This window comes from Cyprinus carpio, chromosome B7, assembly GCF_018340385.1.
Source record: "Cyprinus carpio isolate SPL01 chromosome B7, ASM1834038v1, whole genome shotgun sequence".
Taxonomy (NCBI): domain Eukaryota; kingdom Metazoa; phylum Chordata; class Actinopteri; order Cypriniformes; family Cyprinidae; genus Cyprinus; species Cyprinus carpio.
In genome coordinates, this window is record NC_056603.1 from 12,605,839 (window position 1) to 12,750,017 (window position 144,179).

General features: G+C 34.3%; 5 protein-coding genes across 14 annotated transcripts in view; 2 read left to right on the forward strand and 3 right to left on the reverse strand.

Annotated features, from left to right (window-relative positions):
* Window positions 1–2,647: 2,647 nt before the first annotated feature.
* Window positions 2,648–79,661, reverse strand: LOC109092985 (aryl-hydrocarbon receptor nuclear translocator 2). 6 transcript variants are annotated; one of them, XR_006155152.1, is made up of 21 exons: window positions 79,303–79,658; window positions 69,090–69,204; window positions 65,973–66,020; window positions 64,507–64,551; window positions 63,061–63,274; window positions 60,192–60,405; window positions 49,019–49,121; window positions 46,497–46,562; window positions 44,225–44,310; window positions 40,210–40,286; window positions 37,781–37,915; window positions 37,461–37,535; window positions 29,316–29,467; window positions 18,186–18,261; window positions 15,494–15,617; window positions 13,392–13,491; window positions 12,997–13,138; window positions 11,346–11,514; window positions 5,157–5,302; window positions 3,926–4,127; window positions 2,648–3,869 (listed from the first exon to the last, which is right to left on the reverse strand). XR_006155152.1 is itself a non-coding variant. In XM_042727294.1 (20 exons), exons 1-20 carry the CDS (start codon window positions 79,331–79,333, stop codon window positions 4,029–4,031), a joined length of 2,214 nt encoding a protein of 737 aa, XP_042583228.1. In that variant the 5' UTR covers window positions 79,334–79,661; the 3' UTR covers window positions 2,648–4,028. The 6 variants fall into 6 exon arrangements, 4 of the variants coding, with proteins under 4 accessions (XP_042583228.1, XP_042583227.1, XP_042583230.1 ...); XR_006155153.1 differs by having other exon boundaries at window positions 2,648–3,852; window positions 3,909–4,127; XM_042727294.1 differs by having other exon boundaries at window positions 2,648–4,127; window positions 11,346–11,511; window positions 79,303–79,661.
* Window positions 79,662–100,422: 20,761 nt separating this feature from the next.
* Window positions 100,423–101,677, forward strand: LOC122137942 (cortexin domain-containing 1-like). Its single transcript, XM_042727297.1, has one exon. It carries the CDS (start codon window positions 100,474–100,476, stop codon window positions 100,651–100,653), a length of 180 nt encoding a protein of 59 aa, XP_042583231.1. The 5' UTR covers window positions 100,423–100,473; the 3' UTR covers window positions 100,654–101,677.
* A 4,637-nt stretch (window positions 101,678–106,314) lies between these two features.
* On the reverse strand, window positions 106,315–126,670 carry LOC109062356 (fumarylacetoacetate hydrolase (fumarylacetoacetase)). The gene is made up of 14 exons (XM_042727298.1): window positions 126,369–126,670; window positions 125,596–125,706; window positions 125,394–125,515; window positions 124,871–124,920; window positions 120,718–120,808; window positions 118,927–119,024; window positions 117,075–117,127; window positions 116,370–116,469; window positions 114,075–114,205; window positions 109,000–109,075; window positions 108,864–108,910; window positions 108,046–108,147; window positions 106,947–107,064; window positions 106,315–106,845 (listed from the first exon to the last, which is right to left on the reverse strand). Exons 1-14 carry the CDS (start codon window positions 126,531–126,533, stop codon window positions 106,769–106,771), a joined length of 1,341 nt encoding a protein of 446 aa, XP_042583232.1. The 5' UTR covers window positions 126,534–126,670; the 3' UTR covers window positions 106,315–106,768.
* Window positions 126,671–127,477: 807 nt separating this feature from the next.
* Window positions 127,478–139,789, reverse strand: zfand6 (zinc finger, AN1-type domain 6). 5 transcript variants are annotated; one of them, XM_042727300.1, is made up of 8 exons: window positions 138,736–138,993; window positions 134,320–134,532; window positions 134,041–134,194; window positions 132,398–132,467; window positions 131,520–131,611; window positions 129,903–130,031; window positions 129,610–129,705; window positions 127,478–128,249 (listed from the first exon to the last, which is right to left on the reverse strand). In XM_042727300.1, exons 2-8 carry the CDS (start codon window positions 134,431–134,433, stop codon window positions 128,101–128,103), a joined length of 804 nt encoding a protein of 267 aa, XP_042583234.1. In that variant the 5' UTR covers window positions 134,434–134,532; window positions 138,736–138,993; the 3' UTR covers window positions 127,478–128,100. The 5 variants fall into 5 exon arrangements, with proteins under 5 accessions (XP_042583234.1, XP_042583236.1, XP_042583237.1 ...); XM_042727302.1 differs by having other exon boundaries at window positions 129,903–130,034; window positions 134,416–134,532; window positions 138,736–138,979; XM_042727303.1 differs by lacking the exons at window positions 134,320–134,532; window positions 138,736–138,993 and adding an exon at window positions 139,623–139,789 and having other exon boundaries at window positions 129,903–130,034.
* Window positions 139,790–141,727: 1,938 nt separating this feature from the next.
* mthfs (5,10-methenyltetrahydrofolate synthetase (5-formyltetrahydrofolate cyclo-ligase)) overlaps window positions 141,728–144,179 on the forward strand; it is a 9,850-nt gene continuing 7,398 nt past the window's right edge. The window contains exons 1-3 of the mRNA XM_042727305.1: window positions 141,728–141,746; window positions 141,834–141,975; window positions 143,396–143,660. Coding sequence (XP_042583239.1) covers window positions 141,865–141,975; window positions 143,396–143,660 — 376 coding nt within the window. The 5' untranslated portion in view covers window positions 141,728–141,746; window positions 141,834–141,864. The remainder of the gene's footprint in view (window positions 141,747–141,833; window positions 141,976–143,395; window positions 143,661–144,179) is intronic.

A 144,179-nucleotide genomic window follows, 5' to 3' on the forward strand; every position in this document is an offset into this window, starting at 1 on the left:
CCATACATTTGAACTAATTGAAACTTGCTTGTTCTAGATTTTAACCATGGTTATACTTTTTAAATAATTTTTTTTTTTTCACAACAGTTTATGATGATTCTAAGCTATTTGAATAAATGCATTCTGAAAAAATAAAATCAAATAGATGCAAATAGTTAATAATAAACTGTAAATCTTACCTGTTTCTTAGCGGTTTTGGTTAAGATTGACATATATGCATCACATTTAACTTATTAGTTTATGTTAAAACTGTCATCTAAATGATTGGAAATTTTATATGCAATTCAAATATATAAATCTTACATTTAAGCTTCATTTTTTGAGTGGCAAAATATATTAAAGTTGAAACTACAACACTGATAGCATCTTAAATCAATTTAGCCAGGATGTTAAATAAATGAACACACAAAGGATGGATATAAGCATTAACAGCTTGAAATGGACTGCTCTTTCTGTCTTTGACGTCACAGCTCAGGATTGTCACTAGTGAAGGGAATGTGGTGCCATCAGTCAGTGCTGCTGTCATGACGTCAGTTTTCCAGTGAGTTCATCCTGCATCCAGCAGCGCCAACAGAGAAGAGAAAATCCCATTGAAGTGAATGGGAAATCTAACAGCCTGAACATGACAGACACTCAAAGTTAACTGTCTAAAGCTGAAGGCCAGAATGATGCTTACCTGTTAATCTGACAGAGCGATCCATACCATCTTCTGTTCCACATCCATATGAAGCAATTCAACTGAAAACACCTGAAAACAGCAGGGCAGAAAGTCACATTTTTATTTGTCACTCTAAACCTGTTAATGGTTTTATTGCAAAACCCAACAGGGCCTGACCTGATCCTGTCAGATATGACAGTGTATAGTGCACGCAACATTAAATAAACGCACTGGTAGCGTTCCAAAACAAAAACAGGGTTTGATTGCATAGCTGCAGGCCTGTGAGATGGGGAATGAAATTTTTACTACATGTCAAAAGTGTTTACAATTATTCAGAACTATAACAAAGGATGACAACCCTTTGCATTGCTTTTATGTGTTGAATTTATCTTCTTCATTATTCCAAATAAATGCATTCACTGAACTTAAGATGGTTTCAGTCCACGAAGTTCTTAAATTGTGTCAGATTTAAAGGAATAGTTCACCCAAAAATGAAAATTTGCTTAAAATGTACTCACCCTCAACCCTCAAGATGTACTGTAGATGAGTTTGTTTCTTTATCAGGACAGATTTGGAGAAATGAAGCATTACATCACTTGCTCAGCAATGGGTGCTCTGTGGTGAATGGGTGCCGTCAGAATGAGAGTCCAAACAGCTGATAAAAACATCACAATAATACACAAGTAATCCACACCACTCCAGTCCATCAGTTAATTTCTTGTAAGGTGAAAAGCTGCGTGTTTGTAAGGAACAAAAACATAATTAAGTTGTTTTTAACTTTAAACCATTGCTTCCTCTATCCATAATTTAGCTTTCTCCTGTGAAAAAGGTTGTCTTGTTTATATTAGAAGAGAAATTTGAACAGATCAAGCATCGTTTACAAGCGGAAACAGTTCAAAACAGTTCTAAACAAATATGTTGGTGGATTTTGATGTGAGACGACAACAGGAGATGGACGCCGTCACTGAAGAAATCGTTATTACGGATTATGGATCCGTATTTTGGTCTGAAGCAATGGTTTAATGTTAAAATGCCTTAATGATGGATTTGTTTCGTTCTAACATGGTTTTCGGGTAAATTCTCAGTTATCTTCATCATTATTTGCAAGACATACTTGACTGTTTTGTTTGTTTGTTTGTTTTTTTTACAGTGAATCCCATTAGTTCAAGAAAACTTATCATGGTGTTACGAAACTTCAATGAAAACATGCAGGAATGACAGTGAATACAGCCAGACTTGATGCGGCTGACCTCTGCAAAACATCTCAAGTTTCTGTACTAAACATCTGAGCTGTCATGCGAGCGTTCAGACCGTCTAATCAAAGAGCATCAAGATCCTGTGGAATGCTGCAGACATCTGAAAATATCTTCTACATTAAACCGAGAGGCACGCAATGAACGTTATTTAACGGATCTGATGTTTACGCTTCTAGCCAGTCAAGTCATGTCATGCTTCACCCAGAAGGAACTTCACATGAACATTTTTGACAGTGTACAGAAATGCAATTATACGACAAACTGATATGGTCGCGTGCACGTAGAAGAAAAGCCTCCGCAAAAAAATGACTTGCTATCTGCAGGTCATGTCAGAACGATCATATACAAGATGAGCATGTGTGAATGTTACCACATGGGTTACAACATACCATATTACATAACTGCAACTTGTGATTTCCTTTAAATGAATAGTTCACCCAAAAATGACAATTTGCTGAATATTTTACTCCCCCTCAGGCCATTTTAGATGAGTTTTTGTTTCTTCATGGGAACAGATTTGGAGAAAAGTAGCATTACATCACTTGCTCACCACTAGATCCTCTGCAGTGAATGGGTGCCGTCAGAACGAGAGTCCAAACAGCTGATAAAAACAAGTTATCCTAATGTATTTTGAATATATTTTTTTTATTAATGAATTTTTTTAGGGCAATTCCTACATCATATTAACAGGATAATGTGCGATTCAGCAGCCCAATGAATACAGCTCGCTCAGTTTGATTGAAATCCACATATTCAATGAGAATTTATTGTCACAAGCACAATTTCTCATCATAAAGTTACACCAAAAATAACTGAACACATTTACACAATTTATACAGTCCTAAACTCATTGTACAATGGACAGGCTAACTAAGTACCAAGAGTTTAATATGCACTCACATTGCACACAATGATATTAAACCTACACAAGTATATATAGCTGTATGTGAAATAAATCATGATCCGACATAAAAATCACATTATTTACATTAAACATCCATTTGATTTCCAAAAAGGTTTCACGTCAAGGTCTTTCCATCAGTCCAGAGTTGTGGCACGATCAAATTTCCATGTTATTAGTCCAAAAGTTAATAGTAAGAATCGCAGCTGCCACAAAGATTACAATAAACACAGCGAAATGCTTGATATTTACGCCGCATCTGCTCATATGAGGCTGGTGTCGATTACTTCACAAAGTGACATTGTTGCTAGTGTTTTCATAAGAAAAGTAAAAAAAAAAAAAAAAATGCAACAAAATTTTCAATTCAAATCAAATACTATTTCTGTCTTTACATCCATCTACATTTACTATTAGTTAAGCTAGGTTATAGACATCACTACATAGACTACATTTTACATGGTAAGCGTAAAAAATATTGTTTTTTGTCAGCTAGATGCTGTTTGGCAATGAAAAATGAGGTGCAACACGTGAAGAAAATCCTTCGCTTCTCGAAAGATCGCGAAAATACTTCTGTACGATAAAAACATCAAAAAAAGGAAATCTCTTCATTATATTTATGTGTGTGTGTGTGTGTGTGTGTGTGTGTGTGTGTGTGTGAAAACACTCTTGACTTGAGGTTGCTAGCTGAATCCTAACTTTAACATACAGTAATTCAACGCCAAATTCTGCGTCATATTCACATTTCGCCCAAACCCAGACATTAATTTGCCTGCTTTCTATGTAAATTAGGCTTATTATTGATGCTGCTTTATTACAAGTGAATTATGCCTTGGCATAAATAATCTTGCACTTTAACTGCTCACAAAATTGACTGTAAATGCAAATTTATTTAAAAAATGATGTTTGAGTACATTTTGTTTTAGTGATAATGGCAGCAGTTAATCATCACATGATGGTTAAATGAGGAAGAAGAGCGTCAGACTGGGAATATATTTATTTTGCTCTTTTGTTTGTGAATGAGGGATCAAGCCAAGTGTGTGTGTGTGTGTGTGTGTGTGTGTGTGTGTGTGTGTGTGTGTGTGTGTGTGTGTGTGTGTGTGTGTGTGTCTGAATGCAGAAATGTGTATCAGCAGCGTCATGCGCGTCACATGGGAGATGAAAATACTGCAGTCCGAACCAAAACAAACAAACAATCAAACAAATGAGTGTCCGATTACTCAGAGAACGGCGGGAACATGCCGAGGTCGGCAAAGTCTTCGATGTTGTAATTGGTTGTTCCTTGGGTGGGATCTCCCGGCATCGGCAGCATATCCTGCGGGACAGAAACAGAGCGTGATGTTGAGTCAGATGCTCAGTAGTGTCTGTGAATCCAACTTTAATAGCCGATTCACATCAAGAGATGCTACAAAATGAATTTGCACGACTAAAAGAAGGAACTAGAATCAAATAATTCAAAAGTCTGTGGAAAATAAAAATATTTCTTTCTCAAATGGTTTTTATCACACCTCGGTAATGATGTGTCATATTTGCAAATGAGATTAAGGAGCTACAAACTGAAGAGATGATTTTCACCCAAAAAAATGATTTCAATTTCTGTCTCTAAGACAAAACAATCATATGATTTCAGAGGCATTTTTGATATTGTTAGCTAAAACTTAAAATAAGGCTGAAATTAAATTTACATTTCTGCACAGATGCTTTTATCCAAAGTGAATTCCATTTAAGGTACAATACATTTGATCATTTCTAGCAGGAAAATAAATATAAATATTAATATATTAAATATTCAATTAATAAATATTAGTAAATATAAGAAAAATTAAAATTAAAAACTGACATAAAATATATGTTCAAGTACTAAAATTACTAAAAATCTAAGTACAAATCTGAATAATAATAATAATATAAATAAGAAGAACGCATAGCAAAAATGACAAAAACTTCAAAATACTAAAACTAAAATTAAAACAAAAGATAATAGGCAAACCAAAATATGAATAAATTCTAGAAGATTCTATAATAATATTCTATTAAATTTACTCTTTAATAATAACTACTTGATAAAAAAATAATTATAATAATAAAAAAAAAACAGAGAATGAATAAATAAATGAATCAAAGTATATAAATGAAAATGTATAAAAGTACAAGTTAATTTGAACTATGTGACTTCTTCTTCTTTAGTTTGGTCAGTTTCTTTAGTTTTGTTAACTGCAGCTTGTGCTTTTGCAGTTCAGTCAGAGACCTTCAAATGTTCCCTTTCTCACCAACAGAGCTCCACACTGACTGTACAGCAGACACAGGTGGCTAGTGACAGTGATGTGAATGACAGTGTGCTCACCTGGAAGACCTCGGTCTGGCTGGACTGAGGATGAGGATGTGGGTCTCCTCCCTGCTGGCTGTGGTGTTGACTCTGCCACTGAGACCAGACCTCAGACGGCCGGCTCTGGAACTGTCCTCCGCTCTGGCTGCTCTCAGCCGACACATCTGCACAAATCAACACAGACACATTCACCAACAGACACTTCTTGAGCTTAAAGATCAATGGACTGTACGCAGAGACATTTTTATGGTGTTTTGGTTCTTTTTGCAATTCCAGTGAACGGTTCTTGTATGCAAAAGAGCTGTGAAGTGTCATTATTGTTAACTAAAATAAACAAAAAAAAAAAAAATTGAAAGCTGAAATAAAATAAAATATAAATATTACATGAAAAACTTAAACTTAAAAAAAATGGACAAATAAAAGTAACTGTTATTATTGTTAAGTAAAACTATTAAAAACCATTTGTTAAAATAAAATAAATATTAGATCAAAACTTAAAAACCCTAAAAATTATAAATGGAATAAAATAAAATACCTGTAATAAAAATAAATGTTATTACTGTTAACTATTAAAAACATTTATATTGTTTAATATACAAGTTTAATTACAAGTTTAAATAAAATACAATATTAGATAAAAAATGAACAGAATAAATTATGAACAGAATAAAATGAAAATAAAATAACTGAAAAAAAGCTAAAATGAAATAATGTTGATTAAAATACAATGAAAAACTAAATATCAGATGAAAAACTTAAAATCTATAAACCAAAAAAGAGGAAATTAAATAAAATAACTAAGCAATAAAATTACTAAAAGTAAAACTGAAATGTTTAAAAAATATTAAAAAAGCAAACTAATAAAAATAAACATAAAATTACTAAAACAGTAGTAAAACAGTGTTCTACAGAAAAAAAAAATAGAATAATGGTATAAATGATGGCAGAATATTGTGATACAGATCCCTCGCTGCTTCTCAACCAACATGTTTAGACTTTACTGTATCAACTTCCACATTAACTCCAGCACGTCTACTTCCGCAGCATCTCAATCGAGCGTGCATGCGTGCGTGTAAAACACTTCAAGCGTACGACCTCCATTTCACTCAATCTGTGGCACGGGGGGAGAGACATTTACTACAGACTGACAGAATCATTTAAACGCATGCATCCAGTGTGTCTTCACCCGCGGGGCCCGAGCCTTCGCTTAGGAAAGAGCGAGTGGAGCAGACTAATGCGCGGCGTGGGTGGCTGTTTCGCAGGATGGCACAGCGGCGCACTCGGGCTGTTTCTCATATTCTCCAGGTTGATGAAGCAGTGATGTAAGGTCAAACTTCTCATTTCCCTACTGTGTGAGCGCTTGCCGAGAGCGGCCCTCCTCTGGCTCTGTTTCTGCCTTCTTTCCCTCAAGGTTCGGCCGTTTGACGCGCCTCGTAAATCTCTCTATCAATTTTTCTATTCGTCTTTGGTGGCGTTTCTCTCTCCTAGCCATCTTTCTCCGTCCCCATCAATCTGAAATCCACGTACTTTGTGTTCTCCCTCCGTGTCTGGAGCGCTCATGTAGCGCGTATCCTCCGGTAGCTCCATCAAACGTGATTCTCAAAGATGTAACGCTACAAAAAGTCTGCGTGACAAAAGCAAACAGCGTTCAAAGAAAGTGCAGAGCTTTGCTGTTGTTCCTAAGCTCTCTTCAATCAATACGAGGACTGAAAGCACATAGTACTCTTGCTTTCATAACGATAAATGCAGCTTTTGAAAGAATGCTGGATTTCACGTACACGTATAAAGACTGCAATTAAGGCACAATGTAACATCATCTCAGCATGAAACGTTTGAATGAAGGCGGTGTGATCATTGTTTATGCATTGCATTAGCTGAGAAAGTAAGGCTAGATTGTATGAACTATGAAGCACAAATCCAAAGCTGGTTTATCTGTAAATATAAAACTGTATTGATTTTCTGTTTATATTGGTGTAAACAGTCACTAGGCGATTCTCTTATTCTTCCTCTGTGGAATGTATTTATTTATTGTGGGGACTGAAAACTCTTGAAACATCTGTGTAAAAACATTGATCATGCTTCGGAATCAATAACTAGCAGTCAATTCACTTTGAGCATTTACAAATAAAGAACTATTTGATTTTCTGAAGTTCGTAGCATTTGATAATGACACCTAATAAATCTGCCCTCAGATCATGATATGAAAATGTTAAAATTTCAGAATGACATTTCTGATCTTCAAACAGCTGCTCTGGCAGTGATGTGCGCCTGTCACTTCTCATTTCCATCAGAACTGAATAGGAAATATGAAAATATGGTTTTTAAAGTTCTTTGGGAAAAGTGCAAAGTTTATTTTTTTCCTCATTTTAACACTTTGTGAATTTATCATAGAGAGAAAGTTAAGTACATTTCAGCTAAATGTAACATTTGATACTTTGGCAAGAGTAATTAAAATTATTAATGAAAATATTATAATAAGTAATTAAGATTCTAATATTTTATACAGCGATGCGTGTGTGTGTGTGTGTATAATATATATATATATATATATATATATATATATATATATATATATATATATATGATGTTATGATATATAAAATATTTAAGATAAGCAATATTTTTATACAGCATAAATATAATTAGACAATTTTTATTATTATTATCAGTATTTATTTAGCAATGATGCATTAAATTGACTTAACATGACAGTAAAGTCTTTTGCATTGTTACAAATAAACTTTCAAATAAATGCTGTTAATTAATAATTTAAATTTTCTATGATCAAAGAATCACTGTTTTCACAAAAATATGAAGCAGCACAGCTGTTTTCAGCATTGATAATCAGAAATGTTTCTTGAGCATCAGATCGGCATATTAGAATGATTTCTGAAGGATCATGTTTTTTTGAACTGAAGAGTGGTGTTGTTGTGATTTAAGTTTTGCTTTGCATGAATGGATTATATTTTAAAATATATTACAATAGAAAACAGCTAATGCAATTTTAAATAACATTTCACAATTTTACTGTTTTTACTCTATTTTTGATCAAAGAAATGAAGCCTTAGTGAGCAAAAGAGCCTTGAAGTAGTTTTATTTCCAACTTTCTACTAGGTTTTTTGATTAACAATGCAGTTTTTGTTTCTCTTTGGTCAGCTGTGACCACAAATAAAGCACATACTTACACAAACTCAAAATTAAAATACATGCGCTCAGTTTACTGAAAACTGGGATTAAACAGATTCATTCCAAATACTGAAAAAGACATTGTGTCTTCCTGCAGTCTCAAAGTCCTTTCTCCCGTTGCGTGTTTAAGTGCCATCCACATGAGGAGGCGAAGATAAATGTTCCACTTTCCTTAATGACAGCATATTAAAAAAGAATGATCTGGACACGGCTTCATTTTCAAGCGGCTGGCAGAAGCCTTCAGGGTTTGGAAAGCCATTCGGAGCCTGCTACACTTGAAATGGAAGTGGGTTTTTAATGTCACCTGTTTAACATAAATTAAATGCATTGAATACATTAAATGGACACACTAATCACAGGTTCAAGATAGAGAGTTTCCCTCGAGGGACACAACAATGGGGAAAAAATGTCATCCTTTAAAAGTCTCCGTATGCACGCCCTTCTTCAAATTAAATTCGGTTCGTAGACCTGAATGTGATGGAGAAATCTGAGGCGGCTTTAAACGGATGTAATGCAATAACAACGATTCTATAGTTTCTCGCTTTAAGCCGTTCAGCATGTTTTGCCTTCAGTCAAGGAATGTGAAAAGTTGCACAATTGTGTTTGTGTATCTGTGCCCTTCGTGTCACGCTGGTCAAATTCCTCACTTTAAAGTGTCAGGATACAGAAACTAGATATCTCTTGCATGAGTTTAAAAGGTGCAAGGCTTGACAGATTAATTAAACCCACTGCAGGCTGTTTAAAGTCCTGACAAAAGAAATGGAAGTCAAGAGCAACAGTTGAACTGATGTTCCATCAGCGTGATCTCTAGGATGGGACAGGATTGGGCGATGGCTCATATCATGGTATGAGGAATTTTATATTGTGAAAAAAGTGAATGCATGAATAATAACAAATGTAAAAAATAACAATATTTAAAAAACATGCAATATTTCATATATATGTTTTCCTGTAATATAAATAGTAATATACTATTTATAATAAAATCATGTATTATATTACTTTTCTTAATAATTCTATAAAAAATATTTACATTTAAAAATAATATAAAAAAATAAACATGCAATATTTAATTCATCTGGATTTTTGCTCACACACACATTCTATAATGTAAATAATAAATAACCTATCTTATATTATATATTAAAAAAATAAACATGCAATATTTAATTAAGCTAGATTTGTTTACATATATATATATATATATATTATATATATATATATATATATATATATAATCTATAATAATTTTATATTACTTTTATCAATAATTATAAAAATATACATTTATAATATTCTAAAATATATTTATAATTGTATATTTTTTTTCTTAAAAATAGTAAATTATAAAAAATATACTGCAAAGCTATTTACTGAAAAAAATATACAGAATATAATTATGAACATCATTACTAATAATCTATAGATATTCATCTACTCTGCTTTGTCTAAGAACACCGTTTATAGTAAAACACTGTAATGCATGGCCTCTCTTGGCCTACTGTTGTATTATATAACTGCTCTGTATCATTTTAAGCAACAGCATCTTTCTTTGTTACATTTAGATAATAACTTCATTAAAAAAGTAATTTTCCAAACTCACTTTCCAAAAAGTTATGTGCATTGTCTAACACTTTCATGATTAATAGTCACTGTTGAGAAGTCATTTGGAAGAGTTTGTAAAACTACGAACACGAACATCTAATTGCCTGCTGTCTAACAATTGTGATCATTCAAACCACAGAAATCTGTTTTTCATATGGTCTATAATAGAGATTAAGTGGCCAAACCAAAGAAACCAGAATAACAAAACCGTTTGTCTCACTATGGACGCGATACAGTCCTCACACAGTCTGCTGTTCATGACACGTCTTTCTGTTGAAGACAAACGACTGTTTCAGTCATTGTCCGTTACTGTCTGGGTTTTATATGGAAGTCTATAAATCATTGTGCATGTAAAAGGCAGTTTATGCAGGCATCTGAACGCGCCCACAGGAGGACTGGTTTCCCAAAGGTGCTGTAATGTGGCCTCTATATGACTGACGTCAGGCTGGATCAGATCACGGTTTGAGGAGCACACCGGATCTTCTGTCAATCACACGGTGAAATCATTCAACCGATTCAGGAACCAACACAGCTGCAGAAGTCTTGAGGCTGTCAAGATGATCAAATTTCGCTAGCGGATATCAATACTTTTAGATTAGCAATAGCAGTTGATAAAAGACAAGGAAAATGAGCACAATCACAACCAATATTTTGGAACCAACAAAACCGACGTTAATGAATGACCATAAATGACCACCAATGTAAAAAAGATTTTTCACTTGGAAGTAAATATAACAAAGATTACTGGAGCACATTTTACAAGAAAATACCATTTATATTTTTCCACTGCAAAAATTTCATGTTTAATTCAATGTTACTTGCCATTTCTTTGTAAGTGCTTGTGAAATTTACTAGCAATTTCTGAGGGAAAAAAGTATAGCAAAAAATGCACAATTACATGTGCATAAATGTAATATATATGTAAGGGACAATGCATGGCTAGCTGTGCATTAAACAATTTTAACGCATGACGTGCAGGGCAGGAACCACCCGACGCGAAGCGCATTAAAATAATTTAATGCACAGCTAGCCATGCATTATCCCACTTATACCTTGGTCATTTGCTAAAAGCAAGCTAAAACTGTGTAAGATGTTTTTACGGAAGGGTTAAAATGACGGTTATTTTCGTCAGTTACGGCTCGATAGCTCTTGAATGAATTGTAGCATTTATAGCAAATGTATCTTTGTCTGCACGTCTCTCTACAAACAATGAAGCTGTGTTACTTCAAAAACAGTGATTTTACACCTTGTTGCTGAGGAATATAATGTAGTGATCTAGTATCTAGGCGATTTTATTAATAAAAGTCGCGGGGAATCGTTGACAAGTTTGTGTGTGTGCACAGTGCAATCTGCAATCTCTGACTCTCTCTCTCTGGTGCAAACAAGCCTTTATTGTCATAAATAAGCAGGTCTTACCGAAAGCATTGCTGCGATTGCCCAGATTGGAGTAGGCGTTTCCAGAGGGCGAGGAGGTGGCGGGGCTGGACAGGGGGCTGTAAGAGGACGGGTCGGCCTGGTAGCTGTGACTGGAGCCCATGCCGAATGGTGAGGACTGGGCTTTACTGGACTGAGTGGGAATCTGCTGCTGTGGTGGAACGACAGGAGACATGAGGATATTATTGTATCTGTTTTTACTGTATTTTTAAATAAGACAAACAAGATCATAAAAGAAATGTTTCAAAAACATTTAAAACAATTAGAATCTCACAATACAGTTATTTTAGCTGCAAATTAAGTGCAAAATTTTGTATTTTTGTTATATAAACCTAATTTTTGGATCATCCAGTAAACTTCATCCCACTTAATTATTTTACAGTTCTGCAAAATCTCTAGTGCTCTCTCTACTCCAATTTTCCCTGGAAACTCTGTTAGGGCCGAGTGTCTGTATCTGCTTAACAACAAATAGGACAATTGGGCTAAAAGTCTTAACGGAGCAGAGCAGAAGGAAGTGCAGTGCTATCACACAATTATAGCTGCAGACAACAGGCTTTGCTTTTAATCAACGGAGAACCACAGAGATTCTTGTGGACCAGCATTTCTCTGGTCTTCTGCATAACAAACGGCTTTACACATGTTATTTATTTAGGATATTATAAATGTGACATGACTGGTGGAAAAAAAAATTAATGATATACATGCATTTTATTGCTTACTAAAGAAATACAGATGACAGACCATAAACCACACACTCAGTTTGGAACTGATTGAAAACACACACGCTATCATGGACGCCACACGCAAGGTTCTTGATGACCCTGGTAACCCTTTCAAATTTAAGCATTAAGCACAGCCTGATGGCCTAAAGATAATATAAAAGCGAACACAACCCAAATGAGTCCCTCTCTTATACTGGTTCATATTATTTTAATTGGACATTGTGTTGCACTCACAATTTGTACAGTTTCCATTCATACTGCTATCCAGTTTTCAAACTTTTTGCATATACAATAAAATAATAAATTATTTTGAGTCATTTTAGGTTTTGTATTATGATTATTATTTAATAATAAATACATATTGTTTATTATTTTATTAAGTATATATATAGTTTCCTGCCACATACAAAAACGTTGCAAAATATATTAATATTGTACATATGTATAAATGTAATATGTTTTTACAATTACGTAATATGTAATAATTTTACAACCATTTTTATAGAAATTATCGTTGATTGTTATTTGTTTTTATTAAATAAATTATATATATTTTGCCCGCTAAACATTCCAAAGTTATAGTAAATAGTTGCAAAAAATAGTAAAAATAGTGCTTGTATGTATGTATGTATGTATAAATGTATGTATGTGTGTGTATATATATATATATATATATATATATATATATATATATATATATATACAGATATTTTTTTATGCAAGTATGAATGGATTACTGAGCCCTGAATGATCATTTTCAGCCATTGCTCCACATCCTAACCGGGATCTGGATATAGTTCTCTCATTACAACACTAAAGAGAAATATTCCATTACTGTAAGTAAGCTAATGGAGACTAGAGCGCCAGTGGGCAGTGGAGACACACAAAGCCAACGATGGGATCGTTCTCACCTGGCTGGAGAAAGGAGGTCTGCTTCCTGTCCAGGACACCTGGCCGGCGTTGATCTGCCGGGAGATCTGGGTCAGGTTCTGTCCAGCTGAACCGGCTGTGGACTGGATGTCATTGACTCCTGGGACGTGGATCACAGATGAGCTGAAAGACACACATGCACCACATCATGTGAGTGAATTAAACCAACCCAGCGGCCAGCTCTCTTAATTCTCTGTGAAACATCTGAAAGCCTTTTCACACCAAGTACAATGCTTGATTACAGACCCCTTTACCAATGCCATTTTAGCATCTTTGATATGCTACTATATTTTTCATTAATATTTCAAATTTGAATTAGATTTTTTACATGTCCTGTCTTCATTTTGAATGAAGTGTGAAGTGTGTTTGTCCATACCCGAAGCTCTTGCCGGAGTGTCCAGGCTGGAACGGGCTGCCTTGAGAGTATAACTGCTGTCCACCAGCAGTGGAGGACGGCACCATCATCTTCTTATCAGCTAAACACAAACAAACACTAATCCTTATCGAGCTCACACTGAATGACTGCATTTAAGAGAGGAGACACAGTCACACATCACATTACAGCAACATCTTTATCAGCTACACAGAGGTTAAAGCCTAAGCCTGAACTTTTTCCAGGGGAGGGGTGGTTCATCACATGCAAAGAATGCAATGACTGTAGCAACTTTAACATTTGAAAGGATACTATGACAAAGTTATATATGGTTGACCTGAAGAATGAAAGCTATATCATACACTTGGAAAATTATGAGCTATATCACTGCTTATTGACACTAGGGGTGTGACAATACACAGAGATGAGACAAAATATAGATACTTGGTTCACTAGAACGTGACAATATTTTAATACTATTTTTAAGAAATGTTCAAATGACAAATTATTTGCCTTTTAATTACAAAAAGTAAAACAATGCAGTTGTATTTAACTAATCTAGGGCTGTAACTAATGATTATTTTGGTAATCAAGTGATCTACTGATTATTTTTGACAACTGATTATTCTGATATTTTTTAGTAACACAAACAGACCTAAGTGAAACCAGGCTTTAGTTTGACTATTTATATATAAACTAATGATGAGGCAATAATAATTGGCAAATAATAAAATATCAAAAAGTAAATACATGGTTTAATTGAACAACACTGTTAAAATACATAATGTAATATGCCTATACATAATATGAACATAACCAACTTAAGTACATTATGTATTGTAACAAATACCTGCAGAGAGCGCAAACGGTCTGGTGACATTTCACTTTACACCGCGATTAAACTGTTTAAATCCATGAAATTTTAATATTTGGGCACATGCAGAAACTTTTGAAATCGCAAAATACAATAAATGGCATTTTTAGACATAGGGTGATGCATTCTCCTGTGTTGGCAAAGGTTTATAAATTATTTACGTTACAAATCTAGTGAGATAATGCACACTGGTTTCCCAGATGAACGTTAAGCAATTCAAATTCACAGCACATGCAGAGGAAGAGTTTAGAAGAGCCCCTTTCACACATACCATCTTCACTGGTAAATTACCCTTTAAGAGACTGTGTGTAAGCAGGACCTTTTCAAAAATCCCGGTAAATTTGTTCTGGCAATCTTGTCATTCTTACAGAGATTACATGATTACTCTGAGCTGTTTACAAAGCTTCGCTGCTTTTTAATTAGTTTTCTATCTAAATATGCGCTAGATGAACATCTTTGACCATTGCGCCTCGCAGCTTTTTTAACGTGTCGCGCTTCTCCATTCATCAGGGCTGCAACTCTGTAATTGGATACTATTATGTGCATCTCATGTTTATAAGAGCGAAAAATTCTGATTGGCTAGTAATGTTAGTTTGGTTGAGAGTGAAAGCTATGCTCCTCTCATACCACTGGTAGGTGAACTCATGGACTCGAAAGTGATAAACATGTTTTTTTTTAATTTTTTTTTTACGTAGGATTATTTTGGCTGCACATTGGAGATCCAGTGTTGTGCCCAATTTTGACCCCTTGCCAAATTATGACCCCCCTCATTGAAGGCACTACCTGATTGCCTAATCCTAACCCCTCCCCCACACCTACTCCTTAACCTACCAATACTAGGGGGGTAATAATCTGTAATAATCCGGCATGGTGCCGGAGAACTTTAAGCCCTGGCCATGGCAAAAAGAAAAGAGGAACAGAGTCAAACTATAGAGCAAAGGCATGCAAACTTATCAGAATTGCCCAGCTTGAAACAGCTAATGACCCTAAACAACTGGCTTTGACCAGCTAGAAATCTGGAATTTCTGAAGGTTGTCATAATATCTACCAAATGCCCCAATCACAGATTGTATACACTTCATATCAAGCATTAAATAGCATACAAACTCGAGCTGGCAGAAATGTGCAGGTTTTGTAATCACATTAAGTGAAATTACAGTAAATTGCATGTTTACACTGAAATCAGTGCATGATGCGGTGCTAGACAGATGTAATATCTGTATGAACATACATCCAGAGATGCCCGTGTACATGTCGCTGAAGCGTGGGTCTCTCTCCTGCGAGAACAGTGAATCGGTTTTGTCAATGGTTTTGCCCGCATCGTGAACGCCGGCTGGGACGCTGGCAACCGGCACCTGTGGACATCAACAAGAGCAGATCTGTCTGTGATTGACATTTCAACTCATGAAAACTGAATGGTAATAAATGCAAAATAAGAAATGATATAAGTATCAGTATATAAAATTTATTGTATAATGAATATATCTAGAATTATATGTTGTGTTTATATATTACATTGTATTGTATACATTGAATAATACACGAGGAACTGTTTTTTTTTCATACTGAAAAATTTGACAATATATTTACTTATAATAATGCATATTCAATAATACTGTACATTTAATAATAAACAGATGTACATGTAATAATATATGGTACGGTGTGTATAAATATATGAACACGTAGTGTGTGTGTGTTTGTGTATAAATACATATTACACACACACATATACATATATATATATATATATATATATATATATATATATATATATACACACACATGTAAATATATCTATATACTATATATATATATATATATATATATATACACATACACACACATATACATACATATATATATATATATATATATATATATCTATATATATATATATATATGATGTGAAAACTACAAGCACTAGTTTCCCATATATGGAAATGTATTATTTAATATAATTGCATTATATTATTTTCCAATATATTCCCATATATTTTTGTTTTGTAAGGGCAAACGCAGGAACCAATAATGACGGTCACTTTCGAACACTTTCTAAATTGCAGACAGGTGTTAAACACTCACAGACCGTAAACGCTGATGGGTGCTACCCAACATCCCATGTGTGAGACGTTATCTGTTTTCAACAAACAATCCTCTCTTCTTTATTAAGACTGACTCAAATGACCCCTTTAACAAAAATAACATATGATATAACATAACAAAATGAACACTTATGACTCAAAGCAAATGTGTGTTAAGTTGTAAAAGTTGTCAAAGAAAGATAAAGATGGAGGGCTTATTCCAAATGTGTGACTTCACCTCATAACTATGGCCTATTTTTATAGCACAGATCCTCAGAGAGGGAGTTAACGCTCCACGGCTGAAATGACTACAGTTATGCAGATTCACTATCGCATTTATCAATCATTAGACACAGTAACATACAATGCCGTTCCAGCATGCATCTCATCCTAACACTTGTCACAAAGCATCAAGTGCACAACAGTGACCTCACACTTTGCACTGGAAACAATTCTGGAAGATCTTTTTTGCTTTTATTTCATCCATTAGGATTTAAAAAAAATTTAGAGTCCTGAGCCATTTATGAAATCAGTGATTTTGAGATGAATTAAAACATTACAAACTCTGATTTAAAGCAAACAAGTTCTTGAAAATCAGGAAAACAGACCTAAAGTTGGCATGAAATGGAAGTTGCAACAGACTTTATTTCTAGCTTAACACACAAGAATAAAAAAAAAAAAAAATAGGGAGGAACTTCATTCGTTTGTTGATTATAAAGTAAACAGTGAGCATTGCATACCGGAATAGAGGCAGAGATAAATGCAAATTGCTTGTATACTTCATAAAATGAGCATAGGATGAGCAAGTTATGACAATTTGAAAAAAATAAAAAATGCATGGGTGAATAAAATGCATGCATAAAACACACATTAAAAATATAATGTTTAATTTTGATTTCATGCTGACTTTGGATTATTTTATGTGATAATGAAATGCACATCCCATAAAGCATTGCAAATGACAATTAAATGAAAAATAACAGTGTACAATATATAATAGTGTAATATAACGGTTTAATTTTTCCCTTATTAGTATAGAATGAATGTATTTTACTAGTTGTCGAATATGTGTGTTTGTTTGTTTTTTAATGCCACACCAGCTTCTTTGCATATTTTCATTATAAAAACCATACTTGGGTTGCTGAAATTACAATTTTAATAACTTTAATGTATTAACTTTAATGTAAATAGTATATTTAAGAAAAAAATTTCAAGGGTGTCATAAATAAAACAACTTTGATACATAAAACAGAAAAGCTAAAAGAGAAGATCAGGCTACTACTAAAGATAGTAGCTACTACTGAAGATCAGGCTGACACTGAAAAAAGAAAAAAAAAAGATAGTAATATCTCAATATATCAACTGTTTCTCCTAGACAGCAATGAGATTAAACAGAGAACAAAATGGAGACTTCTAAAAAAGAACCACCTGAGAAATTAAATTCATTAAAATAAACAAATGAAAATATTAATTGGATACAGTTAAACAAATCAAATATTTGTAGAGTTTTTGTAGATTTAGAGAAACATCACAGATCCCAATATGAACTCTAACACTTCTCATCAAATGAAGACCAAATCATCTGAGCTGCTATAAAGAGCACTTCTGGAGAATAAAATGTTCCTCTGGGAGTTTCATTGGCTGATATTCAATTTGAAGTATAAATCTAAAACAGCTTCAGCTGTGACGCTGATTTAAGAGGGACTTGTATATAAAATGAAGGAGGATCAATTAGACGTGCTACAGCAGCTAAAGAGAGTAATGCACTTGTGAGGGTTAGAGGACTAAATGACGGACTGAGAGAAGAGTGTGTGTGTGTGTGTGTGTGTGTGTGCGCACCTGTGACAGGTCGTAAGCAGTCAGTCCGTCTCTCTGGTGAACCTCCAGCTCGGCCTGCTGTTGCTGCTGAAGCTGCCTGCAATAAAACACACGCAACACACAACTTTAACATCAACACCTGCTGTTTATCACACTCCCCAATGAGTAAAAGCGTCATTAACTGCTCATGTAGATTAGGCACATATACCAGTCAGATACACGACCCCAAAAGAATATTCGGTTTCAGTAAAAACAGATCAATCATATGCGTAAAACTCCAATATTCTTTATACTTTGCCTAAGTTCATCAAACCCAAAAATCAGCCTCGTGAAATAGTGTGGTAAATTACATGACATTATGATGAATTTAGCACATGCTTTTCACTACAGCAGAACACTACTTCTAGAGTATGAACCTTAAGCCTTTGGGTTGCCAGACTAGATATTTAATTACTAAGCCACACAATCTATATTCTATCCTAAAAATAATCTATTTACAATAATATAGTCCATAATGGAGTATTATAATACATGATCTACTGTACAGGCAGCATCCTAACTGAAATGGACCTTCACAAGTAACCAACTTCAAGCATGCTACATAGGCACCATGACACCCATAGAAAACTGTGTGCATGATTTGAAGAACATTTGCTTTTAGAATGTAGCTGTGGTAATGACAAGACCAATAATCACAAAATAGATAATTTAAAAAAAAAACATATATTATGTATTCATATTTATAATATTATTATAAATAATTATAATAATAATACACAAATACTGGAAAAAATAAAATGTTAATAAAATGTTTTAACAACATTTGCTTTTATCATTTAGCTACGCTACTGATGAGATCCCCAAGCACAAAATCAGTAATCATCATCATATTAATTATCATATATGTAATAATATGTTATATAAAATGTAAAAATTTTATTTGTAGACATTATTTTTATCGTGTTTGTTAACAACAACAACAACAACAACAACAACACCTATTGTTATAACATGAATATAATAATAATAATAATAACTATTGTTATTATAGCAATAATTATATTTTATATTATACTAAAAATAACAATACCTATTCCTATAATATTAATATATACTGATTTTTTTTTATAATAATTACTACTGTTATAGCAATAACTATATTATTATATTATAGCACAAATAAATAATTTAATAACAGTTTAAATAATGACAATAAACAATTATTATTCAATTGTAATAATATTAATAACAACAACAATAATAATACACAGCACATACAAATAATGCATAGTCCATTTTAAATTAGCCTGAGCTTGAAAATAATATATTTACAATCAACATTTCTCGCACTTCATCTGCCATTTTTGTTGGACTAAAAGACAGTGAGCATGTCGCAGCGCATTATGGGGTTGTGCTCTCCTCAAAGCAGACATGCACTGGTGTCTCAGCATAATCACACAGCCTTTTGAGGTCAAAAATGCATCTTCGATGCCTTAGAATCCTGCCTACATGGGCAGCTCACTAGCTTAGCTGAGCTTTTGAGAAGCAAAGATGTCTTTGTTCGGTTTCACTAACTTAGCCGTACCGAACCGAGCCGTACCGTACCATGCAGTGGAAAAGCGCCAAAGCGTGCCGTGCCGTACCGAACCGTACCGTACCATGCAGTGGAAAAGCGGCATAAGATGTGCCAATGAGCTTCATATATACCTGCAAATTAAATAAGGGCCACTTTCCTTATCTAAAGGAAAGCATATTACCTCAAAAAGGGGGAAAAAAACCACCCTAGTAAATCAAGAGCTGGTAGGGAATTACCCATGAAAACACACAGATGCAGGATCCAGACATTAGCGGTCTGAAATGCGTGCACACATTCTGGGATCACACTAGGCTACCTGAATTAACAGAGAAATGAGATGGATCAAACCCAAACCCAAAACACTGAACTGCACTTGAACTTCTTGAAGACAGAAAGAACAGAGGGGAAAATCTGAAACAAAAATGCAAAAAGGGCAAAAACATCCAAGCATCCAAGTTTCCACAGGAACCCAAACTCTCCTCTGCCTCCCTCCGCAATTAACTCACTATGGCTCTAAATATGAAAAACCATTACAGAACGCCCTGACGCTTTCATCTCGGCATGGGAAATCATGAGCCGGTAACATGTCGCCGGTGATGTTTCTGAATGGGAAGAGTCTGGAAGACACGAGTGTGAGAGTGAGACCCGGCCAAATCCCCAGAGCACCTACGGGACGGATTGCGGTTGTCATGGTAACAAAGGAGGAGTGAGTGGCACAAAACTGGACCGTGCATGCTGAGAGAGACTGATATAAATGGAGACAAGCAGAGAGACAGAGAAAGAAAATAAGAGAGACAAGAGAACAGCATGTACTGACTGATTATTTCCAGAAACTCAGCATCTTTGCCGAAAAACACAGAGACCAGCACGAATGTGTGTTTTCAGGGAAATGTTCCTGAATTAGGGTCATGCCCAACAAACACTGAGAAATGTTTTGGTAATATACAGATACCAAACACAGTCTTCTACTGAATAAAATGAGATTAAATAAAAGGAAAAGAAAAAAAGAAAAGAAAAAAATAAGCAAAATTAATTGAAATAAAATAAAATAATAAAACATATGACAAGTGGTTTTGAGAATGGATAGAATGGATGAATTATAATTAGAATGAAACAATCTTAATTTAATTTCTACGCACAAGAAGATTTATTTATTGCACACAAAAAAAAAAGATAAAACAAAACAAAATAATAAATGCAAAAATGGATGGATGGATGGATAATCAGGCAAAATCTTATTTTTATAAACAGAATCATCTTTATTGCAAAAAGAAAACAAACAAAACAAACAAAAAAAAAAACCCTGAAATAGGCTCCAGCATCCCCATAACCCTGCACAAGACAAGAGGTTTAAAGAATAGATGGATTATAATTGGACAAAATTATCTTAATTTCTATAAACAGGCAAAATTATTTTTATTAGACTAAATAAATAAATAAAATGGATGTATGGATACAAATTTTATTTTATTTTTTCCCATTGAAATGTATTTTCCAATGAAGTTGCATCTCTACATTGTACTGCTAAAAAGACTAAAAATAGCTTGAAATAAATTACAATTACGAACAGCCGTGTTGTCCACCTATTGACATGATTGGTGACGCGGACTCAAAAGCATGCTCTTTCTGGATAGTTCAAGTCTCGATGGTTAAGCAATTTAAACAGTTTAGAGCTGACACCAGCACACTTGCACGCAAAACACAGATTGCTGTTGGTCTTGTGGTAGTGATTTATGCTATAACTGGGGTGCAGAGTGAGACACAACATCACCTCCCCTTCATTTGCGCTTCAACACAACAAACTTTCATAACATGGCTGACTGGAGCTCCATCTTTACTAAAAACTGCATCTGGACCAGTTTCCGCCAGTCTGAAGAGATAATAAGTAACTCTGGCAAACAGTATTTTAGTTGTGAAGTTGGTTTTCAGACAAGTACATTTCAAGTGCATTTGTCTTTCTAGGCTGTACACTCCTTTACTCAGCAAAAGCACATCATTTTGCAATGAAATATCAACACTCATTATATAGTATCAAGTGTTCCCTTAAACAAAAAAAGTTAATAAAAGCTGTTTAGGTGCAGCACCTCTGAATGCCATGCATTCATGCAGCGCTCATCCAGCAGCTTTGACGGCAACGTGATCTGTGTGTCTGTCTGGCGCCAGTAACAAAATATTGAAACTTTTGTTTCAGAATTGCTAATCATCTGTCTGTTTGCTCTGAGGATCTAAAAGCTGTACGTCCTTTATATGGAGATGTCTGTAGATGGATATCTAAGTTTTGTGGTGGTGTGGCATTACGCTTAAAGCACACAAAGACTGGAGATTCATACCCCAGATGAACCCCAGTGATTCAGCATTCACCGTCCCCTTCAGCAACACAGCTAACAAGACAAACATGGCTGGTCATTTTAAGGCCAAACAATAGAGCTACAAAGAAATCTTTATACATTTTTTTAGCCAGTTTTTGAGATGGACCCATAATTTCAACATTCAGACTCTGTAATGTACAGTAGTAATATGCACTACTTGCAATACCATTCAAAACGTAACTGGTAAAAACTTTAAAGAAATTAATATATATATTATAATATATATAATAAATGCTGCTATTTTGATCTTTCTATTCATCAATAATAGTGATTTTTTTGTAATTGTTTTCAATACTGATAATAAAAAGAAATCAGCATATTAGAATGATTTCTGAAGGATCATGTGACACTAAAAACTGGAGTAATGATTCTGAAAATTCAGCTTTGATCACAGGAATAAATTACATTTTAAAATATATTTAAATAGAAAACAAATATTTCAAATTGTAATAATATTTTACTTTTTTACTTTTTTTTTTTTTTTTTTTTACAGTATTTGTGATTAAATAAATGCCAGCCTTGGTGAGCAGAAGAGATTCTTTCCAAAAAAAAAAAAAAAAACTCTTTTGAACTAAAACCTTTCAAAGCATGCAGGGTCTTACATTCTTGATTATTTATGCAAATAAACAGCTGAATCAATCTTTCACCGAAATGCAGTTCTAATATAGTAATTTGTAGAAATGAACTGAACTTCCAGACTATATATGCATTTTTGATGCCGATTTTATTTAGTGATAATCTTCCCTTCCACAGAAACTCCGAAATCTCATGTGCAATTGCATTGAGACTGACATAATTAACGGCAAACATCATTAGCTCTCGCCTATGTTCAAACATATAGAATGAAGAATGAGATTTGAGAGCCACCACACGAGGGATTCTCCATAAATAACCTAAATTAGATGTCAGAACTTGAATATAGAGCACATGAACTACTTTTATGGTGTTTTTGGAGCTTGACAGACGATTATAAATGGTCATTGTGCAGGAAGAGCTGCATGAAGATTTACACAGAATGACAACATAAGTGAAAGTAAATAATGCCTGAATTGCCATTTTCTTAATCAATTCCTTTAAACAGTGCATGTCAGTCTGTAACACTGATCATTTGGCTCTGTTTGTGCAGTTTACGTCTTATCTGCTTCCCTACCAAACGGTCTGTCTGAGGGGTGAGTGTTTATCGCTCTCTCAGCCGCAGCATCCCTGTCTATTCTGCAGGCAGTCTGCCAGTCTGGCGCGCCGAAGCTGCCATCTCACCTTGGCTCTGTCGTGCATGAATATTCATCTCACCGGTGCCCGCTGCTCTTATTATTTATTTACCCATAATCTCAAAGTCAGTACGGAGAGAACGACACCTAATGTGAGAAAGCTTTGTTTATTTCTGCCCATTTTCTGGATATCCGTCACGCTAGGATTTCTTGGCTTGTGCACTGCATAAACTTATTCGCTTAATCAGTATTTCTGACTGGTTCAAGATGATTTTACATTTAATAGATTTTAAGAGTTGTTTTCAGAAAACTTAGCTTGTTATTCTGATGTGGTTGGTGAATTGTTTTTTTCTTGTTTCTCCCTCAGAAAGTTTATGATACAATGCATAAAAAAAGTAAATCTGAGTCAAATCAATCTGTCATTATCCAATCAGGATAATGACAGATTGACAGGATAATTAGTTTAGTGTTACTATATTTAACTAAAACTTGAATAAAAAAAAGAAAAAAAAAGGAATTTTTTATCTAACAAAATAAACACTAAAATAAAATACATTTCAAACAAATTAGAAAATAAAAATAACATTTCTCATTTCAATTTTGTTTAATTTGATGTACTAAAATAACGAACACTGAAATAACAATTAATAAAAACTATACAGAAAACTTTAGTAACATTTTAACTTTTGATCAATTTAATGCAAAAATAAAAAGGATTACTGCTTTGTATTTTTGTGGAAATCGTAACTTTTTAGGATTCTTTGATGAAAATAAAGTTCAAAAGAACAAAGTTTATTTCAAATAGAATTTTTTTGTAATATTACACATTTCTTTACTGCATCTTTTGATCAATTTCATGCATCACTGCTGAAAATAATTAATTTCTTTAAAAAAAAATAAAAAAAATAATAATAAATCGTACTGACCCCAAACTTACAAAAACTATACAAACACATCATGTGACACTGGAGCACAAAACCAGTCATAAGTAGCACAGTTATATTTGTAGCAATAGGCAAAAATGCATTGTATGGGTCAAAATTATTGATTTTTCTTTTATGCCAAAAATCATTAGGACTTTAAGTAAAGATCATGTTCCTTGAAGATATTTTGTAAATTTCCTACTGTAAATATATCAAAATTTCATTTTTGATTAGTTATATGCATTGCTATGAACTTCATTTGGACCACTTTAAAGGCGATTTTCTCAATATTCTGATTTTCAAATAGTTGTATCTCGGCCAAATATTGACTTAAACCGTACATCAATGGAAAGCATATTTATTCAGTTTTCAGATGATGTATTAATCTCAACTGCAAAAAATTGACCCTTATGACTGGGTTTGTGGTCCAGGGTCACACACACACACATATAAACTACTAAAAATCCCCCATATTAACTATGATTAAAAAAAAAAAAAATTGTATACTGTATATAATTGTATATGGTGGTCAGTAACGGAGTAGCTTTACTTCATTACTGTACTTAAGTACATTTTTCAAGTATCTGTACTTTACTGGAGTAGTTTTATTTTGAGTAACTTTTACTTCACTACATTCCAAAGCATAAGATCATACTTTTTACTTCACTACATTTCATAAAACATATCATTACCCCTTATAATATAATACGTTGCTCCGACACGCAGAAGCGGTGTCTGATTCAAGAATGAACTGATTCAAATGAACCCTTTAGTGCGAGTCTCTAGTGAACTGAATTCACAACCGGGAGATCTTGAGAGCGCACACGCGATTGATGCTTCTAAAAGAAAGTTACTAATGTCAAATTTTAGGATTAATTATTGTAACTGAAAACCATATTTAGGTCAAAACTGTCAGTTGTTTGTGAACTAAATCTTCTGTAAAAGGTGATCTATTTAAGCCCACTGAAATGCTTGAATGCAGACACATCAACATACGTGTCATGTTTTAGGTCAAAAAAGGAAACATTAAAATAACACAGATTAAATAAAATAACTCATACACGTTCAAATTCCCCACTGCTGTAACGTTACCAGTTTTATTAAAACGCTACGTGTGATATCTGTTTTATATTGTTTATCAACATTATACATTTTTATATTGTTTGGATTAACTAGCCAAGTAGACAGATAGGCTATGAATGTTTCTTCATAACTATATATATATATATATATATATATATATATATATATATATATATATATATATATATATATATATATATATATATATATATATATATATATATATATATATATGCCTGACTTTGGTGGAATAAGGTGTGTATATATGTATATATAAACTATAACAGTATCTCAATGACACTAAAGTAACACAACACCTTTCATTTTTCTGTTACTCACCTCACATTCACGTCATGCTATAAAATCTCAATGAGAACACAATAAGCTCAAAAGAGGCAAAAGAGACTCTACCTCCCTCTGAACCTTCATCTGCTGATATTGCTTTCTAAGGATGATTAACGCACCATTTAATCTCTTATTTTGCAATTATTTGGGCTTTTTTTTTTTTGTTTGTTTATTTTTGTGAAACTAATAATTTTCTCATCCAATTTTCCTTTTAAGGAGGCTCTGCCTTTCTAGCTTCCTCAGAGAAAACACCCCCAGGACAACTTGTTCCTGCATTCTTCCACATGTCATGGGTTGGGGAGTCTGGGATAGATGATGCCATTTGTGATGAATGTCTCCCATATATTCACACTCTCCCAAAAGTACAACACACACACACAATCACTCAGGTGTTTACAGGCACACACACCTTATTCCAAGTCAGACATTGACAAAGTCAGACATTGTTATACTCAGACTGCCCAAAATTGTCTTGAATGAAAACAAGTGTGGTTTCCAGTACAGTCCAAAAACCTTAAAATTGGCTTTTTATATATACACATTTTTATATCTATATCATAAGTTTTCTGCCTGTAAGACTTTTTGAATTAAATCTCTGATGGTAACTAAGGATGACTCTATTTGATACAGTAAAAAAAAGCAGTAACATTGTGAAATATAATGACCTATGATAAACTATTTAAATCTGTAATTTATTGCTGTGATCAAAACTGAATTTTCAGCATCATTACCCCAGTCCTCAGTGTCACATGATCCTTCAGCAATCAGTCTGATTTGAAACATTTCTTATTATTATCAGTGAGAATCACTGTAGCCATTTACATTATGGCACATAAAATTTCACTAACCACATAAACAGAGTTAGGACAGATGACTGATAGGATGACAGCAAATGATTTGCAGATCCTGAGCACCACTGACAAATATCTAATCTTGTAAAATCTGTGGTAAGTACTGCCAGAGTATGCGTGATCACAAATCTCGAAAAGTAAAAAGCGAGCACACATTCAAAAGCAATTTCAATGCCCCGCATATTAGTATCAACTCCCAGATGCCTGCAATTTATATACAGTATAATAACCCAGCGATATGACAAAGCTAGCTCATAATCGTGCTATCTGTCAGCCATCGGCGATTGACAATAGCATTGTCTGTCACCCCAACTTGAAAATTGTTAACAATACTTTATTTCGCATCACAAATCGCAGGAAACAGTGACATAAATCCTCATAAATAAAAAAGACACATCAAAATACTGAAGACACTCATTTCCCAGAGTTAATTTCAGCACCCTGATCTCACAAACATAACTTTTCATAATATACGCAACCTAAAGCAGGTTCTCTCGTGGGCGACATAATCGTTTTGTCCTTGTTCAGAAGTGTGGAACTATAGAGCAGTATATGAACACTTATTCCACACACAAAACAAACACGCAGTGAACATAATGAGAGCTCAAACATTACAATGTGCAAAGACTCCCTTGTTTTTCATTGTGTGAAGAGAATTACTGGTGAGGAAATTATGGTATGATGAGAAAGTTTATTGACTGTGGAAGAGGGGAATGTCAGTTTTGTAACAGACTCGATTTTATTAGCATTCATTAGCAGTGTTGCGGAAACTACTTCGAAAACATTGTTCGAAACCAAGCTAAACTTCCTATAAGTCAAATAAGACAAACCACAGTTTAAACTAGCTTAAAACAGTCTGAACAGCGGACATAAAAAAAAAAGACCAACTAGCTTGGTCGAGCTGGGAGAAAAGCTAACTGCCTCTGTTTTTAGCTAACTATCACAGTTTATATAATTGTTCTATTGTAACTACAAAAAAGTCACTACTACACTAAAAAGTCACTTAACTACACTAAAGCTATCATTTTATTTATTAATGTAAAAATCACCCTGAAATTTTGCAGTTTGCCATGCTACATCATCACTCGGCTAATCACTGAGAAGCTATGCCAAATGCTACACAGCTAGTGTCACTGTTCAGATAAATGACGTTAAGTTCAACATTATTTTCACACAGGGTTATTTTTCCCTCAAACTGATACTGAATCTTAAATTAATAATTAATTAAAATATTATAATTAATAAATGCTTTAGTCAATAATTATATCAAAATATTGCACTGTTAGCTTAGAAACACTAACATTAAAGCTAAAAAGGAGTCTCTCATATGATTCAAATCAAATTATTTTGACAAATCAGTCACTTGTGAGGTTTAATTTCAGTTAGATGCTCTCTTAATCCACCTTTTCTAACAAACAACAGATCATTAGTCATTTATTTCAAATGGAGAGACTGTGTGCAACCACCAGGCAGGATTTGATGTATGTTAATCAAAATGAGTAAGAATTTGAAATAGAATTGCAATTTTTTGCAACAAAACATTCATACATTTATTATTTTACAAAGTGTAGGAAACATCATGACTAATTTGAAAGCTGGCATTAGAAGGCAGCTATCTATATAAGCCAGCTCTATAGGTTTTGTAACAGTACACTGACAGATTAGAATAGGGTAACTAAATATGTACTGTCAAAATGGTCTCTTTTACTATTTTCACCTCCCTGGACCATATCCTTAGACAACCCCAACCTAAAAGACAAAAGAAATACACCCAAAGTTGCACCTGAGGGCAAAGTAAATACAACCTGCTTTAAATGCACATCTACAAGTTCACAGGACCTATGTGGGCATAAATCAAGCCCATTCTGCCAACACCAGATGAACAGGCAAATACTTCAGAAGGATAATAAATGATATTGATTTCAGGCTCACAGAGGCCCAAATGTCTCGAGGCAGGTCACATGGTTGTGGCTGACTGGTGCTAATTACAGAAACCACCCAAAACCATCAGTCATTAAAGAAGAGTGCTTGATTGCATACTGCTATGAAAGTTTGTAATTAGTGATGCACTAAAAAAAGGTTTTTATTTATTTTTTACCAGAAAAACTGAAACAGATTTAAAACCAAAACTAAAGTTAATATAATAATCAAGTAATTACATTTATTTAATAATGAACACTCAATTAGTATATATAGAGTTGTATATAAAATTATATAAATGACATGATTATGTTTCTACTCTAATTTGTTGACATATAAACATTTAAATGGTGCGGTAATAAAAAAAAATCATGCCAGATTCATTCAAACTTAGATTAAATAATGACAATTAAGGTTAAGAAAAAAATTTATGTAATATAATTCATATGCTTAAAAAGAAGGTCTTCTCTGGAGTTTTTTTTTTCTAGCTCAATACTGAGTTTATGTATGTTTATATGATTTTGCTGAGGAAAAATATTGTTTACAAGCTCTTAATTGACATCTTTTTAAAAACAAGAAATCAATACTGTTAATCTAGCACTTGCGTCCACACAACTGACATGTTGATCTGTCAGATTTTATCTGCGTTGTGTGCACAGAATAGACATGGGCACACTCAAAACTTTCCATGAGAGAAATGCTTATTTTACGCTACTGCTAGAGTCAATGATTTCGGCCCTCCAAAACTGAACATTCATTTTGGTGCAACAGCATCCGGCATTATATTTGCAGTCAGGATATTAGGCATTCCCAACAAAGTATGATGAGTCTATTCCAACAGCTTTCATAGAGATGAAATGAGAAGGTTGGACATACTTGACATTGGTGTTGGTGCAGATGATGTACTCGATCTCGTCTGAATAAGGGTTCTGGAAGGTGAAGCTGCTGGTTCTGATGAGCATCCACTCTCGGTTCTTCATCCGGAAGCGGTACATAACCGAGAGAACCTGCCCTTTCAGCTTGACCACCTAAAAACAACAGAAGAACACAAGTTCATATCACATGTAAAGTCACAACTTGTACACCACTAAATATGTTTGAATTGCATTATTAAACTTGAAATTTATCTTGTGTATAAACTATATATGTACAGATGCTTTTGTCCAGAAGAAAATGTTGGAATAAAACAGTAGGTATATTGTATTGCATCAATAAGCTAATTTAGATCATGAAGGTTATACATTTTATGAGAGAGAACATTGTGTGAATAAATGACTTGATAGTAACTCTTCAACACAAACTGGATCTTAAGAGTGCACATACCAATAAATAAATAAATAAATGTTTTTTTTTTTTTTTTTTTTGCATTTATTTACTGCACCTTTTATGAATGCTTTTGAATGTCAATAACAATGAAATAACATCATGGGTATTTTATAACTATCATTTTTCAATGAAAGCTTATTTTTACCATAAGGCAAACAAAGTTAGAACTGAAAGAATTTTGAAGGCTTCTATAGGATTATTGATGGCAAACATTAAATTATGGACTTACATATTACTTTGAGGAGAACTTAAAGGGTTAGTTCACCCATAAAAGAAAATTAGCCCATAAATTACTCACCCTCAAGTCATCCTAGGTGTATATGACTTTCTTCTTTCAGACGAATCCAGTCGGAGTTATATTAAAAATCGTCTTTGATCTTTCAAGCTGTTTAATGCCACTCAGCAGGTGTTGCATGCATCATCCCAAAAGAACTTAAATAAAAAGCGCCCATCTATAAAAAAAGTGTCTAACATGGCTCCAGGGGATGAACAAAGGCCTCCTGTAGCGAATCAATGCGTTTTTGTAAGAAAATATCCATATTCAAAATGTAATAATCACTGTAATATACCACTCACTGTTGTACATGGAAGCAGTTCCAGGCGGATGACGTATGCGGTCAGCTTTGCACATGTGCCAATTAGAAGTGACGCATGCACAAGTGCAGGGGAGAGATTAAAACAGAACAACGATCACTAATTAGAAGTACAAAACGAGGATTTGTAAAGAAGAATGTTGGAGGATTTCGATATAAGCCAAGAGGAGACTGGTTTTCCTTTGCTAAAGTAAGGAAGCTTTGCTTCATTTGCTCCTGTTAACAAACGTTGGTTTTCACAAGACTCACAGGCGCATGCGCATCGCTGACCCCATACGTCATCCTCCCAGAGCTGCTTCTGTGTACAACTGTTGGCGCAAGCTACATTAAAGTAATTATTACGGTTTGAATATGGATATTTTTCTAACAAAAACGCATAGATTCGCTACAGGAGGCCTTTGTGAGCCATGTGAGACACTTTTTTATGAAATGGTACTTTTTTTTTTAAAGGGGTCATATGCGATTTACATTTTTCCTTTCTCTTTGGAGTGTTACAAGCTCTTGGTGTATAAAGAAGATCTGTGAAGTTGCAAATCCAAAGAAATATTCTTTATAAAAGTTAAGACTCGTCCATGCCTATGTAAAACGGCTCATTCTAACATGCCCCCACGTCTACGCCACGATGTGGAAAGATTTGCATAACACCGGCCAAATGTTCACACAAAAAAAAAAGGCGTGACTTTTATTCTTGTTGTGTACTTTCTTTGATCTTCCAAAAGAGGACACAACTAGAAATCAGTGGTTAAGTTGTATTTACAACACTGTTCCAGAACAGTTCAACCCAAATATTCCAATAGTATCTCCAATATTCAGATGTGTGCAGCACATTTTATGTAGGACTGTTTCCTGATCCTGGGAGAGTAGATGATAATTCCAGCCTTTCTGACTTACAGACAGTAAGTACGTTTACATATTTAAGGGTTTTGCCACTGATGATTCAAACACGAGTTTTGAGCAGTGTAGAGTAGCGCTTGTTGTTTGTCGTTTCTCCTATCACAAATGCAGACATGGTTTTATGTTTACGCGGCACGATGCAATGCAACACGTAAAAAGACAGTATAAGTCAGTGGTTCTCAATTCCAGTACTCGTGCCCCCACTGCTCTGAATATTTTGTATTTTTCTCTTATCGCTTCAGACGTTTGTTCTATTCGAATGTAAGTGCCCTGCGAAGTGGACATCACAGATTATTCCACCGTGATTACAGTTTGAAGCGAACATATATGTTCCATTCAAAGTGCATTAAAGTGTGTGATTTCCCCTGCTCAGGGAGTAGGGAGCAATGAACACTGTGTAGAGACCGTGTCAGTGGGAACACAGTTCATGCACGAAGCTCACTTCTAATGAGCTGATTATCTGAATTAGGTGTTAACAAAGAGAGACATGCAAAATTGGGGTTGGAAGTGGAACTGAGAACCGCTGGTATTGTCATTATAATCCGTAATTATGTCCCCACTGGATGCAACAAATGCCTCGTTTATAATGGGATTTAATTTTTCTGTCTCGGCGCTCCGGGACACAAGGCGTCACAGTATGGTAAGGGGCGTAACATTTCCTTCACACGCTTGAGGTATTCAGCCAATCACAACGCACTGGATAGCTGGCCAATCAGAGCGCACCTCACTTTTCAAAACTATGAGCTTTGTAAAAATCGACGTGTTTCAAAAAGGCAGAGCATAGAGGAGAAACAATAATATAGAGTATGTTTTTTTTTTACTTAAACCACATAAACCCCTTTCATTACACCAAATACACAAAATAATGTTCTTTTTAGCAACATCATATGACCCCTTTAACTTCTTTTGGACTGATGCATGCAACACCCGCTCAGTGGCATTAAACAGCTTGAAAGATCAAAGACAATTTTTAATAGAACTCCGACATGATTCATCTCAAAGAAGAAAGTCATATACACCTAGGATGACTTGAGGGTGAGTAATTTATGGACTAATTTTCATTTTTGTGTGAACTAACCCTTTAAGACCTTTTAGATAACTAATGATGCAAACTAACAAACTAGCTAGTATTTATTAAGCCTCTAATGTGGACTTTATTATTCAAGTAAGAACATACAAAATGGCTGGTGCAACCCTACTGGGGTCTTTATCTTAATGAGTGAACAATGACTGTAATCAGTGAAAGAATGAGCAAAATATGACCAATCGGTTCCTATAGCAAATACCAAACCTATTATCAAAGTCCCCCGATAGGATCCAAAATTAATGCTCATCGAGCACCAAATGTGAACACAAATTGGCTTTAGGAATTAGGAACATGAGGAATATTACATGCTTTATGCAAGAATGATAATCTGTCCCTCATTGATGCTTGTGACATGAGTGATTCAATTCAGAAAACAATCAAAGCCAATGCACTACAGACACTGTCAATGACTAACAAAGTTTAGCTCGTTGGAAAATCTACCATCATTGTTTTTTCTAGGATGCATAAGGGTTTTTGCCTTTCAGATCTATTAACACATAAGTAATATTCCTCACATTACGATGCAATGTATATATATATAGACCTCAATTAGACTTAATGCTTTTGTGACAAGTAAGACTGGCTCATATTGAGCTAAGGTCAGACTCTGAACCCCATCCACATGCTCTCCACACAGTCACCTCTATTGTCACTTAAAGCAGTGTTTGCCCATCCAAATACAGAGATTGCTTTAAATAAAAAAATGCTGTGTATAGACAAATCAACTTTCCACTCAACAGAGCATGAAAGACAACGAGAAAGATCTTCAGAGTTCAAAAAATCTTATAAAGTTTCTGACGAAAATGGCTCTTTTAAACAAACAGCACAGATAGCCACACTTCAAGTGAGTAATAGAAATACAGTGAGTATTTGGATGTATATCCTGCTTTGAAAGAGGAGAGAGGAAATGGGATATTATTCTTGGCGACAAGAGGCCACTTTCCTTTTCGGCTTGAGAAAGGACCCTAAGATCTCGGGAGGGAAAGAGACAAACATTTTAACTTCTTTATCAGATCCCAGACTTCACTGTTTCTCAAACCAAACCTGAAGTCACACGACTCACATCAAGGCTTCAATGCGCCTCTCAATAGAATCACCCTAGTTTGACGTGAAATGAGCTGCAAACAGAGTTAATAAAGGGACATTTTTTGCTGCTTGGTAGTAAGAAACTGAGAACTGAGTGTACATAGTTAAACAGTAAACACCTGAACTGCAAACCTTTTATTATTTTACTTTACTGTAATCTGATGTAATTCTGAGAAACAGAATGTTCAATGACTTTGATTAGGGACTCAGGAATACAGTATTTTAGCCAATACTGATAATTATTTAGATTTTAAAGCCAATAACTGATGGACAACGGATACCAATCTACATTGTGAGACTGATAACAAAAATATATGCTCATCTTTAAAGTTCAGATCTCCTTCAGTGTCATTTTAGTATTATTTCTATAATACTATAGTATTTATTAATATATTGACTTAGCTTTTACTTTTATATCCGTTATTTTTTTCTTTGCTTTGTTATGTGCTTTTGTCATTTTATTTGCTTTTGGATTCTTAAATGTTTATATTCTACTTTAATTAAACTTTACTTATGTTTAAGTAATTCTAGTACATCAGGTTATTTTATTTCAGTTATATGCCAAGGCAACAACTCCAATTTCTGTTTAGGTTTTATCTAATGTTGTGTTATGTAAAACGTATACTTTATTTCAGCCTGATTTCAATGAAACACTGAAATCCATTTGCTTCTAAATGACCCCAAACATCATGAAAAGAGAAAAAAAAACTGCTTTCAATTTACAACAGGTGCAACTGCAGAAAATTTTAAATTTCTATGGCAATAAAGAAATTATGCATGCATGTGTATAACAGAGCAACAATCTTAATGAATAAAATTTTTATTTAATTTGTGTTTAAAACCAGCAGGCCAACTAGAATTAATGTAGTCCTATAATTTATTGGCTTAAATACACCTATTTTACTGAAGTTACAAATCACATGACCACTGATATACAGTATTGTGCATCCCTGGTTGTGATTTATCCATTTGGAATTGATTGGATTGTGAATAAAGCTGGGCAGTTGAAGGTGAGATACTGAAAAATAAGAGGGATTAAGTCTTTTTAATGGTAAAGTGAGTTAGTAACTCAGATTAGATTCAATTATAAAGCAGGAACATGTATTAGAGGGTCAATTTAAAGTTTAAGTTGACTTTAGGGAAGCCAGAGAATTCTGGATTTTGAAATCAGGGCAGGATCTTGGAGAGATTTATATCTCTCTAAGGTTATCTTTTTCCATTCTTTTATGACAAATGGTCTCTTCATCTTCACGCGGTAAAGAATCTGTCAAGCAAGAATCCAGTAGTCCACAACATCAAGTGATTTTGAGCAACCCTGTGAATGTACATTGTTTTAGCTTCTGACATCTGCCGGGACTCAGTATCGAAACTACAAGCCAAGAAAAACATGCTTTAACGGTCTTGCTACGCATAAATTTTCGGCTTTTGTTCCACTTGGCTTCAAAAGTACAAGATAAAACGCAGATAAGACTCAGAAACAGGTGTGTTTGAGGACACCGACGCGTGTGTGTGGCCTCGAGTTTCGAAGATGTCCAGTTATCTGAAGGCTTTTCTGGATGTCAGCCCGAGGGGTCTTTATCAGCCGTCAACAGACCTACACTGAGAAACAGGCGAAAGTACTTTGACAAATCTCTTTGTGGCGTACCTGACCACTCAACCTTGGCCTTCTGGGAGAAGCGAGGCGGAGGATTTGAGGGGCTTTTAAGAAGCGAAGCACATAATATAGAGGGCACGATCATCTAGGGAGTAAAAACACTGCACCCACCCTTCAAGTGCCCACAATATCATCCCATGGGTTGGAATACCAACACACACACACACACACACACACACACACACGGTTGGCATAAATGTGTGTGGATATCAGGATGTGAAGAGAATACTGATGATAGCTGTAAACCCCAAGATGGGAAGTTGAAGACAAAGAAAAAGGGGCCAAAAAAGAGCAAAAGCTGGTGGAATAAAGAGTAGGATAAAAGTAAAACAGAGAGTTTTTGTAAAAGACCAAAGATAAGGAGACAGGATGAGGTAGAGAGCAGGAACAGAGGTCAAGTGAAAACTAAAACTTTTAAAATTCATTTTCACTTACTGAAATAAAGATGAAATAAAAAAAAATATAAATATTACATGGAAAAACTTAAAAAAAAAAATCTTGTCAGTTCAGTTTTTTTGTACTAAAATAGATTTAAATTACTAGAACTGAAACTAAAACAAAAATTAAAGCTAAATAGAAAAATAAAAAAAATAAAAAATTGCAAATGAATGAAAAAAAAAAAACATATAAACATATAAAATCTAATTATGAAATATTAAAACCATTAAGAAACACTACAGCAGTACACAAATAACACAAAAAGAGACAAAACACCAGAAAGATAATAAACTAAAACTATTAAAAACCATTTGCATCGATTGAAATAATGCAGGAATTAAATACATCAGATGAAAAACTTAGTTGCCAATGCAACGTTTCTAATTTGTTTAAATCAAAGTAATAAAATGACTAGATTGAAAACTGAAACAATTAAAAAAAGCTAAATAGAAATATTAAAAACCAGTAAAAATGACAAAAGAAATACTCAAATTAAAATTGAAAATATAAAAATTAAAAAGAAAAAAATCTGAAGAAACACTATAATCGTATACAAATAATAGAAAGAAAAACAAAACACCAGGAAACACACGGAAAAAGGGGCTAAAAAAGACCAAAAGCATGAGCAATAACGAGCAGGACAAAAGAAAGATTTTGTAAACAACCACAGATATATAGATGAGGTAAAGTACAGGAACAGTGACCTGACAGGAAGAGCAAAAACTAAAAATGAACAGAGGCAAAAATGAAAAATATAAAAATAAAATCTAACTATAAAATATTAAAAATATGAATAAACACTATAATATAAAATAAGCAACAGATAACAGAAAACAACGAATAAAGAAACAAAATGGCAGACAGGAACTTAAGGGTAAAGAAAGAGGGCTGAAAAAGACTGAAAGTCAGGAAAATAAGGAGCAGGATAAAAGAAAAACAGCAGGTTTTTGTAAAAGACCAAAGATAAAGAGATAGGATGAGGTAAAGAGCAGAAACAGAGTTGATGCGACAGGAAGAGAGAGAGGAGGAAGTCAAAAGAGTTTCTGAAGAGCACCAGCTTGCGATTTAATTGGCAACAGGATTCAAAAACAGGAAGACAAACAACAACAGCTGGAACACAGAAAACCTCTTCAAATGTCCAAACACAAGACTCTTCACCGTTCTCCACAGGTACTCGACGAACTCTCAGCGGTAGCCAATCAACACCTACTAACCGATGGAGACTTGCAAACAGCACTCCACTGACTGGAGTGGGGAAGCAAAGGATTGTGGGGCGAGTTGAGAAGAATTTGTTTTTCTTGGCAAGCAACGTTCACATAATGTCACCCCAGAGCTCAGATTTTACTCTTTCATGGCTCTGGAGTCACCTTGTCTTAGATGTTTCTCCTAACATTCCTTAGATTAAACAAATATATAGTGGACATACAGTGAGACTTGAATAATAAAATTAATGTGGTCACCAGCTCAGATCAATTGCTCTTGGGGGAACTTCTTGATGGGCAATTTTTGATGAAATTTCACTGATCACTTCAAATGCTGTCATTTTGCATTGCCAATACAAATAACACTAAGTGTGCACATTATTTTTACCATGACTAGCTCGACAGGAATTGTTGCATTAATTTTAGGGATGTGCTTCTCCATAACTGGTTAGCCTACGATACTATAAGTTCTCAAATATTTCCTTAAAAATATATATTTTTTTTAATTAAGAAAAAAATGGCATCATTTGATTGTATGATGATTCTTAATTATAAAAGAAGAATATTATTCTTAAGAATGTTTCGTGAATCCAGCCCTTGTAGACTCAATTAGCTCTTATTCTCAAAAAGAACACCCAGAGATCTCATTTATGATGCTTCTTTCCTACAGGATCAAGGTGCTGAGGAATGTGTGTAGGACTGGATCAGCCCTGGTGGTTGGGTTTGCTTTTGTTGGTGTACCTGTTGGAAGCTCTCTCGCAGGTGGCTCTGGTCCTCCGGGTGGCAGAACTCCAAAATGTCTTTGCCAAGAAGATCCTGTTCAAACCCAAGAAAAGGAACAGTCATATGAAGGCTTGATTCATACAAACTCTTTGTATGAATCAATGTACATTTTTAAAGTAGGATTACTGGCTGTAGCATTGTTTTTCGAAAAAGCACGTTTGTGAACTTAGTATATTTCCTAAAAATCTGCAAACATATGGAAATTTTATGCTGTAGCACAGTTAAAAAAATTACATATAGCACATTTAATATAAAGCTGGACATTCAGTGAAAGTGACCTGAGGCTGGTAGCCAATCACGTTGATGCAACGAGGGTCCACAAAAGTGATGATGCCATCTGAGTTGTGGCGGGAAAGGAACTCCGTCGGCACAGAGAGTCCGTTCATATCCATGGAAACTGGAGAGCTGGTCACCTGAGAGACGAGACAAAGGGATTTTTACACAAACAGACGGTCAGGATGCTCAAACAAATGGATGCATGTTTTGTAGTGCCGCAGTATCATGGGATTGTGGTTAGTTATAGCGGTCTATGCACATTAAGATGTGGGAAGGTATTCATTGAATAAAAATCACATTTAAATGCTGGACATATCAAAAAGACATGAACTAGACACATTTTGAAACATTAAGTATCCAAAAGTTGCAGAAGTTGTAATAGTTTTCTGCAATGACCCCGAGTATAAAAAGTGAGTTTGTTATTTGAGAGCTGACAAGGTACTTTTTTTTTTTTATAATGATAGATGAATTAAGTTCCCAGAAATATGTTACAAGAAATATGAATAAGTTAAGGTAAAAGGCAGGTTCAATATATCCTAATACATCTTCTGTCCAGAGTGTGCCAGCATGTGCACAACAACTCTAGGAGATGCAGGTTCTTGCTAGGAGGTTGCTATGCAGTGGTTTTAGAGTTGTTTTAACATGTTATGTCCACTAGGGTGTTGTGGAAGCTTACTAATATGTTGCTATGCAGTTGCTAGGGTGTTCTGAATCGTTACTAGCCTGTTGCCATGCGGTTGCAAAGGTGTTTTAGTTGTTTAAATGCTGCCATTACTAGGGTGTTTTTTAAGCAAAAAAAAAAATTGGATTTTTTTTTTTTAATGTTGAAATCATTCGATTACTAGGGTGTTTTGCTGTTAGAATGCTGCCATGTTGTTGCTAAGGTGTTCTAGTTGTTAGAATGTTGCCAGGCGGTTGCTAGGGTGTTCTAGTTGCTAGAATATTGCCATGCAGTTGCTAGGGTGTTCTAGTTGTTAGAATGCTGCCGTGCAGTTACTAGAGTGTTTTTTAAGTAAAAAATAAAATAAAATAAATAAAAGCTATTTATTAGAATGTTACCATGCGGTTACTAGGGTGTTTTTTGTCGTAAGAATGTTGCCATGTGGTTGCCAAGTTGTTTTAGTTGTTAGAATGTTGCCATGCAGTTGCTAGGTTGTTATAGTTGTTAGAATGTTGCCATGTAGTTGTTAAGGTGTTCTAGTTGTTAGAATGTTGCCATGTAGTTTCTAAGGTGTTCGAATTGTTAGAATGTTGCCATGTAGTTGCTAAGGTGTTCTAGTTGTTAGAATGTTGCCATGTAGTTTCTAAGGTGTTCAAATTGTTAGAATGTTGCCATGTAGTTGCTAAGGTGTTCTAGTTGTTAGAATGTTGCCATGCGGTTGCTAGGGTGTTCTAGTTGTTAGAATGCTGCCGTGCAGTTACTAGAGTGTTTTTTTAAGTAAAAAATAAAATAAAATAAATAAAGGCTATTTATTAGAATGTTACCATGCGGTTACTAGGGTGTTTTTTGTCGTAAGAATGTTGCCATGTGGTTGCCAAGTTGTTTTAGTTGTTAGAATGTTGCCATGCAGTTGCTAGGTTGTTATAGTTGTTAGAATGTTGCCATGTAGTTGTTAAGGTGTTCTAGTTGTTAGAATGTTGCCATGTAGTTTCTAAGGTGTTCGAATTGTTAGAATGTTGCCATGTAGTTTCTAAGGTGTTCTAGCTGTTAGAATGTTGCCATGTGGTTACTAGGGTGTTTCATTGTTAGAATGTTGCCATGCAGTTACTAGGGTGTTTCACTGTTAGAATATTGCCATGCAGTGGCTAGGGTGTTCTAGTTGTCAGAATGTTGCCATGCGGTTACTAGGGTGTTCTAGTTGTTAGAATGCTGCCATGCAGTTACTAGAGTGTTTCATTGTTAGAATGTTGCCATGCGGTTACTAGGGTGTTTTTCAAATAAAAAAAGATAGTTGGTAGAATGTTGCCACCAGTGTTGGGGGTAACGCATTACAAGTAACGTGAGTTACATAATCAGATTACTTTTTTCAAGTAACTAGTAAAGTAATGCATTACTTTTTAATTTACAAGAAAACATCTGAGTTACTTTTTCAAAAAAATAAACACCAGTTAATTTGTTTTCCCATTTATTGACTGACAAGTCTCCTGTCCCCATATTGGGAGAAATCAGAAGTACAGAGTCGTTGTGTGCGCTGTGTGAACATGATGTTACTGTAGTTCTAGATTAAATGTGAATGTTCATTAATTCATCCCACCCGCATAAACACATAATTCCTATGGTGTTCTGCTTGGTTGCTCAAAAGTTACTATACAGTTGCTATGGTGTTCCAGGGAGTTGCAAGCATGTTGTCATGCAGTTGCTAATTTTGTTGCCATGCAGTTGCTAATTTTGTTGAAATATACAGTAAATCAGAGATCCAGACAGACATACCTGCAGTCTTCCAATTGCAACCAAGCAGTATTTGCTGGTTTGACCTGCTTCCGTGTCTTCATCCGGAATGGTCATGCCTGGAAAAGACACAAGAACAGTCATTTGTCTGAACAGCAGACTGAAAACATGTGGAGATCCTGATGACTAACATCTTTATTCCTACATCATTTTGTAATGGGACACTCTGTTGCAACAGTGCACAAAGACCTGTTTGGGAATCTTTGCGCAAAAACGTGTTTTTGATCGCACTCATAGCTTCTTCTCAATATTTTTGTCCACGTCTCCCTGACTCATCAGGAGTTTGTACATGCATAATGATTTATTTTAGTCATCTAAAACCAGTAGCGAAGCGGTCATTGTTCCTGGAAGTTGTCATGCAGATGGGAATCAGGGCGGAGGAGCGATTCCTGTCCTGGAGTTTGTTTAAGCAGGGACATGAAGCGTTTAATCTCTTTTTAATTACATTAACGATTTCTTGTTGACACACTTCCTTCTTTGCCTTGACCTCATTATGGTTGGTGGCTAAAAAGCTTTTCAGGATACAATGATCTTTGTGAATGACTCAAAGAAGAGAAAAAACAAATGAGAAATAGAAAATAAAAGAAATACTAGACTCTCACAATTTATAAGAACTGCTATGAAAAGCTGTATCCGTTTCCTACAGAATTGTTTTTATTATACATTTTTCATACTAGAATATGTTATTTTCAACTTACTTTATCCTTAAAATATGTTTTACAATACAAAAAAATTGGCTCAACCAATCATGTGAGTGAGGTGTGGGGGCTATTAATTTGCTCAGCCAATAAAGTGCAACATTCATTTTCTCGATAGAAGAATTTATTTTGAACGATAACTTTTAAAAACCGACCTACTCTGATCTCAGACATTGTTAATTGATAGTTTATGCTTTTATTGAAGCCATCAGCAAACATCATTTCAACTTATCTTTTACAGAATCGTGTTTAACAGCTGAATTCCTGAGGGAAAACTACATTACTCATGATTCTGCAGCGATATCTCAACCAATCAAACAACCGTGACAAGCAAAACACGACAAACGAACATTTTTTTCCTGTTCTCTCAAACTACTTATTTTGCATTAACATAAAATATACTGATTCCCTATATATAATCAACATTTTTAAATTAATAGATTTTATATTTTTCCATAATCTATCGATCTCATTCACAATGCTTCATGGGATTGCAGCTCTTTCCCTTCCCTTATGAAAGCTTGTATACAGTCTTGTCTTTTTGTCTGGTTTTTGAATACATTTATAATGTTGCTATTCACCTAGTAAATGGTTGGTTTGGTTCATAACTATGTAACAAAGGTTTTTTATAAAGCTCTATGAGAAAAATAAATGAGAAAAATACACAGAAACAAGGCCGACTTCTCAAGGTTAAACTGATTCAAACCAGTAACCTGTGAGTATTTTTGGCCAATTCATTTAAAGAATCGCTTCAGAAGACTCAACACTTGTTGTTCTGTATATTTGTTTTCATACATACAGCAAATATATGCAGTACAGAATAATATAAATACAGAATAGAGTGACATCTGGTCAATTTATTGTCTCATTGTCATTATTTCAACGTCTGTTCCCACGTTCACACTGCAAACTGTCACCTCAAGTAAAATACAACTCAATTCATCAGCAGGGCATGGCTGTGCAGGGAACACTAGTTCGCAAAACTAATGACTGTTTGCTACAAATAAACAGGAAAGGTATATATATCACTGCATAAATGGCACATTCAGGGGGAAAAAAACTTCTCTGCAAACAGGCTGCATACCACGGACAGATGCAGTAATGCTTTGAATTAATTTACTGCCTTTAATTTGCACAAACTGACATTATACAAGCAGACAGAATTCATTTGGTTGCATATCAAAGTAATAAAGAGCACATAAAGTCTTGTGTTTGTTTTGCAAACGCTATGAAACTGATCAAAAATGCATATCAGGGCCATCTGGTGTGGCCAGAGCGCATCCTAACCGTAAATGCACTGATTACCATTCAGCGTGATGAAAACCCTTACCTTGTGCCATTATGCAACAAATAGGATGTCCAGCATGTGCGATTAATTTGTGCGGCGCACACATATATTGGAGATGTGCTCTGAGGATACCTGGACAACCTCCAGCAGAGATATGAGGCTAAAAGTTCAGGTTTTTGAGTTCAGGGTTGCTTAATTCTCTGTCTATTTCTTCCTTCCTCACTGCACACATGCTGCTGTGCTAATAGGAATCACAGGCCGGGTGGGGGTATCTAGCATGCCGGTGTCATATGGGAGTCATCCAAAACTCCAGACAGTTCTGCAGACTGAAGAATTCTAATGGAATTTATCACCGAATTCCAGAGTTCTGATAGTTCAAGAAGTTCAAACACATGTTCCAAACAACTTGTTCCATTAGGCTTCAGATTGCAAGTTGAAGGTTACGATAAGCAAAACACACCCATAATATTGCTACTCTTTATTTTTACTCAGACACTGAGTAAAAAGATTAAATTAATATTAACAAGTGGATCCTACAAAAAATTAACTGGTTCCTCTGAATCATTTGCATCAGTACATTTTGATGTTTAATGTAAGTTAAAGGGATAATTCACCCAAAAATGAAAACTGTCAATATTTAATCACCGTCATGATGCTCAAGACCCATAAGATGTTGGTAAGTCTTTGAAACACAAATTAAGATTTTAATGAAACCTGAGGTCCAGAATCAACAAGCACAGGACACATGAATGAGCTTCGGTATTTACCATATGTCCTTACTACATAGTGAGTGTTTATACATAAAATCTGTTCATCATATTAAGTGATTGTATCTGTTCACAATACTTGGATTAAACCACTTAATTCATATGGATTTGTTTTATGGTGCCTTTTTAATTTTTTTTTCTCAGATCTTTTATGTTTGGGTGACCTTGACTTTCAAATCCTCAGACATTGAGAATGTCTCAATTTGTGTTTCAAAGGTCAACCAAAATGCAATGTCATTGGAACAACATGAGGGTAAATAAATGATGACAATTTACAGTTTTTGGGTGAACTTCTCTATTTAAGTTACATTTAGCATCGAAACCACATGCAGTGATTCAATGATTCAATGAATCTTTTTTGTAACCAGCTAATTAACATTACTACATTTAATAACATATGTAACATATTAGCATGAACTAAAAACATAAACCTTAATAAACAAAGAATTTGTATAACTAACATTAACAAAGATTATTATATACTGTAACAAATGTGTTGCTTATGGTTTGTTAATACACCGATGTTACTCAATAGCACCTTATTTAGTGCATTGTAAAAAAGATTTTTGAAGTTGCAAATAAAAACAACTATTGTAGTACATTTTACTTTAAATTACTATTTCAGGTTTTCAACTTCAAAATTTCATGTTTAATTCTGTGTTTCTTTGCAATAGTTTTTTATTTTTATTTATTTTACTAGCAATTCCTTAGGGAAAGTTGTTTCTACACCTATTTCCTTTTTTTTACATTTAACATCAAAATGCAGAAATGCAAATGTTACAGTGAATCTTTTTTTGTAAACTCTTTTTGTTACTGGTACACTTCTGTGCATTTGTTTGCATTTAAGGAGATTAAACATTGCGTTAAGTGAGGCTTCATATTGGAAGTCAAAGTTTTATGCTGACCGAAACATTTATAATGCTGCTGCTCCTGATTAAGGCAATAAGTTACATTTAACAACAAAAATCCATGCAGAGTCAGTGAATGGTTTTTGGAAACAGTTAATTTGCATGTACCTTCTGAAAAAACCAATTCAACAGAATGCCCCCCCCCCCCCCCCCCCCCCCCCCCCACCCCCCCCCCCCCCCCCCCCCCCAAAAAAAAATGTTATACTAGCCTTAGATCAACTTATTTACTCACTCCCCAACACTGGTCCACTTCGGAGTATTTGTTTGTATATTTGTTATTTCTCTCTGATACAGTGGCTTTGAACTGACTGTGTCTGAGTGTGTTCGTGTAAGTACCCGCTGGCGGCCAGGCCTTGATGTAGCCGGTACAGTGCACAACGGAGTACTGCGCCTCCCCCTCCTTAGACGGCCCAAGACCATTCCTGTGAACGAAAGAGACACACAAAGAGAATGAAACAAACAAAACATGTCTGGTACTTTAAAGTTGGCATTCGGGTCATATGAGGATTACGTTCTGCAGGATCTGATTTGGAAAGCCGGCACGAACATCAGCAAAAATGTTCCCTTTAGCATTTCCCATCAAAACAAAACAGAAGCACAACAACTTGACTCCATCTGCACACATCAAGATGATTGCAGACCTGCTTGTATTTCAATATCACTACAGTTCAAAAGTTTGGGGTTGGTAAGCTTTAATGCTTTTGAAAGATGTTTCTTCTGCTTATCAATGCTGCATTTATTTGATCAAAATTACAGTAAAAACAGTAATATTGTGAAATATTATTACAAATTCAAAGAACTCTTTTGTATTTAAATATATTTTAAAATGCAATTTATTCCTGAGATGCAAAGATGAATTTTCAGCATCATTACTCATGTTCAGTTAACATTTCTGTGGAGTTTCTTTCCAGATTCTTCAATGAACAGAAAGTTTAAGAGCTTTTATTTGAAACAGAGCTCTTTTGTAACATTATAAATGTCTTTACTGACAGTTTTGATCAAATGAATGTATCCTTGCTGAATAAAAGTTGATTTCTTTCAAAACAATTTTACTGGAAAAAAACTAAAACAAAACAGACTACATTACATTTCAGCTTTGGATTAACTAAATTGTAATTTTTGTTCCAACATTTGCTTTATATTTCTGTTTTAGTAATTAGATAAAAGTATATAACACCAACAAACAGAACTGTTAATTATGACTATTTTATATGTCAAAATGTAATGGATTGTAGCACTTACACATTGAAAAGTATCCTTTTTAACAAAGAAAATTAATAACATGAAGAGCAAAACTACATTTCCAGGAATCTTCACAAATCAAATAAACTTAGTCTGCTGAATTTAAGAGATTTTAGAAAAGCAAGGGGAAACCAAATTTGCACAATATCCTTGGACTCTGAATTTTCTTTCTCATAATGCTCTTCATGCGCTCTGTGCACAATCCCATCCCCTGTCAAATCAGTCAAGATTAGATTTGGATTTTCCATTTATTTTGAGTTAATTAATTTATTTCTGTTTATTTCAGTTTGCAAGCTCAACTGATAGCTATGCCGTGGCATTTAGTTTGCAATCATTCTTTAATTCTTCTTTATGAGCTCAACTGCGTGAGCAACACCAGGTCTTGGGTTCGATTCCCAGGGTAAACACATAAAGATCAAGCACATTCCTTTAATGCACTTAAAGCCATTTTGGATAAAAGGATATACCAGATGGAAATGAAAACCAATATTATTTTGTTTTAGACTTAGTATCCAACAATATCCCTCATCCACATTGGCCCTTCTCACCTCCATGTGTTTTGTGAACTGTACAACAGGCCTTTGTCATTTCTGCATAAACATTTGACACACATGCGCCATTTATCAATCAGACATCTGCAATGTATTTTTCTCACAGATGTTCATGGAAGAGGTAATTCCTGCATTCCAGAGCTGTCAAAACCCGCAAAACACACAGCACTGCAAGTTTGATGCATTGGGTTAAACATCAGGGGTCAAAGGGCAAACTACAGGAGGGATGAACAGGGACACTGGTGTTACATTCTTAAGAACAAATTCTAAGAATTTTCTTTAAGGATACAAAATTCCAAGAAGTCATTCATGTAATGCCAAAAGTCCTAAGCGCCACAAGACAACTAAGATAAGAGATAAGAGTTTATTTAATAAACTGTGTGCTGCTATACTTTCACTGTTTCAAGACTTACCATTATACCATGTTCAAAAACAAAAAAACTGACTCTAAAATGTGAAACATGCAGTTGTTATTTAAGTAATTGTTTATTGTAAAGTAATTCCTAATGTAATCTGATGTATTCAGGTTTATTCAGTCAGATTAAATACTTTTGACTTTGACATTTAGATGTTAGCACATCAAACAGACTTTTAGATGACCTGACAAAACATGTTCACAAGGTATTTTTTGTTTTGTTTGTTTAGTTTCTAACGGTTTTGATTGTAAGTGTACATTACAAAAGAATTAGCAATGCTAAGTCCTACTGCACTAGTTCTGTTTTGAATTACAGGATGTTTGGTTAATAGATAAGGGTTAAATAACTGCAGAATTGGGTGCAAATTTGAAATATGAAAACCGAAAAAATGATTCATACCTGTATCTCTTTCTCATGCTGGACAACCGATTCAGTGAGATATGATCCAGTGGAGCACTGCCACACCTAAAAAAAAAACATTTGAAAACTGTTAAATTCTGTACCATCAATGCATGGCAATGTTTTTCTTCCAAAATTTTGGACTATATAAAGGAATGGCCATAAAAGGCTTTTTCTTCTTCTTCTTCTTTCAGATTGTAAAAATATTGATGTGTCTGTTGCTCCCCCTTCCCTGTTTTGTCTGTTTGAATGGATGCTGTTTTGTTGAATTAAAAAAAAAAAGGTTAAATTCTCACCATAAATGGACAAGACTACCAATACATGTACAGTTTTGTAAAACATTAAAGTTTGGAAACCTCAAATGAATTACATTAGGTTATTTATGATAATTAAATTATTAAAAGAGCAAAGATGATTCAGATTAAATAAAATGTATTTCAAGGGCTGGATTAACTGTTAAATGATGGAGCAAAAATCCACACCACTGACTTTTTTGTTAAACATAAAACTCTGCAAACCTTGACTTTTATGGCACAAATAATCACTTATGTTAAAATTATTAATAATAATAATAATCATTGATTTATTTATATTTAAAGAAAAGACTGACAATTCAAAAATCAATGGCAACCTTTAAACCTCAACAACTTAATTATTTTAAGTTATGGCACACAGTAAATTATCACTTATTTTAATAAAAAAAGATTGTATCATTTTTATGTTGATTACAAAAAACAATCATTTATTAAATTTTTGTGGCACAATCAGCAAAGAAGATTAGGATTTAAATAACATGTGCTCAGAGTCTGCAACTAGAAAATACTAGAAACTAAACAAACAAACAAATCAATAAATAATTGACAATTCAAAATGTTGTCAGTCATTCTGACAGACAAATACAAGAAAACTATTTTTAAAAAATCCAATTTTAAACGTTAACAACTCTATTTATGGCACAAATTAACACTTATTATAATAAAAAAGATTTTATAATTTGTATGTTGATAAAAAAAAACAATAATTGATTACATTTTTGTGGCTTTTGATTCGGATTTAATAATATGTACTCAGAGGCTGCATAGCTAGAAAATATTTAACAATAACTAACTAAAGAAACAAACTAAATAATACATAAATTATATAAATAATTGACCATTTAAAATGTTGTCAGTCATTTTGACAGACAAATACAAGAATACAGTTTTTTTTTTTACAACTAATAATAAAATATATTATAATTATTCATAGCACAAGCACTGATGATATTTAATATTCTAGTTACCATGTTATGACTATATTTAGCTGTTATCATTTGAATCCAGCTAGTAAAGACAGTAAAGACTATACAAGTGACCTGAAATCTCTGACCCTGTTGAGGGGTAAAATAGTTCACATCTGTTCCAACTTGAGCTGTTTATCTCCCAAAATCACTTCCATTCAACCTGGCAAGACAGTCTGTTGTCCCTCGGGTCTTTGTCAAATAGGTTGTCCAGTGTTCATGAATGCAAGGTATGCAAATAAACAGCATGTACCATTTTGGTTCACAACAAGCAAGTAAGCGTCCTTCAGAGTTGAGTCATGATGTCTAATAGTGTTAAAGCACAACTTTTAAGAATGACGCTCATGCTTTTTAGGGGTTCTGTTTATCTCAAGCGTTTAAAGACACACTCAACAGATGCGCTCATCCGCTAGCATGCGGTTTCAATCTGTTCAAGAGCCGCAAATAGAAAACATTAAACATGAACACAGTCGATAACTCTCATATTTATGTGAACACAGAAACATATGCTGCTTAATCATGCATTACGTTGGAATTTGCTCGTCATGGTTTGTGACTTATACTGGCACCGACATTCGAATCAAATTCGGGAAGTGCATGTTTTCATCTGGTGTTAAATATAGACCGAACAACATTTCAAAACAACATTATGAATGAAAACACCTTTTAAACATACTGCAGGAAGGACAGGAATGTTCAGCAACAACAAACATCAAGTTTCTGTTTGCCTCATTGCTAAAAAATCCAATTATTATTGCATTTTGTTGTCTTGAAAGTTCCCACATGTTTTAAAAATCAAACAGTAAAATTATATGGTTATGGTCTGAATAAAAGACGATCAAAAACACAAAAAGGATAAAGAGGGAAATATTTCATAAAAGATCATAATGAAGACTGCAGAGACTCTGATTGACAGGGATTTCTACACTTATAGTTAATAAACATATACGTATGAATTTATTTATAAGTAGTGATAATGTCAGTCAGCTCACCTAAATATGAACCTTTTTAAACATCATACAGTGTAATTAATTTTTTGAGAGTGACATAAGATCTCAAAATCTGATCAAATCCTGAATGGCCTCCATATGCAATGACTACAGTGTGCCAAGATCTAAAAAAAATGGACGTGCTGATGGTTCATGGCTCGTTTTTCTATTGGGAATCGAACTTGCAGCCTTCCATTATCAGTTTTGATGGTTAATCACCACACCTGTGAGCTCACGGAGAGCATGGACTGTACCTCATTCTGCAGATGAAGGAACGTCTGGAGCCCATACACATTCTCATAGAGGACTGCTGTCCTTCCTTCTTCACCGTCCCCGTCTTCAGGTCCAGAATACGCCCTGGACATCAACACACACACACACACACACACACACACACACACACACACACACACACACAGACAAGAAAGAGGAAAGAAGTTCAATTAGGAATTGGGCTTTTAAGTTATTTGTGTAGAGTACTCTAACAAAATTCCTTATATGACATTTAAAGCCGACATAACACACACAGTTTCTGCCAATCTCATGTTAATCTTGAGTACCTAAAGAGTAGTATAGCATCCTTCATATCAGATTTAGAAAAGACAGCTACAGCTTTACCCTTCTCTCCGAAAACAGTCGTGCTGCTGGAGACGTGCCGTGGACGGAGCTATAGGGATCGTCTGACATTGATATAAATAAAACAGGGACTAAAACTTTACTGACTTCAAATAACTATAGCTTCATTATAGGATTTTTTTTGTTTGTTTTTGAAAAAAAAAATGCTCTTATGCAGTAAAAACAGTAATATTGCAAAATACTATTGTATTTTGTAAATGTATTCAAGGGCTGCATTAACGGCAGGGCAGGGCAGGGCAGGGCAGGGCAGGGCAGGGCAGGAAAGGAAAGGAAAGGAAAGGAAAGTTGTGAATTAACGGCAGGAAAAGGAAAGGAAAAGGGAAAAGGAAAGAAGAGGAAAGGAAAGGAAAGGAAAGGAAAGGAAAGGAAAATATGATATTTGTTAAACATTAAACTTTGGAAACCTTCTGGCACAAATGATCACTTGGGTTGATTTAAAAATTGTATTATTACAATATGAGAATAAGTTTAAAAGAGCAAAGATTCAGATAAAATAATATACACATGTATTTAATTATGTATTTATTTTTAAAGAATAATATTTTTGTTTTTTAAAAAAAGACTGACAACACAAATTTTTGGTAAACTTTTAACTTTGGAAATCTCAACATTTAACTATTGTAAAAATATTTCATAATTTTTATGTTGATGATGAAAAGATGAAATATTCAAATGTTTTTGTTTTTTTTCCTGTGATGCAAAGCTAAATTTTCAGCAGCCATTTCTCCAGTCTTTGCATGATCCTTCAGAAATCATTACACTACACTACACCAATACATTAAGAGAGAAAACTTTTAATTTTTATATTTTACAAAATCACTTTAAAATTATATATAGGCTACATATCTTGAACGGGAATGTTTCAATGTCTCATTGCTCACAGCGAGTGTCATGGCAGACTCACAAATCCACTGTAACTTTTAAAATAATACTGTTTTTGTGTCACGAAACATAGTTTTAAGAGTTTTTTTGTTTGTTTGTTTGTTTTTAGGTGAGAATGTAGTCATTTAGACTTCAAACATGCGGTCTGTTAATAACAATAACTCCTATTTGAAAATTAGCTTGAACTTTTTTGGAGATGTGGGCTCCAAGACATCAACGGCCATTCATCGCTCATTAACCCGCCAAGAACAGCCTTACCTCAGCCAGATCTTCTGCAATTTATACCTATGACTAAATCACAGCCATGCTGACATAGAGCAATATCAAACGGCTTCACTTGTTTACAAGAGACTTGGTAGTAAAGAGTTAACCAAATGTTTTTGAAAACTATTTCCATAACCTTTGGATGCACCAGGTATTAAGCTATTACCTCATATCACCTCAACCTCATATATCCACAGCAGCACCCAATGCATTCATTTGACTAGATTTATGGGAGTGATTTAGCATGGCTTATTTTATCGTGTCTTTGCCTGCTGTAGACAACAAATGTGCATTGTCTAAATTGTGTTTTCACTAGTATAGTCGATTACTCATACACATCTCTAATTTGAATCATGACCATAATGGCCTTAAGTTACAAAATGCATTTCTGAAATGCCGCAGTAACCGTTTGCAGAAGTACCTTTCAGGGGCCATTCAATCCTAATAAATCCCATAACAAACAATAAGCGTGCCCACAAACACATACAGATGCACAGTAAACGTTATGACCATCTCGCTCACCGCTACAACATCTGCTCGATTACAAGGCACAGAAGACCGGCTAAAATAATCCAATCACAAGCATTTTAAAGTTGTTTTTCCCCACCCAGCACAGCAAGAATAAAGGAGGAAGAGGACAAAAACATTTATTGGCTTAACAAAATGCCCACAACAATAGTAAAATAGTGAGATATACTTCTCAGAGTACTGATACTTATAGGACAAAAGCTTGGGATTATTGAAGCCTTAAATTATTTCCATAAATTAGCTGACATGCCTTTCAGCCGAGAAGTCGTCATCTCCGAACTAATCTGGTGACAGCTGCTAAAGCCATGAGCAGATCTAATTGTTGAGTAGTCTTTCCACTCTGAAGGACAGACGCCAAGAACGTTGGAAGCATTTAAAAGCTATTAATACTCCTTCTCGAAGACGGATAACAACACGACCGCTCAAGAACATCAAGAAAGAGGCCCTTGGTACTTGTTGTTCAACAAACAATTGGGTGAAAAACCATATGGAGATGATAAACGAAGCCTGACTATGATTGTAAATCATCCAGATGGCGACCCACTGCCCTACCAACAACCCCATAACACCGAAAAGGTCTGTCGTGCTGTAATATAGGCCCTTCAACAAGGCATAACCTTGCAGGAATTGGAAAATTATTTTAACCACAAAAAGGTTTTTCGAGGCCAATATAATAACAGTTTAGTGATGGCAAATTAGACCGGAATTTTTCCAGACTTCAGCCGCAATCACCTTCTAAAATGACTCTGACCTCTCGGCCTCCCCAACGCTCAACTTTTTTTGACTTTCTGACTTCTTCCAGCAGTCAAACAGAATTTTGTGTATCTTTGAGGCGATGTAGCATGACATGAAATTGTGATAAAGCGCCAAAACTCAGATGGGTAGATGGAAACAGATGCTTCCAAAAATAAGGGCAGCAATAAACCAATAACCATTTGCAATATGCAACAGATTTCATCTTTCTAATTCAATTGAAAGTGACGTGACATACAGCCAAGTATGGTGACCCATACTCAGAATTCGTGCTCTGCATTTAACCCATCCAAAGTGCACACACACACAGCAGTGAACACACACACTCCGTGAACACACACCCGGAGCAGTGTGCAGCCATTTATGCTGCGGCGTCCGGGGAGCAGTTGGGGGTTTGGTGCCTTGCTCAAGGGCACCTCAGTCGTGGTATTGCCGGCCTGAGACTCGAACTCACAACCTTAGGGTTAGGAGTCAAACTCTCTAACCATTAGGCCACGACTTCCCCAGGTTTGAACTTGGTGGAGGACAAAAAAAAGCCACTGACCAGTTGCATGGGAACTCTTTTTTGATCGCATATCAATCTTCTTGCTTGCACTGGTATGAAAAATTGCTAGTCATCTATGGATGATAGTTTGCTGTTTTGAAGACCTGTGTGGGTTTGGATGACCGTTCCTCAGCCTCCTGCTTCCCAAAGCAGAGCTCAGCAGGTGGGGTTTGCTTTGGACAACTTTCCCTGGATGATTCCGCAAAGGAGAACTTTGGTTGATCTTTCAAGGAGTCCAACAACCAGGCATGGGAACATCACCTCCTGACAAGCACGTTTTCTCCAACTTCAACTCCATGAGCACCTGAAGGGGATCTAAGGACAACGCTTGGAGGAATGAAGAAATTTTTGCCAGAACTCCCAGATTGATCCAAGAACCGCAAGGACATCCAAGCAAAATCCCAAAGTCCTCTGAAAAGAAAAAGGCACAGTGTGGAATCTGGGTAAAGGCCCGCTGCGCCGCACATATATGCCCCGTTCTGCCACACAGACTCTATTGTTTCTCCTCTGTGGTGGGCAAGTGTATAATTATTATTATAAAAAATGAACAAAGCAACAAAAATGGCAAATATCCCAGGCAACCAACCCCAGCCAAGTTAAATATTTAGGCGGCAGTTGCCATCGATAAGACCATCATAGATGGAAGGACAAACAGAGAGTGTTGCCAGAGGAATAATCATTGTCCTTCAAGGATGAATATGAATAAAAAATAAAGTCTGTAATGAGAACTCTATCTTAATCAGTGAAGTATGTTTATAAAAATAAACTCTGGAAAAATGGGTCAGTTTACTACAGAATGCTCTTCTGAGTTGAAGTCCCATTTAGGTACTCCATGTTTAATTTGCACACAGAATTTCAGGTCGGATGTCGCATGAATCTATAACCTTAAGAAAAAACATATATGGTTAGTATTTCATTTATATTCACCTCTTACTTTGATGCATTCAGCAGAAACTTTCATTCAAAGCTGATATTTATTTGATCACGCCATGCATTCCTTTGGAATCATCCCCAAACTATTGGCAAACACTTGCACCATGCTTTACAAACAATAATACATATATTATTATTATTCAAATCACCAGTGTTCTCATATATCTTAGCTCATTGTCCTAAGATCAGTCATTCGTTTTCATTTCATGCTACAGCTCGTAGCTCACAAAACTTGTAAACTAGTTTAGATACGTAGGCTACGGGCAACAAAATCTAATTTGTGCATTCTTTGCATGTTTCAATAATAATTGATGAGAAAATATTTCATTTTGTCACCATGAAGATGAATTGCATTGCAAAAATTCTGATAGTTCAACAGAATTTTTCACTCTTGGCATTATGTGCATAACTAATGTTATGTAAAAATGGCTCTAAATGGCAGAAATGCCCTCCGTGGGCCATTCATTATGCTTTATAATACACATTAGGATTAGTTTTATGTGCCAGTGAAACATGGTAACCAGGGAATCTAAAATGCATTACAATACTTTCCTATTCATAGTTACAGCTTTAAAGATTATAATGCATTAAGATCAACACTTAATCTGATGTCTCATGTGTTTTGCAATTCAGAACACTCTTTAAAAGCATAACCATCGATGGGTTATATGATTACAAAACAATGCAGCACAATGTGTTGTATATAAAAATCACAGTGCATAAAGCATACTATTATGATGCATTGCAAATGCAGGCTTCGAGTGAAATGTTTCCATATATACGATTATGTATATGAGACAAGAACAGATCGTCCAGTTGTACACAGGTGTGTTGTATTGTGTGGTCTGATGGATGGTGTGCGAGATCTCACTGATGTCTCCAGCCATCATTTCCCACTTCAGGGAAACACACACACACACAAAGCAGCCCAAATCACTCTTAATCAATTATGTATGCAGAGCCAACCCTTAACATTCCAGCACAGAGAACACATTAGCGGAGGAGAGTTTGAGGAGACATGGAAAATATCCCCCTTGGCCGCTTCATTTGATCGCTTTATCACTAAAACATATTAGGTTATCAAAACCTCATCAAGAGCGCCATATTTTACCCACAATATTTTATCTGGACCTTCTGCAAGGATGGAATTCTTTCTAAACTTGTGAGTTTCTTAGATTGGAAAGGAAATTCCTTACTGCCCTTTTCTAAAGAATTTTTATATGATATAAAGTTGGATCTGAGATCCCTAGTGGAAATGCCTCAATTTGGTGCAGTTTTGTCATTACAAATTACACTACTGTTCAAAAGTCTGATTTTTTTTAAGAAATAATACTTTTATTCAGCAAGGATGCATTAAATTGATTAAAAGTGTCAGTGACTTTTGAACTCTCTATTCATCAAAGAATCCTAAAAAAAGGTCACATTTAGAGTTGCAACATTATTTGTTATTCAGACATTTAAAGTATCAGTTGTATGTGTGTGACCCACATTTGGTTTTAGACTATTACAAATGTATACAACTGGCCACAATGAAATCCTATATCTCTGAAAATGAACCACAAAGGGCCTTAAAAATTAGGATGCTAAAAGAAAAGTTTGTTAAAAACCAGGATATTAAGATCTTTTTTAATCCTTATTGAGGTACAAGCAGGCAAACTTTGGGGAAAAAAAACACAAGAAGTACCTTTTCCATTTTTGAACTGTCGCCATTGGCACAGAACACAACAAAGATTGCTAGTCAACAGATTTTACTAAAAGACCCACCAATCTCTGTGTAAAAATAACATAATGATTCTGCCATCTTTCTAAAGTCCATTTCCTTTCTGTAATTAATAGTAAAAAATTTGGCTCTACAAAATAGTTGATTACTCAGCATTTACACATCCATGGCATTTCATATTTTGCGTTTATTCTTTATGCAGTTCTTTCACTAGAATCATTTATTTATATATTTTAATTTTTTACATTTAAAATTTATTTTATTTGTCATTTTTTACCTCTTGTTGAGTTTACATGCAATGACTGAACAGTTATTTTAAATGGAAAAAATGTATTAATATTACTGTTCTTCCTATTTGATCAAATAAATGCAGCCTTGGTGAGCGTTAAATACTTCTTTCATTAACAACTGCTTACAAGTTTAAATCAAAGAAAATAAATTAAACCCCAGATGTGGTCTCACATTTCTGGACCCCACTAAATATGAGCATAGTCATTTTCAAATTACAATCAAACACATTGGTGTGTTTCATGTCACAGCCAAACCACTGGATGCTAGATGTGCTGAATAAAATTACACAACTGAATCCTACCGAGATGAATACAGCTGCCTCTTTGCATATAAAGCGAACTCCGTGAGTCCTGACAGCGCTCATATTACTGTGGCGGATAACAGCAGGCACTTTGACCCCGCGTCTCATTTAAATGTGGCCCGAGCCACATCGACGACTGGTCTTCTCAAAATAATCATCATATCACGAGAGGTTGACAAAATGAACTGTGACAATGCACTGCTCGCGCCTTGTCTGACTGTAAAGATGGTTTATTATGTGGGTGGATATTCTCATACGGCTCACTGAAACTTTTTAATAAAAGGAAATCAGACAAGAACGACAAAAGGGCTGCCAGAGACCACACTGGATCATTCCAGCTATCGCTATAATTAAATTATACAGTCATTGCATGCTTGAGGGGTCAGCATTTCACTGTAATTATCATATACCAAAACCAAAAACTAGTTTTTAATATAAAACTTGGCTTGAAACACACATTTTCTTCAGTATTTTATGTGTACAGTATGCAAATGGTGTGCAAATTTATGAATGCATAAACTATACTACAAAGCACACTCTAGTTTATTTCCATTGCCGTGATGCAAAAAATCTAAAATAATTTTCACTCATTTGATCTCTACAAATATTCAACTTATATCCCATGCTTTTTAAATGTATTTATTTTTAAAAAAAAAATTTAAATGTTTTTTTTTTTTTAAATATATAAATAAATTATATATGAAAATATACTGTATATAATAAATAAATCTCCTAACTACAATATTAAAACTGAAATAAAAATACAAATACAAATAATAGAAAAAAATCTAAGTATTCAATCAAGGAATGTGTGAACGGATTAAATTCATTACTTGAATGCAATGCAAATTTGGATAGAAAGTTGTTTTGGTCTGCCAAATGTATTAACAAAAAAAAAAAAAATGCTTAAAATGTGTCCTTGATATACAAACTGAATTAGAACTAACAAAGCCATTGCAGAAACTTGAAAATACTATTTAAAAAAAAAAAAAAAGAAAAGGCAAAACTACAATAACCTTGCCACTGCATAACTGAAGGAATATCTGACAGATTATGTGTTCAAAATTACATGACTCCTTCAAAATATTCAGCTGCATTTCAGTAAGGACAAGATGGAAAGATTGGCTTCAGGAAAAAAGGTTTATTTTAGGTTTTTATATTTATATATATATATATATATATATATATATATATATATATATATATATATATATATATATATATATATATATATATATATATATAAAGGTATTTTTTTTTTTTTTTTTTGTGGTCTCTGTATCTGAGGTGAATAATTCATCCTGTGGTTTACTTCAAAACATTGCGGTGTCCACAAGCAGAGAAAAGAGGCTGTGTTTTTGGTATGCGTCTAGCGTCCTCTAGTGGACAAACAAACAGTGAAACATTTATTGTGGGCAAGTTCAAATTATTTAGAGCATTTGAGGACACATGCATGATTCAGGAAGCATGTATTTGTATTGCACAGTCGTGAAGCAGTTGAACTCCCTATAATATGCAAAGACCATTTGAAAGTAACTTGCTTTAAAGGTGCTGCAAGCAATTTTTGAGAAATACCATGCATTAAATGCCAATCTATCTGACAGATATCACTGAAATGGGTGTCTTGAGAAATCAAACCAGTCTCTGTGACAGCACTAGCCTCAGTAAACAGCAAAAAGAGTCTCATGAGTGCTACACCCAATCAAAAACACTCTTTGTTTCAGAATAAATCTGCATATCTTCAACTGCAATTAGAGGAATAGTTTGCACAAAAATGACAATTTGCTGAAAACGCACTCATTCTCAGGCCATCCAAGATGTAGATGAGTGTTTCTTCATCAGATTTGGAGAAATGTAGCATTACATCACTTGCTCACCAGTGGATCCTCTGCAGTGAATGAGTGCCGCCAGGATGAGAGTCCAAACAGATGATAAAAACATCACTATAATCAACAAATTATCTCCTAAATGTTCATTTAAAAAAGAAATCATCAAGGACTTCAAACAAGCCCTCTATCCATAATATTGCTTTCTCCAGTCAGAATCAGGAGAGCACTGTTTACAAGCAAAAGCAATCAATATGTGGGTGGATTTTGATGGACTTTTTCACTGGAAAAATTGTTATGGATTATGGACTCATTTTTGGCCAAAATGTTATATGGAATAGTCCATCTGCCATCAGTGGTTCAACCGTAACGTTATGAAGCGACGACAATACTTTCTGTACGCGAATAAATCAAAAATAATGATTTATCGTACAGAAAGTATTGTCGTCCTTTCATAACGTTACGGTTGAACCACTGATGGCAGATGGACTATTCTGACGATGCTTTTCGTACTTTCCTGGACCTTGACAGTGTATTTTACTTGGCAGTCTATGGGACAGTCTCAAGCCACAAGGAATGACATGAAGGTAAGTGATTAATGACAACATTTTCATTTTGGGGTGGAGTATTCCTTTAATTGATGTACTGGAGTGGTGTGGATTACTTGTGGATTATTGTGATGTTTTTATCAGCTGTTTTTACACTTATTCTGACGGCACCCATTCACTGCAGAGGATCCATTGGTGAGCAAGTGATGTAATGCTACATTTCTACAATTCTGTTCTGATGAAGAAACAAACTCATCAACATCTAGACTATATTTTCTACAAATTTCCATTTCTGGGTGAACAACTGCTTTAAGATGAATGGGAATGCTGATGGATAGCTTTTTCCAGGATTTATACAACTCCTTGTGTGGTTGAAAATATGGAAACAGTTCAAAAGTAACAAATGATGTAGTAGAAAAACAAATACCTAAAACTTATGCATCAGCCCCAAAAATGTGATGGTCACTTCAATAAAATCAGTCCATTTTAAGCACTCTTTTTCATCTTGTTTTTTCATTGGTGTAATAACGACAAAAAAAAATACTGCTCTTTGTCAAAGTTTGTTAAACATCATCAGGATCTTGCATGAACAATGTACAAATAAAATTAAAGTTTCTGAAGCACAAACAAAGCTTTATGTCTGCAGAAAAAAAAAAATCAGTGCATACCAACACCAAAACCTCACTGGAATGTGGGGTTTAACAGAGAGGGAATATATACTTCACATAGCAAACATCTCCACAGAACCACTGAATTCTGCCAGCAAATTCAGCAGAAACAAAACATCTGTCTGTGATCAAAATCCCTAAACAGATGATGGATCATGCAACAGGAGTCAGGACAATGATATTTAACATGAACAGAGTGAGTTTCCATGTCTGAGAGGGCCAGAATGAAATCCTGACCTCTGATGACATCGAAACAAGCCATTCAAGCAAAGCAAAACCTATATAAAGGGATCATCTTTACTTGAACATTACAGTGCAACATCTGTATATGATCCTGCCTCAATACTGACTTAAATGTCTATCACATATTTATGTCCATGGAATCTTTTGACACTAAACTAAGCTGAGGATACTGATCATGTCAGCACTTGTTTTTGCTCTATTCTCAAAACAACAACAACAAAAAACTTTTGCAATCATGTTCCCACAGAAAGTTCATTAGCTCGATTTTCAACTCTTTGTTCAAACTTTGAATGCAAATTGTAATAAACAAGCAGTTGGTTTGAAAACCTCACTGCTGATTAAAGTTACCGCTGACTCGCTCTCGCCTCAAATACTAATGAGGCATCTGCACGCGTATGAATGTTCCCTGCAGAGAAATATTCAAGAGAACACATTCAGCACTTGTGTTGTGTATAGCACTTTCCCTTGAAGTCCACTTTAAATGCTTCTTGCACCAAAAATAATTTTAAAAGCCCTTCAGTTCACTGTTATCCTAGTGTGTTTTTGCTACCTTAACTCATGAGCATCACTCTGAATGCTTGACCTTGTTCCTTCATACTGCATGAAGAAATTCATACTTATATTTAACAAGGATATTTAAAACGGATCAAAAATGACAGGAAAGGGATTTATAAAGTAACAAAAAATTTCCATTGCAAATAAATGCTGACCTTTTGAACGTCCTATTCATCAAAGAACCCTGAAAAAAAGTGCATCAGTGTTTCCACAAAAATATGAATCATCAGCACAAATGTATTCAACATTGATATAATAAGAAATGTTTCTAATCAGCATATTAGAATGATTTCTGAAGGATCATGTGACACTGAAGACTGGAGAAATGATGATGAACATTCAGCTTTGCATCACAGGAAGAAATTAATTTTTAAAAACAGTTACAGTATTTGAAATTGTAATTCACAATATGTCCTTTTTTACTTTATAGTATACTTATAGTATAGCATTTTTAATATTATACTTACTGACATTTTGATTATAAAGTCCCATTATGGCACAAATTCACAATACACGTTGTAAGCCCCAAAAATATTAATCACCATGAGTTCAACCAGGCTGAGATGGAAATGTGTTGGATCAGCTCTTCCAAACTGCTGAGTCTAACTTAAAGTCTAATGCTTGACATTTATCGTATCCATTGTCCAGCGGTAAGCACATGTTGCACTACTACACCGAAGCCCATTAATTCCCTGTTCCCCAGTGATCCATCAGTAATGAGTGTCTGTCTCTCACCTGTCATCGAGTTCTCAGATGTGCTCAGCTGTTCCCTCAGTTTGTCCACATCATCCGGATGGACCTGCTCAAAGAGCGTGCTGCCAAACCACTCGGACTGCGGATGGTTCAGAACGGGAGTGACAGAATCAGACACATAGATAACGCGACCCGTCTCAGCCGCCACCACAAACAGAAAGCCATCAGCCGCCTCCAGAATCAAGTGCTTCAGTTCCTGTGACAGCAAAGGAGGTGCTTCAAATGATTTTTAAAGAATTTTCAAGTGATATTTAGAAAGTCAGACTTTTCCATATTTTCTGTGCATTTTGTTAGACATTTATTAATATTTGACTATGGTATGTTACATATGGCATATTTACCCTGTAAAGCCTGACAAAAGTCCGAAAAAACCTAATTTGGTTTGCATTGAACAGTTCATGTCAAAATACAAACCAAAAAGTTTGTGTGTTTTTTCTTGCGCATCATATTTGCAACATCAGCCTTTTATAGCTCATAGAGTACAACCCCAATTCCAGAGAAGTTGGGACATTTTGTAAAATGCAATAAAATCAAGAATCTGTGATTTGTTCATTCTCTTTAACTTTTATCGAATTGATAAAAGTTCAAGGAAAAGATTTCCAAAGTTTTCACTGATCAACGTATAAACCCGATTCCAAAAAAGTTGGGACACTGTACAAATTGTGAATAAAAACAGAATGCAATGATGTGGAAGTTTCAAATTTCAATATTTTATTCAGAATACAACATAGATGACATATCAAATGTTTAAACTGAGAAAATGTATCATTTTAAGGAAAAATAAGTTGATTTTAAATTTCATGGCATCAACACATCTCAAAAAAGTTAGGACAAGGCCATGTTTACCACTGTGTGGCATCCCCTCTTCTTTTTATAACAGTCTGCAAACGTCTGGGGACTGAAGAGACAAGTTGCTCAAGTTTAGGAATAGGAATGTTGTCCCATTCTTGTCTAATACAGGCTTCTAGTTGCTCAACTGTCTTAGGTCTTCTTTGTCGCATCTTCCTCATTATGATGAGCCAAATGCTTTCTATGGGTGAAAGATCTGGACTGCAGGCTGGCCATTTCAGTACCCGGATCCTTCTTCTACGCAGCCATGATGTTGTAATTGCTGCAGTATGTAGTCTGGCATTGTTATGTTGGAAAATGCAAGGTCTTCCCTGAAAGAGACAACATCTGGATGGGAGCATATGTTGTTCTAGAACTTGGATATACCTTTCAGCATTGATGGTGCCTTTCCAGATGTGTAAGCTGCCCATGCCACACGCACTCATGCAACCCAGTACCATCAGAGATGCAGGCTTCTGAACTGAGCGCTGATAACAACTTGGGTTGTCCTTGTCCTCTTTAGTCCGGATGACATGGTGTCCCAGTTTTCCAAAAAGAACTTCAAATTTTGATTCGTCTGACCACAGAACAGTTTTCCACAGTCCATTTTAAATGAGCCTTGGCTCAGAGAAAACGCCTGCGCTTCTGGATCATGTTTAGATATGGCTTATTTTTTGACCTATAGAGTTTTAGCCGGCAACGGCGAATGGCACGGTGGATTGTTTTCACTGACAATGTTTTCTGGAAGTATTCCTGAGCCCATGTTGTGATTTTCATTACAGTAGCATTCCTGTATGTGATGCAGTGCCATCTAAGGGCCCCGAAGATCACGGGCATCCAGTATGGTTTTCCGGCCTTGACCCTTATGCACAGAGATTGTTCCAGATTCTCTGAATCTTTGGATGATGTTATGCACTGTAGATGATGATAACTTCAAACTCTTTGCAATTTTTCTCTGAGAAACTCCTTTCTGATATTGCTCAACTATTTTTTGCTGGCAGCATTGGGGGAATTGGTGATCCTCTGCCCATCTTGACTTCTGAGAGACACTGCCACTCTGAGAGGCTCTTTTTATACCCAATCATGTTGCCAATTAACCTAATAAGTTACAAAATGGTCCTCCAGCTGTTCCTTATATGTACATTTAACTTTTCAGGCCTCTTATTGCTACCTGTCCCAACTTTTTTGGAATGTGTCGCTCTCATGAAATCCAAAATGAGCCAATATTTGGCATGACATTTCAAAATGTCTCACTTTCAACATTTGATATGTTATCTATATTCTATTGTGAATAAAATAAAAAAGTTTATGAGATTTGTAAATTATTCCATTCCTTTTTTACTCACAATTTGTACAGTGTCCCGACTTTTTTGGAATCGGGTTTGTAGATGTATTTTGTAAATATGAACAAATTTTGATCTCTGGAACTGGGGTTGTATGGTATAGTGAGAATATGGAGCTCATACTCATACAACATGAACAAAAAACTATTAAATTCTATTCTAAACGGAGCAAAAAGTATGCATATGAATGTCAGTCTATGTCTCCCAAAATATGTCTTGATATTTAAATGCTTGGTTTTATGATCAAAGCGCTGTAGTTTTAAAACGTATTATGCAATGCAATACAATGATTATTGTCAAAAGCCTGATGATCATATTTTAACATGATTATTCTATTAAATGATAATAACCTAAATCTTGAAATATTGCTAACAATATAAAAGTTATTCTTGTGTTCACGTTATAAAGATCAGTAAAGATTACACAGCAAGAAGACACACTAAACAAGCTGAAAGTGGACATTTTTACAATTATACTACAACACTCGCTAAAAGAGAATAAAGTATCAATCGGATGACAGAAGGCATGGAACAGATTGTGTGTTTTGATCATTAAGAGGCCTCAGAAAATCGCATATCAAGAATAATACGGTAGACTTTATAGGGTGAATAAATGGCAATGTATGATTTTGCTGAGTGCATCACTGATATAGTGAACGTTTCAGGCGAGCGATTTCTCACCTGTTCAGTCAGGAACGAAGGTTTGTAAGCGCCGTCAGTTGATGTGTTCCCCGTTCCCCTCATGGACTTCATGTGTGAGACGGCCATGCGCAGGATGGTGAGTTTGTCTGGTTTCCTGGCTAGCGCGCTGCAGGTGGGCACCATGTCCGACAGCTCTGTGATGTACTGGGTCATCTTATTACGCCGGCGACGCTCAATCTCACTGTGGTTCTCTCTGGATGAAGAGAGGAACAATACTGCCATCATAAGCATGTAGTGAGAGATGCACAGCACTTTTACAACTACAGGTCGTGGATAATTAAAAACCACAATTTTGTATCGTTAAAATTGATATAATAAAAGAATAATTTTATAATATAACGCATTTTATATTTTAATGTGTTTTAAATATTTTGTTATATATAAGTATTATTAAATAATGTATAATAATAATTATTATTATTACTATAGATATAATATTACAATATTATCTAGTATATCATAAAACATAGTATTAAAAAGTTATGTGTAGTTATAGCAATGAAATAATAATTATCATCTTTATATAGATGTTCAAATGTTTGGGATCAGTAAGATTTTCAAATGTTGAAATGAAAGAAATTTCTTATGCTCATTACGGCTGCATTTATTTGAATAAAAAAAACACTAATATTGTGAAATATTATTACGATTTAAAATAATTATTTTTTAATATACTTTCAAATATAAGGAAAAGGAAAAAAAAAATTACAGAACCCAATTTTTTGAAAGGTAATGTATACTGTTGTAATTAAATTTTTCAGAATATCATAATATAAAAAAATGTGTGTGTGTGCGCATTTTTGAGATCCATCTTCCGCTTGTATAATTGCAATAGCGAAATTTCAATAATTACCACCTACCTATGTCTGCTCTCATGTACTTATATGCATTCGATGTTGACCTTGTTTGATAAATGCATAATTATGAATTCCTATAGAGGGGGCATTCGGGACCCTCAGTATACAGAACAAATTTATTTGGCTCATGCTTTCTTTTCAAACGTAGGGAAAAAGTTTCTTCCATGGACTGATCAGCTGCAACACTTCTTCTTCAACTGAAACGTTCAGTTAAAAAAGTGCCAGAGAGGATAATTGAAGACTTTTTTTTACTTCAGTTCTGTGATTTAGCTGAGACCCCAGCAATAAACTGAACGCTGACAGATGCGAACCAATCTTTTAAGTGGAAAATGCAAAACGATAAATCTTGGGAGGCCAGGCCGCTGTATTAGTCCACGAAGCGCAATGACTCAAAGCAACGTGACAATTTCAGATGAGAGTGTCAGCTGAGGATAATTAAATACCCATCTAAGATTAGATCTAGACAGTCACTCGTGTGAGGCCAAGGTGAGAGAACGAGGTCGCTCCTGACGGCGGCAGGGGCCTGATTTCTAGCTATCCTAAGAGAACCTCCCCAAGACAGCCCTACCTGGCATAACGCTCCTTATCACCAGGAATCTGATCATCATCATACCTGATGGGAGAGAAGAGATCAAAATAAGATAAATGAGCCTGACAATGTCAGTTACATTACTTTTAGATTTTATGATTGTGGCTCAAATGGAGTGACCATGAGCTGCATTTATTATGCTGCATGGTTTGGATTATACTGTGTGAATATGGTAATATAATAATGGACTGTGACCACTGGATAATGAAAAACAACAAAAAAGACAAACTAAACAATCTGAGGTATCTGTATACCAGGATATAAACTCACTTTTTTATGAACCGTTTGATAAAAGTGCCTCCAAGAATTATTTGCACACTACAGTTGAGTTTTACAGTAGTATCGCGGAGATAATAATAATAATACTAAAAATAATAATATCCAGTTTTATCATCTATAAATATTATTTATGTATATTTTTATGTATTTATTTTTAGATATTTTTAAGTTTTTACTTTTATATTTTCAGTTTTTTGTTTTTTTTTAGTTGATGTTTTAGTAATTTAGTTATGTATTTACTATTATTATTATTATTTATTATTATTATTATTATTATTATTAGTTACTTTTATTTATTTATTTTTAAATAATGGGTTTGGAACAACACACACACATACACATACATACTTTTTTAAATAAATATAAATTATATATATATATATATATATATATATATATATATATATATAGATATATAGATAGATAGATAGATAGATAGATAGATAGATAGATAGATAGATAGATAGATAGATAGATAGATAGATAGATTGGATAGATAGATAGACAAACCCATATGCTTTTTTTTTATTTTTTTAGATTTGATGATATTTTTGAAGCTTTTGGTCACTGACGACAAATTTCAGACACAAAGTCCTACAAACATAGTGTATTGTTCATAACTGTTTTGAAGGAAGCAATGCTTTATCTTTGGAGTACAAATTATCGTGTACACTGTAAAGAAATAAAAAAAAAAAAAAAAAATCCTACACATTTCCAGAGTATCATTCAGTGTTGCATGGAAAGAGGCAGCATATAGGTTTGGAACAACGTGATGGTGATTATTTAACGCAAGCTATTTCTTTCTTTTTATTTATTTATTTATTTATTTATTTTGTGAGCAATTGCTCCAAGTTGGAGAGAAACTGCTGGAGTGTGTCCTGTATCTCCAGCAGAGGTCAGTGTCTCCATTCCAATGCTAGCAAAATGTGAGGCGTCTTTACCGTCAGGCGCAGCGCAACTATGGATACAGCTCCTTTAAAAGAACATGAACTGAAAGGAAACCCATAAGCTGAGGGCAACATAACATGAGCGATGTCTTGAAATGGCACAAACGCTGTGGCACAGCTGAAAGACATGGTCAAACAACAGAAAATATAAAAGAAAGGACATGGTGCGTGGTCTGATTTGTTTGTTTGGAAAGCTTGCAAACAATGGAAAAAGTTTGCCTTGAAAATTTGCTGGGTCCCTCGCCATCCTCGTCATCAAAGTCCATCCTGGAACAAGAAAACAAATACACTTGCTCATTTAAAATGTCTATACATGGGCAGCTTATCCAATAGAAAAGCTGCTTTATATGAATCATAATGAACTTGAACAGAGAAGCTAATCAACAAACCACAACACTGTTAAGAGAAAAGCCAATCAAAGTAAATTCAGATAACAGAAACCAATCACAAAACAGCAGATTATTACAGTCAGTAACACTGAAATGTTTACAGTCTGCTACATAAAATATGGTCAAACTACTTCTAGAAACTATGCTGTCAAATATCAGAAAGTATAAGCAGGTGGTTCTGGAACCAAATTTCACTTGATTTCTGACGTGAGGGACAGAAGTTTTCATCAGTGATGAATTAAGAATTAAGTATAAGAGAGGTTTTATGAATCCGAGCCTCTCTAATGTTGTTGTGTGGGCAGGTGAAGTGTGTTCTCCATGGAAACCACCTCTTGTTAGGGGACGATATTCATGAGCACTGAACAAAAACATGGCACGATCACGTAACAGCGTTTCCACTGCAGGAGTATTCGATTTAAATTGAAGTTTAACAGGCTAAAAATTAGGTACTTCTTAAATTATATTTAAGATCATTACCTATCATTGTTTTCACAGTAGCTCCTCTCTTAAAAGTTCAAGGCAGGTATCAGCCAGGCCATATGTGGCCATTTAGAAATGCATTCTTTCAACCAATAACTAAGCATGGAAATTTCTATTAAAATATTTTAAAAATGAAAGAAAAAAAAACATTTTTACAAAGAACTGATTTATAAATAATATATATATATATATATATATATATATATATATATATATATATATATATATATATATATATATACTGTATAGCTGTATGTTTATGTGTGTGTGTGTGTGTGTGTGCGTGTATATTTATTTGTTTATTTATTTTTACAAACTGATGGTGAACTATACATGCTAAAATAAAATATACATGTTTTATTATTTAATATCTAATTTAATAAAGGCAAAAATCCAAAAAAGAATATATAATACAAAAAATTAAAACAAGTTATTTATTTTAGAATCACGCTACACTGATAGTGTCTGATACTGATACACATACTATTCAGTCAACAGATAAAACACTTAGTGGTGCACTGTATGATTTATTCATGCTGTGATGCATGCTGGGAACTGAAGTCCTCCCTCCAACACAGCAGATGCCACTGTTACCTACCGAGATAAATGAGTTGTGCTGCTATTGTACAGTTATTTGAGCAGCTATACACTGGACTCTGTATAACACTGTATAATATATTAAAAAAAAAGGATAATATATAATATTCATATTTTACTATAATGGCCACAGAATAAATCTAACCAAGATCCACCTGTTCGGAAATTTCATTTATATTGTTTTTCAGAAAATGCAGCATAAATGTGGTTGATTATCTGAAAAAAAAGATGAGAGCAATTTTACTCTAATAAAGTATCCAAAAGTATATGTAGCTCAGTAATGTCAGTACTGGAGATCCACAAGGAAGATAACCGATAAATGAAATGTTCTTATTTCCTTTCATTAACACCGAACATCTTTTCAATGGCTAAACAAATAATAAAGTGTTACATAATAAGAGGCAATGAAAACAAGAGCGCTCCTTGATAATGGGCTCTGAGAGACAGTCATATCATTTCATGAGCTCATTAAAGCACTCCTGATTCATGATGTTTCCTGCTGTATGCATCACATTACTTTCAACAGACTAACAAACAAGGAAATCACACATCTGATGCAATAAGAAGTTATAAACATAGAATAGAACAAAATATGCACATATATTTTCACTCTTTAAGAGAAATTGGATATCTGAATAAACAATCATTCATGCATTAATTCAAGTAATAATAATAATAGTCTAATTAGGAATGTGAGAATATGGCTTTTTATGCGTTAATTAATTATCTACATATCTTACACATTATGTTCTAATTATCGGATATTTTCACACTTAATTTTTTTGATATATATATTAATTTATTTATTTTTTGATTAATGGACTATTAAAGAAAGAACAAAAAGGGCCAAAACCACAACTGTATCCGAATCGTCTTTGAACAGCTAAACAACACATCTGAAAATGGGTAATTATGACTTTTCTATTTATGTTTTTTTGTCATTTGCAAGACGCTATATTGAACTGTTAAGTGTCATATTAAAGGGGTCATATGATGCGATTTCAATTTTTCCTTTCTCTTTGGAGTGTAACAAGCTCTTGGTGCATAAAGAAGATCTGTAAAGTTGCAAAAACGGTGTCTGTTTCTGTAAAGCTGGGCAGTTCCAACTTTGCAAGGACAGTCTGGCGCTTCTGACTCAGAGCCTGTAAGTACATTTTTTATATTTAAATAATTTGCCACTGATGATTCAAACGCGAGTTTTGAGCAGTGTAGAGTAGGCTTGTTGTTTGTTGTTTCTCTGATCATAAAATGCAGACGTGGTTTTATGTTTATGCAGCGTTATACACCACACAACGCGTAAAAAGATAGTATAAGTCATTATAATCAGTAATTATGTCCCGACTGGATGCAACAAATGCCATGTTTGTAATGGGTTTTATTGGTTTTATAAACATACCTTACAATCCCTCTTACGCTAAATAAACCAATATCCCAAGTTATTCAGTTACTCCTAACAGTACATTGACTGAACTGCTAAAAGAGAATCGATAATGGGATGTGCACGAGCAGAGCAGCTGGACTGAGTCTCGTGCTGCTGGGACATGCATCACAGTATGTTAAGGGGTGTAACATTTCCGTCACCCACTTGAAGCATTTAGCCAATCACAATGCACTGAATAGCTGGCCAATCAGAGCACACCTCGCATTTTTAGAACGATGAGCTTTGTAAAAATCAACACGTTTCAGAATGGCGGGGCATAGCGGAGAAACAATAATGTACACTATAATGGAAAATAATGTGTTTTTTGAACCTTAAACCGCATAAACACTTTGCATTACAAATACACAAAACAATGTTCTTTTTAGCAACGTCATATGACCTCTTTAAACAGAGCATCAAAATAATACGCTGCTCAGCATAGTAACTCACCCTGCTGATCTCCGCTTGCCTCCTCGCCCCGGCATGGCTCCCGCCATCCTGACCGGACCCGCACCCACCACAGCACCTGGCATGGCCACCGGCCCCGGCAGATCTGTGCCCATTTCTGAAAGACCGAAAACATCTTCACCATCAACCACAAAAACACTGACTTCACATACACACAGCTGGTGTATAAATGATAATCTACATTCTAGATGACAAATAAAATAACAAACAAGCATTAATACATTTTGAATAAACAGTGTCAGTAACAAACAGAATTTTCTACTCTTTTTCAAACATGTATTCGCATTATGAATTCTCCATCAAAGCTGACAAAATATAATCAGAGCAATAACATGCACATCAAATTTCACAATACACTATCATTCAAATGTTTGGGTTCAGTAAGTTTTTTTAATGTTTGTGTAAAAAGTCCCTTATGCTCACCAAAGCTGCATTTATTTAATCAAAAATACAGTAATATTATGAAATATTACTGCCATTTAAAATGACTGTTGTCTACTTGAATGCATTTTAAAATGTAATTTATTCCTGTGATGCAAAGCTGAATTTTCAGCAGTCATTACGCCAGTTGTCAGTGTCACATGATCCTTCAGAAATCATTCTAATATGCTGATTTGCTGCTCAAGAAACATTTCTCATTATTAATGTTGAAAACAGCTGTGCTGTTTAATATTTTTGTGGAAACGGTGATACATTTTATTTTTCTGAGTGTTTTCAATAAATAAAAAGTTCAAAAAGAGCCACATTTATTTGAAATAGAAATCTTTTATATCATTACAAAAATAATTCAATGCATACTTACAGAATAAAAGTATTAATTTTCTTTTAAAAAAAACAACAAAAAAAAACAATGTATTTGTGTTTTGCTGGTCACAAAGCAAGACAAAATACATCAAAAACCATTGCACTAATTAAACAGCATCAGTATGTGACATCGCAAACAGCAGCTGGCCGAGAAAATGAACACACTCTGACATGTTCAGCCCAATGATTGCAGAATCATATTAATATTTGATAAAGTCTGCCTTCCACTTCTCCTGTACTCTGGAGCTGAGCAGACCCTTTTACTTAGTTTCCATTATTCATTTATGAGGTTTACAAACTTACACCTCGGTACATATGAAGGTACAAAAGAAACCCAAATCCATGAGGAGAACTCAAACGGGCTAAAAACTGCTTAAGGCTGCCACAAGTTACCGTTAATGATAATGTTATTCTGTGTAATTGTGTGTGTGTGTGTGTGTGTGTGTGTATGTGTGTGTGTGTATATATATATATATATATATATATATATATATATATATATATATATATATATATATATATATATACATAGCCTAAATTTTCTGTTTCTACTTCCAAGTTAAAGTTAATAATTTTATTTGTATGTATAGTTTGTGTGTTGTTGTTTTTTAATTAATTTTAAATGATTAGTTTTAGTTTATTTAGTTTCATTTGTGGTTTTTATTTAGTTTCATTTGTGGTTTTTATTTTATTTTGTGGTTCACGTCTTTTTTGCTGTGAAATCTTTACTGGTTTTTATAAAGTAAATGCAATAGTTACATTTATATGGTTAGTAATATTTCAAAATAGACACTTACTGGACCGAAGCAACATACACTCTTACAAATAAAGGTGCTTCACGATGCCATAGAAGAACCTTTTAGTCTAAACGGTTTCATAAAGAACCTTTAACATCTGAAGAACCTTCCAGTTTCACAAAAGGTTCTTTGTGGTGAAAGAAGGTTATAAAAAGGTAAGAAAGAGATGGTTCTTCTATGTGACTTAGGAGGAGTTTCTTCCCCCAGGCCATCAGGCTCCTAAACTCAAAACCAGCCTCCTAACATCTTCATGTCTCCACTTAATATTCACTTTATCAGTAAGATATTCATCATTCACTACCTCACATTGACATACTGAAAGTGTCAACCTGTTTGCACATTTGCCTCTTGTACAGTCCTGTGTATCTTAATATTTAAGACTACAGTTTTCTTTTCATGCACATTATTTTCCACTATATATTTAATTCTACAGTATACATCTCTTTATATATTTTATATTTTATTCTTATATTTTTATTGTTTACTTTTATTTCATTCTTTCATAGCTATATTTATGTATATTTTCATCTGTGTTGTATTCTTTAATAATTGCACTGTCCATGGAGCGGACCTGGCTCACATTTCACTGCTGGTTATATATGCTCTATATAATTGTGTATGTGACAAATAAAAAAATCTTGAATCTTGAATCTTGAATCTTTTGAAGCGCCTTTATTTTTAAGAGTCATATATATTTTTTTTTTAGAAAATGATCATCAGGTTTTTGAAAAATGTTTATTTGTTCATCTAACAATCATCATTGTATTGCATTGCATTCCATGTTAAACTACAAAGCTTTGATCATTATCTAAGCATTTAAACGACATATTATTGGGAGATACAGAGTGACAATTTTAGCCTATGTATACACTATTATACAGATCTCATTGATTTCCAGTACAAGCAATCTGAATTTCATCTTACTTTTTAGCCACATACATATCAGCATCTGCACCAAATTGCATATTTTTGCTCAGCTTGAGACTCTGAACAAAACAAATAAATAATTCGTTTTTTCTTCCATATTCTTATATCACACAATATGAGCCCCAAAAGCCTGATGAAGCAAATATGGCAGATTTGTTCATTTAGATTCGGTCTAAAAATGTAAAAAAAAAAACTGCTGTTAAAAAATATATCCAATTTATTTATTTATATATTTTTTGTGGACTACTATTTCAGAAAGACAGGCTGTTAAAATGTTTTTTAGTGCATGTGAATGCTTTCACCACATGGAAAAAGCTGTGCGAACATTCTTCAAAATATCTCCTTTTCAGACGCCTCACTGCTTTGCAGAACTTTCTAAAGCTCCCTCATCCGTTGTCGTTCTCTGTCAGAAAGCCCTCAGGTCAAACTCATTAATCTGTCTTGTGGGACAGAGTGAAGGCTGGAAGACAGATAGTATACTGCTGTCTCTCATTTTAAATCACGACTCAACAGCTCACACGCTCCCATCTCTTCTCTCCTCCGAATCATTCTAATGACCAGAGGCCTGCTTCATTCAGATCTGCCCCTAAACAAAACATCTGGGCCCGTCCTTTAGGATCGCATGTAATGTCTGAGCTCTTTATAAATGTGGACAGCACGTCTCATTTTGTGTTTTGTGAGAAGCGAACTCCACTGAGACAGAAACAGTCCAAATGAGCAAATTCTTCAATCAAAGCGTCAAGAAAACCTTCCCAGAACACCATGCTGTCTTGGACCGTGGCCCGTCTTTACGGATCTGTGCTGTGACAGATAAACTTAGATAAATTGATTTCTTTGGAGGAACGATTCAGATCTGGATTATTAGGAATTGAGATTCAGCACAGGATTGTGGGTATGCGGCAGAGGCTCAGTCAATTTTGCCGTTTCAGTGGGTGATTCTAAAGCAGGGGTGCCCAACCCTGCTCCTGGCGATCGACTGTCCTGCAAAGTTCAGCTCCAACCCTAATCAAACACACCTGAAGCAACTAATTAAGGTCTTCAGGCTCACTTAAAAATTAAAGGCAGGTGTGTTTGATTAGGGTTGAAGCTAAACAATCCAGGACAGTCGATCGCCAGGAGCAGGGTTGGGCACCCCTGTTCTAAAGAGTAGGGTTCTTGAAATAATGCATACAGATTACTGTTTGAACGTTTGGATCAATAAAACTTTTTCTTTTTTTTTTTTTTTTTTTTTTTCTTTTTTTTTTAAAGTATGCTTTTATTAAGCAAAGATGCTTTTGATTTTTTTGAACTTTTTATCCATCAATGAATCCTAAAAAAACATATAGTGCAGTTTCCACAAAAATATAAATCAGCACAAATGTTTTCAACATCACATATTAGACTGATTTCTGCAGCATCATGTGACATTGAAGATTGGGGTAATGATGCTGAAAATTAAGCTTTGCATCACAGAAATAATATACATTTTAAAATATATTCCAATAAAAATTTTTTTTACTGTTTTAACTGTATTTTTGATTAAATAAATGCCGTCTTGGTGGGCAAAAGAAAAAAAAAACATCAACCCATGAGGTCTATATCACATACAACCAAATTATAGCAATTGAGATGCACACATAGGCTACACACACTAAAAGTGGCAATAATATTAACATTCACAAACTAAATGTATGAAAACAAATTGGGCTGCTGGTAAAGAGAACCAATGCTAGTTTGTTAATTCATCAAACCAACTTGGTCATTGGCCACTGATGATGATCTCAAAATGGCCAAATATCAGCCAATAATAACTAATGTGTGGGCAATTTTTGCTATATTACCAGCAAAACAAAAGTTTTTCTCTGTAGACCTTGAAATTTGTCAATCCCTGAGTGAACTGATAGTCAAGCACATGACCGGCCATGAAAACACATTTTCAGGGCTGACATTTACATGGACTTACAACAAATCCCTCATTAAATGAGAGAAGAAGAAAAAAACTCTTTGGGGAGTATTTTTTTGTAACATTTGAACCTTTCTCTCTTGCACCACTCCATTCCATAATAATAATAATAAATAATAATAATAATAATAATAATAATAATAATAATAATAATCATAATAATTTTACATTACATTTACATTTACATTTAATCATTTAGCAGACGCTTTTATCCAAAGCGACTTACAAATGAGAACAGTAGAAACAATCAGATCAACGAGAGAACAACAACGGTATACAAGTGCTATGACATTTATCAGTTGGTATTTTAAAGTGAACGTAGCCAGGGTTTTTTTTTTTTTTTTTTGAATATGATAGACAAGAAAAAAGAAAAGGTAAGTACTAGTATTAGTTGGTTAAGTGCAGGCGAAAAAGATGAGTCTTTAGATTTTTTTTTTGAAGATGAGTAAAGACTCAGCTGTTCGGATTGAGATCGGGAGGTCATTCCACCAGCTGGGAGCAGTCCAGGAAAAAGTCTGTGAGAGTGATTTTGAACCTCTTTGGGATGGCACCACAAGGCGTCGTTCACTTGCAGAGCGCAAACTTCTGGAGGGTGCATAAGATTGAACTAGTGAGTTTAGGTATGTAGGTATGCAGTGGTCGTTTTGTAGGCAAGCATCAGTACCTTGAATTTGATGCGAGCGGCTACTGGTAGCCAGTGTAACCTGATGAGGAGAGGAGTAACATGAGCTGTTTTTGGCTCATTGAAGACAACCCTCGCTGCTGCATTCTGGATCAGTTGTAGAGGCTTGATAGTACATGCAGGAAGGCCCGCCAGGAAAGCATTGCAATAGTCTAGTCTGGAGAGAACAAGAGCTTGGACAAGAAGTTGGGTGGCTTGCTCTGACAGGAAGGGTCTAATCTTCCTAATGTTGTATAAGGCAAATCTGCAGGACCGGGTCGTTGTAGCAATATGGTCTGTGAAGCTTAACTGATGATCCATCACAACTCCTAGGTTTCTGGCTGTCCTGGAAGGAGTTATGGTTGACGAACCCAGCTGTATAGAGAAGTTGTGATGAAACGATGGGTTAGCTGGAACCACCAGCAGTTCAGCTAGAAATGTCACTCAGACAGGCTGAAATGCGAGCAACTACCGTCGGGTCATCTGGTTGGAATGAGAAGTAGAGTTGAGTGTCATCAGCGTAGCAGTGATAGGAAAAGCCATGCTTCTGAATGACAGATCCTAATGACGTCATGTAGATGGAGAAGAGAAGCGGTCCAAGTACTGAGCCTTGAGGAACCCCAGTAGCAAGTTGTTGTGACTTAGAGACTTCACCCCTCCAAGACACCATGAAGGATCCAGAGATGTCCATCTTTCTGAGGGTGGACAGGAGAATCTGGTGATTAACAGTGTCAAAAGCAGCAGACAGGTCCAGCAAAATGAGTACTGAGGATTTTGAAGCTGCTCTTGCTAGTCGCAGGGCTTCAGTAACCGAGAGCAGCGCAGTCTCAGTTGAGTGGCCACTTTTGAAGCCAGATTGGTTGCTGTCCAGGAGGTTGTTCTGTACAAGAAACATAGAGAGCTGGTTGAACACAGCTCGTTCAAGTGTCTTTGCAATGAATGGGAGGAAGGGATACCGGTCTGTAGTTTTCTAGAAGTGCTGGATTTAGAGATGGTTTCTTCAGCAGTGGGCTTACCTGAGGCCTGCTTAAATGCTGAGGGAAATGTTCCAGAGTGAAGAGAGGAGTTGATAATGTGAGTAAGTGAAGTATATGTATATATATACTATATATATATATATATATATATATATATATATATATATATATATACACACACACACACACACACACACACACACACTAATCTTTAAAAATTACATACAAACAACACATTTCAAAGCAGTAAATTTAGCTGAGTTTGCAACCCTGTGTATTACTTTAATCTGAGCAAACCATAGAAATGTAATTGAGAAATTGATGAGCAACTTCAGAATGGACAGCCAAACTTTTTTATATTATTGCTAAAACCCTATAAAGCCAGAAGCTGTGACAGAAAAAGATGGAATCAGGCCATTCCAAACATAAGGACGACCAAAAATGAAGAACGTAAAATAACCCGTTCAGTGGTAAAGCATTTAGTTCCTTTATTCTCCAGCAGCACTTAAAAGAGAGTGAATCTCTGTAGAATCAGTATAATCTCTGGGTGCCGATGAGATCGAAGTGACACTTGGCACATTTCCATGCAGAAAAGAGTTTCTCAATTGAGTGCTTCCGAGCAGGAATGGTTCAGAAACCTCCAAGTTTAAAGGAAGAAACTACAAACCATTGAGTTAACATCCTTTCTCTGATAGCACGCACATGTGAACAATGACTCTTTCTTCTGGCTATTGTTATGCAGCCAAAGAAAGTTCACACTGCCAAACGTTCGGGATATTTCAGACATGATGGTCAACAGAAAAACTGAAAGCATGCTTCAGTAATTCATGTGCAATTGTCCTCAGTGACTTTTTTAGCTTTATTCTCATTTCAAGAGCTTACAGAAACTGACGGATGAACACAATGCTGTATTTCTTGACAGAAGTCCAATCACTTGCAAATGTTTCAGCACATACATCAGAATTAAATGGGCAATATAATGAAAATTTTGATTAACAAAGAATTCAACAAGCTATGAAAACACATTGCAACTTTTAGAACTCAAAAATTCAGTTTGTTACTGACATTAACCAGCAAAATTTATACATTCTGAATGCAACTTTCTAATATGGGAAAACAACAAACAACTGGTCAACAATGTCTATTTGGTGATTAGAAACTTGGTTCATACACATAATAAATAGGTCTTGATTGCAAACGTGTAGTACATAAAAATGCAAGTAAAAGTTCAGCGAAATGAAATGTGGCTCAATTATAGCAGAGGGGTATTTATATAGACAAAACAACCCATTAAAATCCACTGATATAAATGTGTGTCCAATTATTTCACAGAAATTTTAATCAAGGTCTCTTTATAAGGTCCTAAATCCCTTCAGAAAATGAAATAAAGGTGTATGGTAAATATTATAAAACAGGTGGTTCTGACTTTAAAATGATAAACAGCCAAAACACATTGTGAAATTGTTTCAGACAAACAGCAGATACGGTATAACAGTATAGCATATTTCACACACTTATACTGTCAAGTATATATCATCATACATCAAGCTCAGCCTTACTCAAAGCTCAAATCCAGCAAGGTAGAAATTAAAATGAGAAAGAGTAAATTCTTTAGCTCTTGCTAGCTCATGCGGCACACCATATGTCATATGTACACAATTCCTTCTTAGCAATGCTACTCTTCTGATCAGTCCTGTTATCCGTCACTGCTTTCAACAAAGAGGTTTCCTTCACAAACACAAGAGGTCGGCAAACAGTCTGAACTGTGGCTAATCAACTGTGCCTGTAATCCCCATTCACAAATGCCTAGTGCCATTTGTACAAAACACGTTCTTATTGTGGCCGTGCTGCAACCGGGGCCTTTTGTTAAGCGTTGTGGGCATAACGATAAAAGTACAGATGGCCTGCAGATTTGTGAAGCAAGTGAAATAAAAGCTAGCTGACTTTAAAACAAAGTGCCCCTCAGTTCAACTACAGTCACGTGACTCCATCAACAGAATGCTCTTGTGCATTTTAAAGCCTGCTTGGCAGCTCAGCATGTCAACCAGGTGCTAATAATGCTCACATTCTTTATTCATTTTGACTCATTTGCATTTACAATGAGGTGGTGGGGAAGGAATTGCCCGCTGGGGGAAAAGAGTGTTCGTGGAAGCAATGGAGTCATGGAGTGTAATTTACTTTAGCAAGCGACTAAATAAACTGAGCAGCAGTAGGCTTCTGTGACATGTTTCCTGTGAACAATAACTAAACAAGTTTGTTTTATTGAAGTCTGTTGCGTGAGATTTATCAGATGATCTTTTTAAACAGAGTATCAGTTTTATCAGGACAACTCTAGAAGCAGATAATATTGTGCTTTTGTAAAATAGCTGATGCGTAAATTTCTAAGGCAAGTATCTAAATTATCAACATGATAAACACTTTTCCAATAACCTGTTGCACATAATATGCTACATGCTTTCTGTCATCTGAAAGGTGCTTCATACTTTTCCGGCAAGCAAAAGGGCTTTTTACTACATCTGTACAAATGTCTCCTTTCAGCTCGTGATTCACACGTCTTTATGTTGTGTAATCTTTACTGATCTTTATAAAGTAAATATAAGACTAAGTTTTATATTTTTAGTTACATTTCAAGATGAACACTTACTTGACTAAAGCAACTTGGGTTTACTTGATTATCATACATCGCTTTTTAGAAAATGTTAGAAATGAGAGTATGAAATATGACCCATCAGGCTTTTGAGAAATGCTTATTTGCTTGTCTCTCAATCATTGTGTTGCCTTGCATTTTATGTTTTTGATAATTAGAACTAAACATTTAAAAAATCATCTTACTAAGTTATATTACTGGGATATATAAGGTTATGCATGTAGTCTGCTATAGCCTAAACATCTCATTGACTTACATTGTATCTTACTTTTTGGCCATAAATAAAAACAACTCTGAATAAAACTTATGCATTAAATAAATTGTACATTAAATAAACAGTTCTATTTTTAAAAAGTCAGAAAAATTGAATGCATTTCATACAGTATTTTGGGCTTTACAGAGTTATAAATATTTGATGCCTGAATCCACTTGAAGCATGACTTCTGACTTTCCAACATTTCTATATCTGTGCATCTCTGCTATTTTTAATATTATTTACATTAATTTTTCATATGTTTGACCTTCAGTATCCTTTTTGGTTGTTGTTCTGAGCTGATAAACATCTAAACACGAGACCATGCTGTGATGACTAAAATAGACCACAGATGCCCACAACATCGTGACTCTGAGGCAGGACAGCATTACAACCTAAAATAAAAACAATTCAACTGTCTTTCTCTATTCAGTGACTAAAAACTACACGCATTCATGTAAACTTGCATTAAAAAGTTATCTGCATGAGCTCATGACAGTCTTTCACTAACTCTCCGTGCTTTTGTTTACATCTCGCACTGTCACTTTACCGTTTTGTCTCATTCCTGTCACTTGTACATAGTGATCATTATTTGTCCGTCTGTTGTCACAAAAGCATCAAAATCAGCATTATATTTGCAAAACCAATTTGTACATATGACAATAAACTTGACTTTTCCATATCCATTTCGAAATGGAATCAACAGGCAGAGGAAGTAAAGCGGTTGTGTTTGTGTGCGCTCCATCTCACAACACAATAACCTCACATCACTATTACAGTCCCATGAGCAACGTATCAGATCCAACAGTCGCGTATCAAGGAAATCAAACACGTACTAGCTTGTGGCAAATGTATTCAGCATCTAATTTGCATTAGCAACAAGCCGCGACGGAATAAAGCCAAACGTGATACATTTGGTTCTGACGTCACGATCCACTCGCACGACGTTCTATAAAGAACGAACGTTATTATAACTATATACGTGATGATACAATGTAGCGTTTAAAATTCTAAATGTCGCTGTTGTTACTTGCGTAGGGGGGAGGGGGAGCTCGCGTGCGTTTAAAGCGTCGCGGTTTCTTTTGTTAGCGCGAAAACACAATATTGCGTAAAAAGCCGACGGTCGGTTTCCGTTTAAACACCACGTACGTTGTTTTTAAAAGCATAGGGGTAAAATTGCTACTCACCCGATGGATTTACAGCGGCGGGTGTTGCCATATTGCCTGGGTGGAATCGCAGAAATGCAGAAATGACGCACAATACGAAAATAACGCCGCACGCGATCCTCTCCGAGTGTCTCGAACGCGCAAACTCAGTTCAGCCCCGCATGTGAAAGTGTGATGGCGATCAAGCAATGCTGGATGGGATTTTGCTGCGTTTCTGCTCGTGCGTGTAGCAGATTCTTAGCGGTCTGACAAACGCAAGATGTCTGAGAGGTTGCGTGGACACCGCGAGACTTCGCTGAATTAATGAATGCAGGACCCACGCACGCGGCCGCTTCAGCGCGTTTCTGCCCTCCAAGAACTTCAAACCGGGCTGGAAGCCACTCTGGCGTTGTTGCTTTGTTATGAGCAGAGACATCACTGGCTGTACTGAGATGATTATCTATAGTCTATACAATAATAAAGTGCACTGTGTCTGTGAGGTTTTCGAGCCAAAAGTCAAATTTCTCTGAGTCTGAAGCGATATTAGTTTTAAACTCATAATTCAAAACTGTTTTAGATTACAATGATATTTGTGAATTCTTCTAAAAACTAAGAACATCATACTTTTATGATGCAATTTTTTTTGTATATTTTTGAAAATAAATTTTTAAAATATAAATATAGATTTTAAAAACAATTAAAAAACATGTTTGGCCTCCATATATTTCAATCCAAGAAAATGCATTTAAGGCACATTTGTAGAACAACTTACTGTAAGATTAGAAATTGCACCTGAAATTTTGAAAACTATATTTTTTTTACATTTAAAAAATAAGTTTCATGGAGCTTTACTGTTTACAACATATATTTAGCATATACTTAAAATATATTTAAATAATGCACAAATCTGTACATAAATCTTCTGTTCCAGATTCATACACATTAGCCTATTATGATTATTTGTTGTTAGCTACTTAAAATAATAATATTTAAATAATTTCTGTTTTCCTTTCAGATAGGCCTATGTATGTATGCATCATACAGTCCATGGTATGTAAGCGCTCTCCTTAATAAACCACAACAAATTCTTTGTGTGTTTGCACACACTTGGCTAATTATGATTATTATGTTTTTTTTTTAATATTTTTGGCTGTTTTTTTTTTTATTTTATTTTTGTTGCATATGTTAAATATTTGTTTGTGTTAAATGTTTGCCATTATTTTAATTAGTGCTGTGAATTTATTAGTCTTATGTAATACAAAGTTTTTTGTTTGCATAATATATGTGTGTGTTCTGATTATATTTATTATGTATATGTAAATACACACACATACAGTAGTATGTATATATTTTGAAAATATTTACATGCCTATATTTCTATTCATATAATTTAGGCTATATTATAAATAAATACATTTAATGTATAAAAATATATATTTCTCTGAAATATATACATGCATGTGCGTGTGTGTTTATATAAACATAATAAATATACACAGTACATACACATATATTATGTAAACAAAAACTTTTATTTTGGATGCGATTAATAGTTTGACAGCACTTATTTTAATACATTATTTTTTGTATCCAAAAGCATGTTTGATTAGCCTACGTGAGATTCATTATCAGTTAGGTGATTAGATTGCACAATAAGGCCTTGGATTTCCCTTAAATCAGTTGGTTTTGTCATATTATCTAGTTTTTAGAACTAGTCTATCTATTTATTTCACAATGTGGAAGTTGGCTATTTCCTGTGAAACTTCATTAGCCGTTATGTAAATAACTACAAGAATAAAGAAGTGCAGTAAACACTAAAACTGTTTGCACAACAAACCAGCGTGTTTATGATTATAATATTGAGTTAAAATAATATGTTAACAAAAAACTGTCTGTTTTTGTAGTCTACAGGTAAAATAACTAATGACACGGGAAGCCTCGTACATTTGTACGTGGTACAAATGGCCACGCGCGATCTTATGTGGAAAAATTAATAAATAAATACAACTGTTGGATAAATGAGCTATATAGAACATCAGGGGTGTAATACAATTTTAGTATTATTTCCATAGGGCTTTTCCTGATTAATCTGTGCCTAGAGAAAAATCTGAAGATGAATTCCATTAATAGTTTTCTATTGAGGTCAAGGTCCCAAGGAATGCCACTGTCTTACAGTGAGTGACCCATCATATCACAGTGCTCCAAAATCATTTACCATCACACATTGTTCAATGCAAGTTTTTCTAAATTGGATCCTAAATCCCAAAGTTAGTGTTTTAAGCTTTAGGTGTTATCTTTTAAGCACACATTCTTTTATCAGGCCAGTGGTGACTGGTGAGGTATAGGCTACTTAATGCTCTACTGTTTTGGACACAAACAACTCTTGGTAGACTTCATCTGGTTATACACATTTCTTACCTCGACACCCTCAAATAAATGATGGTGCCCTTTTTATATAAAGATGATGAAACACAAACACGGTGAAAACATTAATCTTCCAGTGTTCCAGTACAGTAACGTTTTTGATGATTTATGATGGAGTAAAAACCAATTTCCCTCTATAGATGAAGTGAGGGTCACACAATGAGTGATCTACACTGGGGGGGGGGTGTTCATATGGTGAAATTACAAGAAAATACACACATGCACACCATCTCTATGATGACTATCTCCACTCCCCCAAATTACAGTAGCACAATGCTTGCTTGTTTTAGATTAATTCCCCTATTTATTTTTATATATACAGCTTTGAATTTCATATGAGATTGCAAATTTTACAAAGATAAGATACATTTGGCAGATAGATAGGTTAGATGGTTGGTTGGTTAGATAGATAGATTGATAGTATAAATGGTAATGATGTTTATTGTGTTTATTGTGTTGTGTTTAGGTTTTTGGATTTGAGTGTTTCTCCTCTGCTTTCTCTGCAGTGCTGCTCTGACCTGGTTTAAAGCTCTTGCACTGCAGACACCTGCATAAGATGTTCTGCTGACCTCTACTTTATTAAACATGCCTTCCAGGTAAAGAAAAACTGGCCTGTGCTTTAACAACAGACAGATAAGACAGGGTTGACAGATCAAGCCGAAAAGCTTTACTAAATGTGGTGTGTTCATTGAATATTAATATTCAGCAGTCAGAACAAACTTTGAGCCCTGTAAACTTCAAAAGTAAAATTCCCAAAGCACATCATTACTTGACAACCATCAACGTCTTCATCTTACTGGCCCCTCTGTAAAATAAAAATTCTCATACTCATTTTAATAAGAACAGCTTTGAAAGAGGAATTCCATTTTCATTTTTTGTTCCAATTCTGAGCCTTTTATAATTTGTCTTTCTGAGCACTTCAAAAGGATTTCAAAGCAATTGCTTCAGGTATTCACTTACTGATAAGCTTAAAGGAACAGTTCACCACAAAATTCAAAAATTCATGTTTGGAGTCCTTCGGATCTTGTGCTGCATGATTGTAAGAAACAAATCCATATTTGAGGTGTTTAAATTTTAAACTGGCACTTCTGGCCAAAATGTGACTCCATAATCCGTGATGACACTTGCTCCAGTGAAAAAGAACATCCTCTGTTGTCCTCTCACATATTTGTTTAGAACTGTTTTGATCCATGGTTGCTGATCTATGCATATTTCTCTGCCGATTCAGATACGACTGCTGATTCATAAAAGCAATATTATGAATAGAGGACTTATTTGAAGTTACAAACATGCAACTTTATACTCCAAATCTGTTCTGAAGAAAAAACAATAGGAGAAAAAAAAATTTTCTCTCTCAATAGAAGTAGTTTTATGCATCTGTATGGCAGTTATATAAAAAGTAAAGTGGAAGCACTAGCACTGGATTTGCCATTCGTTTTGAGCGATTTCAGGTAGAGCACAAATTTAGCTCTGAAAGCAGCATGCTTGAGCAGATGCATTTTATTCCAGACTTTATATTGCACATCAGTCCATAACAGTTTCCATAAAAATATTGGTTGAATGTAAGTTTTCTGTTTACAGTTTACACCATGAGAATGAGATACCCATCAAATGACAAAGTGCATTTAAAGCAGCTTTCTATGCTGCACCAGCTTCACTTGCTCACAGCTCTCTTGTTTGTCCTTGTTAGGCAGTGTGTTTTTTGGGACAGTCAGACACTGTGACAGTCAGTAGACAGTGGCGCACATTTACCGACAGCACTAACTGCTGACAGAAACGTCCAGAATGCAGGAGGAAGGTGAGAGTGCCTCTGCTGCCTGTCTGCTTCCATTAGCATCAGCAGACTCTTACTGATACGTGTGACCGCTCATAACCTCGTGTGCAATGGATCTAATAGACCATTACAGTCCAAATCCCGCCACCTTCCACAGACAAATTGATTTTCAGCAATAAAGTGTAAACTTTTCAAGGCCTTGTAAATATCTTATTTATAGCAGAATTCTTAGCGAAGAGCAACACTGCACTGATAAAATGACTTCTTATTAAGGTTTAATTAGTTTTTTTTTTAATCCAAGTATTTACTACAAAATCCCTGCATAAGATAAGAAGTTTTCAGAGAATGTTATTTTAATACATATTAAGTATAGATTAATTGAGAAAACATGACCAAAAATAAATAAATAAAATACTTGTTATGGGGCTGTTTGCACAGAACGTGTTTTTGCATTCCACTGCTCTGCATTTCAATGTTTTTTTATTATGAAATATTAATATATTAATATACATATTTTAATATTTTGTAATAAACTGTATGTAGATTTTGCAATAAGCTGTACGTTAGTCTGTTTTACTTTATTTTAGTACTTTACAAAATAGTTGAAGAGATCAGAAATCCTTTTACATTTTTTAAAAATAATTATAAAGAAAATAAATAGAACTGAGGCCACTTAAAATGGCCAGTTAGTGTTGTGTTCTACAAAACATAAGCTGAAGGTAAAGGGGTAGTTCATGCAAAAGTTTTTAATTCTGTTATCATTTACTCAACCTAATGTCATTCCAAACCAGTGTGAATTTCTTTCTTCTGTGAAACATTAAAGAATGTGAAGTTTAAAGTTTTTTTTTAAAGTGATGCATTATTGTGTTACTCCATAAAAAGTAATTGTGTTACTTAGCCACTTTTTATGGAAAGTGATGCATTACATTACTTTTGTGTTATCTTTTTGTCACCAGTAATGCTTGCTTATTAGTTTTTTAATAACAAAAAAATGCAAAAGTTATATGTTTGGCAACTGTAAGGGCTTTTTCACACCAAAAGTGAAATTAATAAGCCTCAGACTTAAGGAAGTGCCTCTGCGTCCACACTTCACTCCTGATTTCTCTCAACACAGGGACAGGAAAGGTGTCAGTGAATAAATGGGAAAATAAAGTAACTTGATCAGATAACTCAGATATTTTATGTAAATTTAAAAGTAATGCGTAACTTAAGTTACTTCAAAAAAGTAATCTGATTACATGACTAGCGTTACTTGTAATGCACTACCCCAACACTGATAGACAGACAGACAGATATATAGACAGAGAGATCGACAGAATGATAAATAGATAGATTGACTGACAGACAGAAAGATATATAGACAGACAGAGAGATTGACAGATAGATAGATAGATAGATAGATAGATAGATAGATAGATAGATAGATAGATAGATAGATAGATAGATAGATAGATAGATAGATAGACAGACAGACAAAGAGATCAACAGATAGGATAGATAGATAGATAGACAGACAGACAGATATTTAGACAATCAGAAAGATCAATGGATAGATAGATAGACAGACAGACAGACAGACAGACAGATATACAGACAAACAGAGAGATCAAAAGATAGGATAGATAGATAGAAAGAAAGATAGACAGACAGACAGACAGACAGACAGACAGACAAACAGAGAGATCAACAGATAGGATAGATAGATAGACAGACAGACAGACAGACAGACAAATACATCCAGACATTGTTCACAACCAGTACATTTTGTTTGTGAGTGTACGTACAGTATGTAGAGTGTGAGTCCCTCACTTCCATTTCCAAACACTCTTACTCTTACTCTCTCTCTCTCTCTCTGTGTGTGTGTGAGTGTTCAGAAGCAATGCAGTAAGAGTGTGCGTTGAGCTGCAGCAGCATCAGTGTCTCAGTGTCAGCCGCTCTGCAGCATGCATCAGGAAACATACTTGATCCACACTTTCTGCTCCGCGGGATGTGAGTTCAGGTAGGACCATGTTCTTTCTCTCCTCCTGTCACATCTCTCCGCTGCTCTGCCAGCCACCCGGTCCTCTCCTCAGCCACGGGGAGCCCGCTCACAGTGCGTCTGTTCTGGTTAGTTAGGATCCTGTCAAGACTCCAAGAATTGTTGCATGAGCACTTAAACCAATTCAAAGCTGAATGTTGAAGGACTTTGTCTTCATTTAATAACTTGTTGTTTTTAATGGCCAAGAGAATGCAGAAAGTTTTTGTAATCTTGAAGATAAAAGCCCTTCCATGATGCTTTTGCCTCTGAATCATTCAGTCTTTAATGCAATCGCTGTAAAAAAAAAAAAAAACCTGTTCAGACAGACCAGAAGCAATTGTAATGCTTTAAATTTCTTAATGCTTCTCACAATTCAATTCACACTCCTTCTGCTTGAGAAAAAGAACAGTGATTTTTTATCACTCTGTGAAATATTTACAATGGTTTTGAAGTATAAATGTGATGTTTTTTGGCATGTTTCTTAATTTCTTCAGTTTTGATGCCTTTGAATTTAGACATCTATACTATATATTTTATCTGCTGGTCATTGGTTAAAATTTAATAAGAATATATGCTAAAACTATTGCTGATAGCTGCTAGATAATATGTGATCATGGCTGTGGGCATGATAAAGGGCAACTGTAACACTAGTTATGAAATTAGTTTATTACAATTTATAACTGAAAGCTATTTTTGACTCATTAGCTGATCAATATATTTTAGTAAAATAGGTTTAAATCATTTGATATATTTATAGATCTCACTTAGACTTCAGCATTAAGCACATATTATTCCTGACATCTAAATACGTCAAACAGGGTGACTGGAACATCCTGACTTCATGTTTTAAATTCAAAATGATGATCAGGACTTTCTCAATTTAAATATTTTAACAGCACAGTAATGAAGGTAAGAGGAAGCTAGAGTAGCGTGTCTGTAATCCCAGCTCTTGATTCATATCTAAAATCAGTGCTGCATGTTAAAGCAGAATCTGAATCACTAATCTTTTCCAATGGATGCTGCTCTCAGGTGACTGTCAACATTTTCTTGGTGGCCTGAATTGATTATCACATACACGATGATGAATGTCATGACGAATATGATTTATTAAAGCATAGCTTACTCATTTATACTTTCACTCTTTAGCCTGTGGATCACAGCGTGGCTCCCATCTTTTTAACTCGCGCTTTCATGTTTTCCGTTAATAATCTCATTGGAAATGTTAAATCAGCTCCACCTTGTTCTCTCTCCTCAAAATAAAACTGTGAGTCTTTAAAACCTGCGGAAGTGAAGTCCCTCATAGTCAGCGGACTTTATCGCTGACGATAAAACTTAAATTGAGCTTTAAACTGTCAGGGGAGGACCTGAGGTTTATTGGGGATGGAGATCTTGCAGGAAATTAATTCAAGGAATATTTTCTGGGCCCCAAGATATGAACTATCCTGCCAGAGAGACTTGAAGAAAGAGGCAGGAGAGAGAGAGACATAATGTATATGAGACAGAATGAAAGAATCATAGTGGTAATCAAAAAGTTTTTTTTTTTTTAAGTCTATCATTTATGAAGAGTGCTATTAACATTCTCATTCATCTCTATGGCAGTTGCAAATTAAAATAACTGTAAAATAATATAAGTGACTGTCACTTATATTTACTGAAGTACTGTATCTTATGACTTACTGTCACAGTACTATAACTGTAAAATAATATTTTTAAATAAGTTTCATGCATTTTAAGGGGTTATATGATGCGATTTCAATTTCTCCTTTCTCTTTGGAGTGTTACAAGCTCTTGGTTGCATGAAGAAGATCCGTAAAGCTGCAAAGACTAAAGTCTCAAATCCAAAGAGATATTCTTTATAAAAGTAAAGACTCTGCCACGCCCCCCCCCCCCCCCACCTAAAATGGCTCGTTTTAACATGCCCCCACATCTCTACATCACTATGTAGAAATATTTGTGTATTGCCGCCCAAATGTTCACGCAAAGCAAGAAGGCGTGGTTTCAGTAATCACAGTTAGTGTTGAAGCAGTCATGTCAGGGAGATGCTGTGTGTATCTATAGACGAAAGCAAAAGCACTTTATTTGGCCTTCCGAAAGTAGATGCATTTAGGAAGCTTTAAGATTACTTACAACAGAACAGCAACACATTTTATGGAGTTCGTGAACCTAGGAGAGGAGTTAATTCTGACTTTGCTATGAAACACATACAAGCTTCATCACTGTGTCTGTCATGCGACTCTGTTGCCCTTTCGGGCTTAAACTGATGGTAAAACTAAGGACATTATTAACTGTCTTTGCATTTATTTTGAAAGATGAAGCTGAAGCTTGCGATTATGGAAAGGGGCATTACATTTCCGACGAGTGCTTGTGGTGTTCGGCAAATCACAATGCACTGGGTCAGTTGGCCAATCAGAGCAGACTGCGCTTGTCAGAAGGAGGGACTTTGTAGAAAACAATGTGTTTGAGAAAGGTGGGGCATAGAGGACCTACAATAATGTACAGTATTTGAAAAATAATGTGTTTTTTGAACATTAAAGCATGTCAACATATTCTGTTATACCAAATACACAAAATAATGATCTTTAAAAATGCATCATATGACCCCTTTAAGAGCCTCCAAAACAAAATCTGTCACTACTAAAACTTCAACAGTAATTTTATGAAATATTAGTGATTTATATTTTGCTCTCAGGGTTTTTTTTATTTATTATTATTTTTTTTAAAACACACCTCTACTTTTGAATAGCTGTTCATTGAGAAAAATACATTTTAGAACCAAAGTGTGCAATTCCAGCATCTACCAGCAGGGCCATGCATCAGACAGACCCTGAAATCCCAATATTTATTTGTATTATATGCATAAATATTATATTTATTAATATTATATTTATTTTTTTAATATTTGCCAAACCCTTGGACCCAATATTTATTTGAAAACCTGTTTGAAATCAATCTTTTTTTTGTCAATCCATTTCATATTTATTTGAAAACCTGTTTCAATCTTTCCTTCTTTTTTTTTTTTTTTGCCATAGACATTAATATTTATTTGAAAACATGTTGGGAAATAATCATTATTTAATGATATATATATATATATATATATTTTCTCAACAGACAATTTAACAATCCAAACTAACCCTGCATATTTTTGATCAATGGACATGTTCATTTTAGCACATAAGTATCATAGTTTTAAGAACATGGCAAACTTATCTTTTACTTGTCATTTTGTTGTATTTTTGCATTTAATGAAAAAAGGTAAATTCTTTGAATTGCTCCTTACACGCGCATACACACTCGTGAAACCATAAAATGTGTGCTTTTTCATCTAGCTCAATAGCATGAAATCCATTTTTCCTTTGTTTTTGACATTCCTGCAGTCATTGAAAATTGAGGTAGGGCTGTTTAGATGACAATACGGCCAGTGCAATTGATAAAGGAGAAGGCAGAGGCAGAGATTTCTTCTTCTTTTTTTTTTACCCTATTATTGAAGCTTTCCATTTTGTAGAAGAATGAAAAAAGACCTCTTCTGTTTGGTGGACACAGAAAAAACAGACTGCAGCTTTAATAATGAATGAAGCTGTTGGACTGGCAATGGGAGGATCTGTATTAGAGTCCATCAGTTATTTAGAAATGATTAAACACATCAATATTGGCATAAGTAGCTGTGATTTATCTGGAATAAGCCCTAGGTGGAAAGATATGTGACATTGACCAATGCTCACTTTGGAAGCACGCCTATAATTGTGTGTCTGTGTGTGTGTGTTATTGTTAACTCAAACTTAAGCTATTTAAAATGAAAATAAAACACATATTAGATGAAAAATGTAAACTTATACCTTAAAAATTAGAAATGTTAGTTTGGAAACTAATTAAATAAGACTTAAAATTAATCAAAGTAAAACTGATATCAAAATAAAATTAAATAATGACAATGACAAAATCACAACAAAGAAACTAAAGCTTTAAAGGGGTGATATGATGCAATTGAATTTTTTCCTTTATATTTGGAGTGCTACAAGCTCTTGGTGTATAAAGACGATCTGTAAAGTTGCAAAGACTAAAGTCTCAAATCCAAAGAGATATTCTTTATAAAAGTTAAGACTTGTCCACGTCCCCCTAAAATGGCTCGTTCTAACACACCCCACATGTCTACGTCAGTATGTGGGAAGATTTGCATAACGCCGCCCAGATGGTCACGCAAAGAAAGAAGGCGTACCTTTTATTCTCTTTTGCCGAACCTGTGTGTTTCATTGTGAAAATACAAACTTTGTTTGGCCTTCCAAAAGAACACATTATCCGCTTCGTCATGCCTAGAGCTGCTCTTTGCTGGTCGCCTTGGATGAAGTGGAGTCCAGCCCAGGGTTGTCACATTTTGTTTGCCGCAACCCCCGGCCACTCCTTCGTTGAATCCGCCAGCTGTTCCTTGTTATAGCCGCTGTTTGGCACTTCTGACTCACGGTATGTAAGTAGGTTTAAATATGTAAAGGATTTGCCAATGATGATTCAAACACAAATTTTGAGCAGTGTAGAGTAGTGTTGTTTGTCGTTTCTCCGATCACAAATGCAGACATGGTTTTATGTTTACGCAGCTTACATGGTTTTATGTTTACGCAGCTTGATATGCAACGCAATGCGTAAAAAGACAGTACAAGTCATAATAATCAGTAATTATGTCCCCACTGGATGCAACAACTGCCTCGTTTGTAATGGGTTTTATATACTGTTTATTGTAACAGTATATGTTGAGGGGCGTAACATTTCAGCTTGAAACATTCGGCCAATCACAACGCCCTGGATAGCTGGCCATTTTGAGCACACCTCGCTTTTCAAAATGATGAGCTTTGTAAAAAACGATGTGTTTCAGAAGGCGGGGCATAGAGGAGAAACAATAATGTACATTATGTGGAAAAAAAATGTGTTTTTTAACCTTAAACCGTATAAACACATTTCATTACACCAAATACACAAAATAATGTTCTTTTTGGCAACATCATATGACCCATTTAACTATAATTAAAATGAAAACAGAAAATATACAAATAAAGCATCAAAATATTAGTAAATGCGATAATAGTATCAATAGCAAAATAACACTGGTGTGTGTACATACTGACAATCTTAACTAGTCTGCTGTTGCGCCACAACACTGTCAGTTAGCTAAACAATAACCCCATAAAACATGCACAGACACAGACACAAACAAAACACATTATGCTAACTAAGGCCAGAAACATACTATTTACCCAAGCGTGCAAGTAGATGCATGTGAATGCTTAACCAGCATATTCCAAACACGATTCTCGGTAGACATACTTGTATGCCATAAAAGCGAATATTCAGTATAAACACGATGCTTTTAGCTAAATTGTTCAGCAAGATTGTCTTGAATAGTAACAGCATTTCTTACCACAACAGTTAATATGGGAATGAGTCTATGTTTGTGTTACAAAATATTTCTGTACTACTATATAAGTATTTCTGTCCTAAAAGTCAACCATTTTTAGAGAGTATGACTCCAGCTCTTCTTGAGTGTTAATAAGATTCATGTTGTCACACTTGAAGTCTCTGTCAATATTAAAAACCTCGGCTGGCCCAGAGGTGCTGGATGACCCTCTCCTGGATTGATTATAGCAGTAAATGTCTAGTTAATTATCTTGAAGCAGCCATCTGGAGTTAAGTTTCTTTTGAAAAAGTACTTTACACACACACACACACACACACACACACACACACACACACACACACACACACACACACACACACACACACACACACACACAAAAGTACTTTACATATGCTTCAGCTAACTAAATGGTAATATCTTTCAAAAGTTTGGGATCAGTAAGATTTAAAAAAAAAAAAAAATTAATATGGTTATTCAGTAAAAATGCATTAAGTTGACCAAAAGTGATAGTAAGGACATAATGTTAAAAGATTTCTAGTTTAAATAAATGCTTTTCTTTCAAGCTTTCTATTCATCAAAGAATCCTGAAAAAAAAAATTATCATGGTTTCCACAAAAATATGAAGCAGCACAACTGCTTTTAAAATTGATAATAATCAGAAATGTTTCTTGAGCAGGAAATCAGCATATTAAGCCCTATTCGGACGGTAATTGTTTCTCAGGGGGACGTAAGTGATTTTCACCATTTACAGGGGGTAGTAGGTGATTTAATTGCCGTCCGAATCCAGGATGTTGGTGTTTTTCTCTCATCACTCCCGTAAAAATCCCCAGCCGAATGACCTACTGTTTTCTGACAAACACAGAGGTCGTGTGGTGATTTAATTGCTGTATGAATCCACATCTCTGAGTTTACAAGAAGAAATTGATTCAAAATTCAGTGCTTAAACCCTTTTTGAGCACCCCCGAACACCGTAAGGTACGTTAACTGTTGTATTTCATTGTTATTTGCATACATATTTATTTCTGAAATGCTGGAAAGTATTTAAAAGAATAATACTTCATAACTGCTCACAGCGACTGAGAGCAGAAAAAGAAGAAAAGCACGCTAACATTTGAAATGGGTCTTTATTATGGCAGCAGCTGGTATGCAAAACAGTTTTAAAATGTGTATTATAAATGGATATATAGGCTACATAGCCTAACTATATCGCTTATAATCATATACAACTATACAGCGTCTTTTAAAATAGGAAATTTACATAATCAAATAATAAATAGGGTTATATATTATCAAATATGCTTGGAATAATAAGAATACATTTTACATAATAATAAGTATTTTTAAATGCATTTTACACAATAGTAAGAATATATTTTGTAGCAGGGAGAAGCAGGAAAGTAAGAACAAGTGAACTTGTGTGGGCTTGTGGCCATTGGGATTGTGGGGGAATTGATTTTTAAGGTCTTTGGCTGTATTTCTCACTCACTTTGCTAAAAGAAATCACATCACCTCAGCTGCCCCCAATCATCTGATCCAGACATACACGTGAAATCAAATGCTGTGAAGTGCTCAGCTGTCTCACATCTTTTGTTGACTGTGTTATTGAGTTCACAACAGGGGTGTTTTTCTTGAAATTGTGTGACTATTTCTCATTTAGGGTCATTAACATGCCTTCTAATTTCGTATTTTGTTACTACACTGAAAAAAATAGTGTAGAAACAAATTGCTAGTTAATTTCACAATTAATTACAAAGAAATGGCAAGTAACACATTATACTGTATATATGTATGTATTACAGTGTACCCTCTAAGGGAATTTACATTTATACATTTGGCAGACAGTTTTTTTTTTTTAAATACATAAAAAATAAATACTGTATGCTGCACTGAGGGCATCATTTTTTATCAGCCCATGCATGTGAATTTTGCTGAAAATCTTATATATTATATCTGATATAATGTAAAACAATAATAAAAATAATAATGAAATTTTAAAATGATAAAAAACAATTATAAAAGCGAAAAAGCATTTAAAAGAAAATAATTATTTTTTTTTAAATACATTTTAAATATAGAACATACTGTTATATAATATAAATACTATTTATAATATTCAGATTTTGTGAAAAACAAATGTTTAAAAAACAAGTTGTTAAATAGAGTTTTAAAAATCATATGTTCTCATAAATTGTATTGAATTCAATTTGGATAAGTCTGACCTGGAACATAATAATCATACTCAGCATTTTAACATAATTCAAGGGTTAAGCCCTTTAAAAATTCTCTTGATGTCTTGTAAGGAAATAATAATAGCATATGAGTTTGAAGCAACATGCAGACAGATAGATGATGTGGCAAGAGGAGAGAGTGAAACAAGTGGGAATAGAGTGCTAGAGAAGATTGACCATAATAAAGAGAAAAAATGCGGTTGAAGGGAAAAGTGTGAGAAGAATTATGAGAATATTGATCCAAAGGCATTCACAAGCAGAAGTGTAATAGAGGAGCTGCTTGTCTGTGTGAAAGGTCTCGAATCCCCACTGTAACGTACAGAGCTACTGAACAAACCACCATAAAGAAAGTGTGAGTGTGTATTAGTGCTGCAGGACTGGGCCGAACAGATGCGCTGTCTGGGCTTCGTCTCTGACAGATGGCTGGGAATCAAGAACCAGTTGCATTCGTTCAAAAATATTGGAACCCAATGATTTCCACAACTTTCAGTTTGATTAATAGTTTCTGAATGTCTGTGTTCTGCTGCCAAACCGCAGGGAACACTAAAATTCTCTAACTGTGTTTCCTGCAGTATAACCAAATCTATACAGAGAAACAGCGAAATAAACGTCTGAACATGCAGTATGTCGCAAAACATTAGAAAGTCTAGAATATATTTGAAGCATTCCCACTAGTCTCACACAACAGCAGCCGTTAAACATGACCCGTAATTCTATGATGTCCGATTCATGAACATAACGTCTCTTACTCTTATGGTTAAAAAGACTCATCAATCAATCAGTCTTTGTTTGTGAGCTGTTTGTGATCGGATTAAATGTACTTTAAATTTGAGACACTTGTTTGCATTAACTTTGTTGTTCTGTATACTGTTTAGAGCTTTTTATTGCATTAAAGTTGCTTAAATTAAAAATTAAGTATTAAAATAAACAATTCACAGCAATTCAAAACAAGATGCATTTACTTGGGAAGAACTTATATATAATTATAAAATTGATTATTAATGTATTAATTAAAACAACATTAATAGCTTTTCATTCATTATCCATTATTTACATCCAGTAATTTTAGTTTTTACAGTAATATCAGAAAAAATTCACAAGATCTTTTTACTCTTAAGTAAAAAAAAAAAAAAAAAAAAAAAAAAAAAGTAAAAAATGAGTATAAAATCTGCAAGTGCAATAAGACAAAATAGACAAAATAGAAATATCTATAAAAAAACAAGTCTTGAAATTTTATGCAGTGTTGCTGCTCAGATAAATGTATCTTATTTTATGGTTTTTATAGATTTTATTGAAAAACAATAAATAAATATTTTTATGTTTATATTCATTATTATTATTTCTGTCAAATGATTAATCACGATTAATCACATCCATTCTAAAGTTTTGTTCACATTATATATGTGTGTGTATTGTGTATATTAATTATGTATCTATAAATACAAACACATGCATGTATATATTTAAGATTTTTTTATATAATACATATTTTTATATAATTTATGATTATAAATATATGTAAATACATGCTATATATATATATATATATGTGTGTGTGTGTGTGTGTGTGTGTGTGTGTGTGTGTGTGTGTGTGTGTGTGTGTGTGTGTGTGTGTGCTTTTATATATATATAAACTTTTATTTTGGATCCGATTAATCTTTTGACAGCACTATTATTAATGCATTATTAATAAATTGTATATTTATAATTAACTATAAAATTATATTTAAAAGTTGTTTTTGCAGAATTTGTTTTTGTTTACTTTACAGTTAGAACTAATTATCAGGGTGGCTTCTTTAAAATTCAAAAAAATAACTGATAATGGGATGATTATAAGGAATTGTGTTTAAAAAAGTGTAAAAGTGTCATCTGAAATGGAATGATAACAGTTTAATTCCTTACAATTCCCATCCCCTGCTATGATAAATGATATTATTATCTGCTAGCTTCCATTTTGGGCACAATGCAACACAACCCGACAAAGGCTCAAACACAAGACAGTCCAAAGTATTTTCCCCTCTAGTCACTCGTAAATTGAGTTGTTCTTCATGTCAGGCCTGAGTGGCACTGTAGTTTCTGCCTCACACACACTGCGTTATCTCCCGTCCCAGCTTCGACAGCCTAGCACCCTCAATGGCTGAGTCGTTAATCACAGCAGCCAATTATCTTTTTAGAGACCATTTAATCACCAAAACATGTGGGTACAATACAACAAACTCAACTGAGGTCAGAAACATTCGGGATGAAAGTGTGGACTGTAAGTGTGCACTAAATACACTCACATGCTGTCTTGCATTACTATGGTTGTATAATATCTGTGCCCTATCAGGTACCTGTCTGTAGCAATAAACATGTTGACAGTTTAACTTTAACTTACTTGAGGAAGATTCTCTTCAGACAGCTGTTGTAAAAGAGAACACTAAACGTAGTATATGCTAATACTTACTTTAGATGTTTAGGGTTGCATTATGAATTGCAGGCTGACATATTTCATTACTAGCAGTGTTTGCAGTGTTCACATACTTGCTTAAAGGAATAGTGGATTCCAAATTTGCTGAAAATGTACTCTCAGGTCATCCAACATATATATGAGCTTGTTTCTTCATCAGATTTGGAGAAATGTAGCATTACATCACTTGCTCAGCAATGGATGCTCTGTCTGCAGTGGGTGGGTTCAGTATGAGTTGAATGGGTTGATTAAGACATCGTTTTAATTCAGAATTAGTTCAAAAAGATTATAGTAAATTAGTTTAATGTCTTGTGAAGTGAAAAGTTTCATTTTTAGGTGAACTATTCCTTCAAAGTGTCAGACCACAGTTTTTCTATTTTAATTTGAACTGGACTAACTATGGTATTTTGCTAAAAACTAGGCTGCCATGGTAGATTTTTCAAATGGATTGCTATGCATTTGCATTTATATTAACTAATAACTCTCAAAACTAAATGCTGCAAGTCAGATCTTTAGAATTGCTTTTTCATACTAAACATACTGTGTTTGAGAGGCCTATCAAGATATGATTTAAAGGGAAATCATCACTATTACTGCATGCTCATAGTTCAAACTTATAATCCTAAAGTATTACTCACCCCAAACCATTTGTGCAACCGACAATTGTGTTGGAAATTTCCATGAAATAGATAATGTCCTGTTTTTTTAACAGTCTACATCAACTAGCCAAAATTGGGTCAAGGTTTGCTCCTTTTGGCAGATGTTGTACCTAAACCATGATGCAGGCAAAAAGCATTTCTCTGATAACAGTCATTCAAAAGCAGTCATATTCAGAAAAAAAAAATAAAATAAAACAAAAAATTTTTTGCAAGCAAGATAAATCACAAATATTTCATTATATCGCAGTCGATGTTTACCGGTGACAGATTTTTCGCAGGGCTTCTAGAAGCATGAAATGCTGTTGTGGTTGACGTTTCATCTCAGAATAGCCATTAGTCATCTGTACATTTGGAAATCATTTTTTCTGTTAAAAAAAAAAATCCTGTAAATTTCAAATGCATATATCTGCTAAAATGTTTATTGCCAACTTTTAAGGGAATATACAAAGAGAGTACATCGATTAGCCTCAAAGCCACAACATAGACTAAACACCCAAAAACATTCATCTTCATCTTTAACTTCCAGCTTGTTAATATATCAACACATTATACATATTAACTGTTATACTATAGTGCGATAATATGACTTGGATTTTTGCAACAAAAAAAAAAAGCTCTGTGACTAATAAGTTCTTTCTGATTCTTACTTTTTTTTTCATCAATATAATCTTCAGAAATGAACAACTCCTATGAATTTTAAAGCCCCAAAATACAATCAGCAGAATCAATAATCTAAGCGCAGGCTGTAAATGAATAACACCACGGTTACACGGTTACACTACCATTAATGGCTCTTTTAATCATAATTTAAAAAACATTTCCCCAAAAAGTTTGAGAGGATAGTTCGAAAGAGTATAAACACAACAAGACCGTAAAAGCAGTCAAGTGAATGCCTTTTTCATGTATTACTGATGGATTTTATGTTGTAGAATAAATGTGAAAATATCTTGAGCTTGTGTTAACCACAAAAAACCCACTGACTTTGGGACGATGGAGCCAGAAGTGCTTGTTCCTGGGTTTTAGGACTCTTTCTTCTCTGTCTCCTTTTATCAGAATACACCATAGACGTTTGCCTTAGTTTCACAAATGTTTGATGTATTCTCTGATGGGTTTGTCTTTTTTTATGCACCATATTGAAAGTTTTTAATTAGCGTGTCAAGAATTGGTTTTGGTTCCAGTGAGAAACTCAGTAGCAAACACTGAAAAATTAAACTTATTTATCAGCTTTTCATCTCCTTTCAAATGAGACGGTTCTAGAAAAGTCTGATAAACATCAGGCTGGTCTAGATTGCTTGTTTTACATGCAAAAGCGAGAAGAAAACACTGAGTCATGCAAAAATACAAAGTGAGATGGGGAAGACTTATAAAGCAAATATTTGCAGAACTATATCAATAACTCACTATTAAAATCAGAATTTAGAGTTGTAACTATCCGTTTAACAATAAATAAGATAAAATGAAGTTTCATTTAATTCACTGAACTATACAACGTTTAATACATAAATAACATTAATATTGTGACAAAAACAATCATTTCGGTCTGGGGGCAGCTGTGGCCTAATGGTTAGAGAATTGGACTTGTAACCTGAATGTCGCAGGTTCGAGTCTCGGTGCTGGCAGGAGTTGTAGGTGGGAGGGAGTGAATGAACAGCGCTTTCTTCCACCCTCAATACCCATGGCTGAAGTGTCCTTGAGCAAGGCACTGAACCCCCAGTTGCTCCCCGGGCGCTGGATATAGCTGCCCACTGCTCCGGGTGTGTGTTCACTTCTCACTGCTGTGTGTGTGCACTTGGATGGGTTAAATGCAGAGCACCAATTTCAAGTATGGGTTACCATACTTGACAAATGTCACGACTTTCACTTTTTTCACTTTCACTTTATTTTAAGGTCCAATTCTCGCTATTAACAAACAATTTACTATAACTTCTGCCTTAATAAAATACTAATTTGCTACTTACTAATAGTTAGTAAGGTAGTTGTAAATAGGATTAGGTATGTAGAACATGGTCATGCAGAATATGTGCTTCATAAGCACTAATAAGCAGCCAATATGTTATTAATATGCATGCTAATAAATTTTGAGAATTACACTAAAGTGTTATCATCATTTCATTAAAATGAGTCATACTAGCCGATCTAGTATTCAAGGGCTAAAGGTACTTTGAGTTTCTGATCCATTCTTGGTGTTTATTGATATTGTTTTGAGTTAAAATGGAGATCATTAAGTTTGTTTGGAATAGCGCTATATCATCATATTGATATCCAGCCTCATGCCTCCTCGTGAAGACTCCGTGAAGCATCACATATTAAATTTGGTGCTCAAATGCACTGTGATAAATGAGAAATGTTCTGTACATTGAGTGAACTGCATTAAAGAACATGTTTAGACCTCATTATTTAGCTCAAGTACACTAAAAGAACTCCCACTATCTTTTGATAAAACCTTTTATATTCACTTAAAATATGCGCAAATCTAAATATTTTACCAAGACTCTGATATAAAAAAAATACTGTTCATGCATTAAAAGAAGAAGAAGACTGAGACTTTTTGTGCTTAGTGTCACATTAAAACCCTTACAGAGTGTTCCCTCATTAACTTCCATAATGTCACTTAAAATGACTTCAAATAATGTCTGTACATGTTCAGTATCGTTGCCTTACCCAGCAGAGCTGCAGGACTAATAGAGTGCAACAGTGACCTTTGCAGTGTTCTCGGTTTCAGAAGTATTTTTCCCATCTTTGGAAAAATGAAAAAATGATTCAATAAAAAGTTCTGATCCATGAACCATTTACAAATTTAGGATACATTACAAATTTAGGATTAAAAAAAAAATTTAATAGTTCATCCAAAAATGAAAATTTGCTGAAAATGCACTCATTCTCAGGCCATCCAAGATGTAGATGAGTTTGTTTCTTCATCAAAAAGATCTGGAGAAATTACATTACATCACTTGCTCAGCAATGGATCTTCTGCAGTGAATGGGTGCCGTCAGAATGAGAGTCCAAACAGATGATAAAAACGTCACAATAATCCACAAGTAATCAACACCATTTCAGTCCATCAGTTAATGTCTTATAAAGTGAAAAGCGGCATGTTTGTAAGAATCAAATCCATCAAGGCGTTTTATCAAGGAGTCCATAAACCATAACAATGCTTCCTCCAGTGAAAAGTCCATCCCCTGTTGTCCTCTCACATCAAAATACACTGAAATATTTGTTTTGAATGGTTTTGCACTGTTTTGGCTTGTAACCAGTGCTTGATGCATATTTCATATTTTCAAAATATTTTGTGCATATTTCTCTCCTGATTCAAACGAGATGACTTTTTCACTGGATAAATCAATATTATGGATGAAGGAAGAAACAGTTTCCCTTTTCAGAAGGCTAAAAGCTATACCCAGTATAGAGTCAATTACCAATAGCAGATCTACATCACAGCCAGTCATAATCAAAGGACAGTAAAAATACAATCAATGCTAATAAGAAATGCATTAGCCACAGGTTTTATTTGTTTTTACTTTTTGTGTGCAGACACTAAAATTGACCGAAGCTGCAGCAGATGAACAAAAGAGCAGATATTGACACGCAATCTGCTACTAATCCGATAGGAATCGATCCAACTCGTATCCTTAGATATAAAAATGAGGAAATAAAATCTCAACAAAATTGTACTTGGCATCTTCGTCTGCTGTTTAGGGACTGATCAGCTGTTCCATCAGTGATCTGTACTGCACTAAACATTGCCCTCTAACACAAGAGACTAATGCATGCTTTGTGCTCACTCTTATCATGCATCAGTATCACATAATCCTTCAGAAATATGCAGATTTACTGATGACCATTAATCACAAGATTGTAGTTCTTTGACCATGTATACACAGGAGCTGAATATGATTGTTGGTTTCTTAATTCTACAGTCATATTGACTCCTCTCAGACTCCACGTGGGTGCTGAAAATCTTTCAAAAATGCAGCACGATTGGCCAAAACGTTCAACTGACAAAATCAAACACACTGAAAAATAGCTCAGACAGAATGTAAAACCATGTCTTAAATTAATGGCCCCTTTATACAGATTATTTGTGGTAATTCAAGTTTAAGGTGTACTGAACCTTAAGTCCATTATGGATTTGTTCAGCCAGCTGAGTTTAGTGGACTTTCTGGCAGACATCAATTTACTTCTCTCTCCATCTCCTCATCCACAGATAAGCGATCAGGATGGTAGCAGAGGCCTGGACTGATGCTGACAGACCGAAGCGATGGAGGAGACAACACCAGACCCTGCTTTCGTGGACGTGGACCAGGGTCTGACCCTGACGTGCATCGCCTTCCTCTGTCTGCTGCTGGTGGCAATGATCATCCGCTGTGCCAAAGTCATCATGGACCCCTACAGTGCCATTCCCACCTCCACCTGGGAGGAACAGCACTTAGACGACTAGCAGATCACATTTTTCCAATAACCTCGGCAAATAAACATGCACCTGCATTCAATCAAACCCTAACATCATGTTTCAACCAGTACACAGATGTCTGTTGGATATTTAAGCTGCTAGTCTTCTTCTCACATACAGCATCACTAGCTTTGAAGACGTCATTATGGAAACTGAGTTGAATTCCTCCCAACCAACACTGTATAAAACAAGAAGGCATGAATCCCGAAATGAAGTTGATTTTGACACCCATATCCTCTTTTTTGCTCCTGGCTCCCTGGATGGGCTTCAGTAAAACAAAATCACTCCAAAACGATGCACAAACAAGCCAAAATCAGAGACTTCCAACCACACTTACCTGACGTTCTCACAACCAATGCATCCTGAATTTGTAGTTAAACAAAGGGAGCAAATGCATATTTTTATATTTCATAATGATAAATGAGATACACATTCAAGCAAGGCACGGAAAACATGTCTAGCTACGCAAGTTTGTACGCAAACGAAGCTGCATTTTTAGTGTTGCCACATGGAGGGCTATAGCTGTCTTGTTAATGTCAATTTTCTTTTACACAGTCATGGTGGAGCAACAGTTTGTTAAAAGGCTAGTTAACCGCCAGCATGTTTATTTATGGTTAATTGGCACAGTAATTTGCAGTTAACTCTATCGCCCCCTTGAGTGGCACCACTGCGAATACAATATTTACAACAAGACTGCATACTTGCAATACATTGGTCAAGCATTTACATTTACAGACTTAGACAAAGTATGATCTTAATCGTGATTATGTTTTGCAAGAAGACACAACCTTGACTGAAGGCCTTGTGAAAATGGCTAAAGATGAAAAACACCATAAACTGTTGCATTCATCTTACCGTTGTCTTTACAAGAGCATCTGTCTCTTTCTTTTATCGGCTCTTATACGATCTGATCCCCTGATGTGGTTTGATAATGTTGTCCTTGATGAATTGTACTCATTTGCAGAGAGCTATAGTCTGCATGATATCAAGTGCCTCAGCTGAAGTCATATAAATGAAGTCATGAATGAATGTATCCTTCATTCATGTGAAGGACAAAACAACTAAATCCCAGTGTCCTGTCTGATGAGAAAATGCAAATGTGCAACATGTCTGTTCCTAACCACAATAAAGATAATAGTAATTCGCACCAATGTTTACCAGCAGCGTCACCATCGTAACGTGCATTTCTGATGACTCTGCTCTCTTCTATGAATCCAACGAACTGGTTCACCAAACTGAGCTGAGCGATTCTTCCACAATTCAGCCTTATTATTCGGTGTAAGTGCAATTCAGACACTCGTGAATCAGTACGCGTCGAGTGGAGATACGTTGTTACTGGTTTCTGTGTAGACTTGCGCGTTCACCTCTCTCGTAAACACTACTTGTGCAAATCGGTGGGCGGGGCTAAAAAGGCAGTGATGTCGATCTTCTTCTGCGGAGGCGGTGCTTATCCACACTATTACATCATAGAGTAGAACATTCCAGAAGCTGTTGTTTTGGCAGACTGTCTTCAATATAAGCTGTTTTTAGACTAATGACGTTTTGAGTTCTGAAATGTACAATGATCTCTCATATGTGAAAAGATCAAGGGAATTTTAATTTCTCCATTCATGACCCCTTTAACACAAGGAGAGTCATCAAAACCATCTGTTTGAACGAATTCAAAAGAACCGATTAATTTGTCTATAATGAATCATCCACTGATAGAAAGCCTCACTGACACAGCGAATCAAAGTTCTTACGTCTACAGAACATCTCAAGTCCTTTACCTGTCAAAAAGGTCTTATCTCCGCAACCAGAAGTATTTTTTTTTTAAAAATTTAAAGGTAATGACAAAAAAGCATTACAGTGACAAATTGTACGTGCTCTAAATTCAAAGACAGTAGTATTGAGGAGCTTGACAGCAAGTTATGATCACTTTCATTAAAAACAGATTTATGTTTTTCCTCGCATCACTCCCTCTTTTATCTCATACACTCAGAGGAAGCAGCGCTCAAAATGAGCCGATGATTCAGCACAGCAAAAACATTCGTTGTCCATCATAAGAACCACAAGTTCCCCTCCTCTCAACATGTATATTTATTTCCCACAGTGCAACGTGATCGATCAACCCAAGAATACTTTAGCTTTTCATTTGATATTCAATTCATTTAAATGCTACAAATCATTTTCTTGGCAGTGTGGCCAACATTTTACTTAACTCTTATCAAGGTTTGCATTATAAATGGTTAAGAGGCTTTTTGAAAACAATCACTTTCTTTTAGTTAGTTAGTTGTGCCAGAGTTTGTAGAGTCTGAATACAGCAGAAAGACATTATAGGCCAGGTGGTTCATGATTCAAAGTACATTTTTTAAATGATCAAGCAGCACTTTCAAGGGTTCAATTACGTTCAGTATAATTATTTCAGAGTGCATTTGCTCCTAATGGAATTATTCATCAAATGTAGCACACCATGTTTGCACACCATTTTTTTTTCGCAACAATCTTCAACTTCCAGTATGAAACTAATGGAACATTAAATAATCAAATGAGTTGTTGTTTTGGGATTTGGACACATTGTACTTCAACACGTGTCTAATGCATTAAATTAAAACTGTCGACATAAAATGCACTTTTTACTTTTTGGACATGCATTGATGGATTTTGCATAATAAGACCATTTTTAATTCCTTTTTATCTTTTAGTTAACTTGGAGAGCTACATAACTAAAAGTAAAAATTAAAACAAATAATAATAATAACTATAGACATATTTTGAAAAACAAAAACTGCTACGACTCTAAAATGAAAGTTAAAACAGGAAATATCATATGAAATCTAATTCAAAACATTAACAAAAACTATAATGATACATCAGCTATAATGCAATAACACACATATACATTACAATTTCAAAGGCTGCTCCATTTATGTTTTCTAACATCCAGTTTACTGTATTCCAACTTGATGTCAAGCAGACTTGGCTCTTTCCACACCCTCCCAACAGATTCGACAGATTCCCATCCATCAAACGCTCTATCAGAGCTTTCTCTATAGTGCAGCTGAACTGGCAGAGGTTTCTCAGACTGGCAAACTCCTTTTCTGCAACCTACAGTTATTCATCTTATCTAACCCGAAATCTGTAAAATGTGCTAATTATTATGATTTTAATGATTTTATTTAACATTTTATGTTTATTTCTGTTTTTAATATTAAAATATTATTAAATTTTTCTTCATTGTTTTTTTTTCTTCTGTTAAGCCCAATGCACCCCCTGGCTGTATCTGCAATTTCTTTTAACTAATAAAAATAGTCAAATAAATTAACTACATTAAAATTAACTAAATTAACTACATTAAATTAAAGGGAAGTGAAAGTGATGGAAAGTGAAGCTGAGGACACAGGAAAGACCTATAAATTGGTTTGCCATTAAAACACAAAAATATGAAACTGATATTGTGGTAAAATGTGATATGCATCTCTTTAAAATTGATAGAAACATGAAATGCAATAAGACAATGTACTGCATAGTGCATCCAAAACAAGTCCAGTTTGCAGTATGTGTCACCAAGTATAACATTTGTTAATAGTTGAATTATTTTATTTCCAATCAGTGTTAATGTGTTTACATCGGTCTTCTGGCATTTGTTTGAAAGCTCCGAAATTAGCTGTGTGCTGCTAACTGAACCTTCACACACACACACACACACACACACACACACACACACACACACACACACACACACAGTATAACAGCACTGCCACACAACTCACACAAATCAATACTTATATTAACTTTAGAGACCCAGTAACTTTGGTTTCATAATTCATGAGGGGCAGCTGGATAAAAGCTCTCAATTATGCTAACAGTAATGATGTGCTGCTGTTGAGGGCGATGCACACTAACGTACAAGAGACCAGGTCTCTTATGCTCACCAAAGCTGCATTTATTTGACCAAAAAATACAGTAAAAACTGAAATATTGAGAAATATTATTACAATTTAAAACAACCATTTTACATTTGAATATATTTTCAAATGTAATTTATTTCTGTGATGTTAAAGCTGAATTTTCAGCATCATTACTCCAGTCTTCAGTGTCACATGATCTGTCAGAAATCATTCCAATATGCTGATTTGCTGCTCAAGAAACATTACAGATTCTTCAGTAAATTTAAAAAAAAAAAAATAATTATCTGTGTAGACATGCTATTAGCACCAGTTTTGGTCTGTGTTTTGAAATGCAGTGTGAGAGATAAATGTTTCACGTTTTGTACATTTGCATTTATAATGTACCTCTGCATTGATTAAATGCATCTCCCATGGATTTCATTTCTAACACTCTGATCTACAGACCTGACTTATTAAAGCAGTGCACACACACGCATGCTGTGCTTAGTAATCAACCCTACCTATGAAATTAAACAAACTAAAATGAAAATGAAAACTGATTCAAATCTGCAGGTTTTGTATTAGTTTGGTTCTAGTTAATCTGCATCATTCAGTAGAAGGGATTCTGCCAGGGTTAATTATGTTAAACGGAGCTGACAGCACCACACTTTTATTGATAGCACACACTGTATTCAGAGATTTATCACCTGCTTTTCTCCTTCAGTAACGCTAGAGGTCCATCTGTGAGGACGCCAAGATTCATTGATAAAAGTCTGATCACAGAGGGGGAGAAACACACAGTAAGAGTGAAAGCGAGATACTTCCATCTCTGTCTGCAAACTAACACGAGTGCTCTCACTGTCACACTTACACTGAAGGAGTCGTGGATGGACCATCTGACCTGTGATGACTCAGTGACTCCCAGACAGCCCTCGTGATCTCCACCGCACGGCTCCAAACGCTCCGCACCATCTGTTAGCAGCGCAGGAGATACAATACAAGTGATTCACTGCAGAGGAAGTCTTAATGGAAGGGTCTGTCATGACAACTTATTTATAATAGGTATATTCCATATCATATATTTTATTTTTCACTTTGAGTTGACGGTTTAAATTTGTCTCAGAGTATCCGTACCCTCTGCCCTTACAGGAAATGCACTGTGGTGATACCATGATTAACGGTGATACCGTAAATACTCCAAATACCAAAGATAATGGAGTAAATATCATAGTTAAAAAAACATAGTATTTCTATATCCAAAAATCCAAAAATACCATGGTAAATGTGTGCTAAATGTGCAAAAAGCAAAACATAAAAATAATATAATATATATAAGTAATACCATTGAAGAGGTAACATGCTGAATAAAATTGGTAGTAATGTGCAGGGGAAAAAAGACATCAAAAATAAAAAATACAAATTGCATTATAAATCTATAAATACACATGCAAATAAATAAAAATGTACTTCAATAGTGAATATCTATAAAAACATCATATTTTCATGGTACATGTCCAAAAATGGTATTACCATCATTCATAAATCTCTTTCATAAAATTCTTCATTCAAACCACTAACCTGAAACAGCAACAGAATGTTCAATTTAACGAGCATCTCTAATTACTGTTAAATCTTCTTTCTGACTGTAGGAGTGTCAGTTTATGATACACACATCAGGTCTGTTCAGTCCTCCGTCAGTAATTACAGCATCATTCATTTCAATCAAAGGTCTGAAAGGCTTGATAATGATGCGGTGATGAAAAAGCATGACTTAAAACGGTTTAAAAGCAATGAGTAACTTTATTGAATTATTGTTCAGTAAACACAGAATGACAAAGCGTTGCAAGTGTGTAATTTCTATAAAAACTTGGTCAACTGCAGAAATGAATGACCGTTTTCAAGCATATGGAGGCCCATAATGATGCATTACTATTTTACCTACATATTTTCTTAAGATCACAAAGGTTATCTAAAGAAACATGTTCTTTTACATTTTCCTTCATATTTAATGATATTTAAATGACAATTCGATCAATCCAGATCCACCTCACATTATTTCTTGTTGAATATCCTGTTTCACTCAGAAATGCGCCAGATTATGAAGGTAAAAAGTGCTTTACGTTATTTTGAAAAGACCTCATGCTGTGAATATTAGATAATGAATAATACTGTTTTTGTTTATGGCTGTTGTGTCTGGCTTACAGGAAGGAAGTAGAGACAGACAGAGAGCTGCGTCACTGTTGCAGGGCAGGAAGGATCTTCCCCTCACACAGACCAAACCCCACTCTGTAACCGCTGCCCTCACAATAACCTGCACAGAGAGAGACCATAACCCTTATCACAGAGATCACATTTCCATCAACACACATCTCTGCGACATTAAACAAGCACACACAGACTCTAGAGGCCCACCATAGAGAGTGACCTCGTCCCCATCCTTCAGGAAGGTCCTTGTCTCTCCCTCGCCGAGGTCAATAGTCTTGGATCCCCTCCATGAGAGCTCCAGCATAGAGCCAAAACTCTCGGGATCCTTCATGCACACAGATACAGAGTCAGAACCATTTCATACAGCTCTATACAGAGAAATGTTTGAGAAAATCGTTTTCTGAGGTAAATATGACAAAAAATATTTCTTAATAAATATTTTTTATTAGTAATTATCATTAAAATGAATAATTAATTAATATATTATTAACTGAATTTAACTGATTGAAATGATATAAAATGTAAATATGTCTTCCAGTGCATTTATTTAAAATAATTATTTGATTTTTTTTTTTTTTTACAACAATTAACAGATGGAAATGAATTGAAAAAATAAATGTAGCTTCCATTGTATTTCCTTGAATTGCTTTTTAAAAATATTACTTATTAAATGAACTTAAATGTAATTAAATGTAATAATTAAAGTTAATTATATTATTCACTGTATTTGTCAGATTGAAATAGTTTAAATATAAATGTGTGTTCCAGTTTATTTACCTAAATTAACTATTTATATTTTTATAATTAATAATTACAATTTAATGAAGTTAATTATTATATCATTTACAGAATTGAACAGATAACATACAATTATAAATGTTATTTTCTTAATTAATTGTTTATTATTATTATTTTTTACAGAAGACAAACATTTCTTAATTCATTTAGATTCAAAATATATAGATATTAGATTTGAAATATAAAAAATGGCTTTCAAAGTATTAACCTATATATATATATATATATATATATATATATATATATATATATATATATATAAAAAAACTATTATTAATAATTACAGCTAAATGTATTCATTACTTATATATAATATATTAATCATATTATTTACTAAAATTAACACTGAATTACAAACAAATAAAATACAAATGTGGATTATATTATTTTTGCTTAAATTAAAGGTTTCAGAACTTATCTGACTCGTTAGGCCTTATTCTTAATCACAAGATGGAAGAGTTTTCTTTTTTGAGTGAACTATTTCTTTAACATGTTCTCTCTCACACACCGGTCCGCTGATGGTGCCTGATGCCAGCAGGTCTCCCGGTCTGACATTGCAGCCGTTGACTGTGTGGTGTGCCAGCTGCTGTTTCATGGACCAGTACATGTACTGAGAAGACACACAACATGTTACACATGCCTGCCGTCGGTTCCTAACGAGAAAATGGCTTTCTCTGCATGTGACAATACAGAAAGTCTGGAAATGGAATGAGTTTCTCCCAGAACCGATAACACAAGGAGCCCAACAAAGAGACGGAGGGGAGTTTCACTAAGAATGAATAGCTTTGTTTATTTGCTCTGCACAGTCTGTGTTGTTTTAGTGCCTGATTCACTAATGGAATTATGCAAATTAGGTAATGGCATGAAGTGGCAAATCTAAACTTGCACGGGGCAATTTATGACGAGGCAAACAGACCAGATATAAACAGCAAGAGTGTGTATTTATACACAGAAAACAACACAAAACAATTCCAGTGGGGATAAAATAATCTATATTGGGACCAAAGGGCAATCAGAAAATATTTTTACATTTTTATTTGGTCCAAATTGTCAGTATTTTGTTGTTTCTTGTCCCGGTGTGACCAAACACTTACCATATTTTTCCAGCAATTCTGCACAATTGTGTAGAGTATGTTTATAATTGCCTTCCTCTAGTCTATGCAATCATAGATTTCTTTTTTTTTTTTTTGCTCCATATGTGGTTCATGCTATAGTTTTTCCAGGGAAAATCATGTATAATCATAATGGGTACAGTAAGTTGTCAGTATGAGTTATTTCTGAAACAGCAGTGTGCCATTGCAAAACAAATGCAAATCTATCTCTTACCTTAAAATTGGACTTGCAAATGGTGGCAGCCTCTCGCATCCCCTCACCTGGACAGATGAGAAACAAACGAGACTGAGCGCTTTAACATGCAGCGTATGCATAATGACAGACAGATGTTTCAGATACTGACACACACCTTTCACAGTGACAAAAAGGTTGATGTTGAACATGTAGGGCTCATCATGATGCAAGTATGGAAGAGGCGCAGGGTCCTGAAATGACAATAAAATAACATTAGATAAACCTCACCAGACATTAAGGGCACATCTAAGCCAAAGCCTGAAAATCAAGTCTTCTTGGGTGCAGAAAGGCACATCTGAACTCAATATTTGCATCAAGAGGTCACGGTTTGTCAGGTTCACATAGTCCAGATAGCTTCTGGTATGAGATGCTGGAGCTACATAGTCATCCATGCAGGTAAAAAGCCATTCAAATGTAGATGTGAATCTGACAAAAAATAAACAAGTAAATAAAAATTCATAAAAATAACACCAGTTTTACCTATGCACAATATTTATTTTGATGGCTTTATTTTGTTATTTAATATTTTATATATATATGCCTATAGCTGCCTATAGCTTCCTAGTAACCCTTCAGACCTTGATTAGCTTGTTCAGGTGTGTTTGATTAGGGTTGAAGCAAAACTCAGCAGGGCTGTGCACAACAAAATTTCTAACATTTAAAAAAAAAAAATTGTGAAAAAAAAAAAAATTAAGATAATTTTAAAAACTAATAAAAACTATAATAAAATATCAGTAATGCTAAATTAATTGATGGACATAAGTAAAATGCTGTGTGATGGGAGTTGAAATATGTAAATAAATTCAGGGTTATTTCAGTTGACTACAATTAAAACCAATTAAAAACATTTTGTTACTTGAATTAACTGGAAACATTAACTGGAAAAAACGTTTTATATATATATATATATATATATATACACACATACATACATACAGGTGCATCTCAAAAAAATTACAATATCGTGAAAAATATTTGTTTTTTATATTCAAAAAGTGAAACTTTCATATAGTCTAGATTCATTACATGTAAAGTAAAACATTTCAAAAGTTTTTTTTTTATTCTTTATTTGATGATTAGAGCTTACAGCTCATGAAAGTCAAAAATCCATAATCTCAAAATTTTTGAATATTTCCTAAGATCAATCAAAAAAAAAAAGGATTTGCAAAACAGAAAAGTTCAAGTTCTTTAAAGTGTTTTTTTATGCACTCAATATTTGGTCGGGGCTCCTTTAGCACAAATGACAGCCTCAGTGAGGTGTGGCATGGAAGCGATCAGCCTGTAGCACTGCAGAGGCACTACTTGGTGGATCCACTGTTTCTCATCTTTCTCTTGAAAATATCCCATAGACTCCATATGAGGTTCAGGTCAGGCATGTTGGCTGGCCAATCAATCACAGTAATATCATGGTCAGCAAACCACTTGGAAGTGGGTTTGGCACTGTGGGCAGGTGCTAAAGTCCTGCTGGAAAAGGAAATAAGCATCTCCATAAAGCTTGTCAGCAGATGAAAGCATAAATTGCTTCAAAATTAGGCCTGGGCGATAAAACGATATCGATATTTATCGACGGTACACCTTCATCGATAACGATAGAAAAGAAGTTCGATATAGCGCACAATATGGGCACGTGCTATGAGTGACACAGACAGCACACAAACAGGAACACATGCTGAAATGAGGTGCCTGCCTGTGATGGAGAGATTGTGAATAAAAAAATGTATATTAACGTTAGTCAAATTTAAAATAAAAAATTTGCATTTGCATGCATAAATGGTACAATCATATGTTAGCTGTGCATCAGGGAGAGTCATCAGTGGCGCACGAGATGGGGTGATGATGTAAGTGACGTTGTTGCATTTTATAGTTTTGTTAGTCTGCTGCGTTATTTATTCAAAATATTAGAGAAATATTATAGCTCATTATGTAGAAGATCTTGATTAGGTTAAAACCGAAACCAAGCCATTCACACAGAACGAATACTCAAGGGCATTTTTTAGCTGGACAAATATGACTGCTGCACTCACGTCTCACACAAAAGATGTAGCCTATAGAAAGCCATGCAAAGTTAAAAAGTTAAAACAGTTTAAACTTTGAAAAAAACACATCACAAATTTGTGGTTTATTCCGTTTCACTGTGTCTCATATGTTTTTAAATGTAATCTGTGTAATCGGCTCTTTGTATTAAGCAATGAATTAAAACATGATGCTGTTTTGTCCATAATTGTTTATGCAATTTATGAAATTCTATTTGATTTATGTACGTTAATTTAGACGTTATGCATAGTTATTTCATTGCATTTACAATTTAATGGCCAACATTATTTTGCTCATTGTGTTCTCCTCTGGCCTCAGTAAACAAGCCAAATGTTTCCTTAAGACTTCTTTAATTGCCATATAAAACATAAGAAAGGAGATATTTGATTAAATTTTATTTTGTGTTTGACTGTTAAAACAAAAAATATTTGTTGTTTGTCCTAATAAATTGTGCAAATTACATTGGTTACATTTTTAAAAAAATCTATCGCTCGATGTTTTAAAAAAGGTTATAAAAATGTCAATAATTATCGATACCGAATTATATGAAACGTTATATTGGTGATAATTATTTTTACATTTACATTTACATTTATGCATTTAGCAGACGCTTTTATCCAAAGCGACTTACAGTGCATTCATGCTAACATTTTTTACCTAACATGTGTTCCCCGGGAACACATGGGATTTAAGCTAAATTGCCCAGCCCTATCCAAAATCTCCTGGTAGATGGCTGCATTGACTTTGGACTTGATAAAACACAATGGACCAACACCAGCAGAAGAGACAGCACCCCAAATCATCACTGACTTCAGAAACTTCACAGTGGATTTCTAGCAGCTTGGATTCTGTGCCTCTTCAGTCTTCCTCCAGACCTTGAAATGCTTCCAAATGAAATGCAACATTTACTAATCTGAAAAGAGGACTTTGGAGCACTGACCAACAGTCCAGTACTTTTTTCCTTGGCCCAGGTAAGATGCTTCTTATGTTTTTTCTGTTTCAGAAGTGGCTTGGTAGCCCTTTTCCTGAAGACGTCTGAGCGGGGTGACTCTTGATGCACTGACAGCTTCAGTCCACTCCTTGTGAAAATCTCCCAAGTGTTTAAATTGGCTTTGCTTGACAGTATTTTCAAGCTTGCAGTCATCCCTGTTGCTTGTTCACCTTTGCCTACCCAATTTCTTCCTTCCAGTCAACTTTGCATTTAATATGCTTTGATACAGCACTCTGTGAACAGCCACCCCTTTCAGTAATGACCTTCTGTGAAGGGTGTCAGTGATTGTCTTCTGTACCATTGCCAAGTCAGCAGTCTTCCCCATTATTGTGGTTTCAAAGAACAAGAGATACCGGGAATTTATTCTGTAGGGATGGTCATTTAGTGAAACTCAAATGTAAATATTCTAATATTTTGAGATCCTGGATTTTTGACTTTCATGAGCTGTAAGCTCTAATCATCAAAATTAAAACAAAAAAAACTTTTTAAATGTTTTACTTTACGTTTAATGAATCTAGAATATATGAAAGTTTCACTTTTTGACATAAGTAACAAAAAAATGAACTTTTTCACAAAATTAACATTTTTTGAGATGCACCTGTACATAGATAAAATATAAATATTAAATATTAAAAATAAATATTTATTTTAGCTTGCTGCCAAGACAATTTCTCATTTTTAGTTTAGTTTAGTTTAACTTAATGTAAGATGTATTTTTGTCTCTTTCGCTCACAGTGGCAGCAACTCAAAGACTGGCCTTTAGCACGTCTCATTTCCCGCTTATATGCAAAGTCTGCACTCTGCCGTCTGTGATGATAAAGAGTCCGTTCCACAGAGCTGTGACGAGGCTGTAATGTTGAATAAATTCCCACTCTGACCATCATTTTAAAAGATAATGGGTCTGCAATGGCTGCTCCTGAAGTGCTAATCGGATACTTTGTCCAAAGCCTATGGAGGCAGTGTTTTAAAGGTACCAAAGAGCTTCTACCAAAGGTAGGCATGATTATGCTGCCTTCTAAAGGCACCCATCCATTTAGCATGAAGAAAGGGTATTTGTGTGATACATGGAGCTGCTGCCTGTGTAGAGAGATCCAAATCATTCACTTACAAGGTTTTATTTCGGTACGGATGCTGCCTATATATGTAGTAGACAGCAGGATTTGAAAAAAAAAAGAGATACTACACTGATACTATACACTTCCATTCAAAGTTTTAGGGTTGGTAAGATTTTTTTCTAAGGTTTATGAAATGTTTAGGCTGCATTTATTTGATCAATACCACAGTAAAACTGGAAAAATAGTTAAATATTATACAAATTTCAAATAACTGTTTTCTATTTGAACATGTTTTAAAATTTAATTTATTCCTGTGATGCAAAGCTGAATTTTCAGCATCATTACTCCAGTCGTCAGTGTCACATGATCCTTCAGAAATCATTCTAATATGCTGATTTGCTGCTTAAGAAACATTTATTATTATTATTATTATCAATATTATAACAGTTGTGCTGCTTCATATCTTTGTGTTTTTTTTTCAGGATTCTCTCAACAGAACGTTCAAAAGAATAACATTTATATGAAATATATATTTTTTTGTAACAAAAGTCTTTATTCTTATTCTTGACCAATTTAATGCATCTTTAGAAAACAAAAGTATTATTAAAAATAAAAAATAAAAAACACTGACCCCAAATTGTAGTGTATGTCAAATTAGAGATGCACTAATATTGCAGAGTCTCAATCAGCTGAGAATTAATATTCATGTCATGGCCTATAAAAATTTACTTGTGCATTTAAAGAGAAGGTGCTCTCAAAGCATTACATTTTTTCTATAATCTATCATAATCTGTTCCTGTGAAATGCTAAAGTATGATCTTAAAATAAGTGAAATATATTAAGTTCAAAAGGCCAAAACCTGAGAAATGAAGTTTTCTCAAACAGCATTTAGAGGTTGAAAGGCATCACATACAGTAATGTAGTGCTAGAGTATGATCTTACAATAAACAGGAAACTAGAAAACATCCAATATAAGCTGATACTGATACACATAAAATTTACTGTGCATGCAGTTATTTTTAACACATTTTAAGGAATGCAGTGTGTGAAATTATGTCATCCCATTCCCAAAATATTCACACTCTTACACTTACAATCGACCCAATTTACCTGGAGAGGATTGGGCTCAACAAAGGGCATCAGTGCTTCCATTGGAACGACCCAGGGCGAGATAGTGGTCCCAAAATTCTTGCCCAGGAACGGACCTAATGGAACATACTCCCAAGCCTGGATATCCCGAGCTGCAACATAAAAGAGAAAAAAGACAATGTATAAGTCATGCATTTGCATTGTGGCAGTGCATTTTGCAGGGGGTTGAACTTTCTACAAAACTTTCTTTAAAACATTTGCCCTGCTTTAAATGCATGAGTTCTTGACAACTAGATGCTTTTAAACTATTTTTAAACTTTATCTCTTCTGCTGCTTGCCTGAATCTGGGACGGGATGGATCATTACCTGTGCTATTTTGTCTTATTTAACTAAATTCAATTAGTTTCTTCAAATTAAATGTGCAGTTATTCATTGCACACATCACTACTCAGGCACAAACAGGCTTTGTTCCAAATCCTAGCGAGCGGACTTGATGTCTACATAGATAGAACTTAATGTTAACAATACAATATTCAAATACTTCAGTAAGCATTTACAAATAACACACACACAGATATTGGCCAAATAATACATTAAAAAAAATAGTTTTACCAATGCATTTTGGTAATAAATGAATTTTATTTTTACTATAACAGTTCTCTCATTTTGTTATGTCTCACACCTTTTGACCAAAGAAGGTATCTTTAAACATTTAGGATCAGCCTGTACACTGGAAATGTGCATATGACCCCTTACAATGAGTACTATGTAGTTCACCAGGTTTTGCAACAGTGCAAGATTTGATTTATTTAAGGAATAATTTGCTGCAGTGTAAATTCCCACACTTCACCATAATACATTGCAGTGCAATATACTTTAATTTTCCAAACCAAAATGCACTGGCAAAATAAGACCTATAAAGCTTTTGTCCAGACAAATAAATCCAGTCAAATTAAGGTGAGATTATTGAATTTGAAACCGCAAGCTTTCATAAAGTCTGCAGCCTCACAGCATTGATATTCTTTAGCTGTCTCGCGTCTTTATTTATTCATTGTGTTTTAAATCTATTCATATATCTAGAAATCCCATCCAGACTGATGCATCAGAGTATTTCTCGCAGCATTACGCAGAACAGATGCCAAAGAGACGCCAATACACATCATCAAGACATCATCTCTGCATGAACGCAGACAGTTTCTAGTTTCTACTCCAAACAACACAAGATCTTCTGGAGCTGTACTCGTATAACATACAGATATCTACCCCCTGCATAATTCTGACAGACTCTCGCTAGAAGACATGCAGCATTTCTTAAGGAATGTGTTTCAGATGAGAACTGGGACTTGATCCTGGTGAGAAAGGAACTTTGGAGGAGAAGGAGAGGTCTTCTAAAGAAAAGCAAGGAAGAAAACACTGAATTGAAAGTAAAATATGGAAGGAAGTGGCATTAACAAAACCCATAAGCATTCATGAGACAGTTTGTCATTGAAATAAAAACAAAATTACAAAAGTAAATAAAAAGATATTGGGCATTTTATATGACAAATAAAAATGTTATTAGAACTCAATGCATTTTGGAATTGAATTAAGTTTTTTATATATTATGTACATTTTCTTTGCATTTTCAAAATTATGCAAACTGAAAAGTTAAGCAGATGCTGTGTAAATGGACGCAGCTTGGCATGCACACTTCACCAAGCGTCATCCTCTGCTTCCCCCCAATAAAAGTATTTCTCATTTCCCAAGTCCGCTCAACGGCTCATGAAAATGCAATATGTTTAGTGTGCTCAAGAAGGAGACATTGTAGGTTTAAGAAGAGACAGATCAATAATAAAAATAATTAACAGCGGTTGTTGCTCAGAAATGGCACACTTGTCTGACCGAGAAACACTGCTTAATGACGCCACGTCAGACTCACAGCGCCAGGCTTCTCTGAACTAACTAAACCTTGCAAGATATGATTAAAATTCTCTCAAGTGAATCTGAGATTTATATTAATTTTTCACTATTTTTGTTCAAAGACTTCAAGACAAATGAAAAGCAGATTTATTTATTTATTTATTTGTTAAATGCAGTTTACCTGAAATGTAAAGTACTTAATATGGTTTAATAACCTATCAACTTCTTTACAAAATCCTTCATACCAGTATGGATACATGATAATTCTATTGGATGAAACTCAAACTCATTTTTCTTCCCCTCTCAAATCTCATTTGCTATTTTCACACTTGTTTTGCTATATATAGTTTATATAAGCTTATATAACATCTTATAAGTTGATTTTGAATAACATGCATTGCAAAAGTTAGCTCTCACCACTCCAGTCATTCATAAGCACCATGCCAAAGATGTGCTCGTGAGCCTTCTCCACTGGGATGGGCTCTCCAAGTTTGTTCCCTTTTCCCACGAAGAACGCCTGAAAGACAAACATCATATTCAATATGTAACAACAGTATATCATCCTAATCATCCTTTACAGTTGCAGAGAGAAAATGACAAATAAATTACATTAATACATTTTGGTTATTTCAAAGCCACTGTATACTATATTCATGGAGGAAAAAGTGATAGGGAAAAACAACAAATCTGACTTTATGCATCTAAAAGCATATTTGTTATTGTTTTATGGTTGCATATTAATTCGAATTATTAAATATCAAATATATATATATATATATATATATATATATATATATATATATATATATATATACATATTTGAGATATTGAGATTTAGCGCTTAGTTCTAACCTTGATCATAGAAATGGCAACAGAAAAATGCAGCATTACTGCAAGCAGGAAGTGACAAATTGAGTGCAATTTTGGAAACATTTCCACTGAAAGTACATTTCTTGTAAAGACATTCTCCAGAGTGCATTATGGGAACAACGGGGAAGGACTGAGATCTATAAGTCTTTAGTTCCTTACATCATTGCTACACAGGAGTGGATCAGCAACAACTAACAATAACATGCTCAACTAATAAATTAATGAACTGCATCACATAACACATTAACTCACCATCTCTAACTCTATATCCAGCTGCTTGCTAGGTCCAAAGATAGGCGGTTGAGCTGAAAGAGAAATATAGTTATGAAACAAACATAGATTTACAGCTGTTTTGATGGATTTCACAGCAGAGTTCATTACAGGCTGAATTTGCATAATATTTATAGTCCCCGCTTAAACGTGTATCAAATCAGTTCTCAAGTGAGGCTGTAATAATGAACAGTGTGGGTTTTCTGACCAGTGAAAGCAATCATTTAACGTATGGGAAAATATTATAACAGCCTCATCATTCCAAGCCACATGGAGGTTTTTCATGAAACATGATGCAATTAATCAGCCTGCCACTGCTATGATGTCTATGACGCAAAATAAGCAAATGCACATATTGTTTTTGTCAATGTGCTGACTGTGCCATATGTTAATGCACAACACGTTATTCACACAGAGAACACTTAACTGTGCACTTAACTGCTAAAATAAACTTAAAAATACATACATTTAAATAAATATTTATAAATATATACACTATATAAACATATTTATACTTCAAAATAATTAGTATACTTCAAATGAGATATATATATATATATATATATATATATATATATATATATATATATATATATATATATATATATATATATATATATATTTATATTTATATATATTTTTTTTTAATTATGAACATTTTGCTGTCAATTAAAGTTAATAGTTCACATAAAAAAATTGCTGAACATTTACTCACCCTCAGTTCATCCAAGATGTAAATGAGTTTGTTTCTTCACCGGATTTGGATAAATTTAGCATTAAACCACTGCTAATGTATTTTAGTATGTTACACTAATGGATGCTCTGCAGTGAATGGGTGCCGTCAGAATGAGAGTCCAAACGGTTGATAAAAGCATAACAATAATCCACACCACACAAGTTGAGTTATTTACACTGTTAAAGAGTTGGATTCTCATGCTAAACATGGCCAAAGTTTCAAAAAATGATTTGGATGCAGAACAGAGTTTTTATGTGCCAAATACACTACTTAAGGTTTTGTATAAGTTTTAGAATTGTTTTTGGGATATCGGCTGTTTTCAGAGAAAATATTAAAGCTGTATCTTTCTTTTATAAACAGGATAAAACTAAAGACTCTTTGGAGATATGAAGGATGCAGTACTACTCTATAGGTACTAAAGATCAACATGAGATTGGGTGAAACTGTGTGTGTTATGTCCCCTTTAAACCATTGCTTCTGGCTAAAATATGAGTTCATAATCCATAACAATGCTTCCTCCAGTGAAAATTCTCTGTTCTTTTCTCACATCAATATCCACTCATAAATTTGTTTAGAATTGTTTTGGACTGTTTTTGCTTGTAATCAGTGCTTGATCTGTGCAGATTTCTCTCCTTATTCAGACAAGATGTTTTTTTAACTGGCGAAAGCAAGATTTTGGAAAGGGAACTCTTTTAGCTGAAAACAACAGTTTGAAGTTAAAGACATGCAGCTTTTCACTTGACAAGATGTTAACTGATGGACTGAAATGGTGTGGATTGGCTGTGGATTATTGTGATGTTTTTTATCAGTTGTTTGGACTCTCATTCTGACGGCACCCATTCACTGCAGAGCATCCATTGGTAAGCAAGTGATGGAATGATACATTTCTCCAAATGTGTTCTGATGAAGAAACAAACTCATCTACATTTTGGATGGCTTGATGGTGATTACATTTTTAGCAAATTTTCATTTTTGGTGAACTAGGCACAATCAAACAGAAACAACACAGTTTATTTTTAGTTTTATAAATTCTAAATTTACAGCAGAAGAACTTCTTGTGTTGATGAGTCTGTGGTTTATCCACCATCTTTTGTTTACCTGCGTCTGGTCTCATCTGTCCTCGAGGTCTTCTGATTGGTGTTCTAGAGACCACCACTGATGAAGCTCTCCCATGATACCCCACTGGCAGTCGAAGCCTACAGGACAGGATAATATATTGTTCCCTTTATCACAACACATTATAACTTTCCAGCAGTGCTTTATATGGTGGACTTTTTATCTTTTGGGTGAATTTTGCATCCTTTAAGAGATCCATAAATGGCATTTCTGTCATCATTTACTCCTCCGCATGTTGTCCCAACCCAAACCTGCACGACTTTCTTTGTTCTCCACAACATGAAATAAGATATTAAGAAAAACAGTTAACAACAAATATTGGCTTTGATGGAAAAACATTGAAATGTTGTAATATTTAGCTGCATTTGTGGTTATACATAAAACATATAGCAGATTTAATAAATATTTCAGAGAAAAAATCTTTCTATTCACTCTTAAATCTTATTCTTCACACACACACACACACACACACACACACACACACACACACACACACACACACACACACACACACACACACACACACACATGCTGGGCAATGATTAATCGTGATAAATATATACTGTATGTGTGTGTCTTTAAAAATAAATATACACAGTACACACACATGTATTATATAAACAAAAACTATTAATTTGGATGCGATTAATCATTCATTGCCAAGCACTAATATATATATATATATATATATATATATATATAATATATAAATGAATTACACTTAATTTTTAGTGTAAATGCACACTGATTATCTTAATATTATGCATTTAGCCTTCCACATAAAACTCTTAAAATAGCAAATCATTTAACTATTTATAACAGAGGAATAAAAATATTAAGCATTTATCACATTAAAAAAAAAAAACAAAACAAAACATTGGTTCTCTACCTATTCACTCTGATGCCATTTCTTTACACAATGTTTCAGATATTCTTTTAATGGAGGTAAACGTAAATCATTGTCCTTGTTTTTTAAAGTACTTTTGGCTAGAATAATCCTTAAATTTATAATGTTTTTATGCATAATCATTCAAAATTAACGTAATTATGGTTTAAGTAGAAACTGAAAGTTCATAAAAAAAAAAAAAAAAAAAAAAAAAAAAAAAAACAGCATGCAGGTTTGAAGGCTCATGAGGGTGAGTAAATAGACAGAATTTACACTTCTGGGAGACCTACTTCTTTAATGATTCACTTCAAATCCTACTCCAGAAATCACCCCGACCTCAAAAGCCCAGCTCAGGCCTGCGGCTTCAAGCCCAGTGTAAATCAACTATAGATTTTCCTCCAGACTAATTCGCATTCTTTCCTGATGAAGTGACACGCGTTTGGAAAGGCCGGCTGACAGACTGACTGAGCCGAGGGGAACTTCAGGTAGGCAAGCTGCCGAAATTAAATTTCTGACTAAAATTGTTCTGTCTCCGGGCGAATGACTCCCTCTCTGGGCCTTGTAAGTGAAAATGTGACAAGAAATACAGTTCTGTTTCAGAGGGAAGAGTTATTTCTAAAAGACGTTTTTCACAGCGAGCTAGAAAATGCGCAGGTGCATTATTTAGCCTGACAGGCGTACACTGGGAAAGAATAAAGCGAGTGTTTACGGGAATAACTTACAGGAACTTTGCTGGGTCTTTAAAACTCGTACGTATATGGTTAGTAACTCAAAAGATGAGTGAAATATGAAGTCAGCAGGAGCCAGTGATGAAGCATTTCGGCTGCACGCTTGCTTCGGATGTTAGTATTTAAGATGGTAAGGAATATTAATAGGCTGTCACGTACCAGTTGGGCATCAAGGCATTTTCTTTTCCACGGAACATTATTCCAACGTTGGTGGCATGATCTCTCGATGAGTAAAAGTCTGTGTAGTCGCCTGTTGCAGAGAAGGGAGAATAAAAGATGATGGAAAAAAAACTGGGGGGTTAATGAGGAGTAAACACATGTTATGACAGGAGTGAAAAATCACAAGTTATCTTAACCCTCTGTTTCAGACTTCTGCTCAGGTTTCTGGTGCACTACATTAAAGAAACATCTCAACAAAAAATTAAAGTTCTATAATTATTTCTAGTCATAAATAGCTAATGCTCTCGCTTTGTGTGAGAAAATTGAATTGTTCATTTATGACTGAAACTTCCATTTATTTTAGTTATTCACTGATAACCGCCACCTCCGTTGTTGCTCTCAAATCTTAATGTAATTTTCAGTTTTAATTGGTCATGTGATAGCTGATATCTAATGACATTTGGTATAAATTATGCAAAATACGCAATATTTCTAAAAGTGATTTTAGAGGTCTGGAAGATTATTACTTTTCTGTTTCATGGGGAAAAAAGTTAAAAAGTGTTGGAATGAACAGACAAAATTAAAAAAAAAAGCTAATTATTTATATAAAAATATATACACTACTAGTCAAAAGTTTGGAATAATTACCATTTTTTTGTTTTTGAAATAAGTCTCTTCTGCTCATAAAGGCTGCATTTATTTGATTACAAATACAGTAAAAACAGTGACATATTATTACAATTACAACTGTTTTCTATTTAAATATAGCAAACAAAATAATCAGAAACATTATTAATCATTTAGCATCAATAATAATAATAATAATAACAGCTGCAAATCAGCATATTAGAATGATTTCTGAAGGATCATGTGACACTGAAGACTGGAGTAATGATGCTGGAAATTTAGCTTTGCTCACAGGAATTTTAAATATCCTCAAATAGAAATCAGTTATTTTAAACTGTAATAATATTTTAGTTTTTTATCAAATAAATGCATCCTTGGTGAGCATAAAATACTTATATATATATATATATATATATTATTTATATATATATATATATATATATATAATATATATATATATATATATATATATATATTCAATAATTCACATTTAATTATTCCAAACTTTTGTCTGGTAGTATAGGAATAAATAGAATTTTGGGATGTACTATCCCTGTAACTCCTTCATCAAAACACTATGAAAACCACCTTTCACAAAAGTCTCCAGATTTTCCACATCCTGAAAAAAAATGTTTAGAGCAGAAACATTCCTTCAAGAATCACAAGGTTTTTAACTTGTATTTTATCTGTCCTTATTTATTAATGAAGTGTGCTCATAACACAATTATATGCACAATTACATGCTCAAGCAAGAAAGACCAATCAAGAATTCAGTATTCAAATAAAAATAAATAATTATTATAATTATCATAAACAATTATAAAATATAAATACAAATATATAAAAAATAAGTTTTAATAAAAGCTGGCTGTCTATGCAGTATAGAAATGTGAGTTCGTTTGTTTGTTTGTTTGTTTTTTAAATCAGTGCTACCCTACTAGAGATACTAGAAAAGGTAGTATCCTCACAATTATATTCCTTCTTAGAGAAAAATGGTATCTGTGAGAATTTCCAGTCAGGATTTAGATCGTATCATAGTACTGAGACTGCTCTCATTAGAGTTACAAATGACCTGCTCTTATCATCTGATCATGGTTGTATCTCTCCATTAGTGCTATTGGATCTTAGCGCCGTGTTCGACACTAATGACCACAACATTCTTTTGAATAGACTAGAAAACTTTGTTGGCATTAATGGAAGTGCATAAGCATGGATCAAATCATACTTATATGACTGCCATCAACTGCAGTGAATGAGGAGGTATTATATCGATCCCAATTGCAGTATGGAGTACCTCAAGGTTCAGTACTAGGGCCGTTACTCTTCACGCTTTACATGTTACCCTTGGGAGATACCATCAGGAAACACGGTGTTAGCTTTCACTGTTATGCTGATGATACTCAGCTCTATATTTTTTCACGGCCCGGCGAAACATACCAATTTGAAAAACTAACGGTATGCATAGTCGATATAAAAAACTGGATGACGAGTAATGTTTCTAGCATTTGTGAAACTGCATTTATCCATCTCAAAAATATATCTAAATTACAACCTATGCTTTCAATGTTAAACTCTCAAGGTTAGATTATTGTAATGCTTTATTGGGTGGTTGTTCTGCATGCTTAATAAATAAACTCCATCTGGTCCAAAATGCAGAAGCTAGAGTTTTTACTAGAACCAGGAAGTATGACCATATTAGCCCGGTTCTGTCAACACTGCACTGGCTACCTATTAAACATCGTATAGATTTTAAAATTGCTTGTGTGTGTGGTTTAAATTAAAGTTTAAATTTAAATTAAAGTTGCTTATAAAGCCCTGAATGGCTTAGCATCTCAGTATTTGAATGAGCTCTTATTACATTATAATCCTCCATGTCTGCTGCTTTCTCAAAACTCTGGCAATTTGATAATACTTAGAATTTTAAAATCAACTGTGGGCGGCAGATCATTTTCCTATTTAGCACCCAAACTCTGATATAACCTAACTAACATTTTTCGGGAGGCAGACACACTCTTTCAGTTTAAATCTAGAGTAAAACCCATCTCTTTAACCTGGCTTACACATAACACAATAACACAATTCTAATATTCATATCCGTTAAAGGATTTTTAGGCTGCAGTAATTAGGTCAACCGGAACCGGGAACACTTCCCATAACACCAGATGTACTTGCTACATTGTTAGAAGAATGGCATCTACGCTAATATTAGTCTGTTTCTCTCTTATTCTGAGGTCACCGTAGCCACCAGATCCAGTCTGTATCCAGATCAGATTGTCACTGCAGTCACCCGGATCCAGTACGTATCTAGAACAGATGGTGGATCAGCACCTAGAGAGGACCTCTACAGCCCGAGACCAGCGGAGACCAGCACAACTAGATGAGCCCCAGAGACAGATCCCCAGTAAAGACCTTGTCTCAGACGGCCTTCAGGGCAATACCACAGGAACCAGTTGAGTTCTCTGCACAATGTGACTTTGCTGCAGCCTGGAATTGAGCTGCTGGTTTCATCTGGCCAGAGAAGAACTGGCCCCCCGACTGAGCCTGGTTTCTCCCAAGGTTTTTTCTCCATTCTGTCACCGATAGATTTTTGGTTCCTTGCCGCTGTCGCCTCTGGCTTGCTTAGTTGGGGACACTTCATTTCCAGTGATATCGTTGACTTGATTGCCCAGATACTATTTAAACTGAACTGAGCTGGATGATGACATCACTCAATTCAATGATGAACTGCCTTTAACTGAAAGATGAGTGTTCACTATTGTCATTTTACATTATTGACACACTATTTTCCTAATTAATGCTGTACAGTTGCTTTGACACAATCTGTATTGTTAAAAGCGCTATATAAATAAAGGTGACTTGACCTGACTTGACTAGAGAAAAAGGGCTGTAGTGAAAAAAAAAAGCCTTGGAAAACATCAACACCTATAATGCCCATACTGCAGAACAAACAAAGGCTGTAAATCTTTCATGGCATGAGAGGGTTTCTGAATGGCTCTGACAGCGATAGTTAGTGAACAGTGCACTCTAGTGGTCATTATGAAACAGGACAACCGGACAATTTTAAAGACACTAGTCAAATTCTGAAACCATTGACTGCTTTAAGGACAACCAAAGTGTCGATGTATGTATTATTGACCAGTGCATGTTCTTCCAATGAAAAATGTTTGTCTTTATAATCTTTCATCAAAATGTAATAATCTGCTGGGCCACAACTTTGCATTTGGCAGACATTAGTGATCCCTCTTCACCTCCAGTCTTAATTCTGCTGTATAACACCACTTTTCATGATCCAATCAATTCCTTATTGATAAAATAATAATAATGTCCCACTGTACATTTTTTCTAGATGTATTTACTGTTTCATTCTGAAATATATTAGATAATGGAAGTTAAACTGTGGCAAAACGCACTGTTGACTTTAAATCTATATTGAGGAAAAGTGTTGAAACATGACTTGTATATGAAATATAGTCCTGTGATATGGAAATATGGAGTTTGAAGCTATCTGTTTGACTTTCACACTCACCGATCTCAGCTGGGAGATGCATCATTGCAGAACTCTGCTGAACAAATGCCCTGGAGATCACAAATCACACAAACACACACATACACACAAGATGCCATAATGAACTTTTGTTTAGCTTTCTGATTTTAATAAATAAATAAATAAAATACAACTTTTTTCAGCTTTCTGGTTTAAAAATAAATTAATAATTAATAAATAAAATAATAACAATTAAAACATTCCTTCAGCTTTCTCTTTTAAATCGATAAATTAATGAACTAATTAAAATATAAAATAAATATAAAATAAAGAACTAAAAATAATATTATTACTGTATTAATTATTGTATTATTAATAAATAATAATAATAATAACAATAAATAATGATAAATAAAAAATTATAAATTCATAGTTGCATACTACTATTTAAAATGTTGCATATGTACTGTTCTACATATAGGCTGTATACAGTGCATACTTAGTAATACGCTGTAATAAGTACACTAACGAAATGAAATATCCATATTGTATGAGGGACATTTACCGGCTTCTTAAACTGACATCATCACGCAGTGTGGACTCATCTGCAGCCAGAAGCATCTGGAGGCACTTTCTCGCTTCCCTCCAAACATCATAACCCAGAGCCATAAAAGCATTGAGTGTGGGCTTTGATGAAGAAGGAAAAAAAAAACCATAAGGATGCAAAAGAATCCATAATGTTTAATACAAAACTATATGGACCTCACCTGTTCAAAAACATCTTGATGATGCCCAAGAGCCGGTCCATTGAAAAGATGCTTGATAACACTAAGGTCCAAAATCTGGTCTCCAATGGCAACGCCAATTCTGTGCCTGGGCTGTTATATCCAAACATTTTATATAAGTTAAAATGTATCTTGCTTGAATGTCTTTGGAATTTTTTTTTTTTTTTTTTTTTTTGCTATTACGACAGATGTTCTCCAGCATGATTAAAGATGTTCCAAAAACTTTTACCCCCGGTTTCACAGACAAGGCTTAAGCCTAGTCCTAGACTAAAATGTAAGTCTGAGCTGTTTTAAATGAATGAAACTTGCACTGACTGATCTTAAATAATATCAGTGCCTTTGTTTTGTCTCAAGATGCACACCAGTAAAGTTTTTTCTAAGGCACGTTTATAAAAATTATTTAAATGTCCTAATTGAACTATGGCCTAATCCTGGATTAGCCTAAGCCGTGTCTATGAAACCAGGCCTTAATGTCTTTATATTGACTACTTTAATTTTTTTATTCCTTGTATTATAAACGCTGACAATCGTCCCAATAAAACTTGCGTCAATAAAAGAGTTTCAGAATGCAGATTTTTAATGTGCATTCTGACCTTTGAAACCTTGTGTCCACACAGAATTGCAGTGTTAGTAATAATAACAACATAATTTAGTCATTTTATAAAGCTAAACGCGAACTTATTACATAACAAGACTTAAGTAATTCAGTTCAAACAAACATACTTTCAATCCCAGGAGTGAATACAGTTACTTACATTATCCGGCGTGGAGAAAATGCCGTAAGGCAAGTTGTGATAAGAAAAGTCACTTTTCTCCTCCACTTTTACGAAAGACATTTTGAAGTTGCAGTCGTGCACTGAGATACTTCTCAGAGTAAACAGCAGCGCGAGTAACCTCTTCCAGATGTTCACTTGAGACATATGAAAGTTACCGCCTCACGTGTCGAAGCGGCGAGCCAATCAGAGACGCGCCCTTCTGTCCTCCCTACGCCAAGTACACCTCGTCTATTCGATGTGACTCAGCAGATAAGCACCAACCACAGAACGAGACCCTAACGTTACGGTATGGGTCCAATTACTTTAACTAATTCCTAATGTTCTAGGAACGTTTTGCAACTATGAACATTTTTTTGTTTTCTTTTCTTTTTTTGTGACAACCTAATAAAGCATTGTCTTACGACAGCTTTTTGAAGGACAATAATGAATAATCATTTTTTCCACATAGAATGTATGTTTTACTTGTGTAATTTTTTAAATTCCTAACATCTTAAGAACGTTACTTTTAGGTTTACAAAAGCCAGGGGTAAGCAAAGTGTGAAAATAGATAATTGTCAGTTTTCCATATTTCACAATTTTCTGACATTAAGCTCCAAAGGCTCCCCTTGAACACTTTTTAGTTTGTTGTTGTTATAACCTAATACAATGTTGTCTTAACGTTTTATTTTTTGTAACTATAAATTAGCTAACGTTTCCAAAACACAAACAGAGACTATTTTGATAGACAACATTGTATAAAATGTTATCATTACTTTTTTCTTCTTTCATTCCTAACATTCTCTGACATTAAGGTTTCATGGTTCATAAATATAAGTCAGGGTTATGTAAAAGATAATTTATAGCACTTGAAAGGCAAGTATTGTATCATAATAAGAATGAATTAAGGTATAATCAGTTTGCGAACCATTTAAATGATTTTGACCTTCTAACAACAGTGCACCATAAAACTAATGGCAAGATTTTCTAGCAGTGTTGCCAGTCTTATGTATTTCAACATTAATAGCATAAACACACATATAATGTTATTAAACAAACTAGGGAGACTGTATACTTGGCTAAATTGAGTCACTAGAGCTCTTACTACAGTGTGACGTGTAAAACTTTATTGAACATGAATGCAGTGAATACACACACATAAATAAAATCACTCGCAACTTCCACTCACTCTAATAAATGAACTATGTGGAAAATGTAAATCACAGTCTGTAATGAAGTGCAAAAAAAAAAAAAAAACCTGTTAAACCAGAGTCCGCAGTCACAAACATAATTTGTTTATTTTAAATGACTTATAAACTTCTTAAGTTTTTAAACCAAGGATGAAACAAATACAGTAATTGATAATAAAACCTTATCTTTTTTATATTACGTAAATAATGTAATTTTCTTGCTTACAATCGTCATTGAAAAAAATCTAAAGAAAAAAAATTCTGGCAATGGCTTTAACATGCAAGCTTTATTCATCACCAGAAATATACGGTCACCCGAGTCGTCTCAGCATGTGAGAACTAAAACCCATTTGTTAATGTAAATAAAATGACTAATTATATAAATATTTCACGGTATACACACCACAGTATTTTGTAAGTAAATAAACTTGAGAGGTAAAATGAAACAAAGAGACAAAATAAATTTGCGTATATGTTTCATTGTAGCATGCACAATTGAAGGTTTCAAGGAAAAGATGGTAAAAAACATCTTAGCAATCTTCAACTCAGATCTTCTTGATTTTCTCCCCAACGATAAGTGGGTTTTCTTTCCTTATTTTTTCAGCTGCATCAGCCTTGTAATCGAAGCTACAGTTGTGAACATCTGAGTATCGGTGGATGCTGCAAAACAAGTGCCCGCACCGGCAGTCGAAGCCTGTCATATAGAAGCAAAAGCTAAATTAGCTCAATATACTCAAGATTTATAAAATAAATATACACAAATATTTTACACATACATACATACATACATAGATAGATACATACATACATACATACACACATACACATACACATACACAACTTAAATAAATATTATTACAACTTAAAATAATAGTTTTCTATTTGAATATACTTAAAAAAAATAATTTATTCTTGTGATGCAAAGCTGAATTTTCAGCATCATTACTCCAGTCTTCAGTGTCACATGTAACATCACATGATCATTTAGAAATCATTCTAATATTCTGATTTATTATGAGTGTTGGAAACAGTTCTGCTGTCTAATATATTTGATGAATAAAAGGTTAAAAAGAACTGCATTTATTCAAAAAAAAAAAAAATTCTAATAATATATATTCTAATAATATATTTTCTTTACTCTCACTTTTTATCAATTTAACACAATCCTTGCTGAATAAAAGTATTGATTTTATTTAAAAAAAAAAGAAAGAAAAAAAATTTACTGACCCCAAATTACTAACCAGTAGTGTATATTGTTATTACAAAATATTTATATTTTAAAAACATAGCTTCTTTTTTTTTTTTACTTTTTATTCGTCAGAGTATCCTAAAAAAGTATCATCACATGTTCTGAAAAATATTAAGCAGCAGAACTGTTTCCAACTTTGATAATGAATCATCATATTAGAATGATTTCTAAAGGATCATGTGATAATGATCCTAAAAATTCAGCTTTGCATCACAGAAATAAATGATAATTTAAAGTATAATACATTTAAAAACAATTTTAAATTGTAATAATATATCACAATATTAAATTTTTTTCTGTATTTTTGATCAAATAAATGCAGGCTTGATGAGCAGAAGAAACTTCTTTCAAAAACATTAAAAATAGTAATGTTTCCAAACTTTTGGTCTGTACTGTATATACACACACACACACACACACACACACACACACACACACACACACACACACACACACACACACACACACACACACACACACACACACACATATATTTAAGTGCCATTTGAAAATGTCTTCTAATTAGCATTTTCTCGGGCTCCTATGTTGAGGTTCAGTAATTTCACTTTAATGGCAATGAATAGGTTCTTTTCACTGCCACTGAAGTTAAATAGCTGAACATAAACATAGAAGCCTGAGAAAAATGCTAATTTTAGAAGACAATTTCAAAAGGCACTTAGAGGCTTTTGCATCAGAACTCTTTATGTGTGTAAATATATATATACCATGTATATAACTCTATATAACTCTTTATGTAAGTGTATATATATACCATGCTATATATATAGAGCATGGTTTTGCATACCAGTGAGCCTGACTTTCTTGCGGCAAGTGAAGCAGCGGTTCTTCTTGGGTCTGGATTGCTCTGGTACATCTGAGGTTTGCTCTGAGACATCTGAGGCTAAGAGTTTAATACAGGTGTCAAAGATTTAGAACTGCTGCTATCATGAAGATTTCAAATGGGATTCTGTACATCAAAAGTTCTTGGTCGGCATCCGGTTTGAGCCTAAAACTTTTCCTAAGATATTATTGATCAAAACATTCTGAAGAAAATGTGGCAAGCATGACAAAGATGAACTTTCTGATCCTGATACTCACCAGACACTCTTTCTATGGACTGACAAGTTTCATCAAGCTTCCTCTTTCCTCTCGATATGCAATCCTCTGCTGATGAGCTACCTGCCTTGGTCTCCTGAAAGTTTCTCGCCAATTTACTGCACAACAATTCTTCTATACAAGCAAACAAAGTCAATTTTATAATTATTTGAAACCAGCAATTGTGCATTATTCAATAGCTAGGCTGTTACACTTTGGAGAGTTAACACTTTTGTTAATCAACCAAGTAGAAAAAATTGACATGGTTATTGAAAGATACATGATCGCTCAAAAGTTTGGGATCAGTAAGATTAACTTTTTTGTTTAAAGATGTCACTTATGCTCACCAAGCATACATTCATTTAATCAAATATATACTAAAATCAGCAATATCATGAAATGTTATAACAATTTAAAATAATGGTTTTCTAACCATGGTTTTAAAATCCACCTTGTTTTTCAACGTGGAAGTAAGCCCTTTTCTGTGAATGTGCAAAACTTCCGGTTCATTAGCCGGTATAGGGAAATAACGAGAAGAATGACAACATGCAGTAAACGGTAAAACTGTTTGCACTACAAACCAGTGTGTTCATAATTAAGATAATACATTAAAATAATATGGTAAGACACGCCAATTTGCAATATCAGGGAGCAAAATGAGCTGTTTTGTACAGCTAAAAACAGCTGGAAGCAGATGACACCGGAAGCCAGACACATTAAATTCACAAATGGCTGCACCTACTCTTACAGGAAAAATAAGGGGGATAGATACTTGAACACATATTTTATTCTGTTGATGTAAAGCTGAATTTTCAGCATCATTACTCCAGTCTTCAGAGTCACATGATCCTTCAGAAATCATTCTAATATATTGATTTATTATCAATGTTGGAAACAGTTGTGCTGCCTTTTTTTGGATCTGTGATACTTTTTTCAGGATTCTTTGATGAATAAAAAGTTAAAAAGAACAGAATTTACTCAAAACAGAAATCTTTTGTAACAATTAAAGTCTTTACAATCACTATTTTTTTTTTTATTTAACAAAACCTTGCTGAATAACAGTATTAATAATAAAAAAAAAAAAAACAACTACTGATCCCAAACTTCTGGTAGTATATATTATACAACATGTAATGCAATATTTATGCAAAATATTTTTATAAATAAATACACATTTCTAAAAACATTTTACCTGTAAGCTAATGCTAGTTGAGTAATGCTCATTATTGAGAGCAAATAAAGCAATATGACTAAACCTGTGCTTGGTTTTCAATCAACATATGTTATTTAATAACCTTTATAAACCTTATAAATAATTATACCTAATTAACAAACAAGAGCCTTATGATCAGTAAAATCAGTAGACATATTAATGTAAGCCTGTTGAGCCCTGGAAATGAAGAAAACAGGGCTTTAATCAAATGTAACAAGTGAAATCTGAGCACTTATTGGCTTGCTCTCAAAGCAAACAATCAGGTGCATTTGGAAGATGATGTCTGGCTGTTTCTATGGAGTTTGCCAGAGCGTTTTCTCTTTTTGTGTCATGGTAATCTGCTAAGTGTCTGGTTTTGGAGCAGGGGATGACATAATAAATGGGTCAAAGTGAAAAAGGGAATGCACCTGGTGTTTTCAGGCTTGACTGAGCTGCTGCTGAAGCACCTTCTTCATGTGTAGCTGCTGCTGCTGCTGGTGTTGGCGTTGAAAAACACTGACTGAAGAGGATGATGAGAAAAGATTGTGAAAATACATAACAGTTGCGTGAAACTTAGAAGTGGGTGTTATAAACCTTATATCACAGCACGAGTAATTTTATATCACTGCTGGAAAGTAAATTGTTCATATAATAACCATGCTGTAATGCCTATTTGCAGATAAACCAATAGATTAAATACACTACAAAATAATAGTAAATTAACCATTAAAAAAAATATATATATATTTTAAAATTTCCAACATTTCTCATTTTTATTTGGTTTAACAAAGTACTAAAATAACTACAACTTAAATTAAAGAAATAAAAACCATTTAAAAATAAGATGGACCAAAAAAAACAAAAACAAAACTAAATCTACACAAATCTATATTACAAAACTACACACACTTATTGGTGGAACTTGGATGAAAAAAAATAAAAAAAATAAAACTATTCATAAATTATAAAGTCTGCCATCAGCACAAAACAGCTTGACGTTATATAATATGTAATACCTGAGTTTAACACACACACACAAAAAGATAACAGTAGAACTGCCCACCGATAGTCATAAAAATATATCTATTGTTATATAAATGGCAGTGCAGAACCTGCTGACACACTTCTATCATATGTACAGCCATACCACTCAGTCCTAAAATAAGTTTACTCTTCAATAAGAAAGAGGCATTTTCTTGCCCTTCTGAAATAAGAGTTGCACAAACAAACTACATCCTTTCAACTGAAATGACTAACAACTGTTATGAGAAATGATGAAAGGGTGGTAATGAGGAAGATCTTGTACCTGTTTTGTTCATGCGGTGACGTCGATTGTCCAGTCATAGATTCTGCTTTACTGCTAAGGCTGGAAGACACTGCAGGCAATGAAAGAGCAGGAAACCCAAAATGTCAACATTTTCATTTTAAGCTCTCCTTATTCTTCAGAAGCTGATTAAAGTAAAAGAACAAGTGAGGTTTTGCTTTTTAAGATGTTCCTGGTTCCAACCCAGGCATGATGGAACAACCAGACACGCTTCCAGCAGCAGGAACTTTTTGTATTCCTGAATGAAGGTTAAATGCTGTTGAAAATAATGAAATTAGAGGTGTGGACCAATGAGATGTCACTGTGGGCGGTGCTATAATACAATAAAAAAGTAAATGGAGAAAAAAAAAGAAAAGGTTTAGGATCAGAAGATTATTTTTTGAAAGAAATGTACACTTATTCAGCAAGGATGCATTAAGTTGATCAAAAGTGACAATAAAAACATTTAATGTTACAAAACATTTAAAATAAATGCAATTCTTTTGAACTATTCATAAAAAAAAAAAAGCATCGCAACTGTTTTCAACATTATCTTAAACTGTAATAATAATAATAATTCACGCAATTACAAATTTTACTGTATTTTTTATCAAATAAATGCAGCCTTGAGCACAAGAGACTTCTTTCAAAAACATTACATGTACTGAATATTATATGAACTCAAAACTTTTGAAAGGTAGCATAAAATCAAGCAGCAATTAAACCATCAACATCCTGCCATTATCCTCCATTTTTACTTTCTCAGTATTAGTAGTGTATTTTTATTTAATGCCATGTCAGCATCTCAGGCAAAAACTTTTCCTTTCTTAAAACATGATTCTGATCTTATCATGAATAAGCATATTTCAAACATTTGTCTGACAGCCATCATGAAAACATAACTTCCTCCACCTTTGAAAAGACCTTCCTTTTAATTAGGGCTGGGACGATAAATCGATGCAGAATCGATTCGTGGATCGATTCTTAGATTTTCAGAATGCATAGCGATTCCTCTGAAATCGATTCTGAGCTTAGAGTTTAACAGCAGATGGTGCTATAATCTAGTTTTTATCCACACACTCAAATGCTCATGAAGAAGAGTACTAAAGAGCGCTTGTGCGTTCTGCTGAGTCTGTAATTTCACCTCAGCTTAGAATGCTTTTATGACGTGAGATTAATGTAAACACAGCCCACTGTGAACACCTTTGTAATTCACTTCAACCTTTTCTAATTTTATGGATTATTATTTTAGGTTCAAGTGTGTGTAAGGATTTGGAAACAATCAGAGTATGGTTGTTTCTAAAGCATGCAGTGCCATCTGCTGTATAAAACCAAGCTCAGAATTGATTCAAGAAAGAATCACAATGCATTGGGAAAATCTCAGAATCGGTGCTGAATCATTTCTCGATTCGCGATGCATCAATTTATTTTCCCAGCCCTACTTTTAATCACAACCCTCTTACTTTTGCAACCCATTTTACATTAACAAAGTAAAAGAATCTATGCACAGTATTTTGGGTTGACTTTGAAAACCAATCAATGCCATCTCCTGATTTGATCAAATGCCATTAAATTCTGACAGTAAAATAGCACTTGACAACACAGAAGCATTGGAAATGGGTCTTTCTGCGATACATCTGACTGACCTGGATCGCTGGACCTGCCGCTGTTGTTCTGTCGCTGTAAGGAGTCTTTGTAGCACACAGAACACATGCCGTTATTACGAGGATTCCCATAAAACCCACAACCATTCGAACAGAGCACTTGTGTCTGATTGGTCTCCTGAGCCATATCTCTCTCCTGTTGACAGAACAGAGAGAGAGAGAGAGAGAGAAAGCGAGAGAGAGAGAGAGATCACCATTAAAAAATTTAGAGGCTAAATAACAGACCTAAATGCATGCATGAGAACCAGTAGTCCATTTCACCTTAAAAGAGCTCTGAGTATACGATCTGTGCTTTGAATACTGAGTGTATGGCTGAATTGAGCTTTGTGCTGATGTTTGAGCGAATAAGACACTTATCTGATCTTCCTCTGACATGTTCTAACTGTCTCTCTGCACCTGTCTGTAAGGGTCTCTCTCTCTCTCAGACTACCTGTGCGGCTGTCTCACATTCATACTGTAAAAGAAACGTCCTCGCTGTGCAAAAAGATGGGAGATGGGCAATTACTCCTTAAAAAAACAAAAAAACAAATACAGACAGACATATATATATATATATATATATATATACAGAGCGGGGTAGATTACTTATGAATTGTAATCAGTTACTGATTACAGATTACATGACAAAATTTGTAGTCAGTAATATAATCTCTTAGATTACACATTTTTGGTAACGTAATCTGATTACTTTTGGATTACATTTAGATTACATTTGTGCTAACCCTTATTTGATATCTCATATATTGAATTAGTCTAATCTTGTACTATTCCACAAAATATATTTAATTCACCAACAAGAGCCACAATAGCTTCTTTTTCAAGTGCAAAGTATGGACAGTTAATACTTATAAAATACTAACACTAATGTACCTTGCTGTTAGTGTTTGCTAGTAATACTGAATAAAACAAAATCACATCTTATGATTTTAAAGCATATTTACTTATAATTAAGTAAATTTAGAAAACAGCTACATTACATAAACCAATATTGAAAAACATGAAATTCACAGCAATATCACTGCCAGGTCAAATATTTAATCTAATAAAACACTAGAAGTGTATATGAATGTATCAATGAAAAACATAAAAAAAATAGCTACACTGCAAACATGAACTTTGAAAAAGACTAAATTCACACAGCAATGAAATTTCTACCCATCTCAAACATTTTAAGTGCATAGTAACAATGAGGAAAAGACAAACGATATTACAAAAATGAATATTAAAGAACATGAAACTCACAACAATAACATTGCTTTATATATATATATATATATATATATATATATATATATATATATATTATATATATATATATATTTGTATATATATATATATTAAAGACCATATCTAAGTTAAATATTTCATCTCAAAACATTTGAAGTGCTTAAGGTAGTAACAATGAAGAAAAATCAACATTACAAAAAAAAATATTAAAGAACATATTAAAGGCTGTGTTCCCCTCCATTTTCCATTATCTTGTTGCTGATTTCTTCTGAGCGCAATTCTGACATCCCCTCCCCCTCTCTTCCGGAAAAACTTGAAGAATCACAAATGTGTATGTGGCAGGTTTAATAGGAAAAAATATAAACGTTTAAAAAAAGGAAATTTAGGAGAATCAGTGAATTGTGAACAATTTATTACCATTGTGTAAATAAAATGTAATCATGTAATCCATAAAAAAGTAACTGTAGTCTGATTACGAGTATTTTAAAAAGTACTTGAGTTTTGGAATCTGATTACGTAATCCAGATTACATGTAATCCGTTACTACCCAGCTCTGTATATATATATATGTATGTATATATAATATATCTATATATATATATATATATAGGTATATATATATATATATAGATATAATATATATATATATATATATATATATATGCAGACAGACAATAAGGATGATGGATAGTTGGAATGACAAACAGACAGACAGAACAACAGAAAGATAGAATGCTGGATAGACAGACAGAGAGATAGAAAGATGGAACTACAGATAGATATATATGATATATGGATAGATGGAGCTAAGATAAAATGATGGATAGATGGTAAAACAATGATAGAAAGAGAAAATGATAGAAAGACAGAATGATGCATAGATAGAATGACAGGCAGACATACAAGACATTAAAAAAAATTATCTATTCCCTCTTTAACGCCATACCAGCATAAAGAATATTTTCATGCCAATCTCTGAATAAATTATACAAGGTATACAATTAAGAAATGGTTAGAAAAGTCATTTCAGATGTGCACTAGACAAAAATTCTAAAATACATCCGCGTGATACATTTTTAAAAACCAGTACAATCCAATAAAATATGCTTCATGCCATGGGCATTTTAGTTTGGCAAGTAAGGCATGATGGTGGTTCTTCACCTTTTAATAAATATCCATGTGTAAATTTTGTATGACCAAAAAGACACATTGTAAAAACAACTTGGTCATACCTAGATTTAAGATTAGTTTAAAAAAAAAAATTCTTACACAAGGATTTGTTTCATATAACTTATTTTCATGATGTTTATCCCATTCCATCTGCCACGTCATTAATATAAGAGTTTATCACAGGTTTATTACAAATTACAAATGCCATTTCACTTGCAATTTTGTTCAAATTATAACATGATTTCAATGATGATCTTAAATATACATTTTCTGCATTTTACCCATCTAAGTGGAACAATACAGCAAGAAAAATACAGTCAGTACTGCTTTCATGTTGACTTTATCATTACATAAACACTCCAAAGAGTGAATCCAAACACAATGCTTCAACATATCAGTATTCTCAGTCAATGTTTAAGCCAAACAGCAGCTTTAAATCAACTCTCAAACAGGTTTAAGATGGCCCAAGTGCTGATGAGAAAAATAAATTGCGTGATTCTGATGTGAATGTTAAAAACACAATCAAAGTTTCTTCAGAACATACTTCTCTAAAGGATGTGCACACAAACCTATGCTGTCTGGCTAGTGTACAGTAAGCCTCTGTGATCACATGTGTTGCCCTGTGACAGGCCCTGCACTGGATCAGATACAGATCAGCTCAGATAAAGACACTCAGTATCTCTCCAACAAGAGCAACAGGATCACTGAAGACACTGGCCAAGAAAGACCAAGAAAACATGCTACCATTACAGAACACCTTGACAAACACAACTAATGGTACCAAAGATCATTTAAAAAAAATAAAAAATACCTGGGAAATAATAAAAATAACTGGAAATGATGCACTTTAATTTGGTATATTTGGCAAATGAACCAATAATTAATCATTTTAAAGCATCAGAGTCCATTTAAGCATCATAACATTATTAAATAAGAATAACTATTCGTTTTGAAATCTGTTTGAAGTATGTTTAAATAAAATAAAAAAAGGTAGGTGTGATGCTGATTTTAGGAAAGCATTTCTAGAAAGGCTGTCCTTAAAGGGTCCTGCGTTTGAGATAAACCCCCAAGTTGATGGTTTCCCACATTAAACACACACACACACACACACACACACACACTCACACATTTTATGAAAGCATTTCTAGAAAGGTATATATATATATATATATATATATGTATATATATATATATAGCCAGGAATCAAAAGTATTTGACAAATACAGCAGAGAACTGCACAATCAACACATAGAGATCAGAAACAAAGGAAAGCATGCAGAATACTACATCATAATTACTACTGCCCCAGCTCTAGGATGGATAAGAACAAACTGCTAATCTCAAGTATTAATCTTTGGGATATAAATTGTCCCACATTTTAAATAATGAAGCTTTAGTTGTACTTTACAGATGGAATGGGGAAGTGGACTGAATTTCATTTCCTCAGGTCAGAAACTTCTCTCAATCACACCAGGAACTGACATCTGTCTCAGGTGATCCAATCACATTAAATTAAAGCCAGGGTCAAATTTCTTTGTAATTGTATTATTCAAACATTCAGAAGTGGTCAGAAGCAAATGTGACTACATAACAATATGTCTGAATTGTAATTGTAACAAATTATTTAACGCTCTTCATATATGGAGTGATCTTTTTACCTCATATACCAGCTTTTTAATAATGAAAATAAACTAAATAAATCAGTCTTTTGCGAAAATGAAAAAAAAAAAAATGCTCTGGAGTACAAATTATTACTTTTCCCCCATTTGTTCTATTAGGTTCCAGAATCATTTGGAGACGGGAGGAGTGTTGTAAAAGCACTGAAGTGCTGTATATGGCATTGCTGTTAGGGTTGACAGTGTCATTAACTTATGGGGGAAATACAATCACAACGGGATAAAGAAGTGCTTGTGTGGTAGAAGTGTTAACAGTTCCCTTAATAAATAACCAGATCACATCTTCACACAACACAAATACTCTATCAGTGACACGTCACTAATTATGGGGTCACTGTTTAGGACAAAGAAATAGAAGAAAAGTAAACCTACACTCCTCTTAAATCACAATGAGTTTGTTTCATTATCAATTAAACAGACTGACTACAACTAGAACTTGTAGCAGGTGGATCTGAGCACTAAGGAAATCAGGTTTCCAAGGCAACTTGCACTATTTACACTGTCCTTTGTTTAAGCGATCGTATAATAACAAATGGCAACACCGACTAAAAGCAGATTTCATCGTAATATGTCGCCTATATCTCCATACGTTTGGCTTCCTTACCTTGTAAATGGTTTATAGTGAGCACCTCTCTGTTTATCTTGTGCGTAACGTCGCTAGCTGTTTAAACGAAAGCTGGACATCGTAAAACACTGAGTAATAATAGAACGGGTTACGTACACGCCCACTGAATCGCTATTGGTCGCGTCCTGTAGGCCACGCCCACGAACATCATGAACAGATTCATTTTCGCGAATCGGCTCATCTGAACACTTCATCTCAAAATAATTTCTGACGTGTGAACGAACCGTTTTTGTGAAACGGTTTATACGATTCATTTAACAACCGAAGATTTGACTCTAAAGAACGATTCGTTCCCAAATCGTCGCTATTTTCTTTATTTTACACGTGTTTAAATAAAACAAACACGAATCGCCACAGAGTTGATTAAAGTCGTGTAGTTTTTCCACGATCATTAATTATCTGCAGCGACTGCTCACAATATTTCAGATTCTTTCAAATGTATTAACATCACATAACGTTACTTCCCCAGACAAAATGTAGTTTTAACAGCTGGCATATGTTTTTCTATTTAATAGACAACGAATTCTCGCACACACACTAACTAAAAAGCAATATAGTACAAATGAACAATGTACTAGTTACTTTTTCACCACTGTTTACTTTTCCAAATCCCTTAATTATCTCGCTATTAGCCTGCTAATTACACAGCTAGCATGCTCGACTTCAAAACTAACGGATATTTGGTCTCGTACAAACACATAGATAATTGTTAGGTAAGTTTAAGGTAAGCTTAAAGCTGTTAGGTAAGCTTTTGCTACGCGACTAAATAGAACAACAGGTTTTGCTCATATCAAGTTGGCTAACAGATCACAAACCGCCGCAGCTGTTTCACTGATTCAACTGATAACCCCCGCATATAAACTCACCTCTGCACTCCTGACGACTAATGTATCGATGTCGCTGGAGTAAAAGAGTCTGTTTTATTGTCTTGCACTATCAAAATGTTTGCGAAGTGTGTTCGGCGTTGGCCAGCTTCCCTTCCCCCACCGAGTAACAGCCTGTTTGTTAGTTTTGACACTCCAGCCCCGGTGACCTCACGAAGGGACTTTGACGTTTTGTGCCATATCATCATTTTACATATTTAATTCACACATATATATATATATATATATATATATATATATATATATATATATATATATATATATATATATATATAAATATTTTTATTTATACACACACAGATGAACTTTCTTTTTGGACTGGTTGTTTCTAAAAAAAAAAAAAAAAATATATATATATATATATATATGTGTGTGTGTGTGTGTGTGTGTGTGTGTGTGTGTGTGTGTGTGTGTGTGTGTGTGTTTACTTGAATTATTACGGTACTCTTCTTTTATTCTTTTAACGTTTTAAGAGTTACTTTTAGAGTTTTGAAGTTACTATTTTGAACAAACTATTATATCCAAACAATTCACAGTTTTAACCGTAATGTAGTTTCTATGTGAATTAATATTTTTTAATAATAATAACAATAATAATAAACTATAAAAATAATAAGAATAATACATTAAATTTATTGAATGACTAGAATTTAACACTATTACTATTAAATTTTGTTGGTTAGATTCTAGTCTTGTGAATTATTATTTTTAATAATAATAATAATAATAATAATAAACTATAATAATAATAATACATTAAATTTATTGAATGACTAGAATTTAACACTATTACTATTAAATTTTGTTGGTTAAATTCTAGTCTTGTGAATTATTATTTTTAATAATAATAATAATAATAATAATAATAATAATAATAATAAACTATAAAAATAATAATACATTAAATTTATTGAATGACTAGAATTTAACACTATTACTATTAAATTTTGTTGGTTAAATTCTAGTCTTGTGAATTATTATTTTTAATAATAATAATAATAATAATAATAAACTATAAAAATAATAATACATTAAATGTATTGAATGACTAGAAATTAACACTATTACTATTAAATTTTGTTGGTTAAATTCTAGTCTTGTGAATTATTATTTTTAATAATAATAATAATAATAATAATAAACTATAAAAATAATAATAATACATTAAATTTATTGAATGACTAGAATTTAACACTATTACTATTAAATTTTGTTGGTTAAATTCTAGTCTTACTCGTTTTTTATTGGCGGCTTGCAATCACAAATTCTAGTCCTTCAATGTAACAGTAGTTCATATACCAAAAACTCTTGTCAGACATATTTAGAACAAGAATCATTAGATGACATTAGAAGAAGATTTAAGGATCTTTGCCACGATCATTCAAACAACTATTTACCCATTTGTCAACAATCATTTTTAATCAACTAAAATATAACAAAATTTAGAACGATCACTTACTTTTGTATAGCTAAATTTTGTTAAGGTCACAATACGTATATTGTTTTATTTTTACATAAATATATCTGCAAATTTAGACTTTTTTGTTTTCACAAAAAAAAAATTGAAACATTAAAGTACGAATAAAATATGTAAAGTATGTAATAAAAAAGTAAAGTAAAAAAGTAAAAGTAAAATATGCTTTCTTATATTTAATATGCTAACTTGAATGCAAAAGGCATTTTAGTCGAATAACAAACATTACCTCTAAAAAAGCTTTGTATTATGATTATGTTAATGAAACAAAGTAAGACTTTTGAAGTTAAAATTCTCTCATATCACTTTATAAATAGCAAAATTAGGCTTTCATTGATCAGTCACTTTAATAGTATACTAAAAAGAGGGCAACTTAAAAATCTTATGCTGCGTCCCACGGAATAAAAAGAAAGTCAATCGAGTTTGCAGCAATGAGCAAGTCTCTTTAAGACTGTCCCTTTAAGGCTTTTCCCTGAAATGTTTACCTTTCCTCAAAGGGCATGTAAACTGACTCCGCCCACTCAGGACGACTAATCCATTTTTACACTAGCCCCGCCCACTCAGGACGACTAATCTATCGTGCGTTAACGGATCACATCACACGCACACGTGCAGATTGCACTGATCTGCAGGTTATCATTTTCTCACGAGCTGATCATTAACTGAGCTGCTGCGTGCTATGGTCACAGCGGTCACTGGTTTTACGTGTTTGTTTGCAGTCTGACTGGGTTTGTGCCTCGCAGATTCATTATGGCAGCTCTACGTGCAGCAAAACAAGCTTTGAGGAAAGAAATCAAGGGTCGCGTGGCTGCAGTGAGTGATCAGGAGAAACTGAGACAGTCTCGAGTTGTCTCGCTGAAGGTAAATGTGACTGACATCTCAGCTGAGAGGAACGAGCTTTCACTGGCCTTGTAATATGGGACAGCACTAGATTATACTTGCATAAATATAATATCGGAGTAAAGAAGGAGGTTATGAAAATGATCCGGAAACGTATTAACTTTAGTTTAGGGCAACGTTCTGTTTACGTAAAGAAAACATTCCTGGCTAACAGCCAGAGAATTGCAGATTTTGGGAACGTTTTGGGAACCAAAAATCATTAGCTGGGTACGTAGTTCAGAAACCTAACAACCCGCATGAAAATGTTATTTTGTTGTCTCAAGGTACAGAGATAATTTCTTAACCACTTAATACGTGGTGTTTATTACATCACAGAACATACGCCCAAATACATTAACGTTTATTATTTCTAATGGTTTAATATGTAATTATTTTAAATGTTTTTTTTGTGTTTTTTTTTTATTTTTTTTTATTGACAAACCTGTATTTTTTTCTAATTTCACATTCTCTACTCACACATTTCTTTTTAAGATTTTGGATATAAAAAGCCAGAATATTTTCTGCACAATATTTTGGAGTGTCTTCACATCCTGGTCACTTTTACTTTTGAATTTCTGTAAGGAAAACAGAAATACAAAAAAATGAATTAATCAAAAACAATATTAAAATAAACAAATTATAAAAATAATAATACATTACATGGAATAGTTCAGTATAGAGTAGAAAAAATATAATAATAATGTAATAATGTAACAATAGAAACAGGAAAAATAATGCACAAATTTATTTCAATATAAATAAATTAACAATTAAATTAAAAAAAATATTGAAATAAGTACATTTTTATTTAAATAACTCAACAGAAAAATAACAATACATATAATAATATTATATTATTAACAGTACAGCAATGAGGAAAAAATAATGCTACAATACAAACAATATATTTTCAAATTTTATATAATAGTTACGCATTTTTTATATTATTTTTGAGAGTATAAACTGTCTTTATGCAAGAAACTGTATAGATTCCTCTGAAATTTAAGGATGGGTATCCCCTGCACGATTATGATAATATGTATAAGTCTGTGGCATATAAATGATTGAAAGCCCTGCTTTAGAGATTTTGCCCTCATGTGTGAATGTTCATACTCTTAATCCCAAAACAGTTTTCGGTCGCAGGTGTGTGGAAAGTGCTTTGGTTATATTTTGACTCCTAATCAGCTAAAAAATACCAATATACTTGTTTCATATTGAGGTGTTTTTGTCTATTACATTAATTATATGTTAATACAGACACGTAATTACATATCCTGGATTTAGCAATATATGACTTTGTAATCGTAATTCTTGCAGTTCATGTTAATCATGTTACAAATAAACTATGAACAATTGTAAATATAATTTGTGTTTATTAACGACTATCCAAACATATGCCTAGTTGTTCAGCCATCCCAAATACCTATCCAGCCAGCGTGTCGCTGTCTTCCTGAACATGCATGATGAGGTGCGCACACACGACATCCTCCAGGACATCTTCAAGAGGGGCAAAGCCTGCTTCATTCCCAGATACTTCACCCAGAGCAGTCATATGGACATGTTACGACTCCGAGACATGGAGGAGGTGAAGGCGCTGCCCCTCACGTCCTGGAACATCCAGCAGCCAGCAGACGACGACTCCGACAGAGAGGAAGCCCTGGCCACAGGTGAGATAGACAGCAGACAGACAGTATCCGCTGACAAATCTTTCTTTTTTTAATTTAGATTTTATTGCAGGTCAAATAAATATTAATAAAGTACATGTTAAAAAACAATTGAAATACAGCTGAGGGCTGCACATTTAGCCATATATTGTGTGTTGTTGTCTAGTGTTATATTAGCAAAGAGATAAAATAAGTTACAAAATATGGCTTGTCAGATCACAGAGGCTGCAATTTAACTAAATATACAGTATAAGCTGCAAGATTCAGAGTAAATCATTTACATGTGAGTAGCTCATGATCTGGTGTTTGTCTCAGATCCACTCGAACCGCAGTAAGTCAGCTATAAATATTGGTATTAATATTGTAATTTTACAGTTATACTTTAAAATTAAATTGTAGTGTTTCTTAAATACTAGGTGTTTCACAATTGCAATAGCAATAAAAAAACAAATATTTCCTATTTTGCTTAATCATCAAAAATTTTTTTAATCATCATATAGATTTTTAATCACGACATATTTG

Coding starts and splice junctions, on each gene's coding strand:
- LOC109092985 (XM_042727293.1), bottom strand. CDS start 79,333: ATGGCAACACCCGCCGCTGTAAATCCATCGG. Junction 46,563..49,018: donor TCCTTCATCTGCAGAATGAG/GTACAGTCCATG, acceptor TTTTTTTTTTAG/GTGTGGCAGTGCTCCACTGG. Junction 13,492..15,493: donor GTACACGGGCATCTCTGGAT/GTATGTTCATAC, acceptor GTTTGTGTTTAG/CTGATAAGAAGATGATGGTG.
- LOC122137942 (XM_042727297.1), top strand. CDS start 100,474: ATGGAGGAGACAACACCAGACCCTGCTTTCGTGGACGTGGACCAGGGT.
- LOC109062356 (XM_042727298.1), bottom strand. CDS start 126,533: ATGTCTCAAGTGAACATCTGGAAGAGGTTACTCGCGCTGCTGTTTACT. Junction 120,809..124,870: donor GCATCTCCCAGCTGAGATCG/GTGAGTGTGAAA, acceptor TCTCTGCAACAG/GCGACTACACAGACTTTTAC. Junction 117,128..118,926: donor ACAGATGAGACCAGACGCAG/GTAAACAAAAGA, acceptor TTTCTCTTTCAG/CTCAACCGCCTATCTTTGGA.
- zfand6 (XM_042727300.1), bottom strand. CDS start 134,433: ATGTCAGAGGAAGATCAGATAAGTGTCTTATTCGCTCAAACATCAGCA. Junction 129,706..129,902: donor GTCCATAGAAAGAGTGTCTG/GTGAGTATCAGG, acceptor TTAAACTCTTAG/CCTCAGATGTCTCAGAGCAA. Junction 128,250..129,609: donor CAAGAAAGTCAGGCTCACTG/GTATGCAAAACC, acceptor TCTATATGACAG/GCTTCGACTGCCGGTGCGGG.